The 144,179-nt window shown below is 39.6% G+C and overlaps 5 protein-coding genes and 1 non-coding gene across 11 annotated transcripts; 3 read left to right on the top strand and 3 right to left on the bottom strand.

Annotated features, from left to right (window-relative positions):
- Positions 1–5,846: 5,846 nt before the first annotated feature.
- LOC148874751 (small nucleolar RNA R71) lies at positions 5,847–5,953 on the bottom strand. Its single transcript, XR_016106136.1, has one exon. It is a non-coding gene; the product is annotated as a small nucleolar RNA R71 (small nucleolar RNA).
- Positions 5,954–44,491: 38,538 nt separating this feature from the next.
- Positions 44,492–45,710, top strand: LOC148874750 (transcription factor MYB1-like). The gene is made up of 3 exons (XM_088967351.1): positions 44,492–44,621; positions 44,762–44,891; positions 45,011–45,710. Exons 1-3 carry the CDS (start codon positions 44,492–44,494, stop codon positions 45,708–45,710), a joined length of 960 nt encoding a protein of 319 aa, XP_088823477.1.
- A 32,361-nt stretch (positions 45,711–78,071) lies between these two features.
- On the top strand, positions 78,072–94,221 carry LOC148874749 (protein PHR1-LIKE 3-like). 2 transcript variants are annotated; one of them, XM_088963649.1, is made up of 7 exons: positions 78,072–79,064; positions 79,172–79,365; positions 91,717–91,793; positions 92,368–92,422; positions 93,253–93,319; positions 93,397–93,466; positions 93,529–94,221. In XM_088963649.1, exons 2-7 carry the CDS (start codon positions 79,176–79,178, stop codon positions 93,970–93,972), a joined length of 903 nt encoding a protein of 300 aa, XP_088819775.1. In that variant the 5' UTR covers positions 78,072–79,064; positions 79,172–79,175; the 3' UTR covers positions 93,973–94,221. The 2 variants fall into 2 exon arrangements, with proteins under 2 accessions (XP_088819775.1, XP_088819774.1); XM_088963648.1 differs by having other exon boundaries at positions 78,544–79,064; positions 93,238–93,319.
- A 2,043-nt stretch (positions 94,222–96,264) lies between these two features.
- On the top strand, positions 96,265–101,509 carry LOC148874748 (Calcium-binding EF-hand family protein). 3 transcript variants are annotated; one of them, XM_088986260.1, is made up of 5 exons: positions 96,265–96,692; positions 99,305–99,553; positions 100,514–100,716; positions 100,816–100,990; positions 101,104–101,509. In XM_088986260.1, exons 1-5 carry the CDS (start codon positions 96,677–96,679, stop codon positions 101,202–101,204), a joined length of 744 nt encoding a protein of 247 aa, XP_088842386.1. In that variant the 5' UTR covers positions 96,265–96,676; the 3' UTR covers positions 101,205–101,509. The 3 variants fall into 3 exon arrangements, with proteins under 3 accessions (XP_088842386.1, XP_088842402.1, XP_088842394.1); XM_088986276.1 differs by having other exon boundaries at positions 96,269–96,692; positions 100,565–100,716; XM_088986268.1 differs by having other exon boundaries at positions 96,269–96,692; positions 100,520–100,716.
- A 379-nt stretch (positions 101,510–101,888) lies between these two features.
- LOC148874747 (receptor like protein kinase S.2-like) lies at positions 101,889–104,754 on the bottom strand. Its single transcript, XM_088986249.1, has one exon. The coding sequence runs from the start codon at positions 104,500–104,502 to the stop codon at positions 102,070–102,072; it is 2,433 nt and encodes an 810-aa protein (XP_088842375.1). The 5' UTR covers positions 104,503–104,754; the 3' UTR covers positions 101,889–102,069.
- Positions 104,755–110,321: 5,567 nt separating this feature from the next.
- LOC148874746 (uncharacterized) lies at positions 110,322–138,088 on the bottom strand. 3 transcript variants are annotated; one of them, XR_016104896.1, is made up of 11 exons: positions 137,707–138,068; positions 133,942–134,283; positions 133,562–133,634; positions 133,234–133,346; positions 132,567–132,651; positions 132,062–132,134; positions 124,606–124,661; positions 124,293–124,368; positions 119,489–119,554; positions 110,743–110,808; positions 110,322–110,666 (listed from the first exon to the last, which is right to left on the bottom strand). XR_016104896.1 is itself a non-coding variant. In XM_088964276.1 (10 exons), the coding sequence occupies exons 1-10, from the start codon at positions 137,880–137,882 to the stop codon at positions 110,586–110,588; spliced, it is 1,131 nt and encodes a 376-aa protein (XP_088820402.1). In that variant the 5' UTR covers positions 137,883–138,088; the 3' UTR covers positions 110,322–110,585. The 3 variants fall into 3 exon arrangements, 2 of the variants coding, with proteins under 2 accessions (XP_088820402.1, XP_088820403.1); XM_088964276.1 differs by lacking the exon at positions 124,293–124,368 and having other exon boundaries at positions 137,707–138,088; XM_088964277.1 differs by lacking the exon at positions 124,293–124,368 and having other exon boundaries at positions 132,597–132,651.
- Between the last annotated feature and the right edge of the window lie 6,091 nt (positions 138,089–144,179).

Raw genomic sequence — 144,179 nt, 5'->3', positions numbered from 1 at the left:
GGTTTGTTTGAATTGGGTTTATGTTGGGCCTGTGTTCAGGGCTCAAGGTCAAGGGCTGGGTCTGGGTCTGAGTGACTGTGGGATTTGGTTGAGGCTGTTATATTGTACAGGGTCAGGGTCTGGGACTGGTGGAAAGGGGAAGAGAAATAAACCACTTGACATGCAACAACAATGAACTTAGGGTATATTTGGTTCGCAAGGGTATATTTGGTTCACAGGAATAGAGATCCAGAATCGGAATTGGAATGATCCAGCTGTTTGGTTGAGTGTAATAGGAATCGGATTCCCACTCTGGGCAGAATGGCATTCCCCTATTTGAGGGAATGGCCAGTCCTGGCCCACTTTCTCAGAATCAGATTCCCATTCCAGCCGATTAAACAAAGAAAACCCCTCAAACCCTTGATTCCAAGTTTCCAACCCTCTTTTTCATCTCTTGTCACTCTCTCCTTCAAACCCTTCAACAGTTCGGCAGCAGAATTCTAAATCCAACCTGAACTACTCCGGCCAGGTAGGTGATCATCGATCTCCCTCCCTCCCTCTCTCTCTCTCTCTCTCTCTCTCTCTCTCTCTCTCTCTCTCTCTCTCTCCCTCCCTCTCTCTCCTATTCTTCTTCCGGGAAATGAAAAGGTGGGCATTACTTCCATTTTGTGGAAATTTTTTGAAAGAAGCCATTCCGGAGAATCACATTGAATGCCTTAAGATAGGCCGACGAGGTTATTCTTTTCAATCTAGCTTTTGGAGAATCACATCTTCCTGTCGAAGCTTGTCGATCCAACTTCAAGGATTATAACGAAAAGTGTGCAGTTATTCTTTTCGTCTATGTTCCACAAGGGTCTTCCTGCTCCGCCGCCCGTTTCTGGTTCGACTTGTCCCACATTTATTTGATATGTTTTTTATTAATGACATCTCTCTAGTGAAAGGATTTTTGAGACAAGTACTCCTATTATTCTGGTAGATAGGACAAGAAATAACCACATCTAGCCTCATATAAAAAATATCTAATAAATTCCTCTTTTCTGATTAGACTAATGTGGGAGGTGCTACATCTCAGTTGGGAAGATTACCAGCCAAAATGAGCAAACGAGAAAAGGATTTTATAGATTTTTTATTTCTTTATATGTTTTTTATTAGGGGCAAAATTGCAAAACATGGTTGATTCCAATTTCAGTCTCTTCTTGAACCAAACAACATCAATCGAATCCAAATCTGATTCCTGTCTGAAGTCTGAACCAAACAGGTAGGGGGAATAGACCCATTCCAATTCCAATTCCAAGGGATTTCCACTTTGATTCCAATTCCGATTCTGATCACAAACCAAATAAACCCTTAGTTTCTATTCTGGATGTAATTCACAACCAAAGTGGTTGTTTTGCTGAACTGAATATTTTTCTAAGTTTAAGAGAACATATGTGATGAAATGAATCTCTGTCTTGTTTTTCCTTCATAACTAGAGTTGTTGATTGGAATTAGGGGTGTTCACTTTAAATGCCAAACTGACCAAACTAGCCCGACCCAACCTGATTTGGTTGGTTTTTTAAAACCACCGTTCGGTTTCAGTTTGTATGAAAAAATAAACCGACAACTCGGTTCGATTTCGGCCAAACTGAACTGATCCTATATGTTTAACTGTTTAAATAATTATTAATTAGTCCCTACCCTATATGTTAAAGGTTGATATATTTTATTTGTGTTTGTTTGAACTTTGAAAAAAATTAGTTATTTATGATAAAAACTAAAAACGTAAAACCAATACAAATATAATACAATGGTACACTATTTAATTTAGTTTTGTATAATTTTAAATATATATTGACAAAACTGAACTGATTTTAGTTATATATATATATATATATATATATATATATATAAAACTAAAACCGACTGATTTAAGTTTTGTATAAACTTAAATATAAATAGATATTCTATATATATATATATATATATATATAAACCGACTAAACCGATAAACTGACCCTTCATGTTTGGGTCAGTTTTGCTTCAGGGCTGATGAACTTACAATTTATCTATATTTTATGAGGTTTTTGCATGAAATTTTATAATGGTTTAATTAAATTTTTGCCGTATTTTAGCTTGATTGCAAGAAAGATTTCAGGGGGAGCCAAATCAACAAAAAGAAGGCAAAAGCAAGAAAAGAAAACCCAAAAATTTATCAAGTTCAGCCCGGCCCAGCCATGAGAGCAAGAGAATTTCATTCGGCCCAAGAAGAGCAAGTGAAACTCTTTGGAAAATCCAAGGGAAGAAGCCTAGCTATGAGGAGAATTCGGCCCAGCAAGGAAGGCCCATTTTTAGCTCAAATAACAGCCTAGAGTGTAGCCCACATGAGCTCAAAAGCAAGCTAAGTTGTAGCCCAAATAGCAGCCCAAAGGGAGCTAGGGGCGGCAACTTCTAGGAGTTTCTTGAAGAGAAGGAGGGAGCACTCTAGAAGGTTCATGAGGGGTGTAATACACCCCATTCTAGAGGCTTCAAGAAGGGGCAAGAGCCCCCTTGAAAAACTATATAAGGAGGCCTCTAGGAGGGGAGAAAGTTGTTCAATTGCTTGAGAGAAAGGCTCTCCCACTCTTAGAGGTTCAGCCACCTTGAGAGAAGAGAAGAGAAGAAGGCTAGGCGCAAGGAAGAAGAAGAAGAAGGGCTGAAGGAAGTTCAAGACAAGCAAGCTAGAAGAAGAAGGTGAGTTCGAATTGAGGGATTGTGATTCAAAGATTTTTTGTAATAAATCATTTGTAGTTTCATTCTCTTTTGATTTGAATTCAGTTTCTTAGTTATATGTTCTTTCTTCTTTCTCCTTGTTTCCATTCTTCCTTGATGTATTTCAGCTTGTAAAATTTCAGTTCAGCAATCTAATTCTTTTTGATTCATTCAAATGATCATGCATTGTACTTGAAGTTTCTTGAATAAGGGTGTGATTGCAGATCAATTCGGCCAACTAACCTTCAAAACTCAGATCTGAATTCTCAGATCTGAGATTGCAAGATCTGAATTGCTTGAAAGAGAATTCAGATCTGCAAATTTCAGATTGGGCGAATTAATCTACAGCTTGGAATTCCTAGAGTGCTTGAGAGAGACTCTAGGAATTCAGATCTACTATTCAAGAACTGAATTGAGTGCAAGGTTAGAGATAACTTGCACAATTCAGTTGGTGATCAATTCAGATTTGAATTGATGCCTTAGAAGTGTTTGAAGAAATGCATGCATGGGGATTAGATTCTTGCTAGAGATAGAAGAACCGTCACTCATGCATAGGATGAACATGCGCTTGAGAGAGGCTGTTCATGACCTTGGGGTTTCATCAAACCAAGGCTCAATCATGATTCATTCGAATGATCCAAATTGATAGATTGCTGAATTCTGAGATTGACATTTACTGCTTACTCTTCTAACCTGAATTGAAGGCAATTGGACCAATGATTTAGATAGATTTTAATTTAGGATTTCTTAGCTTTCATTAGAGTTTTGATTTATTTGTTGATCAGATAAGAAATGTTCAATTTAGTATTGGTAATTGTTTCCTAAATCCTCGTGGGAACGATACTTCACTCACTACTTTATTACTTGAACGGCTAGTGCACTTGCTAGTGTCACAATGAGCCACACATCAAGTTTTTGGCGCCGTTGCCGGGGATTTAGAGAAGCAATATTAGGAAACATTGAGCATTCTTAATCTGATCTCATTCAGCATTGCATTCATAGTTGGGTTAATTTGCTAACTTTTTCATTTCAGCTTGGACTGCAACTGCTGTACTCATGTAGTAATGTTTCTTCTTTCTTAAGTAGATTACTCTCTTTTTCTGGTTTCAGTTTCATTTTAATAAAGGCATATTTGATTTCTATTCAATCTTGATGTTGTTCCCTTCAAAAATAAAAAAAAAAAAAAAGAAAAAAAAATTCACAAAAAACATGAGTGTTGCAGATTTGAGTTGCATTCGGCACTCAGATCAGCAGATTTCAGATCTGCAGCACTCAGCCGAAAAGAGTTGCTTGTGTTTCAGACTTTATTTTTTTTTTCTTTCTTTCATTACAAAAAGAAAAAAACAAATTAAAAAAAAACAAAGGGGAGATCTTTTGAACAATAAGAGGAGCAATTGAGAATTCGGATCAGAACTCAGATCTGAGTTCAGATCTGAATTCTGCTACAGCAGATCTGCAACAGTTCAGATCTGAGTTCCTCTGAACTCAGACCTGAACTGATGCAATTTTGAGGGGAATTGGGTGTCATCACCACCCCAATTCACCCTAGGGCACTTCTGCTATTCCCCAAAAACAATTTGGTAGCAATAACTGAAGGTAAGGCAATTGAGAATTCAGATCCAAACTCAGACTTGAGTTCAGATCTGAATTCTGCTGTTACAGATCTGCTCAGTTCAGATCTGAATTCCTCTGAACTCAGATCTGAACCGATGCAAGTTTGAGGTGAATTGGGTGCCATCACTACCCCAATCCACCCTAGGATACATCCAACCTGCCTCAAGGGTGAATGGATAGCAAGGAATGAGAGAAATTCAAATCTGAAATTCAGTTGATATGATGTGAGGACTGAACTGATACAGAGCATACTATGAATTCTGGGTGGACTGAATTCTTGGCTTTACCCACTTGTAACCGAGCTACATTAGTTAAGGAGGTGTATGTTTGGATTGAATAATTGTTATGCCTCAGATATTTAAGAAAAATTAGCACTTTCCAAGTATTTCTTTTAGCATTCAGATCTGTAGCAGGGCTGCTATAGTGCAACAGTTAGCAGACCTGATTTCAGATTTCTACAAAAGTTGTATGGGCCGAATAGCTTGCAATACCAAACATTGCAGACCCAATTTTCAGGTCTTAGCAAGTGTTTGATATGCATCAGCTATACAGGTTTGAGCTTCAATTGTAGAGTTTTTAACCCAAGCCTAACTCAGGACTGGTTTTAGTTTATTTCAGATCCTTTTAAATTTTTTTTTTGATCAGATCTGATTTCAGCCCTAAAGCATCACAGAATTGATTCCAACCTTAATGGATGTATATTGTAGTGTATACCAATGAGTGTGTATGAGATATCCAGCTCAGATCTGAATTATTATTTATTAATTTCTCTAGACTAACAATACCAAAGACTTGTAGATCTGAACTCAGATCTAAATTGGGTCTGAATTCAGATGTTGCAATCGATGGATGTAGATAAAGGAACCTTGAATAAGATGATTGGTTTAAATCTGCTTTTAGTATAATCGGCTTCATTTATTCATGATAGGATGTAGGTTTTGTATTCCAATACTTCACTTTACATTTTCAGTGTGATAGGATTAGTTATTTATTTTCTTTTGTGAATATTGGCATTTTTATTGCTTTGACTTTAACAGTTTATGACAAGCAGACCTGAACTGGAAGAGATCCTTTACGACCCAGAGATTGAACGGACTCTCCGTGTCCGTTTGAGAGTTGCTAAGCAAGTCAGACAAGAAGCACAAGAAATGGCTGAACAAAGAACTATGATGGATTATGCCAAGCCTACCCTCACCGGGACTGTCTCCAGCATTATCAGGCCAACTATTGCTGCCAATAACTTCGAAATTAAACCGGCCATAATCCAAATGATACAAAATACGGTTCAGTTTTGTAGTATGGCCCATGAGGATCCGAATGCCCATATTGCTAACTTCTTGGAAATCTGTGACACCTTCAAACACAATGGGGTAAGTGATGATGCCATCCGGCTGAGGTTATTCCCATTTTCTTTGAAGGATAAAGCCAAAGCTTGGTTGAACTCATTACCGGCAGGATCTATAGCCACATGGGACGAAATGGCCAGCCGTTTTCTCTCTAAATATTTTCCCCCTTCTAAAACTGCTAAAATGAGGAATGACATCACTACTTTTTTCCAGCAAGAGGGGGAATCTTTATATGAGTCATGGGAACGATACAAGGAGCTGTTAAGGAGAGTTCCTCACCATGGCCTCCCCATTTGGCTGCAAGTGCAGACTTTCTATAATGGTCTTACTGACTCAAATAAGACCATATTAGATGCTGCAGCCGGAGGATCCATAAATAATAAAACTCCTGAGGTTGCCCATGCACTTATTGAGGAAATGGCAGCCAACAATTATCAATGGCATTCGGAAAGGACTCAAACTAGGAAGCAGCAAGGCTTGCATAATGTTGACACTTATACAGCACTAGCTGCACAAATAGGAGCACTCAGTAAAAAAATAGATGAAATGCAGATAGCTGCCATGCATGTGCAGCCTCTTAATTGTGAATTGTGTGGGGGAGGCCACATCAGTACAGACTGCCAAGTTGGCAATCAGTTCAGACCATCTACTGAACAAGTTGACTATGTCAGCAATTCGTCAAGACAGCAGGGTTACCAGAGTCACCATACTTTTCATCCAAGATGGAGGGGACATTCAAACCAGTCCTGGCCAAATCAGCATATTTCCAAGCCGTTCCACCAGACTTATCATCAGCTTGAACCGAAATCCAATTTGGAGGAACTGATGACAAAATTTATAGCAGGTGCAGAAACTAGGTTCCAGAACCAGGAAGCCTCAATCAAAAACCTGGAAAACCAAGTGGGGCAATTGGCACAATTAATCTCTTCCAGACTGCCGGGAACTCTTCCAAGCAACACTGAAGTGAATCCACGAGAGCAGGTGCAAGCTATTACCTTAAGAAGTGGAAAAGAGTTGCCTGAGGTAGAAAAGAAGAATTGGGCTGAACCCAAGGCAGAAACAAGCCTTGGAACCAGACAACAGAAGACGGAACAACCAGAAGCACAACAAGGGATGCACCAACAACCACAAGTTCCATTCCCTAACAGGCTGAAGCAACAAAAATTGGAGAAGGAATTTGGTAAGTTTCTTGAAATATTTAAAAGTTTACATATTAATATTCCTTTTGCTGATGCTTTAGCCCAGATGCCACACTATGCAAGGTTTTTGAAGGAATTATTGGCAAACAAAAGGAAACTGGGAGATGTGGCTACAGTTGCATTAAATGAGGAATGTTCTGCTATCCTTCTGAACAAGCTGCCTCAGAAACTCAAAGATCCAGGGAGTTTCACTATTCCTTGTACCATTGGCAGTTTAAAAATTGAAAAAGCTTTATGTGACCTGGGAGCTAGCATCAATTTAATGCCATATTCTATCTTCAAGAAATTGGGGTTGAATGAACCCCAACCCACTAGAGTGGCATTACAATTGGCTGATAGATCCATTAGACATCCTAGGGGGATCATAGAAGATGTGTTAGTTAAAGTTGACAAATTCATTTTTCCAGTTGATTTCATTGTGTTAGACATGCAAGAAGATGTGGAGGTCCCGCTTATCCTAGGGAGACCTTTCCTGGCTACCGGGAAAGCAATGATTGATGTCCAACAAGGACAACTCAGCCTTAGGATACAAGATGAGGAGATAATTTTTAAAATGTCTGATGCTATGAAACATGCACCCTCTAGTGATGATTCTTGTTTTATGATTGATGCCATTGAATTGACAATTGATGAATGCTTCCAGGTAAGTAGAATAACTGATCCTCTTGAACTCTGCCTCCAGCAGGGAGAACTTGAAGAAACAGAAAATAAAAAAATAAACCTCATGATAGCATACCTGAATGATAAGCCTCAATTCAAGGGAAAGGGGTTTCTTAAATTAGAGAACTTAGGCAAATTGCCCGGACCATCAGGTAAGCCATCACCCCAAGAACCCCCTACCCTTGAACTGAAGCAATTACCATCCCATTTAGAGTATGCTTTCCTTGAGGAACCATCAGATCTCCCCGTGATAATTTCCGCAGCACTGAATCCCTTACAAAGAGAAAAATTATTAAGAGTGCTGCGGGAACACAAAAATGCTATAGCTTGGAAGGTAGAAGATATCAAAGGCATTAATCCATCAATCTGCACTCACAGAATTTTGATGGAAGAGGACAGCAAGCCTTCCATTCAGCCCCAAAGGCGCCTGAATCCCAACATGAAAGAAGTGGTAAAGGCTGAAATAATTAAGTTGTTAGATGCTGGGATCATTTATCCTATTTCTGATAGTTCTTGGGTAAGCCCTGTGCAAGTTGTGCCCAAAAAAGGGGGTACGACTGTTGTTCCAAATGAGAAAAATGAACTCATCCCTACTAGAACCATTACCGGATGGCGTGTGTGTATTGACTATAGAAAATTAAATGAAGCCACCCGGAAGGACCATTTCCCTCTCCCATTTATGGATCAAATGTTGGAGAGGCTAGCCGGGCATGAGTATTATTGTTTCTTGGATGGATATTCAGGGTATAACCAGATACCAATTGCACCAGAAGATCAAGAAAAGACCACTTTTACTTGCCCATATGGAACCTTTGCATACCGAAGGATGCCCTTTGGGTTATGCAATGCCCCAGCAACCTTTCAGCGATGTATGATGTCTATATTTTCTGATATGGTTGAAAAATTTATTGAGATCTTCATGGATGATTTTTCAGTTTTTGGCTCTTCATTTGATGCATGTTTGAATAATCTGGAACAGGTGCTTACTAGATGTAAAGAAACACATCTTGTGTTGAATTGGGAGAAATGTCATTTTATGGTGCAAGAAGGCATAGTGCTTGGACACAAGATCTCTCAAAGAGGTATAGAAGTCGACAAGGCCAAGGTGGAGGCAATTGAAAAATTACCAACCCCAACATCTATTCATTCTTTGAGAAGTTTCTTAGGACATGTCGGATTCTATAGAAGGTTTATTAAAGATTTCTCAAAAATTTCCAAGCCATTATCTACCTTGCTTCAGAAAGAAGTGCCTTTTGAATTTTCAACTGAATGTCTTCATGCTTTCAACATCTTGAAAGACAAATTGATCCATGCACCTATCATGATAGCACCAGATTGGACCCTCCCATTTGAATTGATGTGTGATGCGAGTGATTTTGCTATAGGAGCTGTTTTAGGACAAAGAATGAACAAACATTTTCAGCCAATTTACTATGCTAGCAGAACCTTGACTGGACCCCAACTCAATTACACCACCACAGAAAAGGAGCTGTTAGCAGTAATATTTGCACTTGATAAGTTTCGTTCATATCTGATATTATCCAAGGTTGTTGTCCACACAGATCACTCGGCATTAAGGCACTTGCTTACCAAGCAAAACTCAAAACCAAGACTGATCAGGTGGATCCTTTTATTGCAAGAGTTTGACATTGAGATTAGAGACCTGAAGGGTGCTGCAAACCTGGCTGCTGACCATCTCTCCCGGTTGGACACGGTAAGCTCAAAAGAGGAGATAACCAGCAACATTCGAGAAGAATTTCCGGATGAGCAGTTGTACTCAATACAGAAATACTCATATCCTTGGTATGCTGATTTTGCTAATTATCTAGCTGCACAAGTCCTTCCTCCTAACCTTTCATATCAACAGAAAAAGAAATTCTTTTCTGATGTAAAATACTATCTGTGGGAGGAACCCTTTTTGTATAAATTGTGTGCAGATCAGATCATAAGGAGATGTGTCCCCGAGGAGGAGATGGAGTCGGTACTCCAATTTTGCCATGATAAAGAAGCAGGAGGTCATTTTGGAGCTAGTCGCACGGCAGCCAAGGTTTTGCAATCAGGTTTTTATTGGCCCACACTCTTCAAAGATGCCCATCGGTATGTGTCCACATGTGACAAATGCCAAAGATCGGGAAACATTTCCCGACGGAATGAAATGCCCCTTTCCAATATTTTAATCTGTGAAATCTTTGATGTTTGGGGTATAGATTTCATGGGACCTTTCCCGAATTCTTTTGGGAATAAGTACATCCTCGTTGCAGTTGACTATGTATCCAAATGGGTAGAAGCCATGGCTTTACCCACAAATGACTCAAGAAGGGTAGTACACTTCCTAAAGAAGCTATTCTCCCGATTTGGCACTCCGCGAGCTATAATTAGTGATAGGGGAACTCACTTCTGCAATAGCCAATTTGAGAGGTTAATGCAGAAATATGGAATTACACATAAATTAGCTACCCCTTATCACCCTCAAACCAGTGGCCAAGTGGAGTTGGCTAACAGGGAACTCAAAAGAATTCTGGAAAAGACTGTAGCATCCACCAGAAAAGATTGGTCCATCAAATTAGATGATGCATTATGGGCATACAGAACTGCATTTAAGACACCTATTGGCATGTCCCCCTACAGATTGGTCTTTGGTAAAGCATGCCATTTACCAGTTGAATTGGAACACAAGGCCTATTGGGCTCTTAAATTCTTAAATTTTGACATTCAGGCCACAGGGGCTAAAAGGCGGTTGCAATTGAATGAATTGGATGAATTCAGACTTACCACCTATGAGAATGCCAAAGTTTATAAAGAAAGAATAAAAAACTGGCATGATAAGAACTTGCTGAGACGGGACTTTTATGTGGGCCAACAGGTATTGTTATATAATTCCCGTCTCCGCTTGTTTCCAGGTAAGCTGAGATCCAGGTGGTCTGGACCCTTTACCATTTCACAGGTTTTTCCCCATGGGGCTATAGAACTCACCCACCCAGTTCAGGGCACGTTTAAAGTAAATGGTCAGCGCCTGAAACCATATTTAATGGGCAGTACTGTACCCCCTCCATCCACTGTTTATCTAGATAACCAATAATCTCTTATGCTTGCTCATGAACAAGTTAAGGAATCTTTTTGTCATTTATCTTTTTAGAATATTAGTTAGTAAAATAAAGATCTTTTTCTCAAAATTCCAATTCTTTAAGGACTCAGTTCATCATTTTCTTTTCTTCAGTTTGTTCTAGCAAGTGTGACTCCCTAACACTACGAACATTGAGGACAATGTTCATCTCAAGTGTGGGGGAGTGAGCCCGAGGCTAGGGTATGGGGGTTGAAACCATGCACCTCATGCACCCCAACACACATATGCAAGCAATGACATCACAAAAAAAAAAAAAAAAAAGACTGGAACCCCTCAAGTTCATTACTATTTATTTGATGATTTTTTTTAAGAAGGAATTCAATGAGTTGAGGGAGACTGATGTACTTGTTAAGTTTTTATTCTTGTAAATGACCCAATTTGATTTATGTAGGAGAAAAGGGGAGCTGAATATGCCTTTCAGCATGACTAGCCCTAACTTCCTTCATGTGTATGGAAGCCCTTGATTTCATTGTTAATGGTCAAGAGAGCTAGTGCACATCTGAAGTGCTAATTCTTGAGGTTCAATAATTGCAAAGAAGGACAAAAGCCCAAATTGACTCCGCTATTCTGAGCTGAATAGTAAAACTAGCAGCTTAGAACATGAGTCCTATTTACCTACCTCAAACAAGTGACCAGTGTGAGATGGAGCATAAGATGCACTCACACCAAAAAAAAAAAGAAAAAAAAAAAAAAAAAAAAAAGAGAGAAAAGTGTGAGATGGAGCATAAAATGCACTCACACCGAAAAGAAAAAAAAAGAAAAAAAAAAAAAGGTGAGATGGAGCATAAAATGCACTCACCCTTAGAAATAAGTAATTGTGGTGACAATCGAGGTTCAAAGGGGCACTCTAAAGTTGAACTCTCATTGAGATTTAGTTACAGATGTGAAACTCAGTGAAATTTGATTATTAACCTTGACAATTAAAGAGCTGATTTATATATGAATTAGGAGTGAAGGCTAGACTATGATGAAATTCATATTCTCCTTTCCTCGGATCTGATACATATCTTAAATGGTAATTTACAAGAATAAGATTTAAGCACTTACAAAAGTTCCCCGACTACTCAATGCATTTCTATCTTAAAAAGTTCACCAGGTAAATGGTGAGAACAGAAGGGGGGAATGTTAAGTTTATGGCTGATGTATTTGCTTGAGGACAAGCAAAAGCTTAAGTGTGGGGGTATTTGATGAACTTACAATTTATCTATATTTTATGAGGTTTTTGCATGAAATTTTATAATGGTTTAATTAAATTTTTGCCGTATTTTAGCTTGATTGCAAGAAAGATTTCAGGGGGAGCCAAATCAACAAAAAGAAGGCAAAAGCAAGAAAAGAAAACCCAAAAATTTATCAAGTTCAGCCCGGCCCAGCCATGAGAGCAAGAGAATTTCATTCGGCCCAAGAAGAGCAAGTGAAACTCTTTGGAAAATCCAAGGGAAGAAGCCTAGCTATGAGGAGAATTCGGCCCAGCAAGGAAGGCCCATTTTTAGCTCAAATAACAGCCTAGAGTGTAGCCCACATGAGCTCAAAAGCAAGCTAAGTTGTAGCCCAAATAGCAGCCCAAAGGGAGCTAGGGGCGGCAACTTCTAGGAGTTTCTTGAAGAGAAGGAGGGAGCACTCTAGAAGGTTCATGAGGGGTGTAATACACCCCATTCTAGAGGCTTCAAGAAGGGGCAAGAGCCCCCTTGAAAAACTATATAAGGAGGCCTCTAGGAGGGGAGAAAGTTGTTCAATTGCTTGAGAGAAAGGCTCTCCCACTCTTAGAGGTTCAGCCACCTTGAGAGAAGAGAAGAGAAGAAGGCTAGGCGCAAGGAAGAAGAAGAAGAAGGGCTGAAGGAAGTTCAAGACAAGCAAGCTAGAAGAAGAAGGTGAGTTCGAATTGAGGGATTGTGATTCAAAGATTTTTTGTAATAAATCATTTGTAGTTTCATTCTCTTTTGATTTGAATTCAGTTTCTTAGTTATATGTTCTTTCTTCTTTCTCCTTGTTTCCATTCTTCCTTGATGTATTTCAGCTTGTAAAATTTCAGTTCAGCAATCTAATTCTTTTTGATTCATTCAAATGATCATGCATTGTACTTGAAGTTTCTTGAATAAGGGTGTGATTGCAGATCAATTCGGCCAACTAACCTTCAAAACTCAGATCTGAATTCTCAGATCTGAGATTGCAAGATCTGAATTGCTTGAAAGAGAATTCAGATCTGCAAATTTCAGATTGGGCGAATTAATCTACAGCTTGGAATTCCTAGAGTGCTTGAGAGAGACTCTAGGAATTCAGATCTACTATTCAAGAACTGAATTGAGTGCAAGGTTAGAGATAACTTGCACAATTCAGTTGGTGATCAATTCAGATTTGAATTGATGCCTTAGAAGTGTTTGAAGAAATGCATGCATGGGGATTAGATTCTTGCTAGAGATAGAAGAACCGTCACTCATGCATAGGATGAACATGCGCTTGAGAGAGGCTGTTCATGACCTTGGGGTTTCATCAAACCAAGGCTCAATCATGATTCATTCGAATGATCCAAATTGATAGATTGCTGAATTCTGAGATTGACATTTACTGCTTACTCTTCTAACCTGAATTGAAGGCAATTGGACCAATGATTTAGATAGATTTTAATTTAGGATTTCTTAGCTTTCATTAGAGTTTTGATTTATTTGTTGATCAGATAAGAAATGTTCAATTTAGTATTGGTAATTGTTTCCTAAATCCTCGTGGGAACGATACTTCACTCACTACTTTATTACTTGAACGGCTAGTGCACTTGCTAGTGTCACAATGAGCCACACATCAAGGGCCAGTCGGTTTTGGTTTAGTCAATAAGTAAACCGATTAGGTTGGGTCGGTTGAAGAAAATAACTTAAACCAACCCAACCGAACCCATGAAAACCCCTAATTGGAATTGTTCTACATTTCATAAAAGAAGTTTGTACACCTACATTTGAGTGGTGATCAGTTAAGTGATTAACTCTACAGGCATGTTAAGGATTAAGCTCTGACCTCTCATCTCTTGCGTGGTCCAAGCCCTCTTAAGTACTCGGTTAACTTGACTGTTAGAGTCTCTGCCCCTGGGACAACATCCGAGGCCTTTGATGTGTTCTCTTCTCTTGTTTATAGATTGGACCTATCGGCCTTGGACACCAATGAAATCCCCTTATTACCCTCGGCCTCATATTTGGTAGCAACAATTGGCACTGCCTGTGGGAATGCTTTCAAGACTTTCCTCTAAAAACAACCTTAATCCATTAAGTTTCTAACATGGAAGATAAGCAAGACAACACTCTTAGCACTTAGAACCTAGTCACGATGGACCAATTCAAGTTGGTCCTAGATAGGCTAAACAACCTAGCCTAGCGGTTGGATTAGGTAGGGCATCTGACAGGAGGCCACCCACAGGGTGGTTGGCCTATCGGAAGATAGGAGTAATACAGTGGACGATCCACCCATGCACCACTGGGCTAGCTCCTGATCGGCTAGGGGACCTCTTGGGTCCCATGAAAAACATAGGGACCACGACAACAACAATTAGAGAAGCAAACCCGTGGGTCCCATGATAACCACAGGGACCATGACCACCATCATCGCTATGCAGAGAGCAACTGGGACAACGGAGGGCACTCTGGCCACTACAACCCTCTTTCGAGGGCCAGAGGCCGACACTATGCCTCTCCCCCACCAGTGTTTGACCTTCATAATCTCCTTAACGATTGTTTAGCTCACAAAGCTCAAGATGTATTAGCATCTAAGCACTCTGGGAATAAGGCCAACCCGTCCCGCATGAAAGAAAGCCTAGACAAGGTCAATGCCCAGATCAACTGACGTCTTGGTGACATGTAGGCGCAAATAGGTGCCATCCAAGATCAGATATGCACCATCCAAGATGCCCTGATCAACTAGTGTTTGACCTTCACAACAACAGTCAGAGAGGCAAACCCATCGCCACGCAAAGAGCAACTAGGATGATGGAGGGCACTCTGGCCACTACAGCCCTCTTCTGAGGGTCAGAGGCTGACGCTATGCCTCTCTCGCACTAGTGTCTGACCGTCACAATCTCCTCATTGATCGCCTAGCTCGCAAGGTTCAGGATGTACTAGCATTCAAGCACTCCGGGAACAGGGCCAACCTGTCCCACAAGAAAGAAAGCCTAGACGAGGTCGATGCCTCGATCAATTGACATCTTGGTGACATGTAGGTGCAGATAGGTGCCATCCAAGATCAGATCCGGCAGGTGGATTGTTAAGGTGATGCCTCCACTAGTCAAAACCTCTCATTCAGAGCCGCTCCCACCTGACTTCAGACTCCCACCCTAAAGACCTATGATGGGAGTACTAATCCAGATGACCACTTGGAAAGCTTCAAAGCCCTCATGCTCCTCTACGAGTACTCTAATGCCCTGATGTGCTGAGCCTTCTAAGCCACCTTCAAGGGAGTAACACGCAGATGGTTCTCCACACTCCCTCCCAATTCATCAACTCTTAGAACCAGTTTGTAGATCTCTTCCTCTCCCACTTTGTCAGCAGCCGATAGTGCCAAAAGGCTGTCATTTCCCTAATGTCCAACCGAGGGGCCTCTAACAAGAAGAGGAGGGAAAGGGATGGCCGCGACCATGACCACACTAGCAAAGACAGTGATAAAAGCTATTGGTTCCTTCTTTCAACAAATATACACCACTAAACTCCACCCAAACACATATACTCATGCAAATAAGAAAAGAGAAATGCATGAAGTAGCTGGTCAAGCTAAAGAGGTAACCCTAAGAAGTGCTACAAGTGTCACCGAGGCACCGACCATGATACCGAGGACTACTACGAACTCTAGGATGATATCAAGTCCCTCATCTGCCACGAGCACCTAAAGGAATATGTCGAGGGTGACATCGATGCCTCGTCTTTGTAGCAACAACAACAGGTCGGCTGAAGTTATTGAAGTCATCGTTGGGGGCTTGACCTTAGGTGGAGCATCTGCTTTGGCCTAGAAGGCACATGCCAGGCAATACAATGTCCAGAGCCCGACACCTAAAAGGTCAAGGTCGAAAGACACCACCTCCTTCTCCATTGATGACCTATAAGGGGTCTCATTGCCCCATGATGATGCATTGGTGGTGTCTATGACTATCACCAACACCATGGTAAAGATAATCTTCGTGGACAATGGCTCTTTGTCTGACATCTTGTTTTACAACACATTTGAGAAGATGTAGCTAATGCCAAATCGGATGCAACCTGTAGATGTCTCACTAGTCGGGTTCTCTGGAGTAGTCATCAATCCCAAAGGAAAGATAACTACTAGTCATAGTAGGGATCGAGCCTCAACAAGTAACCCGGATGACCAAGTTCTTGGTCATGAAGATAGGCTCCCTATACAATTCCATTATATGGGGGCCAATCTTCATGCACTCAAGGTGGCTATCTCGTCCTATCACCTCTTCATGCCGTGGGAGTGGTCAGGGGAAATTAGCAAGCCGAGGCCAACCGGCCGAGGACCTCATCTTTGTTCCCCTAAACGAGGCTGAGTTGGAGAAGATGGTACGAGTCAAGCTGAGCCTGCAATAAAAGCACAAGCATTGGCGGACTTCTTAGTCAAATGCACTTTCAGCCATGCCCTCAACCAGTCCCCACAAAGAGGATGAAAGGTCTCGACCCACCCAGACTTTGCTCGTGGATGGATCCTCAAACTCTATAGGAACAGAAGCTGGTGGCATTCTTCTCACCCAGACGACAACAAGTTGGAGTATGTGCCGCGGTTTAACTTCCACAACTACAACAATGAAGTCGAGTACGGGACCCTTCTCGTTGGCCTATAGCTCACCAAAGACCTCAAAGACAAGCACATTGAGGTCTTTAGTGACTCACAACTAGTCATGAACAAAGTGAATGGGGAATATGAAGTTAGAGAACCAAATATGGCTAAATACTTGGCTGAAGTCCGAGAATTGTTCAACAACTTCCAACACTTCACCCTGCACTAGGTCCCATGGGCTAAGAACACGAGCCGACGTCTTGTTCAAACTAGTAAGTTGTTCGGGATTAGCCCTTGGCCGTACAATACACATCGAGAACTTAGCGTGGCCCAACACTGAAGAGAAGCAGGTGTATCCCATCCAAGCCAAGCCCGACACCTTCCAGCTGGAGTACATGATTGGAAGATCAGTACCTCGTATCTGGAACTTCGAGAACCTCTCGATGTATTATCAATGATGTAAACATGGTTAGTGGGTTTTTTTTGAATAAAGTGTGCAAGTTTCTCTCACATCATTTTTATTCACCTTAGTGTAAATGTTCTCGTTTTGTCCAATCGCCAGGAGCCCTTGATCGAATGATTGGCCATAGCACACAACCTTAATTAAGGTTATAGAAATTGGATTGGACGTCTGCCCAAGGCACACAACTCTTTGAGAGTCATATGCCTAGTCACCTTTTTAGGAAAGGTAAGAAGTTTCGGGACCTTGGCCATTGTTAATGAGTGTCTTACGATGCTGGCCTTGGCCTCAAAGACCCTCAAGAGAAGCGAGTCTCTATGTAGGCCAAAGAGCCGACATCAGCCCTTTACTTAACACAAAACACAATGAACAACACAAACTAAGTGAATAACGCTACTCCATCAAGGCAAAGGCACTTCACAACCTCAGTCACATACCATTTGTTAGGCCACAACCATGTGTGAGTCCAATCTCTAAGCCCCTAGGAAAAACACGCCAGACAGGCTAAGGCAATCGCTTCCCTTCCTTTTCGCTAAGGAAGAGCGTCCCGAGACCTCGATGACAAGGGTTGGTCTCAACTTAACAGCCTTAAGGTGAAATGCCTTCGCAAGTAGCTAAGTCAGGAGTTATGAGTTTCTTTGCAAAATATGCCCCTTCGGTGGAGGCATCAACTCCTTGTGTGAGAGAAAAGAAAAAATGAGAAAAAGAAAGAAACAACACAATTTTGACAAAAAACTTAATATGGAAAAAAGTTCGTATATTCATTCAATTCTCTTTACAAAAAGATGCCTTTGATGGGGGAGGCCGAGCCCCTTACAAAAAGTATGTCAAAACAAAAGAAAAAGAAACAAAAAACACTATCGAAAGGTCTTTGAGGAAGGAAGCCTCAACCCTACGCAAGCATCCTCACTTAGCCTTAATGTTGACATGCTCGTTGGTTGCCACCTCCTACTACTGTGTGGGCTATTCAGTGCTGCCTTGGCCCTCGGTTGTGCTCACCACCTTGACTATTTAATGGCTCAAAAGGCAAGGACCCAACTAGCTGACATCGAAGTCAGGGAAGAAGACCAACTCCTGAGCTTTGGTATCCTAGAACCCCTCCAGATAAGAAGAGGCACCGAACTCAACCATCTCCTCCTTATGGGTCTTCGAGGCCTTGTACTCCTCTGCAGCTTGGGTGGACGCCTCTTGAAGCCTATGCTCTGCTTCGTCCAGTGAGGCCCTGGTGGCCCCTAGCTGCTCCCTCTTGGCCTTAAGCTTCTTACAACGCTCGTGTTCCCCATAATCCGTCTCGGCAGTGGCCTCTCAGCTGGCCCACTTCCTAGCTAGCTGGCACTTTAGCTGCTTGATCTCCTCCTGCAACGTCCGCAACTGCTACATCATTACTTCAATTTTGTTGTAGAGGCTGATAGTGCAAGAAGATGTCTACGATGATACAAGGAATTCATGTCTGTTAGAAAAATCCAAGTGATCAAGGTATGACTAACGCTCATATTGCTCAAAGAGTTGCCCTCCCTGGCACTCTAGTTCGGGCAGAACCCTCGGCGCGCTGCTAGCAGAATGTCATCCCATGGATTCGATGAATGAGGCCCTAACCAGCGAGATCCTCTTACAACACCCTCAACTATGCAGTCCCTCACCGCAACTTTCTTCACCCTCGAGTCTTGAGGGGCATCGGCTGGCCGCTTGGGAGTGGCCGTCTTCCTCTTCTCGGCCTCAACATTCTCCTTTGGAAATGGTGGTTCCCTCTTGCTCAACCTCCGTTAAGGCCCCTCGGCTGAGCCCTTCTTGGATTTTGCCATCGCTGCTTGTAGAAGTCTCTCCTTTAAGTTGCCATCCATCTTTGCAACCAAGGAAGACGACTGAAGTTAGAAGAAAGGAAATGAACATCAAACAAGTGACACAACTAGCCGACAACAAGAGTGCCCATACCAAGGGGGGTAGGATTGAGGCCAGTCAACACCAAGGCTTCCTCTGTCACAAAGGGTCCAACATGAATCATCCCGGCCAACCGAATCTGATTAATCACGACCGACTCCTCCTCACTGTTGTACAGCTTGATCCTCTCGGCCAATGAGTCTGGCATTCCCTAATCAGACCGAAAGGACCATCCTTGTGGACAACTAATGAATAAAATCTTCTTCTTCCAGTTGTGTACAGACAATGGGTTGTCCACTACCTTACCCCATTGGCCTTGGAAGTACCACAAACCTTTCCGGTCAGGATGCTTCCTCAATGTGAACAGACCCCTAAATGACTTTCAGGGTCACAAACACATTTTAGAGGCAAGCCATTACCAACACTGCCACTATGGTCCTAATGGCATTCAAAGCAAGCTGGTTGAGGGAAATATTGTAATAATTAAGGATCTCTAGGATAAGGGGAGGCAAAGGAAAATGAAGGCCAAAGTGGAGGTAGTGCTCATGCACACACACCTCCCCCTTGGCAAGCTGCCATAGACGGTCACCTACACAAGGGACTCTAACCCTATAGCCCTTGGGATATGATACATTTCGGGCAAAATCCCCACTTGCTCTGTATTGAGCTCACTATCAAAGTTGGAGCAGGGGTGACACACCAATGTCACACCTCAGCGTTCGGCCTCAACCCGCTCCTCGGGTGTAGATTCTTCAGTCTCCTCCGACTCCACCACCTCAGGAAATCCAGGGGCATTTCGCATGGTGTTGACCCTCAACTCTCCATGGGGCAGTCCTTTCCCTTAGTACCTAGATGCTAGACGCTCGAGGGGAGCCCTCGGATTCATTGTTGTCACTAGGGGTGTCAATCAGCCGGTTTTGGTTTGGATCTAATAATATTCAAACCTTATCAAATTGGATTTGGACAGTTCATTATAGTTATTGGATTGGGCCAATCCAAAATAAATTGGTCCATATTCTTATTGGTTTGAATTAGACCTCAACCATATTCTTATTGTTTTCAACTTTGATTGATTTCAAATTTGACAAGGGTTTGGCCTCATGATCAGGTTATTGGAAATTTGGTAAAAGCACTTTCATAAAAGTGATTTTATGAAAAATATTTTTACGAAAACACTTTTATAAAAATACTTGTACAAAAGCAGTTTTGTAAAAGCACTTTTACAAAATCATTTTAATAAAAGCATTTTTACAAAAGTACTTTTATGAAAGCACTTTTACTAAAGTACTTTTACACCACTTTTATGAAATCACTTTTACAAAAAAAATTTTACGGAAGTACTTTTATAGAAGTACATTTATAAAAGCACTTTTATGGAAGCACTTTTGGAAAATCACTTTTGTGAAAGAACTTTTATGAAAGCACTTTTACAAAAGTACTTGTATGAAAGCACTTTTATAAAAACACTTTTACGAAAGTACTTTTACAAAAGCACTTCTACAAAAGTACTTTTATAAAAGGCCATACAAAAAAAATTTTACGGAAGTACTTTTATAGAAGTACATTTATAAAATCACTTTTACGAAAGCACTTTTATGGAAGCACTTTTGGAAAATTACTTTTGTGAAAGAACTTTTATGAAAGCACTTTTACAAAAGTACTTGTATGAAAGCACTTTTATAAAAACACTTTTACGAAAGTACTTTTACAAAAGCACTTCTACAAAAGTACTTTTATAAAAGGCCATGGAAGTACTTTTTGAAAAGTGCTTTTTCGAAGTACTTTCAATAAAGTGCATTTGTAAAAGCACTTTTATGAAAATATCTTTATCAAAGTACTTTTACAAAAGTGCTTTTATATAGTTTTTGATTTTTCATTCAACTTGGATTGGATCCAATCCAATCCATTTACATTTTAATAGATTGGATTGGATTTGGTTTGTATTAGATTTGGAGTGAATTAGGCCCAATCCATTTATAAGTGGACTCACATTGGGCTGGATCGGGTTGGACCAAATCCAACCAATTAAAACTTCTAGCTATCACTCCCACTACTAGCTGAGGTGGAAGAAGAGCTGCTAGGGTCACTCAAATAGGGAAGGGCATAGCACTCAGGTCTAGAGTCTGAGACCGACATGTTGAAGACGAAAGCTATTTACCTTACCTAGTATTTGCTTGAGGAAAGAAGACTTAAGGAATTGGTTGTTGGTAGTTGAGGTCTCTACGATCATAGATGAAGACTCAAGGCTCAAGCAAATGGTGAAGACTCACTCAGCCAACGTCCCTATTTAAAGGAAAACATACGACTTAGATCTCCTTGATCCAATGGCCACGGACTAGCCAATCTGATAGCTCGTATTGACGAGCTACACGCGGAATCAACCTTGGGAAGATGAAATGATGTTGAAGGAATGAACTAGTTCGCTTGTTAGCTCTGGGTCAAGATAAACCCAAACTGGATGCCCCTTGCACCATTTCACACAGGGACTAGATCCGTCAACATTGATGCCATCCCGTTTATGGACCTACACCGGATGACATCGACACTCGTACGAGGCATACCAGTTGAACGTGGAAGTTCCACACTTGTGTCGGCCACACCCATCCTGTTCTCGACCCATAACAAGCCTCCATAGAGACAGAGAGTGAACAGAGAAGCAGATGCTACACGGCCACCAAGAAGAGCCCTTTGTAGCCGAGGACAACGCCTCCACACAACTCCATGGTACTCTCTTCCATCAAAGCTGAGGTCTCCGCACAACTTGTCATCTAACCTCGACCACTAAGACTTATATAGTGGGGGGAAAGAGATGTAGGGATACTTGGCGAGGCTCAGATTTGAAGGGATGAGAGGTCCATCATATGGATGGCCCAACCCTACAGGAATGTTGGGCGAAATTTCAAAAAATATCTCTTTCCCACGTGGGAATCACATTCCCTATTTTAGAAAACTGCATTTTCAATGATCAATCTTGAACCTAAAGCAGACCAGATCTGAAACAAAAAAGAAGCGGTAGGTTATACTTGATACGAAGTAATAGTAACCTCCAATGAAGGTGTTCACGCCCAAAGATGAATCCAAAGACTGCTTGCACCGAAGATGACATGGTGCAGGATGAAGCAGAATCAGTAGGATGGCTCTTCAGTAAGAACCTTATTCTTCACCAAAAATCTGATGGAGGGCGCATGAGCACGACTTCAGATCACCTTTTCTGCCAAAAGATGATTTCAAGAACCCTTTCTTCATCGCTCCCATGGTGGAGATCGAACTGGTTATGGCGGCAATAACAGGAGACAACAAGAACAAAAGATAAAGGCAATCCAACTATATACTATATTCTCTCTTGAATCAGTAGATTGAAGGATGAACTGGAGGTTCGCCCTGCTCCTCTATTTATATTCTTAACGAGAGGTTGTCCTAATCCCACTAGGAGTTTCCTAATCCAAATCTTGTATTTGGATCTAGACTCTCTTTAAGAGATAAGGATAATCCCCTATCTTATCTGCAGATAAAGATCAGCCCTCCTAATCTAATTAGGAGTTTCTAAATCTAAATTTCTATTTGGATCTGGACTTTCTAAGTGGATAGAGACAATCCCTTAATCCAATATGCTAATCTAAATCCCAGAACTGCCTTTGTTTAATTAATCTCATTAAGCAATTCGAATTGGGTTTTAGGCTCATTAAGTCTATGTGCTCATTTATCCTCCAAACTGCTACCCAGTTGGATATCCTTGTATTTCATGGGACCCAAACATTGATCTACACATCAGCCACAGGGGTTCAGCCCAACTTCTACTACAAGGCCTGACCGAATTCACTGTAGGAGACAGTGAACCCCTGAGTCCATCACCATGGGCTCTTAATGGGCCCAACATTTACACTAAATGGTCATTGGGTCAAGCCACCTTATAAAACCCAAGGACTGTGGGTAGATGCAAGATTAGCCCATTAGGTATTACCCTCAATGGTCTTACACTTAACCTCTCAACCCATAATGATCAAACACTGCCCGACAAGAGAGTACATCTCCATCGACTGCAAGGTACAGTGTTGCACTCTCTATTCACATGGATCCTATGAATTAAAAGATGATATCAAGAAGTGTTCTTGATATCAGCCTTTGGAGAAAGAATGATCAGAAGTCGTGCTCACACTCCCTCCATCGAATTCTTGAAGAAGGATTCGGTTTTTATGAAGAACATGCTAATTCTACTCCACCCTGCGCTGTGTCATCTTCAGTGGGAGCAGTCTTTGGAGTTTTTCTTGGGTGTGAACACCTTCATTGGGAGATATTGTTTCTTCGTATCAGGTACCTCATTCTCCTACCTTTTGGTTTCAGATCTGGTTCGGTTTTTGTTTCAAGATTGATCATTGAAAATGCAGATTTTCTAAAACAGGGAATGTGATTCCCAGATGGGAGAGAGAGAAACTTTGAAAATTTGCCCTACCTTCCTACAGGGTTCGGCCATTCATATGATGGATCTCTCATCCCTTCAGCAGAATCAACAAGATGAATCTTCAGCAAGAATCTGATGGAGGGCGAGTGAGCATGACTTCAGATCACCTTTTCTGCCAAAAGATGATATCAAGAACCCTTTTTTCATCGCTCCTAGGGTGGAGATTGAACTGGTTATGGCGGCAATAGCAGGAGAGAACAAGAGCAGAAGATAAAGGCAATCCAACTGTATGCTATCTTCTCTCTTGAATCAGTAGACTGAAGGATGAGCTGGAGGTTTGCCCTGCTCTTCTATTTATAGCCTTAAAAAGAGGTTATCCTAATCCCATTAGGAGTTTCCTAATGCAAATCTTGTATTTAGATCTGGACTTTTTTAAAAGATAAGGATAATCCTTTATTTATCTGTAGATAAAGATCAGCCCTCCTAATCTAATTAGGAGTTTCTAGATCTAAATCTCTATTTGGATCTGGACTCTCTGAGTGAAAAGGGACAATCTCTTAATCCTATTTACTGATCTAAATCCCAGAACCGTCCCTCTTTAATTAATCTCATTAAGCCAGTTCGAATTGGGCTTTTAAGGCCTATTAAGTCTATGTGCTCACATATCCTCCAAACTATTGCCTAGTTGGATATCTATGTATTGCATGAGACCCAAACATTGATCTACACATTAGCCACATGGGTTTTGAAGGGATGAGAGATCCATCCTATGAACGCCCAAATACTACGGAACAAAAGGGTGAATTTCAAAATTTTTTTTCTCCCTTTCAACCATGAATCACATTCCCTATTTAGAAAATCATATTTTCAAGGATCAATCTTGAACCATAAATTGAACTAGATCTGAACCAAAAGGAGTAGGAGAGGATTATACTTGATACGGAGAAAAAGTATCTCCCAATGAAGGTGTTCACGCCCAAGGAAGGATCCAAAGACTGCTCCCATTGAAGATGGTGCAGTGTAGGATGAAGCAGAATCAACAATATTCTAATCCAAGAATTTTGTCCTTCGCAAGAAATAACAGGATGGCATGTAAGCACAGCTTCCAATCAATTCTTTCTCAAAGAACTGATGTCAAGATCGAATCTTGACTTCTCCCACAACTAGAGATCGAACTGAATATCTGGCGGCTGCAGGAAGGAGGCGGCAAGAAAGATCTTTGCAGGGATTGTAGAAATCTTTCTTCTATGATTTCAGCTCTGAAAAGGATCTAATTATGTGATTCTTCTAAAAGCTACCGCCCCCTCCTTCTTTTGTAAACCCAAAGGATCAGCTCCTAATCCAATTAGGAGCTGCTGATCCAAATCATATTTGGATCAAACCTCTCTTCAGGTGATAAAGATAAACCCTTATCTTATATGTAGATTAGATCAGCCTTTCTCCTAATCTCATTAGGATATTTCTAGATCTGAATATGATTCAGATCTGGACTCTTTGAGTGGATAGGGTAAAGACCCTATCCTATCTGCTGATCCATCTCAGAATTTTCCCATATTGAACTTATTAAATAAGTCCGGTTCGAAATGGGATTTAGGCCCATTAAGCTTATGTGCTCACTTAACCTTCCTAATTGTTGCCCAGTTGGGCTTCCTTGTATGGTGTGGGACCCAAGCATTGATCTACACATCAGCCACATGGGTTCGGCCCAGCCTTTGTTACAAGGCCTGGCCGAATACACTGTTATGGACAGTGCACCCCCTGAAACCCATCAAATGGGCTCTATGGGCCCAACACTTACCCTAAGTGGTCCTTGGGCCAAGCCACTTTGTAACACCTAGGGACTGTGGGCAGATGCAAGATTAGTCCATCAGGTATTATCCTCAATGGTCTTACACTTAATCTCTCAGCCCATAATGATCAAACACTACAATACAAGAGATGACCTCTCCCTCAGCTGCAAGGAACAGTGTTGCATTCTCTACTTATATGGATCTTGAGAATTAAAACCTTTTTGCAAACCATTTAGAAACCATAATATATATACTTTTATATGTCATATAAAATATATTTGCAAAACAAATCTCAAGGATTGAAATTGGCTGCCGGTAGTCTTGGTTTCCATCAGTGAGAGTGTATCCCTGATCATTGCCTTTGTCCGACAAAGGGGCTGATCCTATCACTATGATCACCCACTCAGATGAATTCTCAGACTATCCCAACATACTGGTGTGCCACCAAGTGTTGGGATGGCCTGTCTCAGCCATCAGGGTAAGACCCGAGGCACATGCAGTATGGGATTACTTGAATCCTTGAATCGGACCAGATTTCCAGTATTGCCCTGGACCTTGGAGATAGATGGGCAAAACTGGAAAGTTACACCTGACCCCTAGACTCGATTATGACATTTCACTAGGTGTTGGATCAGGCTGCCTTTGATATACCATTCAGTGAGATCCTTATTGGGGATCAAAACCTGGGTATGTTGGGGCAGTTTGAGAATTCATCTGAGTGGGTGATCATAGTGACAGAATCAGCCACTTTGTCGGACAAAGGGTAATGATCGGGAATGCACTCTCTCTGATGGAAACCAAACTGCCGGCAGTTGATTTCAATCGTTGGAATTTTGTTTTGCAAAATTAATATATTTATATATATATGTACGGTTTCGAATTGTTTGCAAATGGTTTTAATTCCCGGGATCCATGTGAGAGGAGAGTGCGGCACTGTACCTTGCAGCCGAGGGAGAGGTCCTCTCTTGTCGGGCAGTGCTTGATCATTAAGGGCTGAGAGGTTAAGTGTAAGACCATTGAGGATAATACCTAATGGGCTAATCTTGCACCTGCCCACAGTCCCTGGGTTTTTATAAGATGGCTTGGCCCAGGGACCACTTAATGTAAGTGTTGGGCCCATAGGGTTCATATGATGGACTCAAGGGGTTCATTGAGTTTTTTAGTGAATTCGGCTGGGCCTTGTATTAAAGGCTGGGCCGAACCCATGTGGCTGGTGTGTAGATCAATGCTTGGGTCCCATGCCATACAAAGAAGCCCAACTGGGCAGCAGATTGGAAAGTAATTAGACACTGAACACTTAATGGGCCAAAAGCCCATTTCGAGGTGGGCTGATATGATCACCCATCATTGGGGCGAATTTGAGATTAAAGTTAGTAAAAGGATTGGGCCTTTAGCCTTATCCACTCTTAGAGACCAAATTCAAATTAGATTTGAATCTGGTAACCTCCTGATAAGATCAGGAGTAAGCTAACTCTATCTGCAGAAAAGGATTAAGATTATCCCCTATCCAAATACTGATTTGGATTGGGATAACTCCTAAAAAGGAGGTTTCTTAATCAAGAAGAAAGGAGGAGATTTCGAACCACCTTGAAGAGGTATAGGATACCTCCTACGAAATCAGATCTGATCTGATTCATACTCTCTAGAAAAACAGAAAAAACAGTTCAGCCCTTTTGTTTTGGAAATCTCCTCCTGCCGCCGCCATCTGCCAATGCAAGATTAGATCTTTGCAGAGAAGAAAGTCAAGAAATCTGTTCTTGACATCAGTCTTGCAAGAAAGACTGAAAAGGATTCAGTGTTTAGTACTTCCAGAGGATTCTTGTGAAGGATACAGTGTGTAGGACGCACCCTGCTGGTTCTGTTCCATTCACAGCTGTGTCATCTTCAGCAGGAATGAATCTTGGAGCATTCTTTGGGCGTGAACACCAACTTTGGGAGATACTGCTTCTCCGGATGAGGTATATTCCTCCCATTTATCTTTTGGTACAGATCTGGTTTGATTATGGTTCAAGTAGGATCCTCGAATATTGTATTCTAAATTTAGGGAATATGATTCCCAGTTGAGAGAAGGTAGGAAATTTTTGAAATTCGCCCACCCATTCCGCAACCTTTATGGCGTCCATTAGATGGATCCTACCATTCTTACACAAGTTTCTTCATTTACATGGCTTCTTTGGCAGCCTCACTTGCGACAATGTATTCAGCCTCGGTCGTGGAGTCTGCAGTGGACTCTTATTTGCTGCTTTTCCAGCAAACAGCACACGATCATATCGTGAAAACATATCCAGATGTAGACTTTCTATCATTAGGATCTGACTGGAAATCAACATTTTTATACCCTTGGATTTGTAGTGAGCTATCATCGAATGCTAGACAAAATTCTTTTGTCCTTCGAAGGTACTTAAGTATGTTTTTCACAACAGTCCAGTGCTCCTACCCTGGGTTGGCCTGAAATCTGCTTACTACACTCACTGCCTGAGCAATGTTAGGACAAGTGCACAAAATGACATACATGATACTCCCTACGGTAGAGGCATATGGAACGTCTTTCATGCCATCAATTTCCTCAGAAGTCTTGGGAGACATCTTTTTGGAGAGAGTGACTCCATGCCTGAAAGGAACATTTCCATTCTTGGAGTTTTCCATGCTGTATCTTTTGACTATTTTGTCAATGTAAGCAGATTGGGATAATCCTATTATCCACTTCGATCTATCTTTATAGATTCGAAGACCTAGTATATAGGAGGCTTCTCCAAGGTCTTTCACGGAGAATTGCTGTGAAAGCCATACTTTCACTGCAGTTAACATTTCTACATCATTCCCAATGAGTAGAATGTCATCTACATAAAGAACCAAGAAGGTAACTTTATCTCCACTGTACTTCCTGTAAACACAGGGTTCATCTGGATTCTGTTTGAAGTCAAACAATTTGACAGCAGAGTCAAATCGGATGTTCCAACTTCTAGATGTTTGCTTAAGTCCATAAATGGATCTATTAAGTCTACATACCATGTTTTCTTGACCTACAACAATGAAGCTTTGCGGCTGCTGCATATAGATATATTCAGTAAGATCTCCATTCAGGAATGCAGTTTTGACATCCATCTGCCAAATCTCATTATCATGGTATGCAGCTACAGATAATAGGATCCTAATGGATTTAAGCATGAACACATGCAAAAAGGTTTCCTCATAATCGATACCCTCTTTCTGAGTGTATCATTTCGCCACCAAACGAGCTTTGAAGGTCTCAACCTTACCATCGGGGCCCTTCTTCCTCTTGTAAATCCATTTGCAACCGATTACTTTTACCCCGGAGGGCGGATCTACTAAAGTCCCGACTCCATTGGTCTCCATTGAGTCCATCTCTGCTCTCATGGCATCCACCCACTTTTGGGAATCTATGTCCAACATAGATTCCGCGTATGTCACGGGTCCTCCTCACTAGTCAAGGTTTCCACCAGGTAACTATCCTGGTCATAATCATAATGAACTGGTGGCTTGGATACCCGAGTGGATTTTCTAGGTTGGTCACTATCTGGAACTTGTGGGACATTTCCCATTGTTCATGAACTCTCCTCATTAAGGACTATTTCCTGACGATGGGTGTCCAGGATATAATCGGTTTCCAAGAACTGTGCATTTCGGCTGCAGAACACCTTCTACTTACTTGGGTCATAGAATAGGTAACCCATAGAGCCTTTTGGGTAGCCTACAAATAGGCAACCACTGGTCTTGGATTCCAACTTGTCTGCACTCGTTCTTTTAACGTGTGTTGGACAGCCCCAAATCTTCAAGTGTCTGATACTTGATTTCTTTCCGATCCAAAGTTCATATGGAGTTCGGAACCAATTTGGTTAGAACCCGATTCAGCACATAAATCATAGTCTCTAATGCGTAACCCCAAAAGGATGTGGGTAACTCTGAGTGTATGGGAAGTGACCGGACCATATCCAATAAGGTCCTATTCCTCCTCTCTGAAAAACCGTTAAGTTGTGGTGTAGCAGGAGGAGCTAACTGTGATACTATCTCATTGTCCTTTAAGTAGTCCCTGAATTCGTCAGAGAGATACTCGCCACCTCGATCTGATTGAAGGGTTTTAATTTCTCTCCCTAACTGTTTCTCGACCTTTTGTCTGAACTCTTTGAACTTTTCAAAGGATTCAAATTTGTATCTCATTCGGTATACGTAACCATATCGTGAAAAGTCATTGGTGAAGGTGTTGAACTACACGTGTTGATTCCGTGTCTTAACACTCAGGGGACCACATACATTAGTATGTATAAGGTCAAGTGTGCCTATACATTTTTCATGCTTACCGTTAAATGGTCGTTTCATCATCTTACCTTGCAGGCAAGGCTCACATGTGGGAAGATCTTCTACAGTTAGAAAATCCAATGGACCATCCTTTACCAACCTTGTGATTCGGTCAACACCGATGTGGCCAAATCGGTAATGCCATAGGCACGTGGGATTAACGGTATCTCAGGCTCTCTTCTTGGGGATTTCAGCCGATGTAGTTTCAGTTATTTTAGTTTCTAGAGAAGGACCTAGAACATAGAGACCGTTCTCCAGTTCCCCATATGCGATGAATCTATTATTTCTTTTAATAGTAATCGTATTACTAAAGAAGACAGAATAACCATCTACACAGTTTTGAGACAGAAATCAAAATTCTCCTTAATTTTTGCATATAAAGACAATCTTTTAGTACAATAGTTCATTATCTAAAAAGTAACTCCACGGTTCCTATGGCCGTGGCTGCAACAGTTGCAGTAGTCCCCAAGTAGAGCATGGCTTCTCCTTCACTTAGCCTTCTACTTACCTTGAACATCTGCAGTGAGTTATACGCATGAGTTGAAGCCCCGAAGTCAATACACCAGGACGTAGAAGCTACCAAGAAGTTGGTTTTTATAACACACGTTTTGAGATTACCTTTCCTGGATTCCAGGTAGGCAGAACAACTCCTTTTCTAGTGGCCGATCTTTTTGCAGAAGTGATAGGCATCCGATGCCTTGTCCTTCCTCTATTTCTTGGGTTTGGCAGCTTTCTTCTGGGGCTTTCTCTTTGCCTTCCTTTTTCTTGCCCGATTTGCCAGTTTCAACAAGCATAGCAATGGGCTCATCCTTTTTAATCAATTCTTCGGCCTTCTGCAACATATTGTTGTGTTCCTACAAGCTGACGTTCAACTTGTTCATGTTGTAATTCATGATGAATGGATTAAAGGATGGAGGCAGAGAGTTGAGAATAGCATTGATTTGTGTTACCAGATTCAACCCGGATCCAAGAACCTTTAGTTCATTGATATAACCCATCATTCGGAGACAATGGCGTGAACTTATTGGCCCTTGGACATCTGCGCGGTCATGAACTGTTTCAAGACCTTCTGTCGAGTAGAACGATTCTGCTCTTTGTACATTGTCTTGAGACTGTCCAATACGTCCTTAGCAATTCGATCTGATTGAACTGCCTCTGAATTGGGTTATCCAAAGAGGCAATGATATAGCAGCTGGCAAGGGAGTTTTTCTCCTCCCATTCTTGGTAATCTCTTCTCCGGGCCTTAGAAGCCCTATCTCCCAGACGATCCGGGGCAAGATTCTTGGCTACCTTGTCCAATTTCTCAGAGGTTAAGACCAACATAAAGTTCCTGTACCAGTCAGCATAGTTTGGGCCCTCCAGTTTGTTGTTAAATGATTGGGTAGGGTTAAGACCCTATCCTATTTGCTGATCCATTTCAGAGTTCGCCCATATTTAACTTATTAAATAAGTCCAGTTCGAAATGGGCTTTAGGCCCATTAAGCTTATGTGCTCACTTAACCTTCCTAACTGCTGCCCAGTTGGGCTTCCTTGTATGGCGTGGGACCCAAGCATTAATCTATACATCAGCCACATGGGTTCGGCCCAGCCTTTGTTACAAGGCCTGGCCGAATACATTATTATGGATAGTGCACCCCTTAAAACCCATCAAATGGGCTCTATGGGCCCAACACTTACCCTAAGTGGTCCCTGGGCCAAACCACCTTGTAACACCCAGGGATTGTGGGCAAATGCAAGATTAGCCCATTAGGTATTATCCTCAATGTTCTTACACCTATCCTCTCAACCCATAATGATTAAACACTGCCCGACAAGAGAGGATCTCTCCCTCGGCTGCAAGGAACAGTGTTGCATTCTCTACTTATATGGATCCCGGGAATTAAAACCTTTTTGCAAACCTTTTAGAAACCATAATATATATATACTTTTATATCTCATACAAAATATACTTTGCAAAACAAATCTCAACGATTGAAATCGGCTGCCAGCATTCTTGGTTTCCATCAGTGAGAGTGTATCCCTGATCATTACCTTTGTCTGACAAAGGGGCTGATCCTGTCACTATGATCACCCATTCAGATAAATTCTTAGACTGTCCCAACATACCCATGTTTAGCCCATCAGGTATTACCCTCAATAGTCTTACACTTAACATCTCAGCCCATAATGATCAAACACTATCCGACAAGAGTGGACCTCTCCCTCGACTGCATGGTACATTGCTGCACTCTCTATACACATGGATCCCGGGAATTAAAACATTTTGCAAACATTTTGAAACTATATATTATATTTGGCGGAAATTAAGACCCACAATGCATGTACCTCAGGTTTCAACCTGGCAATTGAGACAAGTCACCCCAACAAACTTGGCGGCACATTAGTGTCAGCCTTGGCAAGATAAATGTCCCGAGATTTATCCTACGACTGTGAAGATTCTAAATTAACATGAGTCTCATATATGTCCAGTTTAAGGGTATTACACAGAAACACACAATGATAATACAAATCAAATATATATTTTATTCATTTACATTAAATGTCATAATGTACATCATTCTGATTGAAGTTAAGGGTATACACTGTCTAACAAGATCACACCACATGGCATAAGCCAGATCAAATCCTAGCCGCACATCACCAACTGCTTCCAACCACTCCTAAGGCAATGTTTGTTATAAAAGGGGGTTCTCATCTCATGGTAAGCACATACATTCAGAATGCCAACAGAATCATTATTGGCTATTAAGGACTAAGCTTGTCTCTTGCCTGATCTGACCCCTTATAAGCACTCGGCTATCTTGATCAATAACACTCGAGGCTTCTGACATGTGCTCTTCTCTTATTTATAGATTAGACCTATTGGTCTCGGAAACCTTCAAAATCCCCTTATTGCTCTCGGCCTTATATTTGGCAGCAACATGAATCGACTTAGATAAAAAATGGTTTGGATTTCCTTTGTCATAAATCCCATTGTACATCATGTTAAGGGAGAAAAAAAAAAAAAACAAAATAGGAAACACCAATTAAACATAACATTGTCCATAAATTTAACAACCATTTCATTCAGATGCGTCAAATTGCTGCCCTACCACTAGAAACATACAAATATAAAATTTAAAAAAAAGGCAAACAGAAAACCCAAGTCACTATACATTTGATGAAAACTTGTTTTGTCTCCATGTGCAACTTCTTTTCTCGGTTCTTTGAGCTCGTTCGAGACAAAGCCATCTACTATCCCGTGTTGGATCTCTGGTTTGTGTACATCGTCATCAATTCTTCAATTTCCTTAATTAATGACCTCTGCCCCGAATAAGTTCCAAAATCACCTCAGTTGGCCTATTGGAAACTTCTCATTGTTGTGCCACTTAGAAAGAAATATATAACAAATCACATCCATTTTCCTACAATTATAATCCAATTCATATCAACTACAGTAAGTAAAATATATAACAAATAACCAATAAAAAGTCAAATAAATAATTTATAAAAAATTAACCTTGTATCGTGGACACCCATAGATAGAAGCTTTTCGCCCATGGTGCATGATAGAATACAGGTTGCCCTTCGTAGTCGAAACTCCAGGATCAATGACTTGAAACCGATGAGTAAGACCCTTCCATTTCTTCCACCCTTGTATTCAGTTCTTTGGTAAAGTATTGGATTTAGGGTTCTTCTACAACAGTTGGGGCCGATGAAAAAGACAATCGAAGGTCATTTATTTCTTTTCTTTTCATTTTGGAAGTCAGAGGTGGTGACGTGTAGTTTTGTGTGGGACCCACCCATTAATGGGTGGGAAGTTTTGAGTGGAACCCATTTGTTAATGGAATTAGCTGTAGCATGCCATCTCAACATTCAGTTATAATTCAATGGTTCTATTAGGAATTGGGGTCACCAAAATTGGTGGATAAACTTTGAAGTGTATCTAAAGATACAATCTTTAGAACGTTATTTGCCCCCACTAAATTTCATTGAGTTTGTTGTTGGGTTATGGATAATTTTTTTCTCTGAATATAGCAGAGCCTTGGATGAGAAATTACAATTAACAAAGTTGAAGAATCTCTAAAGAAATCTTCCGTGTGAGACAGTAGCAATCAAATTGAGAGACAATGGTTTTGAGTCAAAAGTGATAAAAAGTTATGTATAATTTGGATTTGTTCACATCTTTTTTATTGTTCTTAGTTAGTTAACGGTTAGTGACCGTTAACATTTATAATTTCAAACTTTGTGATTGTTCTCAGTATAATGAGCGGTTAGTGATTGTTGACATTTAAATGTTGTCCCTTGATCACACCTGATTAAGTCATGACCATTGGAATAACTTAAAACGTCCATGGCCATGGTTCAACTTTCAAACCAAACACACCCTTATGTGTGGATCAAAACCAAAGGCATTTATGAAAAATCCATAGACAGTGATTTGAGATTTTGCAAATCGCAAAGTCTATGACTTGCGATTTTGGAAATTGCAATGTTTGCATTTGCAAATTCTATAAAATTATAGTTTTTGGATTTTTTCTTTGCAAAACACGTCATTGCATAAAAAAATTAGCTCTACCTAACTAGTGTGGACAAAGTGCCCGTCTAAAATGCCTCATTGCGCCATAATTATGCACACGTATTGCACAATAGCAAATCTCTATACTCCCCTCTCTATATCTTTTTACACTCCTTAAAGATATAAGATATAGTGAGATTAAAGTCCAATAGGTTCTATAACGTAACCATCAACAATTTTTCTAACATAGGTGTTTTTTCCTAACAATAGTGATGAAGGGTGATTTGGCCCAACCTAGTAAAGAGGGGACACGTGAACATGACATGACCAAGAGATGACAACTCAGCCTGACATGACCAGTCCGCAATAGATCGAGTTCGAATATTCAACCACCTCGGGATAATGTGACCTCGGGACTAGGTCACCTCAGGACGAGATCACCTCGGTACTAGATCGCAGTAGGATCACTTCGATCACAAGCCACTTTGGTATTCAACTCAGTTCAGAACCTAAAAACATCAGCTCGGGGATATCGACTTCAGATCACTATGCAGTGATCCCAAAAATCCCTCCAACGGATTCCAAACCTCACTGGATCACGCCGCGTAACAGCTAGCATTATCTCCTCCCCGCCCGATTTGGGCAGAATTGATACGCCTTATCAGTTGACAACGTTATCCCTCAATTAACGCAGAAACGGATCTCATTGTGATGAAGATCCCAAAACCGATTCGCGAAACCCGCGAGGACTCAACTATATAAAGGCTCCACCCCCGGTGGCTCAAGGTATGCGTGATTTCTCTGCTCTCTAGCTCTCAATACTCTCATTCTTTCAGCTCGCAACAAGCTTGCTAACTTAAGCATCGAGGCGACCTCGCCGGATTAGCCACCCCGGGTTCTCTAATCCTATTTTGTAGATCCACCTAGCTCGTCGTCCAACTGGAAGCCACATCAACCTCCAGCAGGGAGCAGTAAGATCATGTTACATCATTTGGCGTTGTCTATGAGAAACGCTACAAAAAAAGCCTTTTCCACCATCAACAATTCAGAAATCCATGGCATATTCTAGCAACGCCGGATAGAGCACTGAAATGAACGTCTCCAGGGGGTAGCCTCAGTTCCCATCCATCTGCATCGGTCAGTTCACCATACCGCTTACTGCGGCGGGGGTCCCAACATTGACCATGCCCCAAGCGACTACACAGGTAAACGCACCACTCCCCCCTGTAGTTGGTGCGACCTTTGCTGAACCATCTGTGGTTCCCTTTGGAGTTAGGCAATCCCAGTTCGATGACCTGGTACACTGCGTTTGGGCCATTTAGGTCCAAATGCAACAGGTCCAACAATTCCAGCACTATTAGCAACAAGTTTTCTATCAGTTCTATCAGCAGCAGTTCCCTCCATTGCAGAAAAACCAGAAGCCGGTTCCAACCCGACACCCAATAGTACAACAGAATTGACCTCGTGTGCAGAGCACTCGTTCTCCCCGCCGAGGAGAGGAAACTTCCCAAGTTCCACTTCCTCTCAGAAGCCAAGTCTCACCTCACTATAGGAGAGGCGGGTAGGTCACTCCGCCCACTTCACAGGGCAACGTAAGAAACAGATCATGAGACACTCAGCCCACCAGGGCCATTTTACCCCAGCATTCGCATCAAGAAGGTCCGCTAGCAGGTAACCGGTTCGGGGTTCTGGCCATGAACTCAAGGCAAGGCCCTTCCATCCGTGGCGTTCAGCCTCTACATCCAGAAAATCAAGAGCCACCCCGCGGTAGAACAGTACCCAACCACACAGAGGTAAGCAGCACCAATGCGGAGCTGACAAAGCAGCAGCGAAGGTGTCGCAAGGCACGCCGAACCTCAGTCCAGAATAGTCAGCTCCCAAGGCCCAACCAGCAAGAACAAGTGAAAGGTAAACAGGAGGCGAGCTCAGTAGCAACAAAGATAGCTCCTCTCCTCTCCGGCTTGTCCCCTCTGTCCTCCGAGCTCCTGGCAACCCCGATGCCGAAGGACTTCAAAATGCCTCCTCTCGACAAGTATGGTGGATCTTTTGATCCAAACGACCATGTAGACTCTTTTCAGTCCCAGATGCTGGCTGGGGCTAACGAGTCCTACATGTGCCTGGCTTTCTCCACCACATTCAAAGGAGTAGCTCGCACATGTTACCGGAACCTCGCGCCAGGAACAATCAGAGGTTGGGCGCAGTTCGTAGAGTTGTTCACCTCACACTTCATCACTGGCAAGATGTGCCCGAGGTCCCAAGAATTCTTCAAAATCGCCAATCAGTTCATCGGGACTGGGGAAGAGATGAATCAAAGGACTGAAAATCCAATAGAAAAGAGAAAAAGGGAAGGTGACAACGCAGGCAACGACGTGAACAAGAGAAAAAAGAGCAAGTCCCCGACCAGGGGAGGAAACAAGTCTGGGAGCCTATCTCCTTCGCGATCTCATAAGTCAGGTCAGCGTTCCAGAACTCCACCCATTGAAAGGATGAACTACACACTCCTCAACACGAAGCGAGGAGAGATCTTGATGGCGATCAAAGACTCCTCCTATGTGAAGTGGCCACCTCGGTTGAGGGGAGATCCCGCAATGAAAAACAAAAATGTCTATTGTCACTTCCACAAAGACCATGGACATAGTATAGAGAAGTGTAGGAACCTCCGTGATGAGATCGAGGAGCTCATCCGTCGCGGATATCTATAAAACTTCATACAAAGAGAAGACAGGAATCAGGCAGATTGCCAAACAGACCAGTAGGGGGACCAGAGAAGAAACACCCCCGAGTCCAGCAGTAGACAGAGTGAGCAGCCGTCGTGGCAGTTGCCCGAAGAAAGTTTGATCCACAGAGTAATCAACATGATTACTAGCGGGTCCATCATCGCAAGCTGCACCTCGGCTGTAGGTCGAGCTTCAATTTGCGAATTGGAGAACGAGGAGCAGAATCCGCCGAAACAACCCAGACTCGAAAACCCCATCTACTTCACGGAAGATGATGCGTGCGGGATCCAAGATCCTTACGATGACGCTTTGGTAATAAAATTGGGGATAAATGATTTCGAAGTTAAGCGCGTCCTAGTGGATTCAAGTAGCTCGGCCGACATCCTGTTCAAAGATCCTTCGACAAACTGTAGCTCTAGACGAGCAATCTAAAGCCAACAGACACTCCCTTGGTAGGATTCAACGGTGAGGAGGTCAGACCTCTAGGACGAGTCTCAATACCCATAGAGGATGGCACGTGGCCAAACATTGCAAGGTTTGAGCATACATTTTTAGTGGTTGCAACTCCCTCCCCGTACAATGGCATAGTAGGTTGGCTCATTACGCATACCATATGTGCGGTAGTATCCACCTACTACTTGGCAATGAAGTTCCCTACGGACTATGGAGTAGGGGTGGTGCGAGGCGACCAGCTCGAATCTCGCAAATGCTATGTTGCCGCCCTCAAGTGGAAAGCCATGCTAGTGACCTACGGAGTATGTCGAGGAGCGAGCTACACCAACAAAAGAGACAATTCACATCCTGGTCTCAATAGATGATCCGACTAACTCCAGATCGACGCTTCGATCGAGGAACCGCTTCGCTCTCAATTGGTAAGTTTTTTACTTGAAAATTTAGATGTATTTGCATGGTCCATGGTAGAAATGCTCGGCATAGATTCAAAAGTCCTAACTCATAAACTGAATATTGATCCCTTAGTCTGGCCCGTTAGACAGAAAAAAAATGTAACCTCGCCCTAGAGCACTAGAGGATAGTTGACGAGGAGGTAGGGAAGCTCTTGGCTGCAGACTTCATCAGGGAGGTCCATTACCCGAGCTGGGTAGCCAATCTAGTTCTGGTAAAAGAGGCAAATGGTAAATGGCGCATGTGTGTCGATTATACCGATCTGAACAGAGCCTGCCCAAAGGACTGCTTCCCATTGCCCAAGATCGACCGCCTATTAGATGTGACCTTAGGGCATGAGTTGCTGAGCTTTCTGGATGTTTACTTGGGTTACAACTAGATCAGAATGGACCCTGCTGATGAGGAAAAAATGACCTTCATAACCGAGCTCGGACTGTACTGTTATAAGGTTATGCCCTTCGGTCTAAAAAATGTCGGGGCGACCTTTTAAAGACTTGTAAATAGGATTTTTGAGTCATTAATCGGCAACAAAGTTGAATGCTATGTAGATGATATGGTCGTTAAGACCCAATTTTCAAAGTTTCTATTGAATGACTTGCAAAATGTTTTCGAAAATTTACGAAAATACAACATGAGGTTAAACCCCAACAAATGTGTCTTCGGCATCACCTCGGGCAAATTCTTGTGCTACATAGTAAACCGACGTGGCATCGAAGCCAATCCAGAAAAGATAAAAGCCATCTTAGATATGAGACCACCTCACAAACTAAAGGAGGTTCAGAGACTGAATGGCAGGATAGCCACTTCATATCTAAGTCGGCAGGTCGTTGCTTGTCTTTCTTTAAGGCCATAAAGAAAAGTAAGGACTTCGAATGGACCATGGAGTGTCAGCTCACCTTCGACGAGCTGAAAAAATACCAAGCTAGTATCCCGGTTCTGACCCGACCCGAGGAGAGAGATATTTTAAAGATGTACCTCTCCGCGAGTGACGAGGTAGTAAGCTCGGTACTGATAAAAGAGGTAGATCGAGTCCAACGACCCATCTACTATGTTAGCAAGGTTTTGCAGGATGCGGAGACAAGGTATCCTGAGATCGAGAAGCTGGCATACGCGCTGGTCACAATAGCTCGGAAGCTTCGTCCCTACTTCCAAGCCCACAACATCGTCATCCTCACCAACAAGCCTCTGAGGCAGATCCTGCTCAAGCCTGAGGTGTCTGGAAGACTGACGAAATGGGCCATCGAACTCAGTGAGTACGACATCTGGTATGAACCTCGGACGGCAATTAAGGCCCAAGCCTTAGCTGATTTCGTGGCAGAATGCACATTCAACACCACGACCCCGAGCTGGCCGAGCTCGAGCACATGAAGGAAGCATCAACCAGCGTGGCACCTATTTTGGTTAGATCAGGTGCGACCTGAGACGAGGATCCATATATCCTCCATGTCGACGGCTTGTCCAACCAGCAAGGAAGCGAAACGAGCATAATTTAGTACGGTCCAAGCGGGGTGAAACTGGAATACGCGCTCCGATTTGGGTTCGAAGCGTCCAACAATGAAGCAGAGTACGAGACATAGTAGCCAGGCTCACTTTAGCGAAGGAAGTAAAACCTAAACACCTCATCATCTGCAGTGACTCCCAGCTCGTGGTCAACCAGGTCAACGATGAATATGAAGCCTGAGACCCCACCATGGCCGCTTTTTTGGCCAAGGTTAAAGAGGTTCTACGCGGCCTCATATCCTATTTCATCTGAAAAATCCTGAGATCCGAGAATGCTAAGGCCGATGCCTTGTCCCGGTTATCCAGCACAAGCAGCAACACCATGCGGACCGTGTACATAGAGGACCAACCTCGGCTTAGCATTCTCGGGGGGGGGGGGGGGTAGGAGAGGTCGCTCTTATAGTACAAGCAGAGCAAGATGGATTGACCGAATCGCGAGATATCTGCTTCATGGGACCCTCCCTGCAGATCGCAATGCGGCTCGAAGGGTAGAGTGCCAGTCAGCTAAGTACGTCATTATAGACAGACAACTGTACCGGAGATATTTTACGCTTCTCTACTTGCGCTCTTGCGACCCTCAGAGGCTGAGCTTGTTCTCCGCGACACCCATGAGGGCTTGTGTGGTGGACACTTGGGTGGCAGGGCTCTTGCCCAAAAAGCGTTGCAACAAGGGTACTATTGGCCCACAATGAAGGCAAACGCACTTGAGCTCGTCAAGAAGTGCGACAAGTGTTAGAGGCACGCTAACATCCACCACCAACCTACTGTCGACCTCAAATACCTCACCAGCCCGTCGCCCTTCACATAGTGGGGAATCGACATTCTTGGCCCATTCCCGCCAACAACAGAACAGAGGAGATTCTTGGTGGTGGCAGTGGATTATTTCATGAAGTGGGTGGTAGCGGAACCCCTAATGACAATCACAACTCGCAACATGCAAAATTTATTTTGGAGGAATATAGTATATCGCTTTGGGCTACCTCAGGTACTCATCTCCGACAATGGAAAATAGTTTGAGGATATCAAGTTCCAAAATTGGTGTGCCGAGATGGGAATACAACAAAACTTCACCTCGGTGGCACACCCCCAAGCAAACGGGCAAGCATGGGTAGATAAGTCCTGATCGTCTCCTTGGCATGGGCAGACAAGTCCTAGTCACCTCTTTGGCATAGCCAAATCATCCCCCACGCCTAAGGCATAGACAGTTCGGGTATAAACACTACGACATCTAGCCCAGTTCGGCATATAATAATAGGTTGGACCCATTAGCACAAAGGGACAACCGACATCTAAGCGAGTAGCCCGTGTGTAGGCAGGTCGGGTATATATCCTACAATGTCTACTCACCTCGACGTACATTATGCGAAGTTACCCTTACTAGTAGTCCAGATCGGCAGTTCGGGGTAACCTCCACTTGGGAAAATTCTATTTTTGGTTATCCTTACTTGTTGTCCAGCTCGGTAGCTCGACAGTTTAGGGTAACCGCCACATCTACTCCTACTTGGTTACTTCTCCAGTTCGGGAGTTATTTGCACTTAGAACACTTTTGAACAAAAAGATAAGTAAAAAAAAGTGTATTTCATTAATGTAAGAGTTCAGTACAAAAAAAGAAGAAGAAAAAGTTCACTATAGACCGAGTTCGGAGGCTCGGGGTATACAATATAGAAGATGAAAAGGAGTCTATTTGTCTCGATGTTCTTCGCCCTTGTCCAAGGCCTTAACAAGAGGGTCCATACTCTCGTCAGTACCGGTCTCTTCGATGTTGTCGAGCGGTTTGCTATCACTTTCTGCCTTGGAGTCTAGATCTTCAGCAACTTTGACAACCATTTCATCTGTGACCCTCGAAGTAGTAATACCACTCAAGTCAAGCTAAGGGAGTTCACGTTGGGTCAGCCACCTACTGAGCTTGAAGCCCTTACGATAGCCTTTCGTCCCTGCCTCGATAAGTTCTCCACGGAACTCCTTCGAGGTCTTGTATCCTCGACGGCCTTAGTCTTAGCCTCCTCCACTACTTGAAGGAGTATCTCAATTCGCTCCTTTACAAGGGCCTCGAGGTTCTCTACCTCCCTCTTCAACGCCGCCTTTTGCCCCACGATCTCCTCCTTCTCGGACATCAATAGTGTTATCAGCTCCTTTTTAGCCCGCGCATCCTTCTTCAGCTGGTTGACTTCGCTACGAGCTAAATCTAGCTCAGCATGAGCCTCATGAGATGAAGATTCAACTGCAAGAGCCCGCTTCAGATGCACCTCAGACTAGAAAGTTAGGGCGTGTATAGCGGAGTTCACTTGCCAAGAGAAGAGAACAAGAGTTAGTGCAAGAGAAGGTAAAGTATAAAACCAAAGAAGTCAAGACAGAAACTTACCACCATGCATTGGGTAGCTGCTCGTGCTCTGAGCTGAGCGACCGACAACTCAACCCAGTTAGCAACCTCCTCCGCGTATAGCACGCTCTTGCTCTTGAGAAGGTCGTATTTCAGAGTCAAGATGCTCCGAACTACTCCCTTGCTGCCTGAAGATGCAACAACAGCACCAGCAGGGGTGGTCTATGAAGATACAGCCTTCTCATGTGCGCGGGGTGAGGAGGGTTTCCCTGATTCCTCCTTGATTAGGTCGATCATAGGAGGTTTATCGGCAGACGTTGGCAGCTCAGGCTCCGGATCAGTAGTTGGTAGAGACTCAACGTGAGGTCTTTTGGCAGCTGAGGCCTCTCAGGCCAAAGTTATCTAGCTACCGACCGCGGTGCGAGGTGGAAACTAGACCACCTGAGGCCTCTCAGGCCTCCCGGGGTGATTCCACCTCAGGAGGACTGCAGACCGCTTCTCAACCCGAAGTAGCTTCTTCGGTGTGGCGATCTACGACCTGAGCCGAGGTACCTAGCTCGGCCCCAGCGGAATCACCACTCTCATCTAGGAGACTATCAAAGCTAAAACTAGACATGGAAATGGCAACTAAATAAAAAAGGAGAGCTAGGGAAGACTCACCAAGGAGAGACCGAACTGAAAGAAGACACCGAATTGGAGTAACCGAGCTAAGGAACTTGAATGCGGCTACAGATCGAAGGCTATCGAATTTGTCACAAAGCAAATGAGTTTTGGGCCCCATATTTATAGCCGCTATGTCCGAGAATCAACGGTCAAGGTCGAAGCAATCCAACGACTCCCAGGAAAACCAGCTGCGCGACCCCCGAGGTTGAAATCGGTTTAGTGTGTTTTTTTACATCCGTTGAGTTTATATATCGCGTGACATCCGTGGAGTTTATAGATTGCGTGACATCCACACGTAGACCATATGCGACTTGGGTTATTCTTGGTTGAGTCGGGTAGCCGAACAGGTCCGACCAGCGATTCACCCAAAAAGCCGCCTGGACCTTGGGCCAAATTCACTTGGACCGTCATGAACTCCCCGCACTGGGTTAGGATCCCTGGCTCGGGGCGTGGGGGGCAATTGATGAAGGGTGATTTGGCCTGACCTAGTAAAGAGGGGACACGTGGACACGGCCTAACCGAGAGATGACAACTCAGCCTGACATGATTAGTCCGCAATAGATCGAGTTTGGATATTCAACCACCTCGGGATAAGGTGACCTCGGGACAAAGTCACCTCGGGACGAGATCACCTCGGTACCAGATCGCAACAGGATCACTTCGATCCCAAAGCACTTCAACATTCAACTCAGTTTGGAACCTAAAAGCATCAGCTCGGGGATACCAACTTCAGATCACTACGTGGTGATCCCAAAATTCCCTCCAACGGATTCCGAACCTCACGGGATCACGCCGCGTAATAGATAGCATTATCTCCTCCCCGTTCGATTTGGGTGGAATTGATAAGCCTTATCAGTTGACAACGTTATCCCTCAATTAACACGGAAATGGATCTCATCGCGATGAAGATCCTGGAACCGATCCGCGAAACCCGCGAGGACTCAACTATATAAAGGCTCCACCCCCGATGGCTCAAGGTACGCGTGATTTCTCTGCTCTCTAACTCTCAATACTCTTAACATTTTTTTTCAGCTCATAACAAGCTTGCTAAACTAAGGATCGGAACGACCTCGCCGAGTTAACCACCCCGGATTCTCTGATTCTATTTTGCAGATTCACCTATCTCATCATCCGATTGGAAGTCAGATCAACCTCCAACAGGGAGAAATCAGATCGCGTTGCATTAAATTGCCTTTCTGCCATAATCTATGATTCAAAATAGTCATTTAATTAGCGTCAAAAAATGATTTTGACAAAATTCCAGGATTCACAAATCCTGTAGAAATACGAATCATAAAAGTCCATGAGGCTGTGCGCTATAGTACAAAATAAACAAATCAAAACCGCAATGGCACTCACTCCGGTCGACCATAGCCTTTGCTGTTTTGTCGGACACTCCAAGAATCCAAATGGCTCACTCACTGTTTTGTTTTGTCGTGACGAAACCGCTGCCTTTAGTGCCAAAAATATTACGTAGACCAATGGTGGAACACTTGAAATATTATAATTTAATTGATAACCCAATGAGCGCGATCGATTTCATTTAGTGAAGTTAACCATTGGATGAGCACACTACCGTGTTTATCACTCTTATTGGCTCTTAAATTAGACATATATATATATATATATATATATATATATATATATATATATATATATATATATATATATTTTCCAACTTTCTTGGGTGCTGCGAAGTAAAATACGAAGTAGCTTGGGTCTCGTACTTTATAAACAACTTGCCACTTGAGTCTGCAGATACAAGAACACAGATGGTGGGTCTAGAGCAATGTTTTGAAAAATGACTTGGAATGGAATCATTTCGGCCACTGGTTTTCAAGTAGATGATTCGATTGTTTGATTTGAATGAATGACCTACTTTAATAAAAAGTTAAAATAATAATTAAAATAAAAAATGATTAAAAATCGTTGAATGGGTCGAACAGATCAACAGTTTGATCAATTGGATCAATAGATCATTAATTGATTCAACGGTTTTTGATTAAGGATTAGGTTTAGGGTAAAACAAAACCGGTTGCCCTAGATGATTTTCAGGCCAAACGGTTCGACTGTTAATTCAAAAACCATGTTCTATAGCCAGTTAGCTTATTAAATGTCTATTAATCCACCATTAAATGGTTCCTACTAAAATATTAATTGGTTGTGTCAAAATAGATCTTCATCATTAGAAATTTGAATCCCCATGTGTATCACATAATTAAGTTAGTAAAATCATCAAATGGTTGTAATAAATGCTCTAAGAACAACGACTTTGGTCTAATTGATCCAACAGAAGTAGGACCCATCGCTTGGTGGCCCTACACCAATCTACTGGCCTGGTCACTGGTGTCATACTTAAGATTAATCTTGATTTTCACCTAAAAATTATAAATTAATGACTAGTACTGACTACTGACTACTGAGAAAGAGTGAGAAGGTTGGAGGTTTTATTTGGTTTATGGGTGGTAGTAAATGTTTAAGTAGAAGTAAACTAAACAACAATATCTCTTCACATCTCATTCCTTCAATCAAAAGTAAACCCACTTATAAATCCATTAAAATGCAACAGGAACGACATAGACATAACACAGACATGTTAGAGTAGGGTGATTGCTAGCTAGGTCTCTCTAAAACTCTGCAGTACGGTCCCTCCAGATGGGAAGACCCTGCTGTTCCAAAGAAGGCTTGAATAGAGGAGCTTGGAGTGTTGTTGAAGATCAAATACTCATAGATTACATCAAACTCCATGGTGAGGGAAATTGGAGATCTCTACCTCAGAAAGCAGGTGAGTTCATCAATGAGACATGCACTAAGAAATTCTTAACTTTATTGCCATATATGTTATTTTGTTAGTCTACAAATTAAAACCATACCAGCAGCTATCTAGTGTTCTGAAATCTGAATATACTTCACCAATTATTCCAGGTCTCAAGAGATGTGGCAAGAGTTGTAGGCTTCGCTGGTTGAATTATCTGAGACCAGATATCAAGAGGGGAAACATATCCCACGATGAAGAGGAGCTGATTCTCAGGCTTCACAAGCTCTTGGGGAACAGGTGATGATGATGGTCTAACTTGTTTAATTTCCCTTAATTTTATTAGTTTTCTGGTCTACATGATACATAATTTGCAGAATATTAATTCAAACGAACTTTGGTTTTCTGCACTACTGCAGGTGGTCTCTGATAGCTGGGAGGCTTCCAGGGAGAACAGATAATGAAATCAAGAACTACTGGAACACCAAGTTAGGAAAGAGGAAAAGAGACCACCCCAGCTCTTCTTCGGCTCCTAATAACAAGCACTCAAAGCAATCAGAAAACGAGAAGAATGAGCCCATTGATGAGTTATCTGCAGGCCAACCAAAGATAACAACTTTGGTCCGGACCAAGGCATCAAGGTGCACAAAGATTTTTATTGTTCCCACTCAACCACGAGACCATCATCAAGTTGAAGAAATTGATGACGCTAATGCAGCAGTAATTCCTCCTCCCAATCCTATGGTTGATAGTCTTGTGACCCAGAAAGCAGTAGAATCAGAACCCTGCAGCAATGGGCTGTCATCAATCACTACTCCTGTTGAAGACAATTCGCTGGATTTCATCATGAATCTCAATGTTGGAGATCTCTGTCTGTCTGAGCTTCATGGTTCTGAGTTCTCGCAGCTGTGGAATCCTCACGATGATCATGAAATGATAGAAGAGAGAAAGATCAATGGTGACAACGACAACAGGTTGTGTCCATCTTTAGACCAATCTATCATTTACACTGACGTAATGCTGGAGGATTGGACACGAATTAATTATGTCGAAACCAGAGACGACACTGTTTTGCACCTTGGATCACTGGCATCTTTTCTTGATTCCGGAGACGATTGATCAGTAGCAGAATAGTTTAAACAAATCGAGATTGTTAGTTATAAGCTCGAGGTGGTTACAGGTTTGGCCCTTGGTCGATATTCACACTGTTTTGCACCAAATATGATTGTAATTGCTTTCCCTCATGTGGATCTACTATGGCTCTAGTTATTGCTTTTCCTCCACTAGGTAGAACCTTAGGAGTTATTTAGATCTAAATCTAATTAGGAGGCTTCCAGATCTAAATCTTATTTAGATCTTATACTCTCTAAGTGGATAGGGTCTGTGCCCAATCCTATCAGCTGATCCATCTTAGAATTCGCCTCTTTAAGTGACTAAACAAATCGGCCCAATTCAAAATGGGCTTAAGGCCCATTTAAGTTTATGTATTCACTTAGCCTTCCAAACTGTTGCCCAGTTGGACTTCCTTGTATGGCGTGGGACCCAAACATTGATTTACATATCAGCCACATGGGTTCAGCCCAGCCTTTGTTACAAGGCCTGGCCGAATACACTGTTATGGACACTGCACCCCCTGAAACCCATCGATGGGCTCTACGGGCCCAACATTTACCCTAAGTGGTCCCTGGGCCAAGTCACCTTGTAACACCCAGGGACTGTGGGCAGATGCAAGACTAGCCCCATCAGGTATTAGCCTCAATGGCTTTACACTTAACCTCTCAGCTCATAATGATTATACACTGCCCGACAAGAGAGGACTTCTCCCTCGGCTGCGAGGAACAATGTTGCACTCTCTGCTTATATGGATCCCGGGAATTAAAACATTTTCCAAATCATTTTGAAACCATAACATATGTACTTTCATGTCTCATATAAGTTATATTTTGCAAAACAAATCTCAACAATTGAAATCGATTGCCGGCAGTTTAGTTTTCATTAGTGAGATGCATCCCCGATCATTACCTTTGTCCGACAAAGGGGCTGATTCTGTCACTATGATCACCCACTTAGATGAATTCTCAAACTGTCCCAATATACCTAGGTTTTGACCCCCGCTAAGGATCTAATTAATTGGTACATCAGAGACAGCCCAATCCGATACCTAGTGTAGTATCATAATCGAGTCTAGGGGTCGGGTGTAACTTTCCAATTTTGCCCATCAATCTCCAAGGTCCAGGGCAATACTGGAAATCTGGTCCAGTTCAAAGATTTAATAAATCCTACACTGTATGTGCCTAGGGTCTCACCCTGGCTGTTGAGACAGGCCACCCCAACTGACTTGGTGGCACCACAGTATCAGCTTTGTCAGGATAGGTCTCCCCATACCGACCCACTGGCTGTGAACATTCTAAACTAACACGAGTCTCATTAAGTGTCTAGTTTAAGGGTATTACACAGAAACATACTAAGGGAACTTGAATTAAATATGCACTTTTATTTATTTACAATAAACTCATAAAGTACATCATCTTGATTGAAGCTAAGGGCATACAAAACCGTCTAACAGCTCCCACTTGCACTTAGGTCCAATCAGGTATTAGCCGGAGTCCCATGATTTCCACGTGTTTATCAAACACTTTCTGTGATAGTGGCTGTGTCAATGGGTCTGCTACATTTTCCACTGATGCTACCTTCTGAATCAGGACGTCCCCTCTACCAACAATCTTCCGCAGTACGTGGTACTTCCTCTCGATGTGCTTTGACTTCGAATGGGCTCGTGGCTCCTTAGCCCGAGCATTGGCTCCATTGTTGTCACACAACAATGGGATGGGTGATGTGCTGGACGGAACTACTCCCAACTCGTGAACGAACTTCTTCATCCACACGGCTTCTTTGAAAGCCTCACTTGCGGCAATGTATTCGACATCGGTCTTGGAGTCTGCAGTGGACCCCTGTTTGTTGCTTTTCCAGCAAACAGCACATGATCCTATCGTGAAAACATATCCAGATGTAGACTTTCTATCATCTGGATCTGATTGGAAATCGACATCTGTATACCCTTGGATCTGTAGTGAGCTACCATCGAATATTAGACAAAACTCTTTTGTCCTTCGAAGGTACTTAAGTATGTTTTTCACAGCAGTCCAGTGCTCTTGTCCTGGGTTGGCCTGAAATCTGCTTACTACACTCACTGCCTGAGCAATGTTAGGACGAATGCACAGCATGGCATACATGATGCTCCCTATGGCAGAGGCATAGGGAACGTCTTTCATGCCATCAATCTCCTCAGAAGTCTTGGGAGACATCTTTTTGGAGAGAGTGACTCCGTGCCTGAAAGGAACATTTCCTTTCTTGGAATTCTCCATGTTGTATCTTTTGACTATTTTGTCAATATAAGCAGATTGGGATAATCTATTATCCACTTCGATCTATCTCTATAGAGTCGAAGATCCAGAATATAGGAGGCTTCTCCAAGATCTTTCATGGAGAATTGCTATGAAAGCCATACTTTCACCGTAGTTAACATTCCTACATCATTCCCAATGAGTAGAATGTCATCTATATACAGAACCAAGAAGGTAACTTTATCTCCACTGTACTTCCTGTAGACACAGGGTTCATCCGAATTCTGCTCGAAGTCAAACGATTTGATAGCAGAGTCAAATGGAAGTTCCAACTTCTAGAAGCTTTCTTAAGTCCATAAATGGATCTATTAAGTTTACATACCATGTTTTCTTGACCTGCAGCAATGAAGCCCTGTGGTTGCTGCATATAGATATGTTCAGTAAGATCTCCATTCAGGATTGCAGTTTTGACATCCATCTGTCAAATCTCATAATCATGGTATGTAGCTACAGCTAGCAGGATCCTAATGGATTTAAGCATGGCCACCGGCGAAAAGATTTCCTCGTAATCGATGCCCTCTTTCTGAGTGTACCCTTTTGTCACTAGACGAGCTTTGAAGGTCTCAACCCTACCATCGGGATCCTTCTTCCTCTTGTAAATCCATTTGTAACCGATTACTCTTACCCCGGAGGGTGGATCTACTAGAGTCCAGACTCCATTGGTCTCCATTGAGTCCATCTCTGCTCTCATGGCCTCCACCCACTTCTGGGAATCTATGTCCAACATAGCTTCCGTGTAAGTCACAGGATCCTCCTCACTAGTCAAGGTTTCCACCATGTAACTATCCTGGTTATAACCATAACGGACTGGTGGCCTGGATACCCGAGTGGATCTTCTAGGTTGGTCACTACCTGGAACTTGTGGGACATCTCCCACTGCTCCTGATCCCTCCTCATCAAGAACAACTTCCTGATGATGGGCGTCCAGGATAAAATCGGTTTCCAAGAATTATGCATTTCGACTGCAGAACACTTTCTGCTCACTAGGGTCATAGAATAGGTAACCTATAGATCCTTTTTGGTAGCCTACAAACAGGTAACGGCTGGTCTTGGATTCCAACTTGTCTACACTCGTTCTTTTAACGTGTACTAGACAACCCCAAATCTTCAAGTGTCTGACATTTGGTTTCTTTCCAGTCCAGAGTTCATATGGAGTGTTTGGAACCGATTTGGTTGGAACCCGATTCAGCACGTAAATCGCAATCTCTAATGCGTAACCCCAAAAGGACGTGTGTAACTCTTAGTGTATGAGAAGCGATCAGACCATATCCAATAAGGTCCCATTCCTCATCTCTGAAACACAATTAAGTTGTGGTGTAGCAGGAGGAACTAATTGTGATACTATCCCATTGTCCTTTAAGTAGTCCCTAAATTCGTCAGAGAGATACTTGCCACCTCGATCTGATTGAAGGGTTTTAATTTCCCTCCCTAACTGTTTCTCGACCTCTTGTCTAAACTCTGTCTCATTAGGTACACGTAACCATATCGTGAAAAATCATCTTTGAAGGTGATGAAATACACATGTTGATTCCGTGTCCTAACACTCAGGGGACCACATACATCAGTATGTATTAGGTCAAGTGTGCCTGTACATCTTTCAGGCTTACCGTTAAATGGCCATTTCGTCATCTTGCCTTGCAGACAAGGCTCACAGGTGGGAATATTTTCTACAGTTAGAAAATCCAAAGGACCATCCTTTACCAACCTTGTGATTCAGTCAACACCAATGTGGCCAAGTCGGTAATGCCACAGACACGTGGGATTAACTGTATCATGGGCTCTCTTCTTGGGGATTTCAGCCGACGTAGTTTCGGTTAGTTTCTAGAGAAACATAGAGACCGTTCTCCAGTTCCCCGTATGTGATGAATCTGTTATTTCTTTTAATAGTAATTGTATTACTAAAGAAGACAGAATAACCATCTGCACACAGTTTTGAATCAGAAATCAAATTTCTCCTTAAATTTTGTACATAAAGACAATTTTTTAGTACAATTCTTCCTTCTCTAAAAAGTAATTCCACGGTTCCTATGGTCGCGGCTGCAACAGTTGCAGTAGCCCCCAAGTAGAATGTGACTTCTCCTTCACTCAACCTTCTATTTACCTTGAACCCCTACAGTGAGTTACACACATGAGTTGAAGCCCCGAAGTCAATACACCAGGATGTAGAATCTACCAATAAATTGGTTTTTATAACACAAGTTTCGAAATTACCTTTCTTGGATTCTAGGTAGGCAGGACAGTTTTTTTCCAGTGGTCGGTCTTCTTGCAGAAGTGACAGGCATCCGGTGCTTTGTCTTTCTTCTGCTTCTTGGGTTTGGCAGCGTTCTTCTGGGGCTTTCTCTTTGCCTTCCTTTTCTTGCCCGATTTTCCAGTTTCAATAAGCATGGAAATGGGCTTATCCTTTTTAATCAATTCTTTGGCCCTCTGCAACATATTGCTGAGTTCTTGCAAGCTGATGTTTAGCTTGTTAATGTTGTTGTTCATGATGAATGGATTAAAGGATGGAGGTAGAGAGTTGAGAATAGCATTGATTTGTGTTATTAGATCTAACTCGGACCCAAGAGCCTCCAATTCATTGATATAACCCATCATCCGGAGACAATGGTCGTGAACTTGTTGTTTCTTGGACATCTGCGCGGTCATGAACTGTTTCAAAACCTTCTGCCAAGTAGAACGATTATGCTTTTCATACATTATCTTGAGACTATCCAATACATCATTGGCAAGTTCGATATGATCAAACTGCCTCTGAATTATATTGTCCAAGGAGGCAATGATATAGCAGCGGGCAAAATTCTCCTCCCATTCTTGGTATTCCCTTCTACGGGCCTTAGAAGCCCTATCTCCCAGACGATTTGGGGCAGGATTCTTGGCTATCTTATCCAACTTTTCAGAGGTTAAGACCAACATAAGTTCTTGTACCAGTCGGCATAGTTTGGGCCCTTAAACTTGTTATCATCAAGAAGCTTTGCAAAAGATCCGTTTGTCATTTTCTAATAAAAGAGCAAAGATCAGTCCACAACCTAATTTGATTCATGTTCATTACATAGATATGGATTTTAATCTACGTTCCATTTCCATTTATTCATCTCTGAGATTTCCCTCCTTTCTCAGTGACGGAGACTACGGGTTGTCTTTAGAAATGTGGGAAATCACATAGGGTGCATGGAGCCAACTGTTTCAACTGCATAACCCCACCACCTTTCTATGAAGGATCATATCCACTCATCATATGAGTTTTCCCTTTGGCCTCTGTTAGACAAGGTTCAGAACCGTTTTCAAGTAAACCTTTCTGTCTAGTGAGTGCTTACCCATCATGTTCGTGAACGCAAAAGTACCGTGAGAGAGTTCCCATTTTCTGGTGAAGCCCCTCCCACATTGGTCTATGACGCCCTATCATCTTATGAAACACTCAGACAAGCCCAACAGCAAATGGATAGCCCATTTTCTGGTGCATTTCCTCATTACTGAAGGACTCATCCTCATGCTAATAATGGACGGCCTTTAGAGAGTTCATCATATGAATTTCCTTATCACTTGCACTCATATTAGCTGGAGGGAACAATTATTACGCCCTAGTTTGATTTAGGTCAAACCAAAATGGTTCCCACTGACTTTCATAAAGTCAGATTTCGGTGGGCCTTAATCGACTAGGGTTTCGCACGTAACCTATCGATGAGGTGTGGGGCCCACCACTGAGGTAGGTCATCCAATGACCAAAAGTGACACCATGGCAATGATGTGCATTCAGCCATGGTGCGCGCAAGAGCCATTGTCGATTGAGCATGGGCCAAACACTTATGGCCCATGTACGTAGCACATCACACATCCATACATCTTATGCAGGGATTGATCCAATCAATTAATCATTTGTAAGGCCCATTTGAAGCCCATTTTAAATCCACAATATTAACCATTAATATTATCTAGGTATATGGGCTGAAATAAGGTTACCCGGTTCGGCCCATATAGCTTTATCCTTTGAAATGGGCTTTTGGCAGTTTTAACTATTTAAAACTGGGCCTTTTCAGGTTGGGCCGAATTAACCATTTAATTAAATATCAATCCTCAGGCCCATTAGTGGGAAAATTAGGGCTGACTTTCAGCCTTGATTAAACCCTAGATTTGGTCCAAACAGTTTGAACCAAACTTGGTTCGATTGGGTCTAGGGTTTGATCTTTAATTAAATCTTTAATTCAAGAAAATAATATGAAATTAAAGAACTGATAAAAGAAAATCAAGAATCAGTCAATCAGGGCTGTTTGCACAATCCATCCAGCAAAACAGAGGTTAGATCACAGATTGCAGTTTCATAAACTGCAAATCGCAGGTAGCGAATGTCCCATCTGTGAAATCTTCTTCTCTGCGAAATCTCCTTTCTGCGCCGCCATCTTCGATCCAAAAATAAAATAAATAGAAATCCTAGTTCTATTAATAATTACATCAGATCGAATACCTATACATTCAGTCTATAAAATAAAAAATATATATTTACAGACCAAATAAATAAATAAATCAAGAAACTGCAAATCTTGCAAGTTCCCTGCACAAACCAAAAATTCGAACTCCTCTTGTATAAACAGCCCATAAATCAAGAAAATCATAAAGAACAGTCCTAAATAATAATCAAATTTATATAAAATTAATTTCAGATTATTTGCCCATCAATTTTGGGAACAAATTTCCCAAAACCCATATCTGTGCAAATTGGGTAGAACGCCTTCTGCCATTTGTGCAGATTCAGATCTGAAACAAATTGGTTCAAGATTTGAACCATGGCTCTGATACCACTGAAGGGATAGAATATCCATCACATGGACGCCCAAAGATTGCAGAATAAGGGGGCAAATTTAAAAAATTTTTCTCTCCCTTCAATTGAGAATCGCATTCCCTATTTAGAAAATCATATTTTCAAGGATCATTCTTGAACCATAAACTGAACCAGATCTAAACCAAAAGGAGTAGGAAGGGATTATACCTGATACGGAGAAACAATATCTTTCAATGGAGGTGTTCACACGCAAGGAAGGATCCAAAATATGCTCCCAATTAAGATGGCGTAGTGTAGGGTGGAGCAGAATCCGTAGTGTTCTTCCAAAAGACTTGACCCTTCGCAAGAATCAACAGGATGGCTTGTGAATACAGCTCCAATCAATATTTTTTCCAAAAGATTGTTATCAAGATCAAATCTTGATTACACCTGTAGAGTAGGAGATCGAACTGCTGGAGGCGGCGGCTTCAGGAAGGAGGCGACAAGAGAGTATTCGTAGGGAGTAGAAATTATCTCTTCTTGTGATTTCAGCTTTGAAGACAGGAGTTGTGTATTGCATGTCTAAAGGTTGTCGCCCCCTCCCCCTTTTATAATCTTAAAAAGATCAGCTCTTAATACCATTAGGAGTTGGTGATCCAAATCATATTTGGATTAAAAGTCTCTTTAAGTGAAAGGGATAACTCTTATCTTATTTGCAGATCAGATCAGCCATCTCCTAATCTAATTAGGAGGCTTCCAGATCTAAATCTTATTTAGATCTTGGACTCTCTAAGTGGATAGGGTCTGTGCCCAATTCTATCAGCTGATCCATCTCAGAATTCGCGCTTTAAGTGACTAATCAAATCAACCCAGTTCGAAAATGGGCTTATGGTCCATTTAAGGTTATGTATTCACTTAGCCTTCCAAACTGCTGCCTAGTTAGGCTTCCTTGTATGGCGTGGGACCCAAACATTGATCTACACATCAGCCACATGGGTTCAGCCCAGCCTTTGTTACAAGGCCTGGCCGAATACACTGTTATGGATAGTACACCCCTTGAAACCCATCGAATGGGCTCTATGGGCCCAACACTTACCCTAAGTGGCCTCTGGGCCAAGCCACCTTGTAACACCCATGGACCATGGGCAGGTGCAAGATTAGCCCATCAGGTATTACCCTCAATGGTTTTACACTTAACCTCTCAGTCCATGATGATCATACACTTCCCGACAAGAGAGGACCTCTCCCTCGGCTGCAAGGAACAGTGTTGCACTCTCTACTTATATGGATCCCGGGAATTAAAACCTTTTGCAAATCATTTTGAAACCATAACATATATACTTCCGTGTCTCATATAAAATATATTTTGCAAAACAAATGTCAACGATTGAAATCGGCTACCGGCAGTCTAGGTTTCCATTAGTGAGATGCATCCCCGATTATTACCTTTGCCCGACAAAAGGATTGATCATTTCACTATGATCACCCACTCAGATGAATTCTCAAACTGTCCCAACATACCCAGGTTTTGACCTCGCTAAGGATCTCACTGATTGGTACATCAAAGATAGCACAATCTGACACCTAGTGCAGTATCATAATCGAGTCTAGGGGTTGGGTGTAATTTTCTAGTTTTGCCCATCAATCTCCAAGGTCCACAGCAATATTAGAAATCTGGTCTAGTTCAAAGATTTAATTAATCCTACACCGTATGTGCCAAGGGTCTCACCCTGGCGGCTGAGACAGGCCACCCCAACCGACTTGGTGGCACCACAGTATCAGCCTTGTTAGGATAGGTCTCCCCAAACCGACCCACTGGCTATGAACATTTTAAACTAACACGAGTCTCATTAAGTATCCAGTTTAAGAGTATTACACAGAAACATACCAAGGGAACTTGAACCAAATATGCACTTTTATTCATTTACATTAAACTCATAAAATACATCATCTTGATTGAAGGTAGGGCATATAAAACTATCTAACATTACTATCAAGTTTTCGTAGTGTGTAATTAGCCTTATTCAAGTGAAAAGAAGCATTATTTGTGTGTTTATTAATTTAGGTGCCATTGCATGTCTTTTTCGAAAGATATTTTGGAAGATCTGACAGCCAAACTACATAATGGGCTTTTACATAAAGATTTTGGCATCTCACAGACCATTTGGTTGGAGGTGCGTTTTTAGCGTGAAAATGAGACGAAAGAAAGGCAAGAAACTTCGTTTCTAATTTCCCAAAATAAGCTCAAATCGAGCTTTCCACATCATTGAGGCGGAGTCTTTCAGCAGCTAGATCTTCCCCCAACCAAATGGGAAAAGACGAAAATGTAGACTACCAAGCTTCTAAACAACTCTCAACCCATGTGAAAAGACATCCAAAAAGGGGCATTAATTACTCCACTAAGATTATGATATGTGCTTGCTTGAGCTTTGATCAAACAATATTGAAAATGGAAATGACTATCATGAGATTATTAATTAGATGCCAAATAACACAAATCTACTAGCCGTTTTGTTTATCTTTCTTTCTTGTATGTTTTCTGCACGCATGTGGATGTCGTGATTCAACAATTTATGAAATTTAATATTTTATTTAAAGTTTAGGGTAAAATGCACTCTACCACACCCCGCACGTTACTTTGGGGTACTTTGGTGTACGTGACACTTTATCCCCCAAACTTCTTATTTTTCTTTTTTTTTGACATTTAAAGTATTCGTAAGTTTTAGGAAATTGACTAATTCTACCTCTACTATTTATAAAGTACTCCTAGATTTTTTGACAATTGACAAATCTCCCTACGTTAGCATCCATTAATGAAAAGATGGAAAAAACTATTTTACCTATCATCTTCTTAAAATTTTCAAAATGACATATTTGAATAACACCTTGCTAGTCTTCTTTATCTTCTCAAAGGAAAAAACCCTAAAAACTAGGTAGGTGTTTGGCATCGGTGTTGGGAACATTGCACTATTTTCTCATAAAAACGGTGTTGGGCATGTGGAGTTAAAAGAACCGTTTTTTTTTTCAAAAAACAATGCTTATTTTTTTTGTTTGGAACTGGTGTTGCCACATAGGCATTTTTTGAGAAAACAACATTGGTTTTGCTTGGTATACCAGTGTTGGTAGACTTATTCACAGGCCGGGCCGGGCTTTGCCTCTTTATCAACAAAAAAGTCTAGGCCTGAGCGCGAGCCTAGATCTTGAGCTTGATCCCAAACCGAAGCCCAATTTGCACATAAAATGTCATATTTTTTGTGTAATTTAATAAACTAATATTATATTAATTTGGTAATAATTTAATAAATTAATTCATATTTCTTGAATAATAAATTAATATTTGATAATAACTTTATAAATAAATACATATTATATATTTATTATATATAAATAATGTATATTTCTATTATATGTAATAGTATCAGGCCAGGCTTATTTGAGAAAGCTTGAGCCCAACCCGAAAAGTATCGGGTCAGGCCAGGCTGGTTCGTCAGACTACCTGGCCCTAGGGGTGTCTATGAAAAACTGAAAAACTGAACTGAACCACAAAATGCGGTTAACCGAACCGATCGACTTGGAAGTTTTGAAAAATCGAAGGAACCGTTTGGTTCTCGGTTAACATATAAAAAAAATCGGCAACTAACTGCACCGACTGATATATTTATATGTATAATTTATATATATTTTTAATATATGTCACATATTTTCTATATATTATATTTAAATATATATTCATTATATATAAATATATACTTAAATTATATTTATAATAATCTATTTATAAATATATTATATATTTTTAAAATATTTATAATATATTATATATAATTTATTATTTATAACATAATATTATACATATATTTATATAATATATATTATAAATATAAAAAACTGAAAAACCAAAGAACTGAAGCGGTCAAAAATCGAAATTGGCAGACTAGTGGTACCGGTTTAGAGAAATGGAAAAACTGGTACCACCAGTTTGGTTTGCAAATTATGCCCATGGTTCGGTTAACCGAACTGTGGACACCCCTACTCGGCCCATGAACATGTCTAAGTGCTGGCAGCAACGTTTTCAACATTGATCTATATTATTCAACGTCCAAGATGATGCCCCATTGGTGCCACATCATTGCATCGCTGGCAGCAATGCACCATTTCCTCTAAAACATTGAATTTGGCATTGCTCCAAACCACACTTTCCTGATTTCTAAGGTGTGGTTTGAAGTAACATTTTTTCTAGAAAAATGGTACCAAACAAGAGAGCATTGTTTGAAGTACTGCTTTCTTTGATGTGGCGCCTAGGTGGTGTCGTTTTCTCAGAAAATGACATTAATGCCAAACACCCACTAGAACCATCTCCCCATTTCCAGCAACCCATCCACCCTTCCAACAACAAACAATGACAGAGTATGATCCCTCTCTAATCCCATTTTGCATGTAACAAAAAGAATAGAAATTGATACGTAACCTATTTTTTTAGGGTTAAATACTTAAAGTACCCTATGGTTTAGTAAATAGACAAACACTTACCCTACTATCGGGGTTCAAAGTATAGATACGATACGAGTTTCGGTCGTATCGTATCAGTACTTAGAAATGGCTGAAACTTTATTTTTTTTCACATTTTGTTTTTTGGGAAGTTGTTATCATGTTTTTATTATTAAAACAAATTGGGGGTCTGAAACACCTAGAAACAGGCATTTCAGACCGTATCTTTTTCAAAATATATTATACGATACGCCCCGTATCAGGCGTATCGTATCGATACTTTGAACCATGCCTACTGTTTAAAAAATTACTTGTACTACCCTTGAGTTTTTTGACAATGGACAATGCCATTAAATATTGATGGAAAAAAGTGAAATATCGAATTTTCTCTCCATTATTTCTCAATTTTTCAAGTTAAAATCAACTGAAAAAAACTCAAGAACTACAAGAGAGTTAAGGAAGGAGGGCCCCACCAAATTTATATCAATATTGGAGCTTAAAAGCCCTAAAGGGTGAGCTTGCGCTTCCATTTATGGTGGTTACAAAAGCTCTGCCCTCTAATACACTTATGCCAAGGTGGGTCTTTGCTTAGGGAAAAGATGGTCGACACCACAAGGTTGATATTGGAAAGACAAATCTGTGTAAAGTATGGATGTTTCAAGCCCTATAACCACCCATAATATTCAATGTACACTCCCCTATCCCCACACATTCTTGATTGCAATCCCATTGACAACATGGAGAGCTAGCATTGGGATTGAAATTATCATTTGTTTGGTCCTTCGAGTAGATCAATTAGAGAGTACTATAACTCTTTTTTCCATTAGGCGCCATTCTAGTTTCCATGGGGGGAATTAGGATCTGCTCCTCACACCGGGTGCCTCACAGTGACCTCACAAGCACATCCCATCATGAATTAGGAACATCTCTCATAAATAATAACACATAAGTACGGGATATGTTCCCAATGTATGGTGGGATGTGCGTGTGAGGTAGTTGAACCTGAAATTTTTGGTTATCAACACAATTTGGGTGATCAAAGGTATTGATTTCGTTAATTGGATTAACCAAATACCATTAAGATGTGTTGTATTGTCTTTGAGGACAAAAGAGATGGTTGATAGTCCCTACGTTAAGGCACTGAAATCCCAAAACAAGTTGAATCCCATTCTAGGATATTGAGCATACCCTCCCCAGACTACTAAACCTACACTCCTCGTGTAATGGGGTGAAATCCTAGAACATGGAGGATTTTGTCCATTGTCAAAAAACTTAAGGGTATCATAAGTAATTTTTCTAATAATAGGGTAAGTTTTTGTCCATTTTCTAAACCATAGGAGTACTTTAATGATCCGTTTGGTTGCCGAGAAAGGATGGGATGTGAAAGGAATATTTTTTTCCCATTTTCGCATCTAGTGTTTGTTTCCTAAGAAACAATATGATCAAAATTCATTTTCTTGTGTTTGTTTACTAAGAAAACTTAACAAGAAACATATTAAACGGAGTTTTTCATCCTTTCTCACCTTTTTCAATGACATTGCATGGTTGATCACATTAATGTATACATTTTCCATGTGGCAACAATGAGGTGCATATAAGATATCGCAATCACATTCCAAATCGGTGAAGTGTAAAAGAAAAAACTAAAAAAGACAAGGTAGTGAAAGAAAATATTAGATCACCTGTTACCTGAAGCCGAAATCAAATGCTTTGTTGTTTGTGACTAACAGAAGTAACAGAAAAACAACACAAAATCTCATATATGAGTTCAACCAAGACAAAAAAACGTTTGAATAAAAAGATATATTATTGTGCCAGAGAACAAAGTCTAGATATGGGACTATCATATTCTAGAATCCAGAATTGGAGATCGTACGAATAAACTCAAATGATTATCCAGTTATAAGCTAGATGTGGTTCAATCATGCCAGATCTAAGCCTACCTTCGCCAAAAATTCCAACGGTGAGGTCTAGATGACCAAGGATGGATGGAGCTGGCGGTGAAATTTTGGTGACCATCCATCAAACGGAATAGGAGAAAAACAGTATAAAAAAGAACGTGAATGAAGAGATAGTGTCAAAACTACACTTACTGTCCGACAAGAAGGGAGGCGGCGATGTTTGTGAGAGGGCGCTTGACAAAAATTTCTTGCCTTTTTTCCTTTCTCAGCGACGTCTCACCAAATTAGTGCATCCCTGCTTACTGATTTTTAGGAACCCACATCCCTGGTGTTTTCTTTCCTTTCTCAAGTTTTCATTTGAAACAAACACATGGAAAAAAAGAATATTCTTCAAATATGCTTCATTTCCCATCTGTTTCTTAGAAACCAAACGCACCATAAGTATTTAACTCTTTTTTATGGATAATCTCAACTTTATCAAACTTCTAAAGATCAAACAACTTGTACAGGTAGTGAAGTCCTAGAGGTTTGTAACCAATTAATAAACAAGAAATTTCTCAAGAAATCATCCCTTATGCCCCTTAAGAAAAATTTTCGCAACAAAAACCATGAAGATTTGACTGAACTTGAATTAAATGGAAGGTTAACATGCGTCTCTATTTTTACATTTAAAATATTTTTAAATAACCCCAAAAGAAGCATCAAAAGTATTTCTCGCCTCTCTACCATTCTTACTATATGTGGGAAGGTAATGTAACAATATAAGTCTTCCTAATGGATGACAAATGGCCTTAGGGATGGAGAAGGTAAGAGGGTTGTAGGGAGTAAGGGAGCTTTAATGGAGGTTGGAGAGGGGTTGGGATCGTAGTTGGGCAGAGTTCTCAGAAGTAATCGGTAATTGTGAGATCCGGGAAGCTCTTTGTCGGCTCAAAGAGATGGAGTCGCTACCCATTTTTTAAAGGAAATGGGCCCTCATTTTTTGGTTTGAAAACCTTGATTTAAGTCTTTGTTAGTAACTCCATCCTTAACCAAGGATAGCACTTAACCGAGAGATTTCGGGTCCCAAGGATTGGGAGAGGGAAAGTATTAGGCACCTCTCTCTCCAAAATGTTGTAGCAGCCCAATATGGGATTGTTTAGGCTCATATTCTTTCAGGGAAAAATAGAAATGGTTGCAAGAATTTCTTAAATCCGAAGGAACATGCTTTCAACTTCTCCTAAGACCAATTTTGAAGTGATGTTATCGGGTCTTAGGTACTCATTTCCCTAAGACCCTCGCCTCTTTGCCTCTATTCTCAGTTAAGAAGAAATTCCAAGCAATGGTTCTCCAATATTCAAAACCTCAAGCAACCCATAAAAGCTAAAAAAAAGGCTTACCTTTTGTATATACCTTGTCAAAAGATTTCCAGCAAGTAAAAGGACTTCAAACAAAACTTGAGTAAGGCACATGACTGAGTTGAGCTTTTTGGTGTTAAGTTTGGAAGACAGGAGATAAGACTTCAGCTTGGCTTCAGGGACTTCGGGATTTCAAGCAAAATGGGTGTATCACAGAAATTGGGAAAATTGCCCTCCTCCTCTCTCTTTCTTTCTCTAGGGACCTCTCTCAAGTTTCCTCCCTTTAGTCCCCCCCTTCTCTCCCTCTTTCCCCTAGTCTCTCCTCTCTCCATTTGAGCTCGAATTAGATCGGTATTTATAAAGAAAGGGAGGAGGGTCTAGTCTGAATTCGCTCAGCTACATTGCCTAGGATTCAACAAAGGTTTTTCACACACAAAAAAAAAGGTAAAGATTCTTCAAAGAAAAAGATGCCCAATCAAGCTTACCTATTTGGTGAAATATTTTCTTTGATTTGGGGGTGGCTTTCATGGGTTTTGTGCGTCAAATGGGAGCTTGGGGCGTGCTAGACGTTGCAGACCCGTATTTGGGGCAGTGGCAAGAAACATAAATTTGATGAACTTTTAAATGCTATTTTGTCTTTTCTTGGTCTCAAGTAGGGTCTGTTTGGTATTTCGAGACTTTTAAGCCTATTAGGCTTTGTTTCATTGGTACAGGTGTTTCAATAGGGTTAAGTAAGGAGATGGCGTTTGTCCCTACCCTCTTAAGATTCTAGGTTGGACAACTGATATGGCGGTTAAATCCGGTGCATTAAAATGGTATCATTATAGTTTAACGGTCAAACGGATGAATCTAATCATGAAATTTGGTGTGCTGGGGTTTTTTTGGGTCTTTGAATGTAGTGGTGAGTCGGACAAATAGGATTGGAATGATGGAGATCTATGGCTGACAAGTTTGGATCAACGAGATTTGCTGAAGTAGAATCTTTGTTTGATAAAGGGTCAAGCGAAGGAATTTTGGGATGAAATTTGGTGGTTTGGCACTTTTGAACATCCTGAATCTAATGAAAATGATGGATCTTTGATCAAAGGTGTGGATTGATTGTTTTAGTTCAGGTCATGGTCTTAGCTTATGGTTTTTCGACCAACGAAAGGGCATAAAATGGAATCTTGCTTTTTCAACTATCAAACGGAGGTGTTTGGTCGTGAAATTTGATGTGTTGAGGTATTCTAGGTCCTCGAACACAATGGTAAGGTCTGATTTGTCATATGAATTTGGGATGATAGATGGTAAGCTCTAATTAATTAGATTTACTGAAATAGGATTTAGGCTTGACTATGGGTCAAATAGGGGAATTTTGAGCTAAAATTTGGTAGGTAAGCATGGATTAGGGTGATGAGTCAAGTAGATGGTTCTGATCTAAGAAAGATATGGTTAACCTTGGTAATCATTCAAGGCCTTTGGAATGTGATCTTAATATTTTTGCGGTTGATTATCATAGATTTGTGGTGAGATTCGCGAGTTGATTGCTTCCTAGTGATCTTAAGGTGATGAGTGTATTGGATTTGATTTTGAGAAGTTGGAGATTGAACATTGCATAAATCGGGACCGTTAGAAAAGGGAGTTGGCATGATGATCAGTGGATTTTTGTAGTTTAGTCATTGTAACTAAGTTATAGTTTTCAAAATCTTGGGATGATGTCTGATCAGACATTGATATTGACCTCAAAGTTCTTATTTGTCCTGTGGGTTGTGTCAGAGGATGGTTTTTCGGGTTTTGGGAAGTCTCAAGTGGATCTCGTTGTGTTTCTGAGTTTTTTGGAGTCTAAGAGGAGGGTATAAAAAGGTAGGGTGAAGGGACCGAGCAAAAATTGGGTGCTAACAGCTGCCCCTCTTTGTTGGAGGTAGCAAGCTACCAAACAACAAAGAAAAAGAAGCATAGAAAGATTTTTGTGAGGGCCAAGAGTTCAGAGGAGGGGATTTGTTGTTGGAATTTTAGTTAAGATGGAAGTTGATGTAATGCAAAACCTTTGCTTGGAAAGTGTTATACCATCCTAAGCCTTGGAAGGAAATTGCAATAGTTAGCCTTAGTTGATGTTTGATTTTTTATTAATGCATGGATATGTTTTGAAGGATTTGATATTTTTTAACATGGGATCAAGCTTGTTAAGTTTTTTTTTTTAATTATTATTATTTTTATGGATTTCAAATTTTTTATTTGTTGGTTGCCTATAGGTTAAGTTTGTGTGGGTTTGACCTTTTTCTATTGTGGCATTTGAATTGATGATTCAATGAAAGCCTATAAATTTTGATTTGCTTTTTTTACTAATTTAGGCTTTTGATAATTGATGTTAAAGGTCGAATTCGTTAGTTGATTCAAATGTTTGATGAAATTTTACTAAGTTGATATTTTGGTTTTTGATTTGAGTTTTTTACTGGCCTTGATTTTGATTTAAATATTTGATGGATTTTGAATTTTTATTTGAATTTTAACAGGTTTTGATTTTCTTGTGGATTTTGTTTGATTTAAATTTTTATGGGTTTGATTTTTGAAATTGGCTACTTGATTTGAATATTTGAAGGTTTTTGACTTTCGACTTGAATTTTTATGGGTTTTGAAAATTTTTGGTTTTATTTGATATAAATATTTGATGGACTTTGGCTATTGATTTAAATTTTTATGGGTTTGATTTTTGAAAGTGATTATATGATTTGTATATTTGGGGGATTTTGACCTTTGATTTTGATTTTTATGGGTTTTGATTTTTGAAATTTATTTGATTTGAATATTTATTGGATCTTGACTTTCGATTTGAATTTTTATGGGCTTTGGTTAGTTGTTTGGTTTATGGATTTTGATTTTTTATTTCAGATTTCACGGGTGAAGTTATTTAAAATATTTGATAGAAGTTTTCTAATTTAATATAGATTTTGATTTTTTTTATTTGAGTTTTTAAAGGTTTTGCTTTTTGAAAAATTTTAATGGAAGTTTAATATGTATGTTGATTTTTTTTTTTCAGTTTTTACGAGCTTTGATTTTTGAAAATATTTAATGGAAGTTTAATATGTATGGGTTTTGATTTTTGAAATTAGTTATTTAATTTAGATATTTGATGGAAGTTTATGGATTTTGATTTCTTTATTAGAGTTATTATGGGTTTTGATTTTTACAAATATTTAATGAAAGTTTAATATTCGATGGATGTTTATGGATTTTGATTTTTTATGTTTGATGTTGAAATCATTTTAGGAAACCATTTTGAAAACTTGACAAAGGTCGTGTGATTACTATAGCACATGTTGTCATTCTGATATGTAATACGAACCCTTCAGATAGAAGTTACTTGCATATTAGAACTTTGATAATTCGAGCGATGAAAACTGTGTGGTGCAATGTGTATGATGTTAAAGTAAGTCTAATGCCCCTAGTAACTGTTTAGATTTTATATGGGTGGTCTGGTCATAACTTATCAAGCTTTTTGTGCTTCTAGACATATTGCCATGCATCGGGGGAAAACGATTTTTTAACTCTACAATTGATTTTAGGAATGATTGAACTGAAAGTTTTTTCTTTTCTTTAAGTGATTTACCCGATGGTATTTCACATGGGATTTTTTTTATTATACCAAGTGAATGCTTTTGATTGACTCTAGATTTTGCATGAAGGCAAGCCACGGAAGGTGATAGATTTGGATTTGATTATGCTCAAAGGCGAAGTGAAAGATATTGATGAATTTGGATGGGTATTTGATTGTGCACGAAGTGAAAGATTTTTAATGAATTTGGATGGGTATTCGATTATGTCTGAAGGCGGATTGCAAAAAATGAGAGATTTTGATGACTTTTGATTATGTCTGAAGGCATATTGCACAAAGCGAGAAATTTCAATGATTTTAGATGGGTATTCGATTATGCCTGAAGGTGGATCGCACAAAGCAAGAGATTTCGGTGATATTATGGGTATTTAATTATGTCAGAATGCGGATCGCACAAAGCAAGAGATTTCAATGATTTTCGATGGGTATTCGATTATGCCCAAAGGTGGATAAGACAAAGCGAGAGGTTTCGATTATATTTGATGGGTATTCGATTATGCCCGAAGGTGGATAACACAAAGCGAGCAATTTTGATGATATTTGATGGGTATTCGATTATATCTGAAGGTAGATCGCAAAAAGTGAGAGATTTTGATGATTTTTTATGGGTATTTGATTATTCCCAAAGCCGGACAGCACAAAGCGAAAAATTTGTATGATTATTCGATTATGCCCAAAGGTGGGTCACACAAAGCAAAAGATTTCGATGATATTTGATGGGTATTTGATTATGCTCGAAGGCAGATCGCATAAAGCAAGAAATTTCAATGATTTTCGATGAGAATTCGATTATGCCCGAAGGCGAATGGGTTTGGATGATTTAAATGAAAGGAAGTTGAATGATTAATGACTTTTAGATTTAGATGAAAATGATTTGCACATAAGGATTATGAAGATCATGCAAAGAACTTCGGATTTGGTGCATGCCAAAATTTTGGATTTGATGAAAAATTTTTGCATAATAAAGGAAATTTGTATGAAAACTCTTTGATAGTTGAATGATTTTAGATTTTCTAGAAAACTTTTGGGTGATTTGAAAACAAATTTTGAATGCTTTAAAAGAAAGAAAAAATGAATGCAATTGAGTTTTTCACTATGCGGTGATGCCATGCTTTTTTCTTTTTTTGCCACAAGGGACTTTAATGTCACATTGGACTTTAGTGCCACGAGGGACTTTGATGCCACGAGAGACTTTAAAATAGATTTGATGATCAAACATTGATTTATATGATATAGTGCAAGAAATGATAATAACTATCTGAAAGATTGATGATTTTAAAAAGCATGGTAAATGGGTGAGGACCCTTTTCTTCTTTTCCTGTGATGATTGGCCATTTTGAAACATTCGGGCTGGAGAAAATGATGATGTATATGATGCTAGGTGGGAAGATAATGACAAGGAGTTGACAAGGATTAGGTGAAATGTCATAGCTTACTTCTGAGAAAACAATGACACTAAAAAAGAACTTGCTTACCCTTAATGTGGTGTGAGACTTGATGAAAGTAGCACTATTGATTTCAAAGATATGCATCTTAAAAATGTTAGATGCCAATTGGAAATTCATTTCAAGAAAATGTTCAAGCAAGAGGTAGTCGCCCCTTTGCGCAAAGATTGAATCTTTACGATTTTGCTGAATCAAACTTTTTGTATTTTGATATACTTGCCCCAAGTTTGGAATGTATCTTTCCCTTTTTTTTATTTTTTTATTTTTTTACCCTTGGTTTATTGTTTCTAGGTCCGACTTCTTTCTTCTTCTTCTTCTTCTTCTTCTTCTTCTTTTCTCTCATTTGGGGAGCCTATACTTGATTCTGTCATTGTTAGCGAAAAAAAGTGTACCCAATGTTAACTTGCTAATCTCTTAAAAATTGAGGATGTCTTATTAGATGAGATGAAACGTGGTTTAGGACAGGGTTTAGAATCGAAAGATAGGAGGCTCAAATATTCTTTAGACATAGGTTTTAGATGCTTGAATTGACAAATGGGGCCTTTAGCACATTTTTTTTTGCTCTTCTTCTTTTCATTTTTTTCCCTTTGGATGAGAAATTCTTTCCATGTCTTTCAACGCCACGAGCCATACATTTATCTTGATCCAAGAGGAATTTTTGTTGGGGTGGAGAATGAGGAATGAGGTGGGGTTAAAATGAAATTAGAAACAGATGTTTAGCTTAACTGCCCCAATTTTTTTTTCTTTCTTTTCATTTTTCCTTCAAAATTGCACTTTGCTGCCATAGTTTTTCCTTTTTTTTTTTACTTATTGTAAGGGCATTCGAACATTTGCCATTTGTCTCGAAGTGAAATGATTGATAGATGCCCTCCCTTCATCTCTTGATTGTATGTATAACTTGTGAAATGAAATACATATTAAGCTTGTCCCCAATTGATCATTCAAGGGAGAAGTATTACTCTTTGACAATGTTGGGGTCCTTCAGTGAACTTGCCCCAAGTTCTTTTTGCCTTTTTTGTATGCTTTTCATTCCTTTTTTCCTTTTTTTTTGCCTTTTGGTTTTCCCTTTTTGATTCAAGCATCTTTGGAAACTTGTGGGTTTTGTCAAAGAAGAGTTTAGATGAAAGGCTTAAATGGGTTGACTATCATCTGAATAAATGATAAGGGACCAAGGGAAATGATTGACCAAAAATGGCCTCAAGTCCTTTCTTTGATCGATGAGCAATTGATATTGGTTTTGGTGCCTTTATGTTGACTTAGGAGTACTTGTAAGTTGACTCCATTGCCCTTTTGCCTTCAGCGCTTGTGCTACCTAGGGTTGTGAGTTGACTCAATCATCACATTTGGATACACTGGAAGGATAAATTGGGCACAGTTGAATTCATTGTTTTGTTGGGAGTAAGCATTGAGACCCAAACATAAATTGATAAAAGACAAAAAGCAAAATTCCATTAAGTAAAAACTAAGTACACCGAGCTTTAAGGCACAAAGAAAAACAAAGTTCAATGCAAATGTGTTTTATATGGTAGCATGTCCATAAGCTTGAGCTCAGGATTGTATTGGCCATCATCAATGAGGCGTTGGATAGCATACTTCACTAGAAAGCATTCATTGGTCTTATGTCTTGGTCTTTGATGATAGGCATAGTAAACCTTTTGGTCGAAATTCTTTGGATTCGTAGAAGGCTTCCAAGGCAATAAATGAAGTTATCATTTCTTGACTAAGATGGGCAAAAGTTGGGAAGGTCGGCAAGGTAATGGGCTGAACTTCTTCAGTTCTTTCTTGGATGGTTGAGATGGTGGCATAGGATTTGAAACAAAAATTAGTGGTGTTGCCCCTGTGTGGGAGATTAGCCAATCAACTTTGAAGGTTAACAGGTTCACTGCTTTTTTAACTTCTTCGATCTCTTGTTTGATTTTGACTTTATCTCTGGTAGGTATGATCATCTTTCCTGCTAAGAGCATTAGACTTTAGATGGAATGCAGACATGCATGGAATGAATGCAAAGATGATGCAAGAAAATGCCTAGACTATCTGGGTTGGTACCTAGAGGGTGTCTGGGTAGAAAGCCTAGTGTTTTTAGAAGAAAATACTAAAAGGTGTATATTTGAGAGTCCTAAGGTTTAATTTTTATTTGATTATCCAGGTCACACCTAAGTGCCACTGCTCAGGCTGCCTACGTACCCCTTGTGGGGGATCAGACCAATTATAGTTCTTGAAAATGTTACAAATTTGATTACATATTTTAGTTATGCTTTAAAGGATATTGTCCGAAATTGATTAGATCTTGGATGTTAACTTTGAGAACTTTGCAATTTTTTGTCGAATGCCCCGGTTCTTGGTGGTAATACTTGCCCATCTCGGAGCTCTTTGGTAGGGGATTGGGAGTTGGTTTAGGTAGCAATTGAGGAAGCGAATTGTTTCTTTACTCTTCTTTTGAAGGGATCTGTTAAAGTTTGATGTATGGCAACAACTATAGTAGGTTCTTTTATCTCAACTAGTGGATTTGTAGACATCAGGTGGATTTTCTTATGCTTAACTCTCCATTCGATGTGCACACCAAATTCTTGCAATTGAGAAAAGCTTATCTTATGTCGTCCTAACGTGTTCTAGATCAACAAAACTCATGATAAATTGTCCTCTGAGCGTCTAGGTTGACCTAGGTATGCCAATCCAAAGCGGCTCCTTTTAGGATCTTAGATCCAAGGTGCAACATGTCTGTATAAATTATAATAAAGGAGGATGTGAGCCTTGAGACAACTAGATCTATTATACTTGTGGAATTTTGAGAATTTAACATTTTTAGGCATGTTAAGGTTGGGGTGAGGGGATAAAGCATTGAACTCAATTACTTCTTCTAGTTGGGATATTCGTATGTCATTCATGTCTTCATTCATCTTGGACAACTCTTTTTGGTAGAGTACAACAGGCAAGTCTTGCATAGTGGGAGGTTGATGAGAAGCTTGCTCCATAATGATCCTGAAAGGGTTACTTTTAGTTTAAGAGGGATTTGAACTTTTATTTGATTTGTGTTGTGGTCCTTTTGTTTTACTATATTGGAGATAGGCTAGGTAGATGTTTTAAAGTTGGTTGTCTCAAGGGACTATGTTGCTAGTTCTATAAAGATATCAATCTAGGTTGTAGGCATCCAAAGTGTGGGAATAAACTAGTGCGGGCTAAGGACTAGTTCTATGGATGCAATATGTTATGACATGTGATATGCTCATGCAAATGATGAAGTGTAGACAAAAACAATGGGAAACCACGATAAAGCTGACCTGCCCCTAGTATATACCTAGAATTATTGAGGCTACTATAACTTAGCTAACTAGATATTGGATCCTAAGCAAGAATGGGTAGAGGTTAAACCTGACTTGCGATGGTGTAGGGTGCTATGGGTGAGGTTGAGGTAATAGACTTGGTGTGAAGTGCTAGGGTTGTTAATAATACGGTGGCTATTGATTGGAAGAGTCCTAAAAAGGCTAGATGTGTAGGCGGTTAGATAGGATGGCTTCATTGGAGTAGGTCAAGGGAACCTAGTAAGGATGTGCAAGAATCTATGGTCAACTAGGCTAGGTCATGCAAGATGAATGTCTTAAATTAGTGGACCTCTGTCGAAAATAAAAAAAAAAAACATTAAGATTGAGTTTGAAGTTGAAAAACCAATCCAATGTTTAATGAAACTTTGAAGAATCTTTTTGGGGTTTGAGGAATTTGATTAACTTTGTTGGTTTTGATAAGATTGAAAGAGCACTCATAGACTTCGGTATTTTCTCAAGTTTGTGGAATGTTGATTTTTGCAATTAACTTGAAATTATGTGAGTTAAGGTTTGATAAAGAGACTTTATTTGATAATAGAACTTGACGGTTTGACAATTTTATTTCACCTCGTTTTATGAGCCTTTCCTTTATTGGATTTTTATTTAATTGATAGATTTATATATTATATGATTCTAGAAATAGATTTTTATTATGAGTTAGATATTGGGATTTGATGTTATTTGGTACATTTACCCTTTTCCCTCATTTTATTATTAATTTTGGAACTTGGGCAACTAATGTTGTAATTAGGATCAAGTTCTAATTTAGAAAATACTCTTGGGCTTTGGAAAATGTTAAGATTTCAAAGAAATGCCAAGAGTAATTAGTTCATGTACCTTATTTATAAAATAAATAAACTTTTTGATGTTGCTCCCCAAGAGCAAACTCATTGGGTTAAACATCTACTTAGTTTGGAGAAGAGCAAAAAAGATATTTGAACTCGAAAGCTTATGAAGTATCATAAGAATGTCTTTTCAATATTGGCTAAGGGAATATCAATTCCTATACCATATGTACACCTACTTGACATCTTGGAGTTTTGAAGGTATGAAGGTTTAAGTGGCCTTTTGATGTTATTTCTCAAGAGTAATTCATGGAGCCAAACATCTACTTGGCCTAAGTTCAGTTGAGGGAATGAAGCATCATTTGATACTGATCAAGGGAGGCTTAAACCCTTTCCATACATATATATCTACTTGAAACTCGTAGAGTGAGTCAAGGTGACGTTTTGATGTATTTCCCAAGAGTTGAATTCCATGCATCTTATTCAATTAAGGGATGGACACAGGACAAATGATGAAAGGGGTCAAAAATGGTCTTTTGATGCTACTTCTCAAGAATTGAGCTTATATAGTCATGCGTCTACTTAGTTAAGAGATGGACATGGGACAAATAATGAAAGGGATTAAAATGGTTGTTCGGTGCTACCTCTCAAGAGCTGAGCTCATAGAGTCATGCATCTACTTAGCCAAGATAGGGAACAGAAACCTGGAATTGTAAGATGGTCATTTTTTTTTAGAGTTTTAGATTCTGATAATTATAGTTTTGATTTTGATATTTTTTTATTATTATAGGGAGGGGATTGGTGTCTACCTGTGTTGTTTTTTTTTTTTTTCAAAAACTCATCTAACTTGACCTTTTGTTGCAAAAATTCTTTGTAGGGTAAAGTGTAGTGTTCTAGTGGACTCGTGCCATTGCTTACGACACCTATATCTCTGTTTGGGTTGACATGGGGTGGGGTTGGAGGTGCTTTGATGGAATTATCTTCAATTAATTTGTTCATGATTAGTATTGCCTCATTTCTGTTGCAACCAAAGGGTAGCGGTGGGGGAGGTGGAGGTCCATCATCTCTTCTCCTAGGGCTAAATCCATGCCTTGTGTTTCTCCTAGAGGTACACTACTTCTTATCTACCATATAGCTTTCTTGAAAGTTGTGTTGAAACTACTGCATTGTATTTGATCGTTGCAAATACTAGGCAATTAATGGGTGTCTTGAATGTTGGTTGTTCTTTTGGCCCACTTCCAAAGCAGCGAAAAACTAGGCAATTCATGGTTCTCGATGCTAATTATATAGGGTGGTCTCATCCTATGCACACATTATTCCATGAACTCTTTTTTCTGCAATTCATTCATCTAGGATGAAGTGCATTGCTTTCTAAAATCGCATGGCATAGTCTAATAGGCTTTCTCTAGCCCTTTGCTCTATGTTGCGCAAGTCTACCATTGTCATGTGCCTCTCCAGAGTGAGCCGCTTGGTGATAAGTTTTTCTACGAAGTCATTATAGGAATCTATCCCTCATAGCGTTAAGCTCATGAACCAAGAGTAAGTTGGGCCGATCAGGGAATTGGAAAACTTCCTTACTTTGAGGTCTCCCTCCAGGGCAAAAGAACCCATAAGTCTTCAAACTTGCTGATGTGACTACATGGGTTGTCCCGTTGCCCATCATATAAGATCCATTGTTGGGGAGGGGTGTACCTAACTGTGTAGGATCTATTCAATATCCAATCAGAGTAGGGTTTCTAAAAGAATAGGGAAGCTTTGAACCATATCTTGTTAGCCAAAGAGGCTCTAGACATATTCATGGATTTCAGCTTGATTAACTGGGGACTTGGAGGAATTGACAACTTTCTTGGCCAAGTGAGAATGTTGTACAGAGGTGGGAAAGGTGGAAAATGGCTCTTTAGTGTATAAGGGTCTATGGAGCACTGGGATTTGATGATTTGGATCGTGGAAAGTAGTTGTAGGGCCATGTGGTGTCGGTACTAATCCAACGTGGTCTTGGGGATGGATTTGATTGGAAAAAGTAGGTCAGGGGTGGTTGGTGTCAAACTGATGAAGGTGGGTGATTCTGTGGGTAGTTCAGAGCTTGTGTTTGCACCTCCTTATGGGAGAGGATCTCCAATTCGCCATCACTCATATGGGGCTTAGTTCTCGTTTTGTTGGACTGTATCTTTGTTTTCAGCAAACTCTTCACCAATCAGAGTAAGGTTAGCCCTTCTAGCTGCCTTCTCTGTGATCAAGAAAGAACTAGAGATTCTAATATAGGTGAGAAGGTAAGCCAAAAGTGTACGTCATCTTGAAGGATGATGAATGGCCTTAAGGATGGAGAAGGTAAGAGGGTCGGGTTGTAGGGTGTTTGTTATAAGGGAGATTTAATGGAGGTTGGAGAGGGGTTTGGGATCGTAATAAGACAGCTCTTGCAAGTGGTTAGTAATAAATCATGTGTAGAGGGTGTTGAGTTTTCTCTATTTATATAGGAAGAATTGTTAATAGAATAGGAAGTCATGTGGTGCAAACGGAGACTTTCTTCTATACAAGAAAGTATTTATAATTGGTTAGTTTTAGGGTGGAAGGATCGCAAGTAGGGTTTTGCCACGTGAACACGAGCTTAGCTACAACCCTGCCTCTAGAAACTTGTCAACATGCCTTAATTTTTCATTTGAAGCGTCAACGCACCGCGTTGTGGTCACTTATACGTGTGTGTGTGTAAAGGATAACTCACTAACAATTATTGAAAATGACTGAAAATTCAAACATTACTGAAACTGTATTGTAAACACTCAAATAAGTGACCTCCCACAATATAGTATCCATGTTGGTGCGTTGTGGTCACTTATTTGAGTGATCTCCCAATAGTCATTGAATTTGAGCGTTAATAATACATGTGTATCCAAGTGATACACGCGACCTTCCTTTCAAGAGGTCTCTCTCCTTCTGTTTGGGAAAGAATATCACCTTTGCAGTTGATGTATGTATTGCAAGTGGCTAACAACTTCTAACTTGATTTAATGAGAGGCTAGGAAGGGAGAAGGAGAGAGATAGAGAGGGAGAGAGAGAGTGTTAAGGAGAAAGAAGGAATCCAACACGGCAAATTTTTATGATGATGATTAGGGGGGAGCAAAAAAAATCGAAAAATCAATTAACCGAATTGGTCGGTTTGATTTCGGTTCAGTGTTTTCAAAAAATCAAAGGTATCGGTTCAGTTTCAATTAATCAATACAAAAAACCAGCGGTTAACCAAACCGATCGGTGTACATATATTCCTATATATTTTATATATATTTTTTTACTATAAATTAATAAATATGCATTATATGTATACAAATATATAGTTACATTACATGATATATTATTTATTATTTAAACTATAATATTTTACATATATTTATAATTTTTTATATATTTATATATATTTTTATAATATATTGTAAAAAATAAAAACCCGACAAACTGAACTGGCCAATTGATTAACCGATAGGTTTTGGTTATTGGTTTTCCAAAAATTGGTACTATCGGTTTGGTTACAAAATGAGCCTCACGGTTCGATTAACCGAACCGTAAGCACCCCTGATGATGATGATAGTAAATAATATGTTTCCAATTTTTTTTTATATTTCTATGTCTATAAAATTATTCTTATTTGTCATACTTATTTTTTATATTTCTATGACATTTATTCTTGTCACATTATTTTTCTTTAATATAGTGAATTATTATAGGATTAGGAGTCAATAGCCTAAATATAAGACTTAATGAGAGGGAATTGAATGAGAAGAAATATAGCAATTCAAATTACATTTTGTGCCCTTGCAATTGAAGAAGAAACAAATTAAAAAATAGGGGTGTTCTGTTCAAGAATAGGATTCAATAAATGTTAATAGGAGTTAATACTTTAAAATGGTTCAAATACATTTTTGTTCTTATAATTAAAGAATTACCAAATTAAAAAAAATTAGGATATTTTAATCAAACAAACAAGTGCATATCCTTGAGTCGTGAGTATCCAAGTTCAGGGTTGTATCACGTATCACATTGTATTGATTCGACACACAATGTTGATAGTGTGATTTGAACTCTATGCGCTTTAATTTCTCAAATCTTAAACGCCCTTCCAAACCGCTGAGCCACTTTACTTTTTTGTGATAATAAATATTTAACTTATGTTCAATTAAAAAATGCTGATGGCATGATTTGAACCCTATGCACTTTACGAACTAATAACTTATGTTTATAATTAATATATCAAACTAAAAATTAAAAATAATAATATTGAAAATTGGCATTTTACAAATAATCTAAATCTACATTGTATCAAAAAAAAATTAATCTCAATAAATATATATAAAAATATTAATAATAGAATAATTGTTTTAGTACTTAAAATTTATAAATTTTCACATCATAAGTATCTTAAATTTTTTATATATTTTTATAAATTATTATTTTAATTTAAACTAAATAACATATTTATTATTTACAAAATATTAAATTGAATATATCAAATCTATTAAGCTACATTTATATCAAAGCATGAATTTTATTTTAGAAAATTTATAAAAATAAAAACATTAATAATAGAATAATTAATTTAGTAATTAAAAATTATAAATTTTCATATGGTACGTATCTTAGAAATTTTAACAAGTTTGATAACACCTTTATTGTTTATAAAAATAACAATATTATTTACCAAGCATTTAAAAACTTTTTATTTAATTGAATTTTTGTTAATGTTAAAAAGTAAAAATAGTAAAACAACAAATAATTGATATAATAATTAAGATATAATGGTTGTATATGTTTTAAGTTTTGGACTTAAAGAAAAAATAACAAAATATGTGTCTTAGACTCTTGATTGATGCATTACCATAAAGTTGTATGATATCTATGCATCCCACTATATTAATTGTGATATATTTCTTTATATATACAATTAAAATATATATATATATATATATATATATATATATATATATATTTATGTATTTATATACTATTTGTGGCTATTTTAACTTTAAGCTTAGTGTTATTAATATGTTTACGGAATTATATGTATTTTCCTAGTGTATCATACTTTTCATTCGTATTCATGCGTTTCCAAAGTGCATTCATATCTATATCCGTATCCGAATTATCTAATATGATACCCGATACTGATATTTTAATCTTTGAGTTGTATAGATTTGATATGTTTTTATCATGGTTTTCAAAACTGGAACAGACTAGACAGTCGGACCAGAAAAATTGGGAATCGATCACCAGACCGATTTTGTTTTCCCCCAAAACCGTTGATTTTGGTCAGCAAATTGCTGAACCAGTTGGTTAACCATTCGAATGATTTTGACCGTTTTTAATTTTTTTTGTCACAATGGGCTGGTCGTTCGGGTCGAATAATCAGACCATTTGAACCGATAATCGGACCCTTGACCAGTTTGATTTAAAAAACAATGGTTTTTATTCACTCCAAGGTTCTAAATATTGATACAGAGCAATACAACATTTAAGTCCCGACTATCCTTTGAACCATGACTTGACTCGTACAACCCCTGTAGAACATATCGAAAAGGCCCTGATACGATACATATCGGCCGATATGGGTCAATACGTGATAATATTTTGAACCTTGATTCACTCTATCCTTCAATTTGTATAATGAAAGTTTAATGTGATTTGCTATATTCTCTTAAACTTACTCGATGGGACCCAACTCATCTAAGTGATTTTTCTATGTTACCTGCCGGTCCTTATTGGTTTGCAGTAGACCTGGTTCGTGATCTATCGTCAAGAATTTGGACCCAAAATGGACTAGTAGAACATAGGGTCATACAGTTCAGGTCAGCCTTGTTAAGTGTGAACCAGACTCACTGACCGGCCTGATGGTCCATGCCCAACTCAGGGCCTAAACATATTATTTTTTATTTTTATTTTTGGGTAAAAGGGCCGTAGTACAAGGCTAAACCAGCCAGTGGGTCCCTCTCTTCTCACTTTCTCTGTAAGATGTGCAATTTCGACAACTCCACACCTCAAAGGCTCTAACCAAAAAAGAAAGTCTGCCTTTTCTATAAATGAACTCTTTTTGTTTCTTCTTTTAACAAACACAATGCCCACAGACATAGATATACCACAAGGGTCCATTCAACTGACAACTGTGGGCCTTCACCCTGCTCCACGCTCAGGTCCCAGAACCCAGAATAGTTCTGACTCGTGATTCCCTGGCTCAAAAAGCCCACCTTAGTGCGAGGCTGGGCCTATGTACCTACATGAGCTACACCCATTTGTCCTTTTTTTTTTTTTCTTCATTTTCATATATCTATAATACAAAGCTGCAGCTATAATAAACAAACACAGCAAGCTGAAGAAAACGACGTAGGAAAAATAAAAAATCTTTGTTGGTCGGCTTGACAAGGTCCCCCACTTGATAAACTATAAGTTTTGGGTCAACATTTAAAGCCAATGAATTAAGCAGCCAACCTCATTTTCCTTTATTTTACTACCACCCATGTCTACATCCTTCCATTCTGAGGTCCCCAAAAGAGTGTAGGAGAGATTAAAAAGGAAGGAAAGCAAGAAAGAGATATTAAGAAAATTGGACCCAAAACCCTAAGTCCTCTATTTTCTAGAGTATGTAAATTCATGGCTTCTTTTTGGGCACATCAAGACCTAAAATGGTTAGGATGACAGTGGGGCAGGTGCCATGTGGTACACCTGGCTTGTTGTGTTGTGGGCATTGTGGATTGGTGGGTGCTTCTATCTTTTATTCCTGAGGAATTAAAAATCATCAAGAGGGGAAGGCATGTTTGGGCATGAAATGAATTTGTCCAAACTCACAAATGAAGAGGTCAACCTCTTAATTATGGCCAGTTCTTATGATTGATAGAAGGTTTAATTAATCAAGTGGGGTTGTGGATTTAACAAGTTTTGGCTGGCCAAGCATAAAGGAATCCCTTCACCAGTTCATTCTTATTTTTTGATTGTTGAAGGCTTGAAGCAATGGTCATTGGGTTGTCTGTAGATTGGGGATGACAATTTTTGCTCTGACCTGTAAATTTAGACGTCCCTCTCCCTCAACCTTTTAATATTCAGATTTTGTGTGCGCCGAGTTTCTTGGTCTGAACTTTGAAGTTTGAACCAAATCCAAAGAGTTGAGCCATGACCTATTCCACGTGGGTATGTATTTATGTATATATATAGAATGGATTGATTAATTAACCTGAATCCAATCTGAATTCAACTTCAAGTCCAGTATATCAAATTATAGCATAGGCTAGATTTGGATTGAAAAGATCGGGCTTAGGTTCAAATCTTAGGGTTGGGCCTGGGTTGACATTAAACCCAGCCTAGCCCACCCAATTTGCACCCCCTAATTCCACTTTTATTCGGGGAAAAAATATTGTTGTCTTAGTTTTAACAGCCTTGGCTGTCAACGGGGCTCTCCCTCCCGTCTCCATAACACGTTAGTGGTTACTTCACAGACTCCTAATAAAAGTTTTCCGTGCTGGATGCATTGTTGGGTGAGCTAATTTGTCACGCAGGAGCCCTATTAACAGCTGGTAGGGATGTCAACGGGTCGGATTTGGTGCATGTTTGCCCCAATCCAAACCCGACCCGACTAAATAAAGAGGGCATAGTAAACCTGCCCCGTCTCAAATATAACACACCTATCCTCAATCCTCGGTTGATATTATATATTAATATTTGAACTTTGAAGGATGCAATGTCAACAGGCCGGGTCAATGTGGGTTCACCCCAGCCGAATCCACCCGGGTCAGTGTGGTCACCTAACACAATCCACTGGCATCCCCAACAGCTGGCTGTCAAACTTATTAGACAGCTAAAGCTTCCTCTAATCCATGCAGCAGGTCCTAGGATTTTGGCAAATGAATGGCTTTGTTAGTGAAGCCCTACAAGGCTAAAAGGCCAAATTCGTTGGTAACTTTCCCTCAACTCTCTATTTCTCCTTTATTTTATTTTATTTTATTTTATTTTATCAAAAATCAAAGATGATCCAACCATTCGCGATGTATGACAGCACTTTAGTGCTTAGGCCAGCCTGGTTTGATTGGTATGGTTGGGTTCGGTTTCTCTGACAGGTTCTGGTTCATCCAGTTTAATAAAAAAATGTTCAGGCCATGCTTCTCAGACTGTTTGAGCCTAGTTGCAGGGATATTTATAACAAAATAAGGACAGTTGATATTTTTTTTTTAGTAAAAAGATAGGTCGTCAACAACTCAATCCTTTGCAGAACATGCAGAAAACCAATATAAAAATACCAACCACGTAAACTCATAACCCTTTTAAGAGAATCACCCCATAGGCTTATAATGTCAGCAACCACTAAATTAATATAAATTCAAAATTGTTGTTGGAGCATCACATTCACACATTCCATGGCACAAACATAACTTCATCATGTATCAACATTAATCACCAGATTTTAACATCAGACAGAGGACAATTATCCAGAGAGCTCCACAGATTGAGAATCAGGTTGGGTCATGCGCTATATATTAGATTGAAGGTGACTGACAATTGATGGGATTTCTTTTTTTTTTTTTTTTGTTTTTTTTTTTTGTGTGTGTGTGGTGAGGAACCAACCACAGGTTTGGAACCCAAGAACCAAAGTTGGTGGTATTAAACACTGAGGCTTGAGGGGCAGATTTTACAAATGGGAATGGGGTTTCAGTCAACAGTCTCATTCATGGTGTACTATACTGGTACAGCTCAAGAGAGAGGCCTTGAAAAGCCTAAAACAAGCAGGTAGAGAACCAAAACACAGAATTTATGCAAGGAACCCACCACCCCATCACAGTGGAGCTGGAGACAAATTCTCACAAGCTTGACTGAAGTCATTTTCCATCTGCTTCACATCCATACTTAGGTTTCTCTTCCATTAAATGCTTAATAATTGAAGATAGTACCACATGGGTAGGCCCCCCACAAGCCGCCCTTACAGTGAAGGCCTCGTACCACCACTACCAGTGCCAAATCATACATCCCTTGGACTGGTTCTGTCCTCTGTTGTCCACCCATTTCAACATTAAGCTTGCCAACACACTCAACCCCAATCCCACCACCAAAATGCCTATAAAAAAACACTTGAGTACTGGAACTAGTTCCTCAAAGTGTGGGTGGGGTCTGTTCTGTGTTTGTAATTTTGTTTTGGTTTTAGACTTTTACCACCAAAGAGAGCTGAGAGAACTTATATCAATAATCATATTTCATGGATAAAAGAAACAGAAAAGATAAAAAGAAAGAGCAGCCAGCCTGCCTGACAGACAGCACATATCATCCTCTCCTTGCTTGGTCTCTTACCCACAAAAACCCAACACATTGCTTTTCTCCCTCCACGCACGGTTCCTTCTTTCCCCTTTTTGGATTCGCAAAGCTTTTGGGGGCACTGATCACTAACTGGGTCTGAAGATTTTCGGGGCGCCTGGCCCCGGAAGAAAGCAGAAAGGTGTGTTCAGGCTTTGGATTTTTTTTTCTATTTTTTTCTCTTTTTTTAAAAGCTTTTTGCTCTTCTTTGCTTGGTTTTTCTTTGATTTTTGTTTTCTGGGTTTTCAGGAAAATGTACTCTGGGATTCATTCGCTTGATGGGAGCGTCGGTCATGAAGATTTACAGGGATCTCTTGAAGGCACTAATCTACCTGGTGACGCTTGTCTGGTTCTCACTACCGATCCGAAGCCTCGGTTACGATGGACAGCTGAGCTCCATGAGAGATTTGTAGACGCTGTTACTCAACTGGGTGGCCCTGACAGTGAGTATTGTTCTTGTCTATGTTGTTGGTTTTCTTTCATTTTTCTTTTATCCTGTTGTTTTTGAATGTCTTGAATTTGTTACTCTCTCTCCCGGGTTTTGTTTATATTTTTGTTACTATTGTTCAAAATGTAGCTTCTTGTCATTCTATAGTGTTATTTCGTACTTTCTCTTCACTTAGTCACTTGATGAGGTTAAAGGAATGTTAATGGTGGGTATCTTATTCTATTTCCTCTCTTGTGGTGGGTCACCATGGCTTTTAGAACTAATATTGCTGAATTTTGACTGATCAAGGAGTGTGCTTTATTCTTATTCTTCATATTATAATCTGGTGGATGAGATCTTTTTCCCCTCTAGTTCCTGTGCTTTCTCTACCTCTTATGGAAGATTAATGGTTTTCCCTTTTGTTGTGGCTTTTCTTAGAAGAGGATCTCTCATCATCTTAATGCACCTATGCTGTTTTAGTTGTGAAGGCTGCTAGGTTCTCATTTTTCATGCTTATTATAGAGTGTGTATTTTTTTTTTTTTTTTTTTTTTACATTTAGAAACATTTACTGGTTTTCTTGAACTTTCATTAATGAACCATCCATTTATTTTTTTATTCTCATTTTTTTTATCAGTGACAAAAACAATAATTCAAATATTTGTTGATTGTTAAATTCTGTAAGAGTGGTTAACTATGTGTCCTCACATTTTTCTTCATATTCTCTCTGTTTGATTTCATACATCCTTAATTTTCCATTTGATGCATGCTTCAATTGATTTGGTTGTTGAGGAATCCTATAGGTATGAGGGCCTTGTTATGTGTATAAAACTTTCTAGAAACACAGATTTCAACCAAAAATATAGATAATTGGTGGGCCCAATAAATTCTGTTATTCTTGTGTAGGTAATATAACTGTATACAAAATATAACAAGTGTTATATCTGTGTCTGCCTTAGAAGTCTGAAGCGAAAATAAAATAACTTTTTCTCCTTTTAAAAGGAGCAGAAGTGAACTCATTATAAGAATATTCTGCTGCTGATGTAAAATGTTGTCTGAATTAACCACAGACTGAGGATTTAGTTTTGATTAAAGCACATAGCCACTGTAAACTATTTGTATGTGTTGGTCTTAGTAATAGAGTGGACAACTAAAATTTCCCAAATGTCTTCCTTGCTCCATTACTTTAAATCCTAACCTGATATCCGCTGATACCTTTGCTGTAAATATTAGATAGATATTCTCATTAGAAAAGAGACAAGTTTCATGTGCAAAAAGGATATGAAGTATGCTGTGAACTATGTCTTTCCTCCACGAGGCCAGGGAGATTTGAGGAAAAAAGCCTGTTGGTTGGCAGTGATTATCTCGAATGTTTGGAAGGGGAGAAACAACTAGATTTTCAATCAGTGCAGGCTTCAGAGGATGACATTATAACAGAATATGTGGCTCAATTTATTCTTGGCTGTCAAAATTTCAAGGGAGTCTCTTGTTTATTTTTTTAATCATAGTAACCTTTATTTTGAAATGATCACATACAGTTGTACAGTCTCAGGGTACAAAATGTTATGTAGAGGGAACATATTGTAACACATTTGGTTTTCATATAGTAATGAGACTTTCCTTACCTTTAAAAAAAAAAAAAGATTGGTAATCAGGAGGAAATGAGGTTAGCAGTTAGAGTAGAGACAGAGAAAGTTGGAGTCATAAGGAGAGGATACAGAAAAAGGGGAGGTTGGACCAAAGAAACAAAGTGAGGATGAGGGGCAGAGATGGGAGAGTGGGTTGGTAAAGCGGGGGGTAGTGGAGCCAAATGAAATCATTTCAGTTGAAAGTATTTTGTTTGTAAAACAAACGGTGTTTATTCTCAGTATATTGTAACATTTTCATATAGTAATGAAATTTTTTTCTATCATTTTCAGAAAAAAGATTGGTTGGCAGTTAGGGTAGAGAGGGAGAAAGTTGTGGTCATAGGAAAAGACACAGACAAAGGGGTGGTTGGGCCAAGGAAACAAAGTGAGGATGAGGGGCAGAGATAGGAGAGTGGGTTGGTAAAACAGGGGGTAGTGGAGCCAAATGAAACCATTTCAGTTGAAAGTAATTTATTCATAAAACAGTCTAAGGGTGGTTATTCTTAGTGTGAGACCATTGACTGTGTGCTTATATTAGATGAAAAGTTGGATGGTTTTGTTGAAGAGAGTTTGGATCTCAATGAAGCATCACAGGCAGATGATATAGAAAATTCAAGAATTGGGCTAAAAATTTGTTTTTTTTTTTTTTATGTACCTGGATCATAGTTTTTTTTTGTCTATTTTGATTTGTTCTTTTTTTTTCCTCATTAATTCTTATTTATTGTGCATATCCAATATGATTTCTTCCTTTTCCTTCTGTAATTTCTCTCAAATTTTGTTTATTTGTTATCCACAATTTCCTGTAGCTAAAATGCTAATTTGCAGCATTTTTTTTTCTTTTAAGATTTTTGACCTGAAAACCCTCCTCAAAGGCCCTAATCCATTTTTCTCTCATCCTATCATTAGATCTGAACCCTCTTTCCTGTGAATCAGTCCTTTAAATTCTTTCTTTTAGTGCCTCACGGGCTTGATTCATGGGGCTCCATTGATCAATTAGCTTCAAGTTATTTGACCATGTCTGTGCATAGTGATTGATCCTTTTTGTTTATGCACATGTCTAATAATCTTGAAGATGAAGTAACCTGATGCTAGTATACTACTAAATCTTTTCCTTAGAAGAGTCAAATGTTGTTGATCTCAGTTTCTCATTCAGATGAGCCCCTAGGTCTGCAAATGAAAAGGGTGGTGCATTAGCAAGGAATGAAGTTTATAGGGAAGAATGGGTTTTTAGTCATTTCCATTTCTGCCTTCAGCTGTTGACTGTTTTGTACTCACCCCCTCCACCTCCAGTTCAAAACCTTGAAATGTCGGGCATCACCCCTTTTGTACAAATTTAACAAAATCCTGATTGCTGGTACTGATAAAAAAGTCATATGTGGAAGAGAGGCCTTCAAGTTAGTTTTTTCACAAGATACTTGGCTGTTCAAATTCAATTTAAGCTACTTATTGATTACAAATTAGAACTACTCAAAGTCAACTACCCACATATAACATGTCAATGAACATAAAACATAACAACAAATCAAGAAGAAAATAAGAAGAGAAAACAGAGAAAACACCAAGATTTAACATGGTTCGGCTCGATAGCCTACATCCACGGGAAGAGAGGGAAAAATATCCATTATGAGAACAAGAGATAAGAAAGTTATCCCTCAACAAAATATCCACTCTCACTCAACCCTAATCCCATACAACCATTGGCTTAAATAAGAAAGTTCTCCCTTCAATCATCTCTCATTATCTAGGAGCCTTTATCCAGGATAGACAGATAGTGGATCAAATCCTCATTGCTAATGAATGTGTGGAGGCCCAAAGGAGATCTAAGAAAAAGGGTGTGGCAATTAAGTTGGATTTGGAGAAAGTTTATGGTTTAGTGGATTGGGAATTCTTGATTAATATCATGAGATCTTGTGATTTTGGGGATTTATGGTGTAAGTGGATTAAAGGCAGCCTGCAAATCAGTCAGTCACTTCTCAGCCTGCAAATCCCCTTTCCCCTTTCCTTTTCATCTTGGTGGTAGAAGTTCTAAGTAAGCTGATTTCTAGAGACAACCAATTGTAGTTTATTAAAGGTTGGGAGGTGGGTAGAGAGAGTGATGGTCTCCCATCTCCAGTTTCCAGATGACATTTTGATTTTTTGTGATGGGGAAGATAGGCATTGAGTGGAAAACCTGAAGTTGGTGGTGGGCCTCTTTGAAAGAATGTCTAACCTAAAGATCAATTGGCATAAGAGAGCAGTGGTTGGTTCAAATGTTGGGGAAGAAGAGCTTGACTCATATGCGGATATTCTTGGGTGTGAAAAAGGGGTGTGGCCTTTGAATTATTTAGGCTTATCCCTTGGTGGCAATCCAAGGTCTATAAGTTTATGGAGTGTAGTAGTTGAGAGATTTGAGAAAAGATTAGCTGGGTGGGAAAGGAAGTACACTTCTCTAGGAGGAAGAATCACTTTGATAAAATCAACCTTGGCCAACCTCCCTATCTACTTCTTTCTGTTTTTAAGATGCCTTGAGCAGTTGTGAAGAGGGTGGACAAACTAATTAGAGACTTGACTTTCTGTGGGAACCGGGAGGTAAAAAGGACCACTTGGTGAAATGGGAAAAGGTGGTTAAAAGGACAGGGGGGGGGGGGGTAGGGTATAGATAACATTATTTAGAAAAACCTTGCTCTCCTAAGTTAGTGGTTGTGGTGTTTTTCCTTTAGAGAATGATAGATTGTGGCATAAAGTGGTCTCAAGTATTCATGGGCTGGCTAGGAATGGATGAGATGCTGGCATTCTACAAAGAGCTAGACTTGCTATGCCGTGGAAAGTAGTGCATGGTATCTTGCCCCAGTTCCTTGAGTATGCCAGGTATGATTTGGCTCTTGGTAATAGGATAAGATTTTGGGATGATGTGTGGGTTGGGGATGCTCCCTTGAAAGATTTGTTGCCTTCATTGTATGCTTTCTCTAATCTAAAGGAGAAACCTATGTTTGATTTCTTTGGGTCTCCCTCCTCCCTTGGGGAGAGGGGGGGGCTGGAATTTGGGGCTTGTGAGAAACCTTCTAAAATCAGAAATTCCATTTGTATCAAACCTTTTAAATATTCTGGATGGCCTTGTCTTTGATGTTTTGGGGGAAGATAGTAGGGTGTGGTCTCTCAATCCCTCTGGGTCTTTTAATTGTAAATCCTTTTTTTATTCTCTTGTGCCCACCCCCATTCCCCCTTCCTTTCTTGTGAAAGAAATTTGGAGTGCCCCTATCCCCCCAAAAGTTAGTGCCCTTTGTTGGGAAGTTTATCATGGGTGCATCAACACTTGTGATATGCTACAAAGGAAAAGGCCAAATTGGTGCTTGTCTCTTAATTGGTGCATCTTGTGTAAGGTGAATGGTGTGAATGCTTTCCATCTTCTAATTTCTTGTTCCTTTGCTTGTTGTATTTGGGAATGGTTCTGCTCTCTTTTTTGTTGCAAGGTGGAGCCCTTGGTAGCTTGGAAGGTCTCTTTAGTCCATCTCTTCTGAGGAGCACGAAGAGAAGAGGTAGAATCCTTTGGAAGTGTGCAAGGGCAACGGTGGTGTGGTCAGTTTGAGAGGAAAGGAACCTAAGACTCTTTGAAGAGAGAGAAAGAAATAGGGAGCCACTAGTGAAGATTGTTACAGTAAGAGCTGCACATTGAGTGATAACTTTGAAAGTTTTCTCAGACTTCTCAATGGATGACTTCTTCTAGAACTGGAGGTTGATTGCCCTCTCCTCTTCTAGGAAACAAAAGATCTTGGAGACCTGTAGCCCCCCAAGTGGTGGGTGGAAGAAGCTGAACTTTGATGGAAGTAGCTTTGGCAATCCAGGGCCTTCTGGAATTGGTGGAGTGTTTAGAGATGAGAATGGGAATATATGTGCTTGTATTCAGGACCTGATCAAGGTGACTCAGTGAGAACTGAATTTTTGGCTGCTATTGTTGGGGGTGCAAAAAGCTAAGGATATGGGAATTTCTAGGCTGATTCTTGGAGGAGACTCAAAAATAGTCGTTGGCTGGTTGAAAAAAGGAACTGATAGGCAAATCCATGTAAGATGGGTTAGGAGGTCTGCAAATGGGTTGGCAGATGGATTGGCTAAGCAAGGAACTGATAGGCAACATTTGTTTTGGGATCAATGTTGAATGTACAGGGGGATCTTTGCTGTAAAGGGTATTTGACCTAACAACTTCTTGTTGTACCTTTTTGTTCTTTAATCTTAATAAAATTTTCTCGAGTTGCTGATCAAAAACAAAGGTCAAATTATACCAGAATTTCACACAGGCCCCTCTTCCTCCCATAAATACATACAAGTCCCCAAACTTGAGATGGGGAAACCAGCTTTAGTTTGCAAGAAGGATGTTGAAGCAACCTCCATGAAAATAGGTGTACTATTGAAGCAACAACCATGAAACTTGAGATGTTGAAGTGGCCTCTTAGAAACCAAAGTTGGATGTTAGAAAGCTGAATGAACTCATGTCAAAAAGCCAAAGTAGAGCCAAGGCATGATCTAGTAATCACCAAACTGAAGTTGGCCAACAGAAAGCCAACATATATCATGCTAAAGAATCAAATTTAGCCATCAAAAGGTCAATCACAATTCCGAACTGAAGAACCAACCATGTGAAGCAACTAGATCATCAGAAATGCCAACCGAATTACCAAAACAGAGTTGGCTAGCATAAAGCCAACTATGAACTCCATAAACCAAATTAGGGAATATGAGTTGGCCAATTGAAAAGCCAACTAGATAAAGTGAGTCAAAATCCCATGTCACCGAAGGAGATCAAAATTCCAAGGATTTCTTCAACAATAACTCAGAACTGATGAGCATAATAAAGGATCATTGCTGAAACATTTCGTCAAACATCTTCCATGCAAAACATGTATGAGGTAAACAAACCAAATATTCGCCGATGATAATAGATCCACCATTCACCAAAATAGTCCAAATATCAAACCAAGACACAAACAAGATCAGATCAGAAGTAATCATAACAACGGAGAACCATCGTAGAAATTTGCACCGTTGAGACATTTTCTCGAACACAAAATAGTCACCTTTAGGGGTGGCAAATGGGTGGGTTGGGTTGGGTTGGGTGTGGGTTGAGTATCAAGTATTAACCCACCCATATTGACCCTCCAACCCATTTGCCACCATATTTATTGATGTTAGTGGGTCACAACCCACCCTGATCCTGGCCCACCCATATCAACCAACATGGCCCAAACTGTGACATTTTTTTTTCTCTATTATACAAACACATTAAACATAGAAATATCAATTAAGAAAACATAAAAAAGATGAAAAAGTGCAAAAAACATTTTTCAAATGAAAATAAAAATGCACAGAATACTGAAAATAATAAATATATCTCGTGTAAAACATAAAAAAGTTAAATGAAAGTTCTCATTTCACATAAAAACAGAAAATTGTAAAAAAACACAAAAATTGCAAAAAATACAAATATGCACAAATTTAAAAAAATACAAAATATGAAAAATAGAAATTGTAGAAAAACCAAAGAAATTATATAAAAACGAAAAAAAATTGTAAATAAATAACAAAAAATAGTAAAATGTATAAACTACAAAAAATAGAAATTATGAAACATTTAGAAAAACTATAAAATTCGAAGAAAATACAAAAGTTAGTGGAAACACAGAAAATTAGAAAAAATAAAAATTGCAGGAAAAACAAAAATTATAATAAAGAAACAAAATGCAAATAAATAACAAAAGTACAAGAAAACCAGACATAAAAAATGTAGGAAAATTACAAAAACTGATAGATTGTTTTTGATATTTTTAATACGAGAAAACAAAACGTAAAAATGTAGGATTTTTTTTGAAAGAGGTTTCCATCATTTTTAAATTATTATAAAATTTAAAAAATATATAGAAAAAATATAAAAATTATTTTGAAAAAAATATATTATATGCGACGAATTTCTTTTACAATCCCAGATCTGTCACGATGAACACATATCTGGAATTCTGGATTTAAACCAGATCTAGTGTGATCTCTTTGATTTTTGTCTACGAACCCAGATGTGTGTTTGGGAACCCAGATCTGAGTTCTACCATGGCAGAAAACCTCTCCGATCCATCTGTGTCGATTTGGATTCTACCATGGCAGAAGCCTCTCCGATCTGTGTCTGCGAACCTAGATCTCTTTGATCTAGGTTCTACCATGGCAGAAAGAGTGGAGAGATCTGCTATGTGAAGCCAGATCTGGAAGAAATTGCCGGTGGTTCTGACTGTCGGGCGTCGGCTATGGACAACAGTGGGGGTGAAAACCAAACTCAACAGCTACTGAGAAGAACCAGACCCCTAACCCTTTTTCTCTAAAGTTTTGACCCTTCTTTTATCCAACTGATCCCAACCCATCTTGACCCTAATGGGTACCCTCGACCCAACCCACCCTGACTCTTTCCTCCTGACCCTAATGGGTCACTTGACCCTTACCCACCAATAGTATGGGTGGGTTGGGTGGGCAAATGGGTTGGGGTCAAGATTGCCAGCCCTAGTCACCTTGAGCTCTAGTATCACGTGCTGATATTGATAATCACAAATAGACCAAAGAAGTTGCAGAGTTTCTATAATACTTCTTCGAAAATTAGAGCTCTCAAAGAAAACACCAGACTTGGCTAAATAAGGACTGGAAGATGCCCTAATATACCAACCAGATCAGATTTCCTTGCCCAAATAACCCTTTGATCTTCTTTAACAATCTGAACTCTAAAAGCTCAAGTCTAGATTCCACCTGGTATGAGAGAGCCAAAAGAAAATCCAAATCTGATGTTACTTTTTCCTAGTTTCCGAAAGAAGCCACAAGAAGCAATATCACCCCTTTCAGAGTCTAGTAAAATTCTAGAAAAATGATGAAAAATACTCACATATATTCTTCATTGAATGGTAAAAGTCCCTAACAGATTGCTTCATAGATTCAAGCACTACAGATATGTTGTCAAAATCTTACGACTTACGATACCATTCACATTTGAATCATGAATCCCAAGGGTTTTGATTCGAATCTTATGTTTGAATCCTACAATTTGATTCATAATCTTACGATTTATACGATTTTTACGATTCAAATAAAATCCAATTAAGAATTAGTTTTCTACTTTGATTTTTTTGTTTATATTTAGTTTTGCCATGGGAGACTTTTTTAAGCCCTTAATAGAAAATGATTTATTTACATTATTCAAGACTAGAAATTGAGTTTATTTTCTATCATATGTAAATTAAAAGGTCATTGTGTGTAGATTTGTTTGATTTTCAAGTCAAACTTGATTATATCATCTTAGGCTTCTATTGTATAAGTGGTAAGTTCTGTTGTTTTAAGTACATATATGGTAGATACGGATTAAAAATAGGGTAAGGTCAGTTTCCTATATATATTTAGCCTTTTAATATATCTTCTTTTGACAAGTTTGTAAAAAATAGAAATAATATTACGATTTACAATACAATTCACTATTCAATTTGATTCAACTTTCTTTACGATTACGGTTTTCAAAACATTGTAACAGACCTCGCGTGAACAGTACCGTGAATAGTGACTCGATTGCTAGTCTTCCTTAGTTCACCAAACCAATTCCCACACTAAACCTGTTCTGATACCATGTCAACTAGCATAAAACAGAATAACAAATCAAGAAAAAAAAATAAGAAATAGCAAAAACACCAAGATTTAACGTGGTTCGGTTCAGTAGCCTACATCCAAGGGAAGAGAGGGAAAAATATTCACTATGAGAACAAGAGATACATGGCTGACCTCTCTATAGACTCACAACAAAATATCCACTCTCACTCAACCCTAATCCCACACAAACAATGGCTTAAATAAGCAAAAGGGCAAATTTATACCAGAATTTCACACAAGCCCCTCTTCCTCCCATAAACACATACAAGTCCCCAAAATTTATCAGCATTACAAATATACACCTGTAACCTCCAAAAACCCAAATACAACCAAATATAATATATCTCTCAACATAACGTTCCTTAACCTAAAAATGATGGAAAATAAATTCAAAAGACCATTAGATAGGTTATAAATAGCTCACATATTGACATAAGTCTTACTACACAAAGGGTTTTGAAATAAAACTGTTGAGAAGAAAAGAAAGTGAAAAGTACAGAGCTAAGTCATTGCTGAATTGGTTAAATTGCATTAATTGGACAGACAATAAAGACTCATGAATCAAATCATAAGATTCAAACAACAACAGTAATGTATTTTTAAGAAAGGTGATGCTGGATTCACCCAAAGAGGAGATAATTGATGTAGCTATTTTTTTTGTCAACATAATTGATTGATGTAGCTATCATGGCTCTGAGTAAGCTGGAATTAGGCCAAAATCCCTCATCTTGTTAGTTTGAGATTTAGCTTATGTCTACCCAAAGACACAAAAAATGGATAAAGTACTTGCTATTGGAGTAAAGATAGGTCCTAATGGAGTCAGCACCATCAAGTTTGGAGTTGGCACCAATCTGTAAAAATTATAAGAACAATTCATCACCATCATCATCTAAGCCTTGTCCCAACAATCCAAATGCAGAATCCCCATTTTTCTTTCAGGAAAAGGTTTTCAAAAATTTTCAATGATTTTAACAAAATATCAGAAAGTTTCAATGATATTCTAAAATTAATTCTTAGATGTATAATTTGTGTATGGATCCCTGATATGTTGGCAATGTATTAGCAATTTATAAAAAAAGGGCAATGTATCAAAGATACAAGGGAAAAAAAAATTCTTAGAATACCTTTTGTCCAACCACCCAAGATGATTGGGGAGTAGTACTTCTTACACTAATAACCTACTGATAGATCACTAATAAAAAAATGAATAGTTGTGCAAGGTAAAGGATTAATTGGGAAACGTTTTGCCAGTTTAGTCCAAAAATTCTTGCCAAGATGAAATTATGGATTCATTTCCTGCCCAAGTCATGGCTTCATACAAGTTCAGGACAGAACAAGAGAACTTATGGCTTTGTTGAATGTCCAAGTTAGATGGATCCTAAGGGAATTAATACCATTGTTGATATGCTTGGGAAATCAGGGTCAGAAAGAGGATATTTTATATGGTGGCAGAACCCTGTCTGAATAGTTTTTAGACAGGAGTGGGTTCTTATTTTTTCCCCAATATTTTGTGCAGATCTGCACATCCTATCATGTTCATTATCTTTTACCATAACTGAAAATTTTTAGTTGCTTTTCTCCAAAAGCAAAAAAGAAAAAAAGAAAGAAACAAGGAAAATCAAACAAGTTGGTAAGCATTCAGCTTAGCTATATTCCATGGATATGTCCCCAAGTCCAGATTGCTAGTTGCCTATTAACTGGATCCATTGCTGGATAGTGAATCTCCAATAAAAATGCACCAGCTGTCCTCTGACCATTTGAATGTGGACTACGTGCTAAAGCCGTTCTATGTTTTCTCCTTTGAATGGGGGAATCATGAAAATGTGGATAAATCATGAATGGAACTTACGTGTAAATGCAGGTGGCTCCTGTAGACTGCATTCACATGGGTCTAGGATATGTGGCACATTGCTACTGGGGATTCATCAATGAGTCTACCAAATAGGTAGCCAGCAATTCCCAGAATTCCAGCTTCTTGCAATTCAACAATGATGGGTTACAAGGTTGAGCATAAAAGACTTATTGTATGGAACATCATCTCATTTGTTGTTTTTAGGGGATATTGAGGGAAAGAAATAGAAGAATTTTCTTGAGTGTGCTAACACTGCTTCCATGGATGTGCAGAGATATTTATTCATGCATGAGGAAGTATGCACTGGGCAATAGGGTGGATTCGAGCCGAGCTGAGCCGAGTATCTAGCTATTTGAGCTTGGCTTGCCAATAAAGTATGAGGATCAAGCTCGAGCTCAAGCTTGATTCGAGCTAGAGATTTGAGCTCAAGTTTGGCTCGAGTCAAAAGCTCAAGCTCGGATCGGCTTGACTTGAGCTTGATTGTGAGCCAAATGTTTTATAAAAATAAAAATATATATATAATTATTTTTTCTTTGACATATAAAAAATTAAGAATTATAAAAACTAGTTATAATTATTATATATATAACATTTTTTATTTTTTATATATATTTATATATTATTTTCTATTTGTATAATATATATATATATATATTGTGTGTGTGTGTGTGTGTGTGTAAAAGCTCGATTAGGCTCGCAAGCCTCACAAGCTGAGCTCGAATAGCTTGTGAAAAAGCTCGACTCGTGGCCACCCCTAGATTGGGCATTAATATTGAAAGAATTCTAGAATATAGAATTGATGTCAAAAGAAAATTGACATGATGTTGTGAGCCATTGAAGTTACACTTAGTGTATTTGTTCTACACACTTTTATTTTGTTGGGATCCTCTATCTCTTAAGTTGGACCTATTTTACTTTTGTAAACCCCTTTACTTGCATCTATAAAATTACTCTCTTATCTACTGAGAAGGATTGATTTAAAATGCCAGAGCCCCATTCAATCCTGTTTTCACAAATTGAGTATGCTAAACTTAATATGTAACCCATTGTTGAACTAGCCTGATTCTCCTCATCAATCTGATTTCAAGTCCTGCATCATTCCAACACACTGCTAATATTTGTGGTCAAAGCTGGTCATGATGTTCTTTCCCGTGACAAAAATAGGTCTTTCATATAAAACTGGCCAACTTCTCCCTTATAATTTAGTCTCACATTTGAAGCTGATTATCATTTTTCCCAACTCATTTGCAGAAGCAACACCAAAAACCATTATGAGGACAATGGGTGTAAAGGGCCTTACCCTGTATCATTTGAAGTCTCATCTACAGGTTAGTTTCTCTGCATTGCATATCTTGGAATTTCTATTTTTATTTTTCCTTTGGTTGCCTTATTATTCCGAAACAAGAAAAAAAATCAGATTAATGAATAGATTCTTTCTTGATTTTTAAAATATGTAATTACAACCTAATTGATATTCTTTTCTTTTCCAATTTTGGATCTATTTGATATTGCAAGTAAAAAAGAAGGAAAATGAATGATTTCCATAGAAAAGGCTGTTTTATGGCATTTGTTCGCAATGTCTGTGGAAAGCAAAAAAATTCCAAATAGTGAATGGTATTTGTAGGATAATGACGTGATGCTCCTTCTAACCTTCCTCGCATCATTTTCTGAATAGAGGAATGATTATCTTGATTCATTTTCCTATTTCATCTTCAGGGGGATCATTCTTTTTACTTTCATTTTGTATGCAACCAAATGTGACCTTAGTGCACCTACTTTTTCCTGCTATAGTTGTGAATTTCTAGTCCTCAAGTGAATTTGGGAGGCAATAATCTGACTTATAGGTGTATTCAGAAATAATACTGTTATCTGCAATTCATGTTTGACTATATTCTTCTGCAGAAATATCGTCTGGGGAAGCAATCATGCAAGGAGTTCACTGAGAGTTCTAAAGATGGTATCAATCATATTCTTTCTTTCCCCCCTTTCTTATGCATGGGGGGTTGTGCGTTCATTCAGACATGGTTTTACTGCAATAATGGATATTTTTCTTTTTTTGTAATATTTTTTTTTCTGAATATAACCATTGCCTTTCAATGGAGGTGGCAAGGCATTGAAATGTCCATCTTCATCATCGTAGTAATCGTCGTCGTCATCTATGCCTTATCCCAACTATAAGGGGGTCAGCTACATGAATCCTGTTTCACCAATCTGTTCTTTTAAAGCCATATCCATTGTTAAATTGTTAGTGCTTAAATTATTTCTTATTACTTTTAGTCTTTTACCCATATCCTTTTTGGTCTATCCCCAACTTTTTTGGCCCCTTCCACTTGTAACAAATCACTTTTTCTAATTGGAGCTGTTGGTGGTCTTCTATGCACATGACCAAACCTTCTTAGTCTACTCTCTCTCATTTCATCACTTATTGGAGCTACTCCTAAGTTCCTACATGACTTCATTCCTGATCCTATCCTTTCTAGTTTTGCACTCGTCCATCTTAGCAGTCACATTTCTGCCACAATCATTTTCTGGACATGTTTTTTAACTGCTCAACACTTTGCTCCATGCAACATTGCTGACCTTACAACTGTTCTATAGAAATTTCCCTTTAATCTAAGTGGTATTTGCCCATCACACAGAAGTCTAGATACGTCCTCCATTTTGCCCAACCTGCTCTTATCTTTGGGTGACATCATCATCCATACTTAGGGTGGGTTATTTCTGGCTAACCAGATGCTCATTTTTTTCTATATTATTGCATTGGGTTTACAGCCTCTTCTGTTGCAGAAAGTCAGGGTGCTGTTTCATCATCTTCATCAGCATCATCAAGAATGATGGCTCAAGACTTAAATGAGTATGTTGTAATTTCTAGTTTCTTATTTACATCTATCTCGTTTTCTTTTTCCTCATTGCTTGCAAAATTTGTAACAGTGGTTACCAGGTTACTGAGGCTTTGCGGGTGCAAATGGAAGTCCAAAGAAGATTGCATGAGCAGCTGGAGGTAACTTCTGATTTTTCCTTTTCCGAACTTCTAGTCTTATAATGATGGTTTCACAATGCCAGGTCCAGCGACATCTCCACCTTCGGATTGAAGCGCAAGGAAAATATCTGCAGTCCATACTTGAGAAAGCCTGCAAGGCTCTCAACGAGCAAACCATAGCATCAGTTGGGCTTGAAGCTGCCAGGCAAGAGCTCTCTGAATTGGCCATCAAAGTTTCTAATGACTGTCTGGGTATGGTCCCACTCGACACCATCAAAATGCCTTCCTTATCTGAGATTGCTGTAGCTCTTGAAGAGAAATCTGCTTCAAACGGGCCAACTCGGATTGGGGATTGCTCTGTTGACAGCTGCCTGACATCAACTGGAAGCCCAGTATCTACAATGTGCATGGGTTCACAAGCTGCAATGATGAAGAAAAGATCAAGGCCCATGTTTGGCGGAGATTCACTGGCTTGGGAAAGTGATATGCGGCAAGATGTTGAGTGGATGTTGCCAGGCATTCGATGAAAGGCAGGAGCAGTCCCATGAAGAACAAATGACAGAAGTTCCATGGTGACTAATCTGAACCTTTCATTGTGGCAACTGTAACATGATAGGTCTGTATATTCTCTATACAGATCTTTGTATTTGGGAACACATCTCACTTGCAATGGAGTGGCATTATGCTCAGTCGTTCATGAAATATCCATCTTTTATGTATGTGAGCTAAGTAATAGCCATTTCTTATATATAATCAATATTTGTTTGAAGTTTAAATCGTGTATATCACAATCTGACAGTCGGTAGAGGAGTTGGTAATTGCTGAAATCATGCCATTGCCACCCAAGCTTGAAAATACAAGCTTGCCAATACGGGGTTGCCCTACAATGAGGGCCCTCTTGTAGTGGATTATTGCTTTTTGACTGCAAGTTAGGTTTGGGAATTAAGTAGAAGCCATTATGATGAAAAAGGAATCCTTCCTACACCCTCAAATGCAAAGGATCAAGGTTCAAAATTCTGCAACGTATTGGACCATATCGGCCAATAAGTATAGTATCTTTTAAGGGGTTGGTATAGGAAATGCTATAAAATCATTTGTATTGTATCTTTTCGTTGTGTCAACCTCATAGCAGGTCTGTATCGGAGTGTATTGGGACCATATCATAGCCGTATTGAAGTGTATTGGCTGATTCAATACGATTTTCCTATATGCGAAAAATAAATTAAAAATGATTAAGAAAAAAGGTTTCTAGTTCTTTTCAAAAGTTTTGTTTTTCTCCCAAACTCACCAAATCATCCTTGTACATTCTTGGAAATGCTTCTAAATGTATACTCTCCTTATGTTGAAAATCTTATATTTTTTGTGCTTTAAATAGATCTATTTAATTTTTTAAGAAAATTTGGAAAAAATATATAAAATAACAAAAAAAATAAAATTTTATATTTTTTGTGTAATTTGCCCATGAAGAATAATTGTATCATAGATTTATAGGTAATTTAACATATCCATATATCTATTGAAATTTCTAAAATATTTATTTTTTGTAAATTTTAGAATAAAAATAGTTTTTCATTTTTAATATAAAAAATAGTTATTTTTGTAAAACTAAAAATATTCATTTTTAAAACTTTTTTGTAATTTTAGAATAAAAAGTATATATTTTTTTTCTAATTTTTAATTCATAGATTTATTGAAATTTATTGTGAAATGTTTATTTTTATTTTTTCTAATTTTTTGTGTGATCTAACTATAATATTTACCATGTTGTAAATCTATGGATGATCTATCACATCCATAAAATTATTTTCTTGTTACACTTTATTTTTTAATTTTGTAATAAAAATAAAATAATTGTTTGAATAAGAAATAAATAATTGTAGTTATAACCTTATTAGAGAATATCCTTGTATTTTCATATGCTGATTATGATATATATTTTCATAAAAATCACTAAGGCTGTATTTGGATGCGATGTAAATCAAGAACCTATGTAAAATTTACATTGGTTCAGTTTTGTATGCATTTGGAAAGAGGGTTTAATTATTATTAACCTAAAGTTACACTCTAGTTCAGTTTTGAGTGTATTTGGATGGAGTGTAGCATTACGTCGATAATCAATGCAAAACCTCATTAACTCTAAAGTTTTACATCGATAATTGATGTAAAAACTACATCAATTTTATCGATGTAAAATTTTACACTCTTCTGCCCATCACTATTTTCAAAAAAGCAACTCACTTTCTAGTTTAGTATAAAACGTCATCAGTGTATTTTAAACGTATTTCAAACGCAGCCTAAGGATGTAAATTTTATGTATATATAGTTCATTGAAGTATCTATAGTGTTTCATGTGTTTCCATGTATATCTTAATTTTTCATTCATATCCATGTATATCCAAGGCATATCCTAGTATGTCTCTTAAATCGTCTTTTCATCTTTCAAAAACAATTGTCTTTTCAATACATTTAATGTTTCCAATACTTTGAACCTTGGAAGGGATTGATTCTTCTTTTTATTTTATCATCTTTTGGAGATAAAATCAAATAGTGGAGATTGTCATCTCATCTCAACAGTGATGTCTCAAAAAAGTTGTCAAGAGTGCCATAGATTGGATTTTAGGGGATTGGTATCCATGAGCTTGCTTGGCCCTATTGGGTTTGGATTTATAATTTACTTCTCATTGAAGATGTTTTTGAAGTGGATAATCTTTATGAGAAAAATGATAATAATCAACTTTTACACCAGCTTGGTTGAGCATTCTTGAAGATGGGTGGCATTCAAATGTTAAAACAGTTAAAGGCATGGAATTCAAAATGTTATCTAATGACCGTCATCCTTGCAACAAACAGTTCTACAAAATTTAATGCACTTGCAAAGCTTCCTTCTCTGGGGTACCTTTTCAAAGCCAGCCCTTTCATTCGTCATGGTCTTCACATTCCAACAATTCAATTTTCTGAAACTCGGAAGATATTATAAGAAGTTTGTTCACCTTGAAATCAAGTGAAACCCTAGAATTCTTTATTGTTCACCTTTTTCTTAGACTTCCATGAAAGCCACTTTGGCATCTCTTCCTTTATTCAGAACAACTCATGTAGCCATATTCCCCACTTTCTTCATTGCGTCTTTGAAGGTCTCTCCTTTATTCTTTTATTTCTTTGTGTGTGCGTGTGGTGGGGTGGTGGGGAGTCTATAAAGCTGAGAGTTGCTGTGTCGCCTCTCAAGCCAAAGCCATGAAAGAGTCACCAGGTAAGCATTTATCATTAGTATTCTTTTAGTATTCGCTTTCTAATTTCCTTCCTTAAAAAATAACAAAAAAGATTAAGAAAATCAAAGGTTTTTAGCATGTCTATAACAATATGAATGATTTTTCTTCAGAAGATATGGTTGATTCAATCACTCGTCTAGCTTTTAAATCTTAATATGGTTGGGAAATCTGAACTCTCAAGTTGAGAGTTGTCTATACAAAAAGCAGAATTGCTAAGTGGCAGTTCACTACATGGTTGATTACATCTTTAAGGTTCCTGAAATGTTTCCAAACCAAGTGATCCAGTTATTTGATTAATGTAATTGGGTGTGGATACTAAGCACAGCAGCATGCCTTTTCTTTTATTTTTCTTTCATTTTTAAAAGAATTATTATTTGTTCTTTTACAAAACTTTACACTGGACTCCTGCAAAATTAATGAAATATATCTATGAACTTGGGGCACTGGCTCCTTAGATAATTGAGTTACACCTGTTTGAGAAAGTGAATTATGGGATCTGCTCTCCTTGTTCTGGGTTGTTTGGGTTAATAGCTTATGTTCTTCATTTTCTAAAGAGGTGGTTGGTGCCACTATAGGCAAATAAATCTTGGTTCGGTTCGGAATTGCTTGATGGTAATAACATGTCTTGATATTCATAAAAAAATAATAATAATAACATGTCTTGATTATTTCATTCCTTTTTTGATGAAACATTAGATTTCTGTTCGAGTGATCACAACCTGTAGTGGTTTCACATTGTCCTCCAATAACAATTTGCCCTGAGATCCAAATTAATTGATAGGATATGGTAGTAAAGTAAGGCCTACAGGTTTAATTTGTCTTCATGTTCTTATATCCAGCCAAGTAATATTTAACTGATCTGCCTATATCCATGCTGATACTTGGACATCTATTTATACCTTCTAATATGCTATTGATTTTATGGGCTGAAATTGACAAAAGACATTGGAGCTAAATACTTTCAGACAATGTAACACAATGAAGGGGACAAACAATAAAGTGCAAACATTTTATTTTCCAAAATTTCCTTTAGGTTTCATATTCTGTTACATGGTTACACCTTAAAATTGTTTATGTACTTTCTTTTACATGCCAAGGTAACAACATAGAGCCTATTGCATTTAAAGGCTCTTGGTTATTCCAAAAATATTCATCATAAATTATATTCTCTCTATGGATTACTGTTTTTGTTTGATCTCCTTCAGCATTTATGTTTTTAAGATCTATTAGTCCTCTCCTCTCTCCCCTTCCCCCTCTTTCTCCATGATTTATGTCCTTGGTCAAATTCTGACATTACCAAGTAATGATGGAATGCCTTTAGTGTACAAATTGTTCTCTTTAATATACTCAAGAATGAACTCTGTTTGTTTCTGATAAAAGAAAAGGTTTAATTCCCTTTCACATGTTTTTTTTTCTTTTCCTTTATTTCTTTTCTTTTTATTTTTTTCTTTTCTCCCTTTGAGTAGGTTGGTCGTTCAAGTTACACCAAGTGTATTTTGTGCATTCATTTTTCTGTATAATCATCATCATTGTATCCCTTGACCCCTATTAAAGTGGAGAGGATAAACTCTTCCAATTGCATCCAAGCAACCAGCTTTACCAGATGGATATCATGAAAATTGAATTCAAAACTCAAAATAAGTCCTTTCCTTCATAGTACTCTGAACTGTGCTATACTGAAACTCCTAGAAGTAGATCCAAGTCCTCCATAGATGTTTCAGATTGTCCTCCTTCCATCTGTATAGTTTCTAGGCTCTATGAGAAAGCCTGAAAGGGTATAGTAGTGGGTGTTTTTTATTTTGATGGTCAAAATAAAATTCATTAGAAAAGAAAAAATACAACCTAATTAGATGATGAGGTAGCATCCGCATACAAACTAACCTAACAGAATCATCCAATTACAATTCAAAATAAATTTTCCAGATTTTGAAACCCCAACACTACCCCAATATTATCCCCAAAATCCTTTATGGTGACTTGGCCTAAATTCTGGTAATATCAGGACCCAATCTGCAGTTGATTTGCCAACAGTTGCCACCAACCTATCCAAATTCCAAGCTTTATCTTCACAAAATCTTCTGTTTCTTTTCTTCCATAGTAGTGGGTGTTGCTACTCCCAGTGGATAAAGAGAATTTTTTTTTATATTGTCTAAGAATTAATATCAGGAGTTGTTTTTTTTTTTTTTTTCATTTGCCTCTTTTATTTAACTCTTCATTTTCATTCGTTTGTATGGGTATACTTACAAAAACATAACTGCATGGCTCATCCCCTTTTCCCTTTTCTGGCTCACTATCCTTCCACAGGCCTTCAAATTCCTTAAAAGCTTGCATGCATATTTAGTAAGAATGTTCAAAATTCTTGCCAAACAACCATAAATCATCAAGCTTTACCTTAATATCAATTATTTGTATGACCCTTTTTGTTCATTATTAACTAGTGTATCTAATCCTCATTCTCACCACTCCAACTAGCCTATCAACCTTCTAAATAATAATAAGAAGAAATTGGCTCTACCATTCATCATATCCTTAATGAGATATCTTGCATGTATTGAAGCAACCCCTGTTTCCCTTTTGTTTCTTTTTTATTCAGGTAAATTTCATCTATGCCCTACACTGAAGTCGTTTTTCACTGAAAAAGTTGGAGGCTTGCTTTCCCATTGCAATTCATCAAACAAGTATAAGAGGTTAGATGCAAAGCTTGAAGGGAAAATGATTCAAGTTATCAAACACAAGGGGTCATCTGAAAAGAAGACTTTCAAGTCAATGAACAGCATAATTATGAGATTTCCTCAATTCAAAGAGGAGATGAGATTGATCAAGGATGTGTTTGAACAGTACGGTGAGTTTTTACTAAGATTTTAGGATAAAAAGTGTAGTTGAGGCAGTTGACCCTGGACCTGGAGATCTTTTTTTCTTTTTCTTTTTTCCCTGCGTGCATGCATGGTAGGGCTGGAGAGGTTCAAGAGACATGGGGAGTAAGAAGCATGATAGAAGTGGAAAATACTAAGAATAGAAATTGGTAATGCAAATTTGCAGTTGATAGAATGGGGATATTTCAAATTTCTGTCCCTTTGTTGGACCCTTCTTGTCATTATAGAACAAATTTAGCTCAAAACTATCTAGAACATGGCAATAAACCCGAGGAAAAGAAACCACATATAATTCAGAATAGATAAGAAAGACAAACAACTAATGAAGCTAACTTAGAGGCTAAAACACCAAAAAGACTTTCTTTCTAGATATGTTAAGCTGCAAGGATGAGGAGCTTGCAACATGATTTAATCCAACAGCTGCATAGAGAATATCCAATGAAATCTTAGATGAGGGTCTATCAGAAAACGGAAAAGCAAATAAAATCTTCTTTCAAAACAGAGGTTAGTGAAAAGGTAGTGTTTATTTCTTTCTTTCTGTTATCTTGATTTGTGCAATAAGCTAAGAATAAGGAATTTTACTGGTTTTAGCACAAAAAATATTAAAAAAAGTAATGAAACTTTCCACTACACTAACAATTTAAGGTCACCAAGCATGACCTTCCGCCTTTCATAAGGGGGGTAAACCTCTGAGTAGTAATTAAGGGGTAGGCCTTAGTATATATGTGAGGCCTAGACCTGTAGAGATACTCTTGGTACCTCACTTCGAGGCATATACGTTCCCCCTTGAAGTAGTTGTCTTTTAAATCAATGGTTTTCGTAAAAGTTCTATTGGAGTTTAACTTCTTCACTGTTGCAAGATGTTTTGTGGAGAGTTAAGTGATGAATGTTTCATACTATGAATGTTTCATACTAGCTCTTTTGAATAGATGAAGATTCTAATGGAAGTATTGACCGTGATGAACTAAGGAAATGCTTAGGCAAACTGCAAGTCCAACTAACAGAGAAGGAAATGGAGGATCTTTACCAATCATGTGATATTGATAAGAATGAAGGGATACAATTCAATGAGTTCATTGTTCTTCTCTGTCTCGTCTACCTCCTTATGGAGCCTTCCTCCTCTTCAAACACTGTAACAGTCTTTTAGAGTTTGTGATATGTTTCCTTTGCATCTTATATATTGTAAATATGTACTAACTGATTTCTTTGATGAACTGGGGACTTCTTTCAGAAATCACAGATGGGATCACCACAACTTGAGGCCGTCTTTGATACAATAATTCAAGCATTCCTGTTTCTTGACAAAAATGGAGATGGAAAACTGAACAAGAAAGACTTGGCCAAGGCATTTAATGAGGCTCCAACCCAGGAGAAACCCCCAAGGCATATCACCAAGTCAAGATTCAGTATGTCATCCCCTCCCCTAGTTTGTGCTTTGTATTACTATTCTGTTTCCTTTTTTTCCTTGGTGTGCACTTGACCATCTGCTCTTTTTGGGTATCCTTCTAACTAAATGCAGAAGAAATGGACTGGAACAGAAGTGGTAAGGTCAGCTTCAAGGATTTCCTATTTGCATTAACCAAGTGGGTTGGGATCGATACAGATGTTGAGAAGGATTAGTCAGTATGACATGAGGTGGGACTGGACAGAGTTAGCAGATGATTTACAGGAGCAAACACTGTACAAGACTTCGGCATATGGCTGTATGCCTGTATGCAATTCTTCATAATCAAAATGTCCTAAATACCATCCAACAATACTTGTCTGTTTTGAATTCATGTAATTGTTGGGCCATTGCAAAAAAGCCCTATTAAGTAAGAGTAATTGTGGCAGTAAATGATAAACATCTGCCAAAATATCGTTCAATTAATAATGCTGCAGAAAAACTGAATTCAAATCTGATAGTTACCTTCCACTTGGTATCACATTTAAACCATCCTATTTACAACGGTTATTGTTAGTATGTAGTTATAATGTAAGAAATGGAGAAATAGAGGAGTGTTCTGTTGCTTTCTTTTTTTCTTTTATATGAGGAGCCTAGGATGTTTGACAGATAGAATTATCTGTCATACCAAGTTCACTTTGCAAAAATAAATACTTTCCATATGAAGCTTTTATTTACAGCCAATGTGGGGCAGTACAAGGTTTGTTTTGAAAATGGCAAGTCTCTGTAGCATTAGCTAGTATTTGAGTTTTAGTATACCAAATTTTAGTTTTGGTGCCTTTAATGGAGAGAAGAAAAAGTAGATAGCTTGCTTGATTCCTTCTTCTGAGATAAAACTTAAAAGGAATATCCACAACCCATTAGCAAAATCATCACAAATTTGTTTGCAAAAAAGACATCTCTCCCATTTTTATTTACAAGAAGTAAACAACCAGATAAAACATTTCAGCATTCCTTTTCTATACAAGAAGTATAGCATAAAACTAGATACCGTTACCACTCATCTTTCCATACCAAAACTTCAACTGTGTTGGCTGAGTTTCACTGAATTCCAAGAGCTTGGATTCTTTTGATCAATGCCAAGGAACAGTAGTTCCTCCGCTGCCATTCATCCCTTCTTTCTTTCCTTTGTCCTCCCTCCTCCAAGCACCTGTCATTCCCATCCAGTATGCTGACAATCTTCTTCATGCTTGGTCTCAAATCTGGGTCCGAGTGTGTACATGCCATTCCCAATTTCACTAGCCTCACCATCTCCCTGTGATCATACTCTCCATCCAACCTCCAATCCACCAGTTCCATTAATGGTCTCTTCCGTGCCTGGAATTCACGGACCTTCTTCACTAGTAGTACCTCAGGCCACCGGAAGTCAACCGCCATCCGTCCAGTCACAACCTCAAGCATCACCACGCCAAAGCTATACACATCGGCCGAGGTATTTGCTTCACCGGATTCTATATACTCCGGTGCCATGTATCCAAAGATCCCACGAACTGATGATCTCTTTGGATTGGCAACCACATGATGGCCATGCTCATTCCGAGTCAAGAATTCAGCAAGAGCAAAGCAACCCAGACGTGGGTTCATGTCAGGGTCAAGAACAATGGCCGAAGATGTGATGTTTCTGTGAATGACCTGCTCATCCCATTCCTCATGGAGGTAAAGAATGGCAGATGCAAGTGATCGGATTATGCTGTACCGGTGCCGCCATCTTAATACAGGCTGCTCTGTCTTTTGGTGGTGGTGATGGTGGAAGAGGAGGTGACTGAGCAATCGATTAGCTGAGTAGTCATAGACAACTAGCATCTCTCCTTGCTCAGTGCACCACCCACGGAGCTGCACTAGGTTGCGATGGCGGAGCCTCCCAAGGTTATGGAGTTCGTCAGAAAACCGAGCTCGCAATGCAGGGCATGTCTTCATCCCAAGTCGCTTTACCAGGATATGTTGACAGTTCTCCAGGTAGCCATGATAAGCAGTGCCAAAGTCCACCTCTGCAACTCTGTGGGTATCCGAGAAATTGTCTGTAGCATTAATAATCTCCTGGAATGATATCTCTCGTGGTGTTTTGACTGAAGGGAAAGTGGTCGGATAGTAGCGATTGCTGTCACTGGAAGGACCATTGTTCTCACCATTGTGGGCAGTCACAAACATGGTCTCGGCTGCAGTGACATAACTAGACGCCAAAGATGTAACGGTGGTTGTAGTAGATGTGCTGGGAGATGACAAGGATATGTATTGAGGGTGGGACTGAAACGATGGAAGAGCCGGCAACGAACCGATACAAGTTCCGGCGAGTGCTGTCATCACCCATTTCATGGTAGGCCTGGATTGAGGGTCACTGAGAGAACATAGGAGCCCGATATGGATCAGACGTTCCATGTCAGAAAGCCTGTAAGATCCATCCTTGAGCCTGCCATCCCCAGCTTGGAGGCACCTGCCCTCATCAGATAGCTGTCTTATCCAGTCAAGCAGGATGATCTGCTCATCTGGGTATGTGAGATCAATCGCTCGCCGACCAGAGGCCACCTCCAAGACAACAATCCCAAAGCTGAAAACATCAGATTTTGCCGTCGCAATGCTTCGTTTCTGGAAGCTCTCAGGCGGCAGATACCCAATTGTGCCACCGATCCTGGTTGTGTCTGCCAACCGAAACTGGTGGCTTCTTATGGACATGGACTTGGGTATTGGGGTGGTTGGATATTCGAGCTCATGCTCCAGCCACCGGGCCAAGCCAAAGTCGCCCAGCCGGGCGTTGAAGTGGGAGTCAAGCATCACGTTGCTTGTCTTCACATCCCGATGAATGATCTGCGTCTCCAGCTGTTCATGGAGATAGAAGAGCGCGGTTGCCAGGCCGGAGACAATTCGCCAACGGCGTTCAAAGTCCAGAACTGCCGGCCCTGAACCATCAGGCCGCCTGAAGAGCATCCGGTCAAGGCTTCGGTTCGGCATGTAGTCGTAAACAAGGAGTAACTGGTCTTCATGAATACACCAACCCCTAAGCCGAACAAGGTTGCGGTGACGGAGCTGAGCCACCGCAACCAGCTCGGCCGCGAACGTCTTCTCAAAACGCTCCCCCTTCTCTGCCACGCACTTCACTGCAACCACAGACCCATCACTCGGCAACACTGCTCTATATACACGCCCGAATCCCCCGCTCCCAAGCATCTCATCCTCGCTGAACCCATTAGAGCCTATATAGAGCTCGGCGTAGCTGAAAATCCTCGGGCTGTTACTACCAACCTTGTCTGACAACACTACCCCGGCCATGTCCTGAAAATAACCAGGCCCGGAGAAGTTGCACTTACACAGCTGTCCATAACAGTACTGCCGGAAACGAAGCCACCCCCGGTGGCCTAACCGTCGGATCAGCTGGCGAATGAAAGCAAGAATCCGGCGGTGGTACTCAAGCCCATCCTTCTTTGTGGTGCGGTGGTTGTTGTCGGCCGGTAACATGAAACAGAGGCGACCCTGCTGCATCCCGGAGGCGATGGCGGTTTCACCGGCGAGAGGCGGAGGACATGGATTGGTAGAATTCTACTTCATACGTTGCTTTGTTTGAATTTTATGCGAGGAATGGACCGGTGAGTGGCCACCACTTTTGACGTCAGCACAGAAAATTCTTTTTTCTCAGATTCTAGAAGCACTCTCTCCGTGCGTTCACACGACGCGATCGGAATCTGTAGCAGGAAGCGTGGCGAATGGCGATAGTAAAGCGAGTTCGGACCCTGGAGTTGCGGTGGTGGCGCCGGCAGCATCTTAGGTCCTGCGCCAGCCTAAATATTGTTGCCACGTGGCAAATGGGATAGCATTTGTTTGTCATCAGTCAACTAGACTTGGTGGGCCATGGTTGGAGATTGTGGGCCCCAACTTTAATCCTCTGGATTTATTTGATTAGTGCCTTAAAAATTGGATAAGATAAGAGGTACTTGATGGTTAAAACTTAAAATCATTGTGTCAAATTGAAGAAGTTTGGCCTGTTTTCCATCCATCAGACGGTACAAACCATTTTGACATCTACTGTTTCCGATAAATCGAGCAGCACCGGATAATATTTGTATTGGTAACGAGTAACGACTAACGAGTAACGACCTCCTTTCACGATTCACGTGTGCGTGTCAACCATAAATACCTTTTGGACTTTTGGCCGCCTGTAGGGTTGTGAATGGATCGGGTTTTCTCGATAAACCGAACCGGTCGAACCAATTTGTCGGTTCTGCAATTGTATCCCGATTAATAATTGGGTTGGGATTAGGAATGACAACCGGGTGGGGTAAGGCCGAATTTTCCATGCCGCATGATATTTGAGTTCGGAGTCGAAGCCGGGGTGAGGTGGGCAAATACCATCTCTGCCCCGTTCTCAGTCCCCCACCCTGAACCCCAATCATTGGTCAAAAAACCTACCTTGATTGCGGTGGAGTGGGTCAGAGTCCCACGAGGATGCGTCAAATTGTCATCTCTAATTCCAATCAGTTTTTGTTATTCTAAACGGATTATGGGGGAATTGTATAATGCAAATTATTTCTTTGGTTGCTGGTTCCAAAGAAATAATTATTTAATACTATGCTTCCATCTCAACAAGATTGAGTTCTTGAATTTCTAGTTTCAAAAGCATGCTTCCATCTAATTATTTTTCACATAATTTTATACTAAAGAATTTGTTTTTTTTATTTTAAAAACCATCATTATTTGATCATTCCAAAAACATATATTGTTTTTTTAAAACAAAACCAACTTGTTTTTTCCTTTGAAAATAAAAATAGAGTTAAATAACATTTTTTTTTGTTGAAGTTGGGTGAACAAGAAAAACCAAAATATCGAACCAATAATTCTGATTAACCAAATCGAGCGGTTCAATTTTGGCTTGGTAATTTAAAAAACTGAAGGTTAACCAAACCAATCAATATACATATATATATATATATATGTTTCATATATTTTATATTATCCATATATTGTAAAATAATAAATATGCATTATATATAAATATATATTTATAATATATAATATATTATTTATCATTTAAAATATAACATTTAATATGTATTTCTAGTTTTATTATATATTTATATAATTTTTAAAATATATTATAAATATAAAAAAACCAAAAAACTAACAAAACGAATCACCTGTTAATCGAACCAGTCAACTAGTTAAGCAATCGATTTTGATTCGATTTCTGTTATCGGTTTTCCACAAACCGCTAGTTCCAGTTCAATTTCAAAAATAAGCCCAACCGAACCGTGACCACCCTTAGCTGAAGTGGCGATTCCAAAAATAAATGAAAACAAAAGCATTGATGTTATAGAACCACCCCTAACTAATACTTAATAGTATATAAAGGTTTGCTGATTTTTCCTGTATTTTTTATCACATTTTGTCTAAAAGGGTAAACTTATAGACAAGTAATTTTGATATCAGTTTATTATTTACTCTTATTTTTTATTAAGATTATATTACCAAAATATGAAGTTCCAAATTGTTATTACTAGAAGTAGTTATACATGTCAAAGTATTATCAGGTTTAATCGAATAATAAATTGTTTGTTTCTTTTTCTATTAAGGGAAAATTCCCGATTAATACCCTGTACTTTAGCTATAATGCCATTTTGGTCCCCAAACTTTAAAACGTGACAATTCGGTACCTAAGCTTTCAAAACGTACCAATTTAGTGCTTGTCGTTAATCAACTGTTAAGTGGCATTTGAAAAAACATAAATGCCCTTCGAGTGTCATCTAATTTTCTCTATTAACTATCCAAACATTGACAAAAAATGAAGAGTCCGAAATCCTTTTCTCTTCTATTCAAGTTGGGGTTACGTCTCAATAGGCATTCTGGTGACCCCAACTTTCTTGAATGGAAGAGGCAAGGATTTGGGACTATTCATTTTTTGTCAATGTTTGGATAGTTGATAAAGAAAAATTAGATGACACTCGAAGGGCATTTGCATCTTTTCAAATGCCACTTGACGGTTGATTAAACCCAGGTACTAAATTGATACATTTTGAAAGTTTAGGTACTGAATTGTTGTGCTTTAAAGTTCAGTGGACCAAAATGGCAATAGGCCTAGTGGTGAGCAAAAAAACCAAAAAACCAAACCGATTGAAAAAGACCAAACCAAAAAATTGGTTAACCGAACCAACGGTTCAGTTTCGGTTCAATGTTTTAAAAAAACCGAAGGTACCGGTTCGATTTCAGTTAACGAATATAGAAAACTGGTGGTTAACCGAACCGACCGGTATACATATATTTTATATATATTTCTGCATATTATATATATTATATATTTTAATATCATAAATATGCATTATATATAAATTTATATTTATAATATATAATATATTATTTATACTTTAAATATAATATTTTATATATATTTATAATTTTTTATTATATATATTGTAAAAATTAAAATACTGAAAAACCGATGAACCGAACCAGTCAACCAGTTAATTGATTGGCTTTGGTTTGGTTTCGATTACTGGTTTTCCAAAAACCAGTAGTAACAATTCTGTTCTAAAAAAAACCCACGATTCGATTAACCAAACTGTAAACACCCTAATTAGGCCCAAATTACATGGTACTAATCGAAAATTCTCCCTTCTATTAATAATCCATTCGGGATTGGTCCCCCCTGTCCCAAACCAGACCCGACCCGTTAACAGCTATATGACTGGTCCTCAGGCATACACATCTCATTCACCACCGTCCATATTAGCAGCGATAGATCACATGTTAGGCTCCCGGTTCAAGATAAAGATCAGCGATCAAATTTCTTCATAGTCCCTCATGTGTAAACGTTAACCTTGTAGGCACCGTCCAACGTGGGTACTGGGTACAGCCAAATTTACTGGTCCCCCGACCTAATTCCCTACTTCGATGAATCACAACGATGATATGATATCAACCATTGGTTCAGGCTATTTTTAGGACGTGCATATGAACAATAATCGTGTTTTTCACTAGTTATTTGAATTTCACTAATGAAAAGTTGAATTTGTTTTTATTTAAATTGAGCTTTCAGTTGAGCTTAATTTATATTATATATAATATTTTTATTTTTTTTATATATAATGACATAATTTTTATATGTATAACAGACAATAAATTTTTTTATTTTTTTATATGAAATTTAATATATTAGTGAACTCGATTTACCTGATGTTTTTCTATCAGATCAAGATATTCGACTCCGCTCCACTCGACTTGACACTAGTCCACCCTTACTACAATGGTGAACCTAAGGTGTATATACATCAATCTATCCCATACTCTAAAAGGAAATCTGCTTGGTGGGGCCCATAGGATGGTGAGCAATCGCTATATATGTCATGGAGGTGCAGTTGGGTATGGATAGGATCATAGGAGAAGGTCCCACCTGCACCACTGAAAATAAAGAATGTTTAGTTTTATTTGATAAATTATTATGAACGTAAAATGGGAGTCAACTGCTTGTAAATGAAGGATAGCGCTCCACCTGCACGTTGAAAATGAGGAACCAAACTACTTGTTTCTTATATTCCCTTTAAAAAATTCAGGGATTCACTCATTCATTTTTATCACAAATCACAAAATTCAGGGATTCACCACCAACTACACTTTAAATGCGTTCTCACCAAATATATGTATAAAAGAAAGAAAATATTCAACTCAAGCTCAACAGACCCATATCCCAAACTTTAAGGACAAACGCATAAAAAAGATGTATAAAGGTTTCAATCATTTCTAGACAAATACCAATAATATACCAAGTGGGTTTGGCCTACAACCTTGATCATGTTTCATTAGCACCTGATTAACCAAAACTGATGCAGGGCATTAAGTACATTAAACGAGAAGGCATTGAAAAGTACTTGGATGGAAGTAATAAGAAATTATTTAAGTGTTTATGATATGGGCCAAAGTTCAAAGTATCATAATGTATCAGCCTGTATTAGCCTATACGTATCATTCCGGGACCCTTTGGGTACACCCCTACAGTGGGTGTATTGGGGATCTGACTGGTTCAGGGGATGGAGGGGTCCTAAACTGGTTCCCCTGAACCAGTTTTGAAAAAAAAAAAAAGTATTGAAATGCCCAATACTCCCCTACCGGTGTATCGGGTGTATTGATATTTTGAACCTTGATATGGGCTACTGAATAAAAGGAATGTCAAAACAGGATTCATGTAGCCGACCTCATATAATTGAGACAAAGCTTAGATGATGATGATGATGATGGTGGTGGTGGTGACTTCATTAAAATGGCTAGCATTGTTGGGGGTGTAAGCTGAGCCACGTTAGATCAGGTTAAGGTGAATCCTAACCCAATCTGAGGTTTTGAATCCCCATTCCTAATCCTAACCCAGCCTCATGATTTCAGGATGGATTGGGATGAGTTTAGGCACAGGTTGGCTTGGTTTTTTCCACTTGTTTTTGCTAGAATGCTCTTATTAGACTTAACTGACAGCATTATTATAACATTATACGTACTAGGTGCTTTAGTTGTATTATACTTTACATTCCTCCATGGTTGTTCAGGGTGGGTTGCTCAAAGGGCTCACCCCTAACCCAACCCTAAGTTTATATTTTTCAACCCTAACCCGAACTTCCTCAAATTGTACCCGTTCTAGTTGTTAATATATCCTATTTCTCAATCAGGGGAGGCATCACATGCCTGATGATTCTACTGTATACAAGTCAAATGGTGGAAAGGTGTAGGGCCTACAGAAGAAGAAAAGGTCAGGTATATTGATCCATTTATCTGCATTATAGTCAGTGGCTGATATTATGGTTTGGTTGTAGGAAAAGAACGTTTGGGTTAGTTTAACCAGGCATTGCACCTTTTTGATGTGCAGCTATCAAACTAATAAAATATACGATGCGTGCATTCCAAGCATGAAGCATGCGCACCAACACTGTCCCAACAAGCCATTGCAGTTGCACAAGGGAGATGTTATCAATGTGAGGCTGCAGTGGTGCGTCGCGACAGCATTGGGAGCATTCTGTTGGTAGCAGAAGTTGCAAAATGGTTCACGAAATATCACCTAATTTGGTGCATAATATGCTAATTCTGGTTGGGTAGCAGATGGAGAGTTCAAGTATAATGTGAACCAGGGCTGGCAGTTCTTGGCCCAAACCACCAACCAACGATTTTTCTTAATGGGTTTTCTTTTGGGTCGTGTCTTTTTCTTTCCAGTTTGGTATGATAGATCACCTGTTACACATATTATAGGTTTTCAGTATCTTCCTTTCACATGGAGAAAAGGAGAAAGTAAAGAACGAAACATTCAAAATACAGGAGATTCAGAACAAGCCCAATGAAGCTAGAGGATAATAGAGTTGTATTAGCTGTATGTGAATTTTGTACATCTGGATTTAGTGGTAACTGTCCCTCTGATGAAAAAGGAGGTGATGTTTCTTCAATGGTTTAGTATAACTTAACTATCTAAGAAAGATAAAAGGAATAAATCTATATCTGGTCCTCTGGGAGAAGTTACACCCAGCCCTGCAAGGCCTATGTTCAATTTTCCCATATTTTATAATTTCATGGAATCTGATCTGATAAACAAATATTGAAGTGGACTAGTTGGCATAACGTCGACGCAGGAAAAGGAACATAGCAGTTAAAGCTGCCATAGCATATGGAAACACTGTCCAGATACCCTGCATGTTAATAGAAGTTAGATTTTTTTAACTTACACATAAGTAGAATTGATGCAAGAAAAGGGATATTGTGTACCACTGCAGTTGCAACACCAGCAAGGGCTACCATGGGCCGCTCTCTCAACAAGAATCCAATACTCAACTGAGCTCAAAATGCACAGAACAATAGTGTTAGGAACCACATATACCAAGTGCTCGGTTTGACTCTTAAACCCAAAAAAAAATTATAATACTTCTAGCAACTTTATCAGGAAGAAATGATGATACTGTAAATGTATTCAATACACTCGAATGATTTTTGTAAATGTACTCACTGATTTGCATTGTAAATGTATTCAATATAATACTTCTAGTGTACCCTGATTTGCACTCCTATTATTATTAAATTTACATTGAATATTTTCTATTTTAGCCACACTCATTTGAAAGCTTCTTTTTCTAAGATGAATGTCAATAAACCTAGTTTTACATTTAATCCTTTGTTATCAATCAATACTATATCGTCAACAAAAAAATAAGCACCATGGGACCTCCTGCTCAATATGTTTAGTCAATCCATCCACCACTAGTGCAAATAAACAAGGACTACATGCTGGGACTTACTGTAACCATAAAATCTGGTGTCTCTCCTATAGGCAACATTGGTTGTTGCACCCTCATAAATATCCTTAATCAGGTCCACATATTTGTTTAGTACTCATTTCTTTTCCAGGACCCAGCATATTATCTCTCAAGGGACTATCATATGCTTTCTCTATATTATATGAAGATCTCTCCTCTCTAAACTTTTCTATCTATCATATCAATAGAAGGATGGCTTCCATGGTTGATCAAAAAGGGCAGCACAGTGCACGAGGCTCCCACTAATCGGGGTCTGGGGAGGGACATGTACACAGCCTTACCCTCTGAACATACAAAGAGGCTGTTTCCAAGATTTGAGCCATGGTCACCTAGATCGTAATGGAGCAACCCAACCATGTGAAGATCTCTCTTCTCTCAAAACTGCAAGTTCAATCTTAGAGTGGTGCCACTCATATTTACAGGCAAAAGGAAACAACCACCAGTTCACAACATTCGAATGAGGAATGTATGCCTAATCATGCAAGAGATGAAAAAAAACAGACTTTTTCATGTACAATATGAGGGTGTTTTGGTAATTGAAGAACCACTAGATAGTGATGTAAAACAGATGGTGCCAAGTTAACAACTTTATCCCATCGTGCAAGTAAACAAAGAATCCCTCTATTGGGACCCACACCTTTGGAGCTTCGAGAATCTGGAGAGCACAATCTATTGACATTAAGGGCATAACCCACTCTGTGCCATTTCACAAATCCATTGAAGAACCCCTTATGCATGCTCTTATGAAAGCCACATCATAATCATCTAAGCATCGTCCCTACTATATGGGGTTGATGTTGAAAGTGAAATCTCATATATTCAATTTTGTTTAATTAATTTTAAAAGTTAGAACTAGTAGCATTCTTAGGTAAACACTTGGTAGTGTTGCAAGTAACATGTCTGGCCACATCAGTTAAACACTGTGCCTTGAACAAACAAATTAAGGAGCTTCCAATCAATTCACAATTTATTTGATAGTGGATTGGGTTAACTGGGCATAGTCTTTGTTATGGATGCATCCGTGGGAAAGGCTTACTGCCGCCGCCGGCAGCAGCAATGAGGAGAGGCCCACACGACAGCTCATCAGGGGGCCCACACTTATCTTGCCACGACAGCTTTTCTTGCCAACTCGCCACCAGCTTACCTTATCCCCTATCCCATCTATCCTTATCTTATCTTGTGTTCTTAGTAAGAGTTTTGTTTACCACTAGAAGTAGGAGTTTGTTTACCATTAAGAGTAAGTTTGAGTTGGATTTAGAGAGGGATTATCCTAGCCTAGCCGAATACAATAAGGAACCCCCTCTTGTAATCTCCTATTTAAGGAGCTGTGAATTGGAATAAAGCATTCAGTTTCCGGTTAAGAGAAGAATGAGGAGAGTTCGGGTGGTCTCTTGGACAAATCACCCATTCGGTTTTCCACAATAGGGTCTGCATGCAAGGGAAGGTGCAAGGGGAAGCAAGAGGTTCTCCCCGTGGACCAACCCGTGACGAGATCCTACATGCGGGCCCATAACATTCTGGTATCAGAGCCTACCGTCATGGGGGAACAGGAGCCGCTATCTTCCAGGGTCCACGAACTAGAGCATAGGCTCGCAGAAACCAGCACGGAGGTTCGTGAAGTCAAGGAAGATGTCCGGGAACTGCGACGCCTGCTGGAAGCATTTCTCTCCAACAAAGAAAGAAGTTCTAAGGGAACCACCACCACCAACAGTCGTTGTCCGGACTGGGCAGAGACGTCTAGCGAACAGCAGATCGCTGCCCCGACAGCCGCAGTTATTCCCAAGTATAGCCGGCTGGAATTCTCGTCTTACAACGGCACCGTGGACCCGTTAGGATGGTTGTATCGCTGCGAACAGTTCTTCCGTAATCAGCGCACTGATGACAAAGATAAGGTCAGTCTGGCCGCCTTCCACCTATCGGAAGAGGCACAGCTCTGGTTCTATCGACTGGAGCAAGAACCCGGGCTCAATTGGGAGCAATTTAAATCATATTGTCTCCTCAGGTTTGTAACCCCGTTGACAAGCAACCCGCTGGGCGAGTTAATCAACCTCAAGCAAACTAGAACCGTGGCAAAGTACCAATGCCAGTTCCAAACCCTTCTCGCCAGAGCAACCTCGGTTCGCGCAGATCAGCAAGTAGATATGTTTACAGCAGGGTTAGTAGAACCCCTAATAGTGGACGTAGAGATGCAACACCCTCCTAACCTGGTCACAGCAATGAACTTCGTGCGCGCCTTCGAACGGAAAATGCAGCTCTCCCACGGAAACCTTAGTATAGGATGGCCGACAACGACCTGGACACCTTCGAAGACAGCAGGAGTGTATCCTTCGTCAACCGCCAGCAGGGAACACAGGCCTCCTGCCGTTAACCCCTCCAAATCGACATCAAGTGTAGGAAGTAGCAGGACAGAACCCCCCATTAGACGGCTGTCCCGAGCCGAGATGGAAGAACGGCGTGCAAGAGGGTAGTGCTTCAACTGCGATGATGTGTACTCCTCTGGGCATAGGTGCAAGAAGCTGTTCTGTCTTCTGGTAGATGAACACGAAGAGGACGAGGATGAACCTGCAGCATCAGAACCAGAGATCTCCCTCCACGCCATCACAGGGATCAAAACTTCCCAAACCATGCAACTAAGGGCGCTGGTAGCAGGGCAACCAGTTCGTATTCTCGTGGACTCCAAAAGCACCCACAACTTCATCAGTGAACAGGCTGCCCGTCAGTTAGAGTTACCGATGGAAATCAGGCCGCATTTACAGGTAGCCGTGGCCAACGGGGAAAGAGTTCACAGCCCCGATATCTGCAAAGACACCAAAATTCAGGTCAGATCAGAATCCTTCCGTGCTGATTTATTCGTACTCTCCTTGGATGAATTTGACATTGTCCTGGGAATCAAACGGCTAATCACTCTAGGGCCCATCCTATGGGATTTCAGCGCCCTGACAATGACTTTCCACCTGGATGGGAAACCGGTTACATGGCAGGGAACCAGAATAAGAACAAAAACGCAGCTGCATACACTTCAAGGTGAGAACTCACGCGCAACAGATATGGAAAGGCTCCTCACGGATTTCTCTGCAATATTCAAAGAACCCAAAGGGTTCCCACCTTCCAGAGCTTGCGATCATCAGATCTCTCTGATGGCCGGATCGGATCCCGTCGTCGTCCGGCCCTACCGTTACCCACATCGAAAGAAGGATGAAATAGAAAGACAGTGCGCGGACATGTTACAGTAGGGGATCATCCGTCCCAGCCGCTCCCCCTTCTCCCCTCCGGTTCTGTTGGTACCCAAGCAAGATGGGACCTGGAGATTTTGTATAGACTACAGAGAACTTAACAACCGAATGGTCAAGGATAAATTTCCTATCCCCATCGTAGATGAGCTATTGGACGAGCTCCATGGCGCACAATACTTCTCAAAATTAGACCTCCGGTCGGGTTACTTCCAGGTCCGAATGACTCCCGAAGATGTAGAGAAAACGGCCTTTAGAACACATCATGGCCATTTCGAATTCCTGGTTATGCCATTCGGTCTCAGCAACGCTCCTTCCACGTTCCAGGCCCTGATGAACGAGGTACTTCACTCCCACCTCCACAGATTCGTCTTGGTGCTCTTTGACGACATCCTAGTCTATAGCAAATCGTGGATAGAACACGTGCAGCATCTACAGATCGTTCTTGAACTCTTGCAACAACACCAACTCTTCCTTAAGCGATCCAAATGCTCCTTTGGGGAACGTCGAGTCCTTTACTTAGGACATGTGATCAGCGGGCAAGGGGTCACTGTGGATGACTCCAAGATTCAGGCGATCAAGGAATGGCCCAGACCGCAATCCACCAAGGCTCTTCGCGGGTTCCTAGGGCTGACAGGCTACTACCGCAAGTTCGTACAAAATTATGGACTTTTGGCGGCTCCACTAACCAATTTGCTCAAGAAAAATGCCTTCCTCTGGGATAGTACAGCCGATGCAGCCTTTGTAAGTTTAAGAGAAGCCCTCTCCTCCACGTCGGTTCTACAGTTGCCAAACTTTGATCTCGAGTTCACGATGGAATGTGATGCATCCGGCACCGGCATCGGCGCCATACTACAGCAGTAAGGGCATCCGGTCGCCTTCTTTAGCCGCAAACTGGCCGACCGCCACCTTAAGTTACCCGCCTACGAACGTGAACTGATTGAACTGGCAAAAGCAATGCAGCACTGGAGGTCGTACTTGTGGGGAAGATCCTTCGTCATCAAGACGAACCACTACATCCTCAAATATTTGTTGGAACAATGGCTTACCACCTCGCCGCAACAACATTGGGTCAGCAAACTTCTTGGGTTCGATTTCCAGGTGGACTACAAGGCGGGAACCTTGAACCGTGTCGCAGATGCCTTGTCTCGCCGAGAGGAAGACAATATGTTGCTCCATGCAATCTCACAGCCCCGAGCCACCCTACTGGAAGACATTCGGAACATACTGCCACAATCACCGGAGTGGAACGATCTGGTCAAGAAAATACAAGCCGGAATGACCAACCCAAACTGGTCCGTACACGACGGGTTGGCACTATACAAAGGACGGATTTATCTCCCAACCAACTGTCCCTTAATCCCCTCCGTCATCTCCAGCATACACAACTCCACGCATGAAGGTGTCCAAAAAACATTGCACCGCATCCATGCTGACTTCTACTGGCAGGGTATGAAGGCTTCGATGCGGGACTTCATTCATAACTGCTCTATGTGCCAACAGCAAAAGTGGGAAAACTTGCACCCAACAGGCCTTCTCCAACCACTTGCACTCCCAACTCAGATCTGGGCAGATATTTCCATGGACTTCATTGAGGGCCTACCCAAAATTGGAGGGAAGTCGGTCTTATTTGTGGTGGTGGACCGTTTTTCCAAATATGTGCATTTCCTACCCTTATCCCACCCTTACAGCGTGGTTTCAGTCGCCCACGCCTTCTTCACCCACATCTTCCGATTGCATGGGCTACCCGAATCTATCGTAAGTGACAGAGACCCGATCTTTACTAGCACCTTCTGGAAGGAGCTATTTCGTCTGCATGGAATAGCCCTAGCCTTCTCCTCCGCCTACCATCCGCAAACTGACGGCCAAACGGAGGTGGTAAACCAAACAATAGAGATGTACCTCTACTGTTTTGTGGGAGACCAGCCCCGGCGTTGAGTGGAGTACCTTCCGTGGCCGAATACTGTTACAACACATCCTACCACTCCTCCCTTGGCATGACTGCTTTCCGGATTGTTTATGGTTGGGACCCTCCCCGTCTATTATCTTACGGACCCGGTTCAACACAGTTGGAAGAAGTGGATCGCAGCCTACAAGATCGCAATGCCCTCCTGGCCAAAGTCTCCTTGAACTTACAGCAGGCTCAGGCACGCATGAAGAATGCCTACGATCAGCACCACCGAGAAATCACCTTTGAGCCGGGACAGTTCGTTTGGCTGAAGCTCCAACCTTATCGACAGCTCTCCCTCAGACGCAGAGCCTCCCCTAAGCTGGCTCCCAAATTCTACGGGCCCTTCAGGGTTTTGCGACAGATCGGAAAGGTTGCATATCAACTCGAGCTACCAGAACACAGCAGACTCCATGATACCTTCCACGTGTCCCTACTCAAGCCTTTTACAAGGACTCCTCCTGATCAAGTACCTTCCCTACCCCCCTTGAAAGACGGCAAACTCATTCTCCAACCTCGAGCTCTTGTCCGGTCCCGCATCAATCGGGGTACCTTAGAGGTCCTTGTGGAGTGGGACGGACTACCATCAGTGGAGGCCACCTGGATCCCCTGGTATGATCTTCACAATGCCTATCCGGTTCTCGAGCTTGAGGACAAGCTCGTTGCCCTGGAGGGGTGTGATGTTATGGATGCATTCGTGGGCAAGACTTACCACCATCGCCGGCAGCAGCAATGAGGAGGGGCCCACACGACAGCTCATCAAGGGGCCCACACTTATCTTGCCATGACAGCTTTTCTTGCCAACTCGCCACCAGCTTACCTTATCCTTATCCCATCTATCCTTATCTTGTCTTATGTTCTTAGTAAGAGTTTTGTTTACCACTAGAAGTAGGAGTTTGTTTACCATTAAGAGTAGGAGTTTGAGTTGGATTTAGAGAGGGATTATCCTAGCCTAGCCGAATACAATAAGGAACCCCCTCTTGTAATCTCCTATTTAAGGAGCTGTGAATTGGAATAAAGCATTCAGTTTCCAGTTAAGAGAAGAGTGAGGAGAGTTCGGGTGGTCTCTTGGACAAATCACCCATTCGGTTTTCCACAATAGGGTCTGCACGCAAGGGAAGGTGCAAGGGGAAGCAAGAGGTTCTCCCCGTGGACCGACCCGTGACGAGATCCTACACGCGGGCCCATAACAGTCTTTTATTATCCTTTATTTCTTAATCTGGGCACTGGGAAGTGGAATTGTGAGGGGGTTCCTTCTCCTTTTCATCCTTGATATTATTTTCAACAACCAAGAAAAAGTTTACATAAAGCACATAGAAGTGTGTCCATATAAATCTTGGTTATGCTATAATTGTCCCAAACATATCTGATGTTGATATATCCAGCGATCTTTATTAAACAAAACCAATGTTAACTCCCAAGCTTCCCTTCCCTTCCCTTTTTTTTTCTTTTCCTCTCCTTTCCTTTCCTTTTTTTTCTTTTTTCTTTTTTTTTCAGTCTTTTTATATAAGATGTGCATGAGGCACATGAGGCATATGCCTCTAGCACACCTCATGAAAAAAGCGCATGAGGCGTACGCCTCTTGCACTTGAGGCTTATGCCTCAGAGGTGTCAACGCCTCTGGCATACGCCTCAGGGCATTTTGGGAGCGCCTCCAGGCATACGCTTCCCACACCTTTTAGAACACTGCTCCTCTCCCCCTACTTGCAAGTGGAGGATTCAGCTTGTAATTGGTATATGCTGCATAGTGCCTCTGCTCTGAATAGGTAGATTTTGCTTGTTCCCATATTTCGCAAGCTATTTCAGCCCACATAAACGTTTTCCTTACTTGTGGCAGCATGGAAACCAGGAGCCATGACATCACCATACTATTTTCTTGGTCTCACATGTCATGTTCAGCACTTCCAGTCTTTGGTTCCTTCACTTTACCATTAATATACCCCATTTTCCCCCTAGCAATAATGTAAAGTTTAATTCCCCTAGACCATTCAAGGCAGTTTAGTCCATCAAAGGGAATTACAGCGACGGAGAAACTCATATCCATCCCCCCACTCATTCCATTTTGACCTACTAAAATCCCAGAAGTCGCAGAATTCTTAGAGGACATGATTCAAACACTTATCGAACACTTTTCAGTTTCAACACACACCTTAAGATCTCTCCTAACACCCAAAAATGTCTTAAAAACACACTAGAGATGCAGTCCACATGAACACACTCCGGTCTAAACACAATCTGAACACAGTTGAGTCAAAGTTGAGTCACAGTTTAGTCACAGTTGAGTCAAAGTTGATCATCCCATTCTCAGGTATAGGATTACATGATCCACAGAAAAGAGACCTGAACCTCACAATTCCTTTGACCATTCAGCAGTTTTGTTTCATAGGGTTTTTTCTTGGTATATGACCAAGAGAAAAGGAAAAAAAAAAAAGGTAAAACAAACTTGTACCAGTCGTAGGTCAACTTCTCTGATCTTAGTTGAAAAAGACAGCAAGATAAAGAAGAAAGAACTTGTTAGATCTGCTCTCAGACCCAGTAGAACCACTCTGATACCATATTAGTAGAAGAAAAAGAGGAGAAATAAGGAAGAAGAAGAAGAGAAGAGAGAGAGGAGAGAAGAGAAACGAAAGGTTTGGGGAGTTCTAAATCAGTCTGGTGGCACCAGCTTATATTATTATATATAGGGTGACCATAATTAAAAGGGAAAAGACCCTTATGCCCCTGCTATAGTCAAAGTACATAAACAATGATAAAAAAAGCTATTTTAACCAGACCAAACAGACCCTAAATAAGCAGAATAAAAACATAAAATGTAAATTAAACATTCCAACAATAATGATGATAAAAACAAAGTAGACGTAGGTAGATATAAAATGTTGACCCGGTGGGACAAAAAAGCATATAAATCATATTCAGAACAGAATAGCATTATAATACTATCTACATATTTTAAGGATTTAACATCTAGGATGAAGCACTAAAAAATATAATTTCTGATTTTCAAGTTATAAAACTCGATTAACCTGGATGGGAAGAGTAACCAAGCCACCACAACATACACCGGCAAAAAAATAGTCTGGAGATATTCCCTGCTTTGAGATAGACATATGATAACCATGAGGATTGCTGGCATAAACCATCAATAAATGTAACTAGTAGTTTCAGTTGCATAACAGAGTGTAATAGTGCAAAGTACACAGGTAAACCTTCATGTAAAGAATTATCAATGTGCGTCCCAGAACATAAAAACTGTACCAATCATCAATTACAAATGATGCTCAAGGTTAGGAAATCTAGTTAACCATGAACAAGCTCAATGGAGCTTACAAACATACCCTTTTTTATTTGTAAAGCAATATTGATGGTCATCATAAATGTCATATTATGATGATGCAAAGCAATATTGATGGTCATCATAAATGTCATATTATGATGGAGCTTACAAACATACCCTTTTTTATTTGTAAGCTCAATGGAGCTTGCAAACATACCCTTTTTTATTTGTAAAGCAATATTGATGGTCATCATAAATGTCATATTATGTTGTTTTACTTGTAAAGAATACTTATACAGTGAGGTTTCACACCAGTACAAATGCAACAAGAGATAATCGTAAAAAATAAAAATAAAAATAAATAAAAAAACATGAGTAAATGGATGAGGTTTGTATGGCTCAATTCAACTCGACCTTAATCCCAACTATTTGAAATCTGTTAACATGAATTGAGAGTGTCATGTTCTGTTTCACATTGAATCATATCTTACCACTTCAGTTCAGCCCACATTTTCTTGGTCTTCCACTTGCTCCTACGGGTGTTAACGGGTCAGGTTGGGTCGGCTTAAGACATTTTGTTCAACTGACTCGACCTGGTCGGGTTACTAAAGCAGCAAACCAAAACCGACCGACCAGGAAGCAAAACCGACCCAAACATGAAGGGTTGGTTTATCGGTTTAATTGGTCGGTTTATCAATGCAACTTGGTCCAATGCATTCCAGAACTATTTGGTTTTTGGCCCATTACACACCATGAATAAGGCTGCATTTGCCATTTGGCATTCATAGATGCTCAAAAGACCAATGGGCTTGTGATGGGCTTGTGATGCAATCTGAAATCTGAATGATTCAGCGATCCAATCTGATATTCAGAACGTTGGATGGATAATGGATTTAACTAACCCTGAACCTGGAGAGGCTGCCCTAGCTAGCTTATACTTTGTCCTCCTCTTTAGTGCACAACCCCTAGTTGTCCAGTTCAGACTTCAGAATTGAGGGCATGAAGGCTCCCACCTATGTGGGGTCTGAGGAGGGACAGATGTACACAACCTTACCCCTGCACATACAGAGAAGCTGTTTCCAAAACAGAAAATACAATATCTTCAACTAAATGGTGCGGTTCCCAAGAAAAATCCACAACTCATCTCATCCCAGACTGAAAGGAATTCTAGGATAATTTGCAAAGAAGAAGACCTTTTCTTTTTATATCCCCAAACTGGTGCATTCTCCGTAAAGGCCAAATAAGTATCACTCTTCTCTCCATTTGTTGCAAGCATTTGGGAGTGGTTTCTCTCTGTTTGGGAGCAGGTGAATTTGCCAATGAAGATAAACATGTTGTTTGATCTGACCACGTTCTCATGGCCTAAGAGAAGAGGAAGAATTATATGAAGATGTACAAGGGCAACCCTTTTTTTATGAGAAAGATAACTTATATTCAGAAAAGGGGGTGTACATAAGAGATGTAAAAAGGGCAACAATATTATGGGCCATTTGGAAAGAAAGGAATGCAAGAGTTTTTATTGAGAAGGAAAGAAGCAGGGAGGCAGTGAAGGAATGTGTTATGACTAGGGCAATGCAGTGGTTTAAAACAATGGACATTTTCTCACAATTTCCTTTAATGATATTTGGAGGAATTGGGGTGAGGTGGTAAAATGTTCCTCTAAAACTATTGATCCTGTTTGCTTGGACCCTTCTCTAGATACCTGTATTTGGAAGCCTTTGCCCTCGGGATCCTTTTATTGTGCTTCTTTCTTTGCTTCCTTGTGCTCCTCTCCACTGCCTCAACCTTTTCATAACAAGGAAGTTTGGTCCAAACCTGTCCCTCCAAAAGTGGGAGCCCTTTGTTGGGAAGTCTCCCTTGGAAAAATCAACACTTTGGATGTTTTGCAAAAAAGAAGACCTAGTTTTTGTATCTCTCCTAACTGGTGTACCCTATGCAAAGCAAATGAAGAAAGTTTCAGGTGCAGGTGGACAGAACTGGAGCAGATTTGCAATCTTTTTGACCCTACAACTTTCAGGTGGCCAAAGAGAAGAGGAAGAGTTTTGTGGAGGTGTGCTAGAGCTGCATTGGTGTGGACTGTGTGGGAGGAATGAAAGCTAGAGTCTTTAATGACAAGGAGAGGAATCAGACATGTGTGTTAGAAAGTATTTTATGTAGGGCCATAAGCTGGGTAAAATCCTTGGACCTATTCTCATCCTACTCTTTTGATGATATAAGTAGGAATTGGGAACAACTAGCCAAAAGTTCTGCAGTCGGAAGCAAGTTTTTGGTGGACTCAAAGCCTCCTGATGTAGGCTTCATTAAATTTTTGATGGCAGTAGTTTGGGCAACCTGGGGCCATCTAGAATAGGGGAAATCTTTAGAAATGCTGAGGGCCCGATTGTAGCTCTATTTTCTGGTCCTATAGGGATGGGAGATTCAGTCAATGCAGAACTCCAAGCTGTGATACAAGGAGCAGAAATTGCAAAAGAGTTGGCAGTGGAGCATTTAATGATTGAAGTGACTCCAAATTGGTTATTGGATGGCTAAAAGAACCAGAGATGGCAGCCTGGCCTTACAGGGGGGCTTTGAGAAGATTTAAGTGGCTAACATCAAATATCTCAATCAAGGTTCAATGGGAAAGAAGATCAGCAAATGGGCTGGCAGATTTCCTAGCCAAACAAGGAGTACATAGGAATCAGCTCTTTTGGGCTCAATTGTAAGCTTTATGATGTAGCTTGGAGGCTGCACCTCGCGCCTCTTTGTGGGGAGTTGTATGATGAATACTGTGTTTTTATTCTAATTAATAAAATTATCATTATCTATCAAAAAAAAATGTTCCTCTAAAAAGAAACTGGTAAATTTGACTTGGTCACCTCCCACTTTAGAATACATCATATTGAACTTTGATGGGAGTAGCCATGACAATCCAAGTCTATCAGGGGGAGTATGCAGAAATAAAAATGGTAATGTTGCTTCTTTGTTTCTGGGACCAATGGGAGTGGGGGAATCCATCAGGCATCCAAGTCAAGAAGTTGGTGGTGGGAGGGTTAGAGAAACCGCAGATTGTCATATGGGCTTTATAGAGATGAAACGAAGATGTTCAAGTGGCTAACCAGCACCATGACCGTGAAGATACAATGGATTAGAAGATCAATTAATGGGATGACAAATACATCGGCCAAGCAAGGGATTAATAAGGAGCATTTGTATTTGGCTCAGTTGTAGCTTAGTCTTTGTGTTTGAATTTTTTGGGTGAGGCCGTGAGGGTGCACCTTGCACCTCTATATATATAAGGGATGCTTGTATCCTGGTACTGATTATATATATTGTTGTTTTATCAATAAAAATTTTTAAGTCACTTATCAAAAAAAAAAAAAAAAAAATCCTCTCCTCCCAAATCCTCATGAGGCAGCAAAGCATGCACATCCACATAATCATTTACTATTGTACAAGTTGAAAGCTTGGAATTGGAAGAGTTACTAGATGAAAGACCATAAATCTTTTTTATTAATAAATAAGCATATCTTAAAGATAAATCATAAAAGTTGTATATAGAGGAAGAAGAGATTGAGGAAAAGAGAGAAAAAAAAATAAAGAAACAAAGCAAAGAGAAGAGGAGAAAGGAGTCTGCACCAGGAAAAAAAAAAACTTTTTCCTGGACCTGGTTATACAAAAACCTCTACACAAAAAAGGAGGCCAGTGAAATACAAGAACAAGAAGAAATCCTCCCTCAAAACTATACAGTTTCCAAACAAAGAACCAATACTAAAACCACTGCAACCAATTTAAAGCAATTGTCCACCTACAATGCATCTAGAGCCTGAATCCTGATGCAACAAAAGCACTAGGGAGTTCCTAGAGCTTGATGCACAACAGCACAAGGCACAAGGCTAGGCGCATACTTCAACAAAGTTTTTGTGTAGTATCCTTTTCTGATCCATGCAGTATCCTACGTTATATATATCATGTCCAAGACATAATCATGTATAGATATCAGGGTACCATAGTTGCCGATGCAAATCCATACTGGGGGAATTGAGTGATCTGGATGGTTTTGAACTGTTTTCTTATTAGCACTGCATTGTATTTGAGGAGTCCGATAGCCTGGTTAATGCATATCCTATGTATTTTCTGGTTCTATGGAGCACCTTGCTCCCTAATCAATTATTAATTAAGCATTTGTAAAAATGTCAAAGAACCATTGATATCATCATCATCATCAAAGCCTTGTCCCAACAATATAGGGTCAGATAGACAGCTACATGAATCCTATTTCATCATTCTGTTCTGTTTAGTACTATATCTATTGCTAAATTAGGGGAGCTTAAATCATTTCTTATTACTTCCATCCGAGTCCTTTTCAATCTGCCCCTAGCTCTTCTAGCCCCTTCAACTTGTAACAGGTGACATGCCAAACAACCATTTACATCATTATATTATATATCATTAGATGGCTTGGAAAGTACATATCCATCCAAATTCAGAGTATTATCTATATGCTTATTCAAAGTCTCAAACTATACTTCTGTTTGAGCTTACATTATACACAAAAAATAAAGTAAGCCTTATACCTATCTACATTCAACCGGTTAAAATAAAGGAAGAAATGGTCTGCATCCTATGAGCATATTGTGCATGGATTGAGACCTGGTCCAAAAAGATAGCAAATGCAAGTATTCTTGAAGAAGTTGCCATTCTTTTCAGAGAAAAAAGCAGCTAGAGAAATTTCAAACATAAACGATACAGAGAGTGGGTCAGAAAATATATGAAAGCAGAAACTTGCAAAGTCAGGTAAGATGATCTTGATGGTTAAAAATCAGAATAAGAACACTGCATAGTTATGTCAGCAATGAATTGCCTTCAACATAAATGAGAATCACTAACCAGTGCCCCTGCCAGAAAAGCTGTTGGATTTCTCACTCCAAGGGAAAACCGTTCCACTGCAATTAATATATCATGCACAAATCCATCAGCATTTAGTTATTTTTTCTATTAATGAAAAATTACTATAACCTTCTCAGAGGAAAAAAAAAAATAGTAAATAGTATGATGAGTATAAAATAAATGGCAAAAAGGAGATGTCCATAAAAAATGAAAAGAATAGATATGTTTATTGATGAATACACTGGACACGCAAATCAATTAATATAATGATGTTAATGATAATTAAAGGGGTCATCACACATTGAAAGAGCAAAATCATATTGAAGAAAATGCTCAGAAATGTTTCTCTAGATTTCATGAATCCAGTGCTTGCCAATGGAAAGATAACACCCTAAGTATCACACAGAAATATGGAAGAACCAATTACATTAATCTGGGATAACTGGAGTTTAACGTTTTCCTTTTTTTTATGTTGCATGTGACAATTATGCTTTATCACAGACTTCCCTGTTCTACTCTGTCATGTCCCTTCACAAGGTGGATAGAGGGGAATAAAACCTTGTAAGAACTTTTTATTGGCTGTTGAAACCCTTACCTCAACCAACCAGATTTCGTTAATAAGAACCCTACCCAACAGGTTTATGTTAGATTACTGCCTGATAAAGTTCAGACCTGCACTTCAATTCTGTTAGAAATAGTATTAGAAGCAGGTTAGAGGAGATAGAAGGGAGAAGAAGAAAAGAAGAGAAGAGAGGAGAAGAAGAAACTGATTCAAACTAGAGAGCAAAGTCTACTCTCTCTAGTCGGCCAGGTTATATTTATAGTTTTCTATAATAAAACAAAAAGTCTGTTATGACCCTACTTAAGTATGGGACACGTCATCACTTAACATTACCCCTCATACCAAGCATAAATAAAAGGACTAAACTACCCCTATACAATCGACGCTAACACTCCCCCTTAAGCTAGTGAGTATATATCATATAGTCCCAACTTGTTATATATATAATCTACTCTTCCCCAACTCAACCCTTTGGTGAACAAGTTTGCCCATTGACTTTCTGTGTCAACATATGCAGTATCCATCACTCCACTAAGCACATTTTCTCTCACAAAGTGACAGTCAACTTTTATATGTTTTGTTTGCTCATGAAAAACTGGATTAGAAGAGATGTGGATTGCAGCTTGGTTGACACAATAAAGCTTCATCAAAGTGTCAATCGAGTACCCCATCTCATGTAGAAGATTTCTCAACCACACTAGTTCACAAGTTGTATGTGCCATGGCTCTATATTCAGTTTTTACATTGCTTCTTGCCACCACTGTCTATTTCTTACTCTTCCATGTCACCAAATTACCCCCATAATAGGTACAATAATCTGTAGTGGACCTTCTGCCCGATACAGAACCAGCCCAATCAGCATAAATGTACCCCTCTATTTCAAGATTTCCTCCACTCTTGTATAACAAACCACGACCAGGAGCTACCTTCAAATACCTTACAATCCTTAGAACTGCATCCCAATGTCGAACCCGAGGATTTTGCATAAACTAACTTACCACACTAATGGCAAATGAAATATCTGGCCGAGTAATGGTTAGGTAATTTAGTTTACCAACCAACCACCTGTACCTTCCAGGATCTTCAAACTCCTCACCCACATCACTACTTAACTTGGAATTTGATTCTGTAGAGAGACTGGGCCGAATGGGCCCTAATATCTATTCTTTTATTTTTTTTGTAGTATGTTATTTATTTGTTTGTTAATGGGCCTATCTTTGTAGGCTTGTTACATCTTTTTATAAGCTTACTTTAAGTTCTTGCTTAGTTGGCCGCCCACTTAAGGGCATACTTGTAATGTAACTTAATGAATGAATATTAACAAAAGTGATGCTGAAACACCTATGGGTTTGGAGAGTTGAGTAGTAATGGAAACAAAAAAAAAAAAAAAAAACGGAAGACTCAAAGAAAGTAATATCAAGTAATATCAGGGAACTGGGTTTATAACACTTATACCCTTTCTAGGTCCAAGAATAGCTAAGAAAGATACACTTAGTGGATCGTGTATCTAATTTGTCCATTTCAAGTCAAAGATTGTGGACAAAACATATGCACCCAAAAAATCATTGGAGTAAGAGGAAATGGGGACAAGGTAGGAAACAAAGTGGTGAAAGGAGAATGACCTTCAAGGATGAGTGTGGGCATCCGATTAATGAAGAAGCAAGATATAAGCACAACATCACTCCAAAAACATTTGGGTACAATCATATGGTGCAAAAGGGACCGAGCAGTTTCCAAAAGATGGTGATTCTTTCTCTTAGCCACCCCTTTTTGTTGTGGGGTGTAGGTACATGAAGTCCGATGGGTAATGCCATGTTCCAAATACTCCTGAAGCGGTGTATAGAAGTATTCTTGGCCATTATCAGAACAAAAAATCTTAATGTGTACACAAATTGGTTGCAAATTTCAGCATAAAATTTTTGGAAAATGGAAAATAACTCACACATTTCTCTCAAAAGGTAAGTAGTGCCATGTTCCAAATACTCCTGAAGCAGTGTATAAAAGTATTCTTGGCCATTATTAGAACAAAGAATCTTAATGTGTATACCAAATTGGTTGCAAATTTCAGCATAATTGTTTTTTGATTGATAACAGAAATCTTTATTTACTGAATAATACTTGTGAAAATTAATTATAGAATATGGGGAGGTAAACTATCTTAACTCCCCAACATCAAAATTACAATAAAATACTAAAAATGTGCCCAAAACAAGGAATCCTTAACCACCCCTTGCTTAGCTAACTCATCAGCCATTGACTAATTTCAGCATAAAATTTTTGGAAAATGGAAAACAATTCACTCATTTCTTTCAAAAGGTAAATCCACATCATCCTTGAATAATCATCATCAAAAATAGGGGTGCAAATGGATGATCTAATCCAATCCGAGATGATCCTATTTGGTTGAATTCAGATCACCCCCTTATCCTATCCAATATATATTTATAAATATAAATACATATAATACATATATATGTTATTTATTTATTTATAAATATAGTTTTATAAATTTGTCATATTATTTATTTTTTTATAAAAACATGTATATATGTGATGAAAATAATTAAAAAATACTTGCATTTTTTGTTTTTACTTTATTTAAGTTAGTATATTTTATTTTTATTTTAATAATTTATTAATTTTTAAAGAAAACAAGTCGGATCAGATCAGATCCGAAGATCCAACTTACCGATAGGATTCAAATTCAAATGGAGTCCTATTTGATCCGATCAGATCAGATCCGACATGAATAGTGTCGAATCATATTCGAATATACCTTAATTCGCATCTGATCCAATCCATTTGCATCCCTAAACAAAAATAACAAAGTATTTGTAGCCATTGTATGACACTATTTTATTTGGACCCAATTATCTGAATGAACTAAGAAAAAGGACTCAACATACGATTATCAACCCTAGGAGGCTAGGACCAAAGGGAACACGATGATGTTTCCCCAACTGACACGACTCACAATCCAAAACGGAAAAACGACTCAATGAAGGAACAAGCAACTTCAGTGCTTTAAGTGATGGATGACCAAGTCTATAGTGCCACTAAAGAGGAGAAAGAGATGTATGAAAAGCTATTGTTGAACCACCACCACCATCAAGATAATACAATCCACCAGCTTCATGCCCTCCACCAATCTTCATCCCCATCTTGAAATCCTGAAAAACATAATAATAATGGTAAAAGGTGATAGAGCAATTAAGAGACTTGGTCAGCTTACTAACAGACATAGATTAAAAGGGAATTTGAGAACATACAAACTAAAGACAGGGATAAAGGGTTTGTTCAAAGTTTGCTAGTATATTTAGATTAGTACCGCAAGGGTACTATTGTAATTTTCCCCTTTCTTTTTATTTGTTTATGTCGCCCTAATATAAATATCAAAAGTTGGCACCGCCAACTTGACTTTTTGGCTCTCAAATCTTATTTTTCTCTCTTCTCTCTTCTCTCTTCTCTCTTCCTTCTCTTCTTCTCCTCTTCTGGACAATATGGTATTGGAGTGAGATTATTAGATCTGAAAGGAAATCGAGCAAGCCTTCTTTTCTCTGTCTTCTCTCTTCACCAGCTGTTGTTTGTTTTACTAAAGATCCAAAGTACAGTATCGGACTAATTCCAAAAGTAGGTTCACTCAACCTCTTTTATTTTTTTCTGGTTGTGTGCCAGGATAGAACTTGTAGTAGGTTCACTTAACTGATGTGAGGTGATCAGCACCTATTCTTTCCTTTTTGTGGGATCAGTTGATCCCTGTGATGCTTTGTAGGTTGGTGATGACCTGTATATGCTATGACAAACAGTTCTATGTAGGCTTGTAAACGGTATTCGAAAATTTCAATTCGAATTCGAGATCCAAGCTAAACGAATCAAATTCAGATAATTCAAATTGAATGAACGACCGAATTCGAATATGTTTTTCATACCGATTAGTTAGTCAAATCGAATTTGGATATAACATGATTCGATTCGACAAATATCTTATTCAATTACAATATTATAAATATATAAATTATATATTTATTTAGCAATACCTGTGACGATGAATCATAAATATTGATTTCTTAAAAGAAATATATTAATATATCATTTTATTAATAGTTGAAGTACAATGCATAATGACTTTCGATAAAACCTCTCAATATAATATTATTTTAATAATAAAAAGGTTGATGGAGCATTTGAAAGTTCAAAGGGCACAACCAAAAACTCATAGTGCCCTTCATGTGCGTAAAAGGCAGTTTTGTGCACATCTTCAGGGTGTACTAATATTTGGTGATAACTTGACCTCAAATCTATCTTGGAGAAGATTGTGATTGCTCTCAATTCATCTAGTAGCTCATCAATAATAGGAACTGGGAATCAGTCCTTGACTGTTTTTTTTCCGGGCCCTATAGTCAACACAAAATCTCCAAAACCCATCCTCCTTCACAAGAAGCACTGGGCCTAAGTATGAGCTGGTACTGGACTGTATTTGCCTTTTGTCGAGCATCTCCTTCACTATCCTCTCTATCTCAATCTTCTAGAAGTGGGGATATCTATATAGTCCGTTAGTGTTCACTATTGGGTAACTCAACCATTGTAATAGTCAACTCAAGGCCGATTGGGCGTATCAACCCAAGGCCAGATGCATGATAATTGGGTTGCCTTCAACTTGACATGACTTCAGCATGGGCCCGTAACTTTTGACTTGTGGGCCTAGGTGGGAGATACCCTTCAACGTGTAACTTCAGCCCCCGAGGGTGAATTCCATAGTCATTTGGTCCCAATTACATATGACCTAGCTCAATTGACTTAACCATTGGACCCCGAACACTATATTGGCCCCACTAAACCCTAAGAGATAGAGGTCCATCACTAATTTTTCTCCTTGCACCTTCATTTTGTTTCCCTTACACAGCCCTTCACATGAAAGATGACATCCATTAGCCACATGCACCCTGAATGGTTTCACCAGCTGAACTGCTAAAGCGAGTTGCTTGGGTGACAAGATTCATTGAACTCTCCCACTATCCACCAAAATTGTCAAAATCCAGCACCTAACCTGTCCCTTGAGCTACATGGTATGCGGGGAGGCTTGCCCAGTTAAGGCATGGAGAGAGATTTTAGGGTGGTCCAATTGGACCAACTCAATGGCCTTTGTTGCATTTGACCCTCATCAGGAACCAGCTTAGTGTCGTCCTCATCCTCGGCTTGAAGAAGAAACACCTGTTGTGACAATTATCAGAAAAAAAAAAACACTTGTTGTGCCTTGCATTAGTGGCCTAGTGCAATTTTTTCGTCACAATTGTATCACAACCACTTATTGCATCAGGCTTGAATCTGAGCCCAACTTAACCTTTTGAATGGCAGAGTAGGCTTCAGTCCAGGTCCAATTGGTTTGGGTTGGAATGGTTCGGGTTTCTTGACCAGGGTAGGTAAAAGTGGGGCCAAGTTCTTAGGAACCTTCTTCAGGCAGTTCAATTACTCTTCATGGATGTGGGCAAGACCTGCAGCTGCCATTACTATTGCTGGTTGCCAGGCCTTAACCTCCAACCTAATGTCATCCCGCAGTCCCCCAATGAAGCATCTGACTAGAGCCTTTTCAAGACAGCCATGGACGCGGGTAGCAAGCTTCTTGAACTCATTTTGGTATTCCAGAACATTCCCAATCTGTTTTGCTTTAGTTAGATTCTCATCAGGGTCATTGTAGCCAGTGATGCCAAATTGTTGGCATATTGCCTCTATCAGTTCCATCCAAGACAAACAGGGGTGAGATCAGTGATACCACTGAAACCATTGCAGGGCATCACCAGTCAAAGAAATGAAGACAATCGTTTTTTTTTTTTTATAGGTTAAATGGAGACGATCATTACCCCCTAAGAGCCAATAATATCATAGTATTAGAAGTACCGCTCAAACTTATAAACCCAAGAGACTGGATCCTAACCTAAAATGACAGAAGCTTGGGGGTAGGGGTGTTGAGACTTGGGACCTCCTCCGCACTTGGAACCACTCTAGTTTGATCCCTCCACCTCAACATCTCGACTGGTGGAGCTGGTGAACCTATTCCTATTGCACTCTTGTGTACATCAACTTCAAGCTTGTCCAAGTGGCTACCCATAGTAGCTGTCCTAGTGGAAGACATCCACTTTGATACTAGTTTTGTTGGGTATCTTTTTGAGGGGGTTCACCTCCTACAAGAAGAAGAAGATAAGAAAGAAGAAGGAAGTTGGGATAATACTCACCATATGCTCCTCTTTCTCAGCTTTCTTTATATATAATATCTCTTTATTACAATCAATACCCACTATTCTGCTCTAACTGATTCTGATTTCACACATGCAGGTCCTAACTAATTAGCTGATGTGTCATTCTGCCTTCCAGTATACAGTATACACAAAATAAACTGGATGCAGAGTGGGTGCTGTGCATGTGGCTACACCCATGGCCTATGGGTTGTTGTCATGGGTTTGAGTAGTAGTGGTCTGTGGCGGTAGATCCTATGGGCTCTCAACAGTTTAGAAGTGGATCACCCATTTAATAAGGTATACTAGCCCTACCTCACTTCATCACTTTGTGGTAGAACCATTGAGTGCCCATTTGGGAAGGCTGAAGCACAATGGCTTCTGGCTTTCTGAGGCGGGCCTCACATGAACAACCTATAAGCCATGTTTTGTGAAAAATTCGGAGAGCTTCAAAGCAGCTGAACCAGGTTAGCTGAATCTTTAGATCAGCCCTCCCAAACAGGCCCTTAATGGTTATTTCGCACCAGTAGATAAAGTTTAACTGTTAAGTTGTCAAAAATAAACAGGTGTATTGCATTATTTGACATGTAATTGTTGCCTCTACAGACATACAAGAAGGGCAGAAATCTGGCAATGTGAATATAAACCAGTACATAGAACTTACCAAAACCTATGAGATTACCATATCTCTGCACAAGACGAGTAATGCTTAATGCCTTCTGTTTTCCAATCCCTAACTACATGAGTGATAAGAAAATAAGATTAAGAAAACAATCATAAATAACTAAATAAGATATTGGCAAGCCAACAGGTCAGATAAATGCAAGTAAGTTGAATTTGGCCTCATGATGCAGGGAGTTTAAAGAAATATAGCAACTTCATCAGTATGGTAATATCATCCTCCCTTGGGAGACAATTTATGCTGTCCTATTTGTTGTAAATTTTGGATTGAGACCTCCAATCTCTAGGTTTTGATATGATTTGAAATTCTAATGGGGATTGCAGCCCCTGTGAACAGAGATGGATTCCAATACAAAGGTGATTCTACATGGACCCATTGTCATACTCACAAGATTGTTTTCTATCAATCTGACTAAATAAGAGATGCATACATGTAATATTAATTGCTTATATTGAAATAATACATAAGAGTTGAGAAAGCAACAAACCTTAGAACAAACATCATCAGATGCACCAACCTGTCTGAAAAGCTTTCCGAAGTAAAATGGTACCATATCGCTAATACAGACACCCCTGAACGTTTTATTTTGATACATGAGATTGGTATACCCAATGAATAGTAATATAAATCAGTGCATGGGAAAGGGGAAAAGTATTCCAGTTTCCAAAGTGCAGATAGACAAAACAATAAAAAATTCGACTTCAAAACTTTTAAGATTTCTAATACCATGCTTTCACTAATTCAAACACCATTTACCTTTTTCAGACAATGAAAATTTTTCCTTTTCATGGTTCAAGGACAAATTACCATGTGAAAATGGTAACAAAACTATTTATCAGAAAAAGGGAACAAAACCAAACAAGAAAATAGTGAGGAAACATGCCATTAAGACAAACTCTCAAAAATTTGTTTTGAAAGACTAACAATTATAAGCTGTAGGAATGAATTTTTCCACAAGAATCTAAATTCTATAGAAATTTTCAAACTAAAAAACTAACACACTATTTTATGCTAAACATATTTTGGGAGGCAGGGTTCACATTTCTTTAATTTCCCCAAACAAGAATATTTTCTTTTAGTTTACAACCTGAGAAAATAAGTAACTAAGATAAAAACAATTTAGAAAACCCAAAGTACATGAAGCAAAAGCATACCAGTAAACCCACAGCACTGTGGATATTATATACGGGGCATTTCTTGAAAAAGATTCAGCAAATGACTTCCAAGTGCCATCCAAAGACAGCATCCGAGCTAAAGATATGCCAACCTACATATTCAAACTGTGAACATGACTTGTGCAGTAGCAAATCTGAAACAGATTGCACCTAAATTTTAATAAGCCATAACAAGCAAGCAATTGATACTAAAATTGTGAACATAACAGAGAAATTTAAGGGGTAAATGTGATAGGTGACTGAATGGGTAAAAGGAGGTGAACCATCTGAGTTTTGTGAAACAGAAGTACCGGTACAAAGGACAAACCCAAACATTTAGAGCTTCTTCACTGATGAAAAGCCCAAAACCAGCAGCCATAAGCAACCAAAAATAGATCCATCTGCAAAAGTATATTCAAGAAGAAATTTTCAGACCCATCCATCGTCATAAATGAATTCAAGCAGAAGCAATAGCACATGCACATGTCAAAATCCAAGCAATTGGTTCATGGCCCCTAGAAAATATAACACCATCTAAAATATAATCAATGCAGTCCCAACTGCTTAATAGATGAACTCTAAAACCTATAAAAATTTATGATTGTTTTCACCAGAGACATCCAATAGAAAGCCAGAAATAGTTATTGGTATCAGTTGGCATGGAAAAAAAGAACAACAAGCTATGCCAATACAAATTTAGACGCATACCCTGGCGCATATTCTGGTAGTACAACTTTCCATTTGAAAACATTCAATGTAAAACCAACAGGAGCAGCAGTTGGAAGCAAAGCTGATGAACCATCACCCAGAGACGAAAACCCAAGGGATGAATCAAGGGTAGGCCTCTTAAATCCAACAGATATAACTGTCATAGTTGCAGCTATGCCTAGAGCAATTGCTAGTTTTGCCAAGAAGGAATTCCCTGGTTTTCTCGTTTCAACTTTCAAATCTCTAAGTACTTCCTCAATACCTCTGTCTTGTCCATTTGGAGTATCTCCTGTTGTCAAAGGCTCAGAGTCTCCAGCATCTTGTGGTTGAAAGCTTCGAACCCTGTTTACAAATAGAAAATGATGATAATTCACATATATAGGTTCCACAGTTATATGTTTATACCAGAAAAGTTAGGCATAACTACATCAGGGATTGCACTTGAGAAGATCCAACCAAAAGTGTCATGATGATAATGATATAACATGAGCAATCACCAATCACAAACATGTAAATAAATCCCGGAAATGCTTTGCAGAATGAAACATTGACTTAATGACATTTAGTTGGTAAATATAATCATACCAGCAAGAAAGAAAATTCATTACTACTAGGTGCTAATAAGGGCCTAAAATGAAGAACATATAGAAAAACTTAACTACTTGACATAAAATTCAACAAAGATTGACTGCATAATGGACATCCCAAAACCCCCAGAAGAAAAAACAGACTATTGTGGAGGAAGACAGATTGCAAAATAAAAAAGGCACATGATATTTATCAAAAAAAAATATTAGAACAGTAATTAACTCTGAAGTCACATGGTAAATTCTTTTTTTTTCTTTCTGAAACCCCAATGAATCAGGAACATTGTGTTCTTATTCTAGTGATAATTAGCCCCTGGATGGAGGACTTCCAAGTTTTGCAGATGCTGAATGCATCTGGGGTCATTGGGTTCCTCCAAGAGTCAAAGCTTTCATGTGGCTGGACTTTCTGGATAAAACCCTAACTACCAACCACCTAAACAACAAAGACATCCCAATCTTTAATAGGCATCTTTTTTCTAAAAGTCAAAGAAATCTGTCAATCACTTGTTTTTGGAGAGGAAAAAAAACTCTTTGGTGTTATGGGATACCTGTTTCTCTTTTGGTATGGTTTGAATCATTCTATCTGATATGTGCTTCATTCTTCTCTCTTGGACTGCTTTATTCTGTTTGCTCTTGAGAGACAATGTTATGGGCTATGATCCCATTTATAATCTCTCGATCTATATGGAAATAGAGTAACTGCAGATTTCTGAAAGTTGAGAAAGGTCATTCCTTCATTTTTTTTTTTTTTTTTGAATAGGACATTCCTTCATATTTATGTAGATGTTTGCAGCTTCCTAATGGAATAGGCTTTGGCCTTGAAAGAGTTCAAAACTTTTCAAAGAAGGAATTCTGCCTTTAATTGGCAAGCTGTTCTGGGTTCAGAGGTTGAACGCCATAACATTATTTTGGGCTGTGGCCTGGCCCCTTTTTTGCACATCTATACTTGTACACTAAAACATCAATAGAATTACGATTACTTATCAAATAAAAATCTCATTGTTGAATTAAAAACCATATGTTGATATCTGCAATAGCAATATCTTCAAAATTTTTACAAAATTATAATAAAAGACTCTAATAAGATTTTTGTGGCAAGTTGGAGGAAACTGAAAAGGATGTCCAAAGAAGAAGTTGATTCATCAACAACTTTTCCATCAAGTATAATTTTTTAAGATTGTGAAATTGGGATCAAAAGAACTAACATAGTTAACAAAATAGAAAAAAAAAAAAGAAAGAAAGTTGATTTCAATGAAATTATAGAATTGATCTAGACAGTTCTTTGGCCCGTGCTTATTGGTTCACAGCCATCTCAATGACTGATACTCATGTCCCAAATTTGGGTACATTTTCAGCATTTTCATCTAAAGCCTTTTGCCCATAAGCATGTTCAAGCTCCACAATTGAATATAACAAACAGAGCGCATGATGTAGGACAGAAGGGTGAATGTCCTATTAAGTTGACCATGGTGGGAAGAAGAGAGGGAGTTACAGGTCTGAATCATGAGAAGAAGAGATCTGTATCTGAAAAGAGAAGGGAAAGAGAACAGAAGAAATATTACACTGAAGAAGAAGAAGAAGATCAAACTTATGCACAGGATCACATAACTTCAAACAAGCTTTTCATTCTACTAATTCAATTCTAAAATTCCTATTATAATGGTTCTATTTATGCAAATAGGTAACCCGCAGAGACACTCAGATAAGGACTTAACTCCTAAAGTGCTAAACTTTAGGAGTAAAGAGACACTCAAATAGGTAACCAAAGAGACAGACGCTCAGAAAAGGGACTTAACTCCGGAGCACTTTAATATTTAAACCAACTTAATGTAAAGAAATAACAAATTATTAAAATTGTAAATTACAATTTTACTATAAATAGTAAGTATGGAACTTGCTATAAATAATAAGTATGAAAGTTTCTATAAATAGTAAATTCTATTTATTACTAAGGCTCAGTTTGGAAGGAGTACAAGTATAAATATGTAGAGTGCCAAACCTAGTATTTTGTACTGTACATTTTTGTAATTGTACTCTTTCCAAACTGAGCCTAAGAAAATAAATTTCTAGAGGATTGAAACTTAGTCCTACAATCACCTCCATGATTTTTCTTCAATTGAAGCTCCCACATAAGTACACCTTTAAAATATGTCAAAATTTTGGTAATAAACTTTTGGAAGGAATAAAAAGGCATGGCAATTCAATTTACCGTTTCAGAGGGTGGGGGTGTGTGTGTGTGTGTGGGGGGGGGGGGGGGGGGGGAAGGGGGAGAGACTGATCGACATGCAAGGAATGATTTAATGTCAATGGATTCTCCAGATTTCAAATTAAGAGACAAAAAAAGGTTATGACAATGATTCTCATTCTGTATGACTCTGAAATGACTTTCTTGTAATTCTGGTATTATGGTTTGTGACTTTGTGGTTTTTTGAGGTGTTAGGGCTGGTTTTTTCTTCTTTTCTCTCGGGTGACTTCTGGTCACCTTCCTTGTATTTCTTCTTTTTTCACAAAGCATTTAGGGAAGGCATAGAAACTTGCACAGACTGGTGATCCTAATAGCGTAAACTGAAGATAAATTGTAGAAATGCATAGAAGCCTATATGTACAATGCCAACCATAGAGGTATTGGCATGGTAGCTTCAGAGAGGCTTAAGATTCTAATTCATTGCAAGTTTAACATCAACTCTCACATGTCATCGATAGCCCTTTCTTCCAACATTGAGGGAATTGATTCCCATGGTCCACAATACTCAAACAAACCAATGAAATCAATGGGATAAAACCACATCATCAACAGTTTGTAGCTGTTCTTTTCCTTTTCTTTCACTAGTATTGTAATGTTTAGTGAATGGCTTACTTTTCAGATCGTTCCCCTAATTAAGATCTTGAATGTGATCATACGAGCCATACAGAAATTAGATAATAAAACTTACCATGAATCCCAATGCAAAACATACTGTAGCACAATGTGCACAGATCGACAAATAAAGGGCAATTTCACCATTCAGTGATAGACATGAGCCAAAGGCTAAGTTACATATATCGATCAAAAAGAAAAGGCTACAGTTGCATATTCTAATTAAAACTCTACCCTTTCCGTACAAGAACCTCACTTTCATCCAATTCGATCAGCAAGATAATCTCACAAGCAAAAAAAAAGAAGGAGAGGGGAATTTACTTGAGTATTCTGCGAGTGTAGAGGTAGGGCAAAGGAGATCTTGGACTCTCGCTCGAAAACGGTCTATGTCGGGAACCGGAAAACCCCGTATTCTTTGTTTGTTTTCTGTGGAAGCGTTGCAGAGGTGTCCGGGGGTGAAAGGAGGAGACATTTGCTAGCAGGGTGTTTAAAGACATCTGTAAGCCGAGCAAGAGACTGGACGAACTCCTCTGCTACTGCTGCTACTGGTGAGGCAGTTGATGCATGGGAAGAGAGAGGAGGCAAGAGACGACAATGGCTGAGCATTCATGTCATATAGAATATTCCAATGTCTGAAATATGCTGAAGCCTGTTTAATGGCTGAAAACGAGCCAATTGGACACGTTTTCACTTCAACTGAATCTTCCTACTTCTAACATTTGGCCATTAATAAAAAAATAATAATTAATATATTATTATGTAGGAAAAAGGTTCATCGATCGAGTTAACTAGGAAGCTACCTACACGACTGGCCTCATTCTTGCCACTGTACAGATGACATGGCAAATCCAAACTGTTCGACAATAAGGCTAGGATGCTAAGAACGTTAAAACTAGGGTTGCACGTAACGATGGCAATTTCTAGCCTATCCGGTGGGTACCCGCCCCTACCCTCTCTAACGGGGCGGGTTTTTTTGCTTGAATGACTGATTTTGGATTCTACAACCGGTAATAGCACGGGTAAGGTATGGTATTAGATTAAATCCGATTTGCATATTGTTGGAAAGCATATAAATTTTATGGACTAGGTATAGAATTTAATAATATTTTGAATTTGATGTGAAAGATAATTGATGGTTTATGTCTTTTCTATCACTTATGTCTTAATCAAATAATTGGAAGTTTTGTTGTTATTTGTATTTATTTACTTATTTATTGCTTATATATGACAAAAAAATAAAAGGAAATTACATGCGGGTTCTAAACCCAACCCGCCCCTACCCTTGAATTCGAAGAGGGTAGGGTTGGGGAGGATTTTGCATTTTCATGTACGGGAGGGTTTGGATTCTCAAAATCCAACTCACGGGTTTTGGGCCAGGTATGGGTGGGAGGTTTAGGAAAACAGGTAGGGTCTAGAATTTACAAAACCCTCCTTGAACCTGCCTATTGCCATCCCTAGTTGCGAATGAGTGGGTCGAGGGTGTGGGTTGAGTGGTACTCACCCATCAATGACCCACACCTATTTGCCATTTCATACTAGTGGGTTGAAACCAAGGTTCTAAATATCTCTGATTCGTCGTTTGGGGCATATTGGCCTATATTGTGCTACACTTACATAGCTGTTTGTTTTTTCCAAATTGGTTCGAGTGTCGATTTAAGGCCCATCTACCCCTTGAATTAGGTTAGACCCCAAAATAACTATAATAGGGGTTGATGGAGGGTGATTTGACCCAACCTCCTAAGAAGACGACACGTGGACGTGACTCAGCATAAGCAGCAGCTCAGCATGACAACCTGGCTACGACTGAGTAGCAAGCTCATTAAGGTCCTCGCAGGATAGCTTGCCACGGAATGAACTTGCTACAGCGCGAGCCCATGGACCTCGGTATGTAGAAAGGGAATACTCTAAGTCAAGTCTATCCCAGCTCGCGAGCTGAGAGAATCAGCTTGCTCCAATACTTAGGCAAGAAAACTGCCCCAAAGGCAACCTTAGGCGGAATCACCTCGGAACACATCGAGGAACTCGCTACAAGGCAGCTCGCTATGGGATAGCTCGCTACAGGGCAGCTCATTATGGGATAGCTCGCTGTTAAGCGACGCGGCGTTCTCAAGAAGCTTCTTATCTGACGAGACCGTACCCGTCAGACTGCATCACGTCTCCTAACTAACGACGCAGTCTCTGCCAGCCCAATAGACTGCACCCACATCTCTTGACAAGTGGTGGCGTGTCTGTCCTTTTTGGGTCGTGTCTCTCATTCGATTGGGCAGTACTCTACAACAGTCACCTGCGCAGCCCTGGCAAATAATGGCTGCGACAGAGGGCCAGTGGCGATTACGCCCGATTTGACAAGAACATCTGCATTTAAAGGCCCCAGTATCGAAGGGGCAAAGGTATCCTGAATTGACCTTGAATTAATCTTGAATTTTATTGTTCTAGCGCTATCTGCACTCTTAGTTCTCTTTGCATCCCTTACAGCTCTCCCAAGTATTCTAACTTAAGCATCAGAGTATTCCCACTGGACGAGTTCCCCGAGAATCCTTCACCTTCCTCTTCTCAGGTACCGTCCGTCGCCAACTAGGAGCCAAGTGTCCGCCAGCTAGGAGTGTCTGGATTGTGCTGCATCATTTGGTGTCATCTGTGGAAATCGCTTCAAAAAGCCTTCCTCTAATCTCTGCAACTTTCTCTATGAACTCAGCATTCATGGCTTCCTCTATTAATGTCGGACATGGTGCCGACCAAAATGCTTCTAGGGAACAACCTCAGCTCCCCACTATCTGCATTGGACAGTTCACCATCCCCCTCTCCGTGGACGGAGTTCCCAGCTTGAACGTGCCTCACACAGTGGCACCTATGAACGCTCCACTCCCTTCCACGGTTGGAGCAACCTTTACTAAACCTTACGTTGTTCCCCCAATGAGCAACCAAAACCAGCTTGAAGACCTGGTGCAGTGCATGCGAGCCATGCAAGTTCAAATGCAACAGCTCCAGCAGTTTCAACTCTACCAACAGCAAGTGCTGCATCAAGTTTCTCAGTATCAGTACCAACAACGTTCCCTTCACTGCCTCAGGCCCAGCAGTCGCTTCCCCCTTGGCATCCGACCTCAAAGCAAGCCAAGCCCTCCCGCCAGAGCGAACGTCCTCTCCGAGGAGAGGCCTCTCAAACCCAGGATCCTTCTAAAAGCCAAGCCTTGTCCCACGGTAGGAAGGAGAGATCAATCACCCCCGCCTCGTAGCCTACAGGCAGATCGGGGGCCTCCCAGCCGATCAGGCCTGCATCGTCTCAGCACTCTCAGTTCGAGCTCCCGCTCACAGAAAACCAGTTCGAGGTCCTAGCCGTAGATTACAAGCAGGGCCCTTCGGTTCACAGCTATCATCAACAGTTCAAACCCATCGAGCTCAGTAATACTGAAGCCAACAACACCAACACCGAGCCGACGAAGCAGCAACGGAGGCACCGACGAGCTCGCCTAACTGCTACCCACGTCCTGCTCGAGCTGAAGGGTAAGGAGGAGGTAAGCTCATATGAAGTCAAAGCTACTCCTCTCCTTTCAGTTCCTTCCCCTCTATCGTCAGAACTTCTTGCGGTCCCTATGCCAAAGGACTTCAAGCTCCCCCCTAGGTAAGTAAGACGGGTCCTTCGATCCGAATGACCATGTGGACACCTTCTAGTCCCATATGCACTTGGCAAGGGCCAGTGAATCCTGTATGTGTGTGGCTTTCTCCACCACCTTCAAAGGAGTGGCTCGCACATGGTACTAAAACCTTGTGCCCGGATCGATAAGAAGCTAGGCGCAGTTCATGCAAGTCTTCACCTCCCATTTTGTCACCAGCAAGAGGTTCCCAAGAACTCAAGAAAGCCTCATTAGCATAGTCTAGAAGGAAGGGGAGTTCATTCGGAGTTATATCAAGCGGTTCAATGACGCTTGTTTGCAAATACATGATCTAGACCCTGCAGTTTGTCTCACCGCAACCAAGTGAAGCATTACTCATAAAAAATTCAAGTGGCATGTGGTTGTTAATCAGCCCAAGACTGTGATCGAGTTCCTCAAGCTCACGGATTAGTTTATAGGGATAGAGGAGGAAATCAACCAAAAGAACGCAAGTGTACCCGAGAAAAGAAAAAGGGAAGGCAAGTCCTTGATTCAAGGGGACGGTAAGAAGAAAAAAGACCCAACTCAGGGGGCAAGGCCGAGTCAGCCTTTCCGAGCTCTAGCAGTCGAAAGAATGGACTACACGCCCATGAATGCAAAGCGGGCCGAGATCCTTATGGCAATCAAGGATGACCCGTATGTGAAGTGGCTACCTCAGTTGAAGGCTGATCCTAGTGTAAGGAATAAAAATTTGTATTGTAGTTTCCATAAAGGCCATGGTCATAGCATCGAAATTTGTAAAAACCTGAGCGATGAGATAGAGGAGCTCATCCGTCGTGGATACTTGAGAAATTTTGTACAAAATAATAATAATAATAATAATAATAATAATAATGCAGGTCGGCAGGGGGAGCAGAGTAGAGATTCTACCGAATCTAGCAAGCAGGCAGGACAACCGCAGAGGCAGCCCCTAGAAGAAAGACCAATTCGGGGAACTATCCACGTGATCGTTGGAGGTTCGATCGTCGTGGGTTGTACCACAGCTGCAGCTCAGACATCAGCTCGCGAGGCTGCCAGGGAATAACAGAATCCCTCGAAGCTGTTAAGGACGAAAGATCCGATCTTCTTCATAGAGGACGATGCGTGCGGGGTCCACTACCCTCATGATGACGTGCTCATCATAAAGATAAAGATTAATGACTTTGAAGTCAGGCGTGTCCTCGTCGACTCCGGTAGCTCGGCAGATATCCTCTTCAAAGTAGCATTCGACCAGCTCCAGCTCCAAGAAAGCAACGCACAATGGTCTCTACTTACTATTTGGCAATGAAGTTCCCCACGGGCTTCGGAATTGGGATAGCGCGAGGTGACCAGCTTGAGTCTCACAATTGCTATATTGCCGCCCGCAAAGGGAAAGCCAAGGTGGCCGATGACCTCGAGCTGGAGCGACATACGGAGCAATGCAAGGAGCGAGTTGCACCCATAGAAGAGACTGTCTCCGTCCTGGCATCGACAGAGGACCTAGCTCGGACACTTCAGATTGGCGCTTCCATTGAGGAGCCTCTGCGATCTCAACTGGTATGCTTCTTACTTGAAAATTTAGATGTTTTTGCATTGTCCACGATAGAGATTCCCGGCATAGACCCTAGCATCATAACTCACCAGCTTAATACTAATCCTGTAGTTAGGCCCGTTAGACAAAAGAAACGCAACTTAGCCCTAGAGCGATGGAGGGCAGTCGATGAGGAGGTCGGGAAGCTCCTCGTAGTCGACTTTATTAGAGAAGTCCATTACCCAAGCTGGGTGGCCAATCCTGTTCTGGTAAAAAAGGCTAACAGTAAATGGCGCATGTGCGTCGACTACACCGACCTGAATCGAGCTTGCCCAAAGGACTACTTCCCACTCGCCAGGATCGACTGTCTGGTGGATGCGACCTTAGGGCATGAGTTGTTGAGCTTCCTAGACGCCTATTCGGGCTACAACCAGATCAGGACGGACCCAACTGATGAAGAAAAGACTGCCTTCATAACCGAGCTCGGCCTGTACTGTTACAAGGTCGTGCCCTTTGGGTTGAAAAATGCTGGGCAACCTTTCAGAGACTTGTGAATAAATTGTTTGAGCCATTGATTGGCAGAAAAATAAAATGCTATGTAAACGACATGGTTGTCAAGACCCAATTTTTGCATGATTTAATACAAGACTTGCATTTAGTTTTCAAAATTTTGCATAAATTTAACATGAAATTGAACCCCAATAAGTGTGTTTTTGATGTCACATTGGGTAAATTCCTGGGCTACATCGTTAACCAATGCGGCATTGAGGCCAACCCGGATAAAATAAAGGCCATCCTAGACATGAGACCATCTCGAAAACTGAAGTAGGTTCAAAGGCTGAATGGCCGAATAGTTGCTATGAGTCGCTTCATGTCCAAGTCGGCAGACCGCTACCTGCCTTTCTTTAAGGCAATTAAAAGCAAAGGTTTTGAATGGATTCGACGAGCTCAAAAGGTACCTTGCTAGTATACCGGTCTTAACTCGGCTAGTGGGTTGAAAGCAAGGTTCTAAATATCTTTGATACATTGATTGGGATGTATCGGCCTATATTGTATTGCACTTTATGTTTTCGTAGTTTTTTTCTCAAATTGGTTTTGGGTTAGGTTAAGGCCAGTCTACCCCTTATATATATATATACACACACACACTTAATACATATATACACTGATGTGGCACGGTATGAACCGTTTGACCTGGCCGATCAAATCGGTGACCTGCGACCCAGAGGCAAAAATGGTTTGGCATCTAGGTTGATTTTTAAAACATTGAAAAAAAAAACATCACTTTTAATGTTTTATCTTTTATCTACTATTGTCGCAACTATATGCTGATGTGGTGTTGAAAAACACCTATGTGGCATCAATTGTCCCAAACAAAAGAAAAATCCATTTTTTAAGAAAATAGCATGCCTATGCAACACCGCTTTCTTAGAAAACAACATCAGTTCCAAACACCACCATAAACCACCTTAAAAAAGGTTTGGATTTCAAAAAAAAATTGTAAATCAAACAAAATACATAAAATGGTAAATATATTAAAAAATATATATGTTTTAGCCAAAAATAAAAAATTAAATTGGATATGAAAAAAATAAAAAAAATCAACTAAACGTAATTACAAAAAATGTAAAAGAAAAACAATTAAAACATCAAAC

The sequence above is a fragment of the Nelumbo lutea genome, chromosome 1 (assembly GCF_056320005.1).
Source record: "Nelumbo lutea isolate HS-2025 chromosome 1, American lotus-T2T, whole genome shotgun sequence".
NCBI classification, from domain to species: Eukaryota; Viridiplantae; Streptophyta; class Magnoliopsida; order Proteales; family Nelumbonaceae; genus Nelumbo; species Nelumbo lutea.
Note: the sequence above shows the minus strand (reverse complement) of the source record. Positions and strands in the feature narration are given on the sequence as shown.

Excerpts from the sequence above, each read along its gene's own strand:
- LOC148874750 (XM_088967351.1), top strand. The coding sequence starts at position 44,492 with ATGGGAAGACCCTGCTGTTCCAAAGAAGGCTTGAATAGAGGAGCTTGG. Across the intron at positions 44,622-44,761 it reads ATCTCTACCTCAGAAAGCAG|GTCTCAAGAGATGTGGCAAG; the intron begins GTGAGTTCATCA and ends CAATTATTCCAG. Across the intron at positions 44,892-45,010 it reads CACAAGCTCTTGGGGAACAG|GTGGTCTCTGATAGCTGGGA; the intron begins GTGATGATGATG and ends GCACTACTGCAG.
- LOC148874749 (XM_088963648.1), top strand. The coding sequence starts at position 79,176 with ATGTACTCTGGGATTCATTCGCTTGATGGGAGCGTCGGTCATGAAGAT. Across the intron at positions 79,366-91,716 it reads TCAACTGGGTGGCCCTGACA|AAGCAACACCAAAAACCATT; the intron begins GTGAGTATTGTT and ends ACTCATTTGCAG. Across the intron at positions 93,320-93,396 it reads ATGGCTCAAGACTTAAATGA|TGGTTACCAGGTTACTGAGG; the intron begins GTATGTTGTAAT and ends AATTTGTAACAG.
- LOC148874748 (XM_088986260.1), top strand. Across the intron at positions 99,554-100,513 it reads GGATGTGTTTGAACAGTACG|ATGAAGATTCTAATGGAAGT; the intron begins GTGAGTTTTTAC and ends TCTTTTGAATAG. Across the intron at positions 100,991-101,103 it reads TATCACCAAGTCAAGATTCA|AAGAAATGGACTGGAACAGA; the intron begins GTATGTCATCCC and ends AACTAAATGCAG.
- LOC148874747 (XM_088986249.1), bottom strand. The coding sequence starts at position 104,502 with ATGCAGCAGGGTCGCCTCTGTTTCATGTTACCGGCCGACAACAACCAC.
- LOC148874746 (XM_088964276.1), bottom strand. The coding sequence starts at position 137,882 with ATGTCTTTAAACACCCTGCTAGCAAATGTCTCCTCCTTTCACCCCCGG. Across the intron at positions 133,347-133,561 it reads AAGAAGCTCTAAATGTTTGG|GTTGGCATATCTTTAGCTCG; the intron begins GTTTGTCCTTTG and ends TTGAATATGTAG. Across the intron at positions 132,135-132,566 it reads CTGATGATGTTTGTTCTAAG|TTAGGGATTGGAAAACAGAA; the intron begins GTTTGTTGCTTT and ends TCACTCATGTAG.